We start from the raw sequence: 117491 nt of genomic DNA, 5'->3' as shown, positions 1-117491 counted from the left end.
GAAGTGGCATCTTTATTAATTACTGTATTTCCATACAATATTGGGTCTGTGGCTAGAGCCTCGGTTCTGTTCTATTGACCTGTGCTATACTTTCCTTAGTCGCTCAGTCATGTCCCACTCTTTGCAACACCATGGACTAGCCTGCATTGTGAACAGATTCTTCACCATCTGAGCCACCAGGGAAGCCCAAGAACACTGAAGTGGGTAGCCTATCCTTTCTCCAGGGGATCTTCCCAACCCAGGAATCAAACTAGAGTCTCCTGAATTACAGGTGGATTCTTTACCAGCTGAGCTACCAAGGAAGCTCATCTATTGACCTACTTAATCTCTTTTTATGTCAGAAACACACTGCGTTAATAATATTTTGATATCTGAAGGGCATCTCACTTCTGATTATACTTCCTTTTCTATAGTATCTGGATATATTTTTATATTCGATCCTCCATATGAACTTTAGAATCATCTCCACTATTTTTCAAAGTAAACATCTTGAGATTTGGATTGGAGTAACTGACATCTTTATGTTAATCTCCCATCCAAGAACACTGTCCACTTTTTGTTCTTCAATATACTCTTTTAGTTTTCTTCTTCAGGTATATAGCTAAGATTTTTTTCTGCTAGATTTTATTTCATGGATTGTGTGGCTATTGTGAAAGAGATTTTTTTTAAAAGTGTCATTCCTTACTGCTAGTGTAAGAGGAAGAATCATTGTCTTCTTGATTATATCTTGCAGCTGATCACCCTTTAAAGCCCTCTGATCAGTTCAAATAATTTTTCAGTGGATTCTCTTGGGTTTTATAGGTAGACAACTTTATCATCTACAAGAAATACATTTTCCTTTCTATTTAAATATTTATACCTTTAAAATCATATTTATATTCAAAACATGAAACAGACCCCAGAAACTATAAAATAAATTGTTAGTATGTTAATCTACATTAAAATTTTATATTTCTCTAAGATGAATGATACTATAAACAAAGTTAGAACACAAACAATGGGTAAAATATTTCCCACATGATAAAATCTCTTTATTTTAATAGGAGAACTTAATTTGTCACATTTATTGTGGTTGCAGATTTGCTTTGACTTTTACTCTTGTCTTCTTATTTTATGTTCCTGTGAAACAATTTCTTCTTGCATATTTATTTCCTAACAGTTGGGTTGTACAATTTTCTTTCTTTGTGCCCCCTCTAGTGGTTTTAAAGTTCTGTAACCTATTTCTATTTGTAATTACTCTTGAAAATGTAAAAGAGTGTTTTTTTTTTCTCAATGTGTCGAGAAGTGCTGTTCACTTCTGAATGAGACAAAATTTTGAACGTGTTTTTACTTCTCTTCCCTTTCTTTCTACTCATCCCCCTCCAAACTCCCAAGGTTGATTGAAATAATCTGGAAGTTTTGTTTCAGATGTTTTTAAATACATTTTGGCCTTCTTCTATGTTGAGAACTATTTTCTAAAAATTACATTAAAAATCACAAGTACATTAACCACAGTTAAAATAACACTCATTACTTTTGGCAATTTTGCTGCATACCACTCTTCCTTATGTTACATATCTCATCTACTTTATCATTCCTTGGGTTCATTTTGCTTGAAATATCTTCCAGTATTTTATTTCCATAAATGTCCTTCGATAGAATAATTTCTCTGATTTCCTTTATTCCTGAAGATCTTCTTTCACTTCCTTAGTTGGAAGATGATCGTTCAAAAATGTGGATGTACATATATATATGGGAGAAAATGAAACTGTAATAGTCATGAGGGAAGAGTGGTGAGGAGGTAGAGGATAGTGTAAATGACTTAATCCTGAGCCCTCTGACCAGGGAGTCAATAGACAGGGATTGGTGATAAAATTTACACATAAGGAAGTAATTACAGGAAAACCAAACTCCAAAGTCACTAAGTTCTCCTTCTGGCAACAAGACTGGGATGACTAGGGAAAGGATGAAGAAAGGAGGGAGGTTAAAAGTATTATTGTTTATGATTATTTTTTTTTTGTTCAATTTTAACCTTTAAACATGAGCCTGCATTACTTCAATATACAAAGGAGCTTCTTAGTTCCAACCAAATCTGGGGTATGAAGTTAAGTTTTACCTGTGAGCAACTCAATTTATTGGCCAAATAAAGGGAGAATAAATTGCACAGAAGCTTACAAAATCAATCTCTCTCCCACCCCATCTCTCTTTTTACTATACACACACACACACACACACACACACAAATACCTTTATGTGTGAAGAGTGTGGGGGTGTGCGTGTGTGTAACCAGGCTTCTCTCAGGCTCTCTCTCTCCTTTCCTCCTAGGAGATGCATTTTTGACCTCTCCTTCAACACTGTCCCCTGAGCTGACTATTTTGTTTCTAGATAACAACCTCTTAACCCAACCCACCCCCATAGCCTTCTCAGTTCTTGGCTTTATATTTCTTACCCCCTTTGGGACCCATAGAGAACCAACCTTCACCTCTGCCACTCACCAAAGTGTTCCTAGAGCCTCTGATTCCTCTGGCCCCCTGAACTCAGTCCCTTCCAAAACAAGTCCTGCCTCCTCTTCTTGAAGTTCTTCAGGAACCATGTCTCTATCGCTAGTGATAGTACATCAGTCTGGCTTGATTTAAGCCCTACAACCTGATCCTAATCACTGTCCTAAGGTGAGAAAGTTCAGAAGGATGCCCCAAGGAGACAAGGTCCCTAAGCTTCCACTTGCCTAGGTCTGCAGTGGTTTGACTCTGACACTATCCTGGGCTTGACTAACAGCTCCTGTGGCCTGCAGTTCTATCTATGACTTCTGTGTTTTGCTGTTTTGCTTTCCATATTTATTAAGAAAAGCAATTGGGATTTAGGGGGGCAAGATGTTCATTAGCACTCATACTCCAAATCTGACTACCACACTACGTGAGCATTAACTTTTTTCTCTTATTCATATGAAATTTTGACAAAGACTCCTTGACCAAACTCAGGTTCTTCTGAGCCTTATTCTTAACTAGTCCTCAAACTTGTAGTCTCCTAGCACAAATGATTTCATCTAACACCCAACCTAAGAGCCTTGAACAAACTTGAGCATCATTCCTAACAACTCAAGGCTGTGTCCCTCGGATGACCTAGCCCCTGTTACAGCTCCTGCCTAAAAAAACTCAAGGCTAAAAAAACAGTTTACTGCCAGTCAACACTTGAAGATAGGAGCCTGGTCTCCTAGTCTGTATAGAAGGGTAGGAGCCAGTTTCCACAAGGGGAAATTCTTGTAAATTTCCATTTTTCTTTATTTAAATTTTTATTTTATAGTGGAGTATAGTTGATCAACAATGTTGTGTTCGTTTCAAGTATACAGCGGTGATTCAGTTATACATACACATGTATCTGGGCTTCCCTGGTGGCTCAGTGGTAAAGAACTGCCTGCCAATGCAGGAGAAGCAGGTTTAATCCCCGGGTTGGGAAGATCCCCTGGAGAAGGAAATGGCAACCCACTCTAGTATTCTTGCTTGGGAAATCCCATGGACAAAGAAGCCTGATGGGCTACAGTCCATGAGGTCCCAAGAACCAGATACAACTCGGTAAATAAACAACAACAACACACACGTATCTATTCTTTTTCAAATTCTTTTCATATTTAGGTTACTACAGAATATTGAACAGAGTTCCCAGTGCTATTCAGTAGGTCCTTGTTGGTTATCTATTTTAAATATAGCAGTGTATATATTTCAGTCCCAAACTCCCAATCTATCCCCACCCTCATCTTTCCTCACTGGTAACCAAAAGTTCATTCTCTAAGTCTATGATTCTGTTTCTGTTTGTAAATAGGCTCATTTGTATCATTTTTTTAGATTTCACATATAAGTGATATCATGATATTTGCCTTTCTTTGTCTGGCTTACTTCACTTGGTTGATAATCTCTAGGTCCATCGATGCTGCTTCAGATGTCATCATTTCATTCTTTCTAATGGCTGAGTAGTATTCCATTGTATATATGTACCACATCTTCTTTATCCATTCATCTGTCAATGGACATTTAAGTTGCTTCCATGTCTTGCGTATAGTAAACAGTGGTTCAGTGAACACTGACTCTACTTAATCCCCTGCTTACCACACTCCCTACCCCCTCATCCTTCCTTTCAAACACCCAGTCACCTCTGCTCAAGTCATAGTTGAGCTCAGTTTACCCTGGACTCTTCCCTATTTCAATAATGTATTAATCAATAAAACCTGTTTATCATCTTAGCTAGGACCCAGTTTTATCTTTGACAATTATCTGGTGTCAAGACTTGGAAAGAATCAGATACATCATTTGACTACTGGGCCACTCACTCAGGACCCCAGGTGCACAGTTTTGAAGCCTTTGTCTTCACTCCTGACTTACTGATTGGGAATCCATTGGTGAGTCCAACTCCTGATCCAGTGCTCAAAATTTTAAAAAAAATGTCTGTCGAAGCTGATAATGATAAATTTTGACTTTTAAGATTCTGAATATACTTTACAAGCTGAGTCAGAATCCCAGTCTCTGTTTATAAGACAGGAAGCCTGGGTTAAAGGCAAGTTTCTTTGTTTGAAAACTACCACCAGTTAAGAACTTGGGAGATTTTCAGCCAGCTGAAATTCCATCTTTTCAAACTCTCGCAGCCTATGTGCTTCACCACAGTGACATTCACTCTGTTCATGTCCTTCCCTGTGGACTGACTTTACTAAAGACAACTTGAAATTCAGTGGCTTCTTTGGGAAACTTGACATGTCCCCCAAACCATCTCATCTGAGATGTATCCTTCCCCTTCCCCTCCACTCCTCCATCCTTTTATCACCCTAAGTTTTCCTTTTGGCTCCTTTAAATCTTTTGATTTGTTTCCATTCAAACCCCTACCTCCTGTCTTCCTCTCTTCACCCACTAGACCTTTCCCACTCCAGCCTCTCACTTTCCTGTGGTCTGTCAAACTTTGGGCCACTGCTCCTCCACCAGAGGTTCTCAAGTGACCACGGACCCAAAAAGCAACCTGAGGCTGAAAAAGTAAAAAGAACTAATTGGAGCAAACCAAATATGTTATCCATTTATACAGGATTTATACAGGGAGAAGGAAATGGCAACCCATCCAGTATTCCTGCTTGGAGAATCCTGTGGACAGAGGAGCCTGGAGGACTGCTGTCCATGGGGTCGCACAGAGTCAGACACGACTAAAGCGACTTAGCAGCAGCACAGGATTTGAACATAGCCAGATTGCCATTTACTGTCTCCTCAGTCCCTCACTCCACATTTAGCTCACAGCCTCTGCAAGATTATATATCAGGGCAAAATAAAATCTTAAAAGTCTCCCTCCAGAAATATGGCAGAGCGTTTTAGTCCCCATATTGAGCAGGTAACTTTAACGTGTTCCATCTGCCATGAACACAGTTGTGATAAAAATATAAAGTGAGCGGCACCAACTCTTATATAAAATCCTGAGTTTTATATCATTGTCATGCCTGACTCACAGCTAAAACTTTAGAATGGACTCCATAAAATTTCTATTTGCATCTGTCTGTATGTTTATGCGTGAATGTTATGTATATGTGGTATTTTCCTCCCTGCAGATGGTATTACCAGGTTAATACAAGATCCTTTAAAGAAAGTCTATTTAAATTGGCTTAGATAAAAATGAGTGCTTATAGAAATTAAATACTCCTAAAACTCCCAGAAATTTAGAAATATTTATCAAGTTCACTTGATTTAGGTAAACTTTTGATAAATAAAACTAGTTTTATATTATACAATAGGTTTAATTTTTTAAAAGTATGTCTTCTTAATTGTTAGATTTAAATGTAACAGTCATACATTTCTATTCTACTTGAGTTGACTAATCAAATAAGCTTATTAGATGTAGAAGACCTACTTACTAGATGTAGAAGATTATATAAACCATAAATTTTATCTTAACCAAATTGAGTTATTATTCTGACAAATAAGTTTTACTTCAACAATAATTACATTTTATAAAATGTTTACTTAAAAGTAGTTTCCAAAATTTCTTTTGTAACTTGCAACCTTAAACTTATGCCAAATTAAATTAATAGATATTCATTAAACATATAGATTATTTATAAGATAAAATATTGACATTCATCATTAAGCATAAATTTAAGTTTATATTCTTTTGGCTTCTTAATATAGTACAAAAGGCTAAGAATATCTGGTCTGTTAATAAACATGTTTTTTTTTGCCACACTAAAAGAATTATTCTATAAGGAAACATATACCTATAAAAATTGTGAGATGTTATGTTTACAGATGGAGAAGGAAATGGTAACCCGTCCCAGTATTCTTGCCTGGAAAATCCCACTGACAGAGGAGCCTGGCTGGTTATAGTCCATGGGGTCGCAAAGAGTCAGACACGACTGAACACAAGGTATGTTTGCAAAATTTACTGGTCTGCTGCAGAATGCCAATATATGACAATTTACAATTGTCTACTTCCTGATTTTCTCTGTAAAGGTTATGTGTGTGCTCAGTCACTCAGTCATGTTTGACTCTTGGTGACCCTGTGATCGGTGACCTGCCAGGCTCCTCTGTCCATGGAATTCTCTAGGCAAGAATACTGGAGTGGGTTGGCATTTCCTACTCTGGGGGATCATCCTGACCCAGGAATCAAACCTGTGTTTCTTGCATTTCCTGCATTGGCAGATGGATTCTTTACCTCTGCACCAATTGGGAACTAATGACTAAAAATTATAATTAATATATGTAAATAAAGCTACTAGAAACAATAAGAGTAAAGAGAAACAATTCTACATGAAAGGTATGCAAGGAACGTAGGATATGTTTAGTTAATAAAAAAAGAGTAATTTTGTCCCAAAAGGAAATGACTGATTGTTCCACAATGAGAAAGGGAAAGTATAGGACAAAATCTGAATAGATAATGGAAAGTTGAGAAGGCTTGTGAAAAAGGAATCTTATCTCTCATGGACCAAGCTGACTAAGATTGGATGGACTTATTTATAAGTATTTTTTAATGATCTTTAATATCATAACTGATACAAACCTAGAATTTGGCTTTCTTCTATTAAAATAACAAAGTTTTCTTTAATTGTTGGTTTGCTCTTAAGAAATTATATGAAGTTTTTCTTTGCCTTTTAAATAATCTGCCTAGGAAACAAAGATTCCGTGCCTTAATATTATTTCTGATGTTACCCAGCAGCTAGAAATCTTTTTGACTAGCTATACTGTAAACTCAGAAACTGGGTTTATAGTCTGATCCACCCATTAATCTTTTTCTTTCTGTTTTCATAGATTAAAACTTCATTAAATGCCTTACTGCTCACATCACCCAGCAAATATCTTCTACTACCAAGTCTAACAAGAACCAAGTCAACTGGTACTTAATAACCAAAATATCAATGAAGCAAAAGAAAAAAAAATAGACTTATATTGTTCAGAATTTCTCTTCTTCCTCCGAAAAAGAAGGACATGCAAAATTTCCCCCTTTGACCAAACTCAGGCATATCTGAGCTCAACTGTAAGCTAGACCTCAAACTCAGCCTGTAAGGACTGCAAACTCTCAGCATAATGTTGTTCACCAACCTCATTAAGAGACTTGAACAAACTTTAGCATGGTTTCTAACAACTCATAGCTATGTCCCTGGGGTGACCTAGCCCCTTTAGGTTCCTCCCTGGAAAGCTCAAGGCTACCAAAAGAATTTACTATTTGTTCCAGCCAACACTCAGAGATAGACCCCTGTCTCTCAGTCTCTGTAGGAGGGTGAGAGTCCAGCTTCAATAAACATCAAACCCAGATGGTCTGTCACGTAGACCAACCCTTCTTCCCTCTCTTTTTCTATTTTCACTCCCTTGGATTTTTCTCCCCTTTCTCTCATCCCCATTTTAAAACATGCAGTTATGTCTACACTAGATAAAGTTGGACTCAGCTTGCACTGAACTCTCCCACATTGCAATAGTTATAAATGAATAACATCTGTCTTAGTTGCATCGGGTTCTTAAGGAACCATGCCAAAGCTCTCTTTTGGGTAGCTAAAACCATAAATTCACTGCCTAAAATGAAAAAAAAAACCAAAACCCCAATACCTGAGAACCTGGAACTTGCCCTTTCAAAGCCACTTCCCTCAACCCCTCTATTCCTATAGTTTGTCATCTCTTACCATAATCTCCCCCCTTGGATTGCCAGGACATCTGGTTCACCACAGAGTGCCACCTTCAGACTTTTGGGCTAGTTGAATGACCCACACTTTGGGCAGGCCTCTTATACTGATTGGGCTTCCCTGGTGGCTTGGATGGTAAAGAATCTGCCTGCAATGCAGAAGATTAGGATTCGATTTCTGGGTTTGGAAGATCCCCTGGAGAAGGGGATGGCTTCCCACTCCAGTATTTTTGCCATGGAGAATTCAATGGACAGAAGAGCCTGGTTGGCTACAGTCCACAGGGTCACAAAGAGTTAGACACAACTGAGCAACTAACACTTTTACTTTTTTCACTTTTTTAAAGTGACTGCTCTATGTCACTCTTATAAAAAGGAAAAAAAATCACAGTGGAGAGGCTCAATTCCTATATTATACAGACAGGAAATTCAGTCACATAGGTGTAGTCCTAATTTTGTGCAGTAAGGATGCAAAACAGCATTATAGCCATTGCTTGAGCTGTAGGAAGATTACTGTACCCAACGATAAACTACCAGAAGTGTTTGTGATGCCTACTCTTCAGCAACTGAGTGATCTCTTGTACACCTTAAGCTTGGAGGCTGAACAAAACTGAAATCAGTTATTGCATATGGAGCTGCTATCAATGCAGAATCAAGGTCAGTTGTTGAAAGTCCTTGGTGAAGCTAACTTTTTTCCAGCTCTTGCCTAAAACCAAGCATTAATGAGTCCTTTCCTGATGAGGTCATTGTACTGTGTTTTCTCGTTTGGCTGGCAAGAAATCTTGAGCCATCTGCCCTTCCCCATAAACGCAGATGAAAAGAGCGGAAAGAGTAGAGTAGATAAGAAGGAAAAACAGTCTCTGAGATTTTTCTCAGGCCAGGGTGGAGAAGCTGGCCTGTAGCTGCATCCAGTGAGCTTCTCCTCTCATCTCCCAGGCAACTCCTGGCCATCCTTTAAGCCCAGCTTAAGCTATTTTTGGACACAATGCTTTTGAAGTCCATGGAGGTACCAGATAGCCTCTTAATTTGAACACTAGAGAGAATGTCACAGTCATTTGCACACCTCCTCTCAGCTGTATTTGTCATGCACAAACACCAGCACTTATTTCTATACTGCTCCTACCCACACTGTTTCTGCCCTGCACCTGGTCTATCTCCGGCACCATATTGTCAGATTCCATATGGCACTTATGATATTATGCTCCATGTAAAGTTCAAGAAGCACAACTCGACCTCTTCATTTTTTCTTGAATTAGCTGCCTGCCATTGGATGTTTGAGGGCTTCCCCCATGAATCCACCTGCTAATGCAGGAGCTGTATATTAGATCCCTGGGTCAGGAAGATCCCCTGGAGAAGGAAATAGCAACCCACTCCAGTATCCTTGCCTGGAAAATTCCCTGGACAGTGGAGCCTGGTAGGCTACAGTTCATGGGGTTGCAAAAGAGTCAGACATGACTTGGCAACTAAACAACAACAATATTGGATGTTTGTTTGACTCCACTCTGCTTTGACCCTTATGCAGAGTCTTTCTGGCTGACATGAAACACAGCTATCTGCCTATGAAAACCACTAATTTTCAGCAATAGTTATGCCCCTGAAATTTTACCCTGACTCCTGGCTTTCTCCTGGCCATTGACTTTCTATGTGGCTATTGTTATAGTAGGACTTAAAGGTGAAAGATGACTGTAACTCTCTACTTTGGATCAGCAGAGACCCTATGCTGTGACTTGCAGGATGGGAAGGATAGCACCTGTTGGTGGGATTAGCAGAAGGCATGGGTTTCATGGTGATGGTAGCCCTCAAGCTCTTGTAAATAGATGGCCATCACTTCTGGCCCATCCATGAACCCTGGATCTCTTCTAATGTATAACCCATAAAAGTTGCCAACTCAGTTTTCCAGGGCTCCTTGTACTCAGAGGGTGGCTTGATGTGAGGTTTCAAATACTCCTCATGGTCCCTATTCATCCATCTATGGGTTCTTTGTGGTTTCTGTTAAAGTGACTCTCACTGAGGTTGAGGATCAGGAATTTCTTGAGCAGGTTTTTACACTTCATGAATATTAAGTAGAAATATGGTATATTGTGCTCAGTACCCATTGCTATAGCTCCCTGAGGTTCTATCCATTGAAAGGCAGAGACCCAGTGACCATATATAGAGGATGACTGTAGGCTTCCCAAATGTACCATAGAGCCATTGTACTTTTGGCCCCAGAAGAGTTCTGTGGCAATGTAAGGGAAACTGTCATGGAAGGAATCCATTTTGTTGTCAAAAGTAACCGAATTGCTGAAGCCAAGGTATGTAATTTTTATAATTGAAATGGCATCAAAAAGCAAGTTCTCAGCCTTTAGCTCCCTGTAGACAAGGCTCTCCTCGTAGCAATAAGGCATAGTGGACATCATCTGCAAAAATTTACCTTAGGCCTATTTCTCTTCCATGTCATGTGGACCAATAGATTAATCGAATACCTCTCCTCTACTAAAACATTCCATAACTAAGCAGAATGTTTCCACCATGTTATGAAATGGAGCATTTCCTCCCATATCAGTAAACAAGGATATCACAGTCATCAGCAAATTTCAGCCCTCTGGCGTGAGCCAGTGAACCCTACGGGAATTCAGGGAGGAGAAGAATACCTGCTATCCAATAGCCATTAGGCTGCAGCCACTCCTTATGGATGAGGGATGTGAAAACACAGGCTGCTAGCTCCAGATAGCTGAGATACATATGAAAGGAATGATTTCAGTGATCCCAGACACTTGCATCTTCCCATATATAAAAGAGTGATAAATTCTTTGATTTGAGATATCTGGTTTTCCTTAATTAACAATAATCTTTGATGTTCAAATTGCCTGCCCCCTTTGTTGCAAACTTCTATATAACCTGACTCCTCTCCCTGCCTCCTCGGAGCAGTTTCTCAGGGCTACTTGAGATGCTGCCTCCCAGGCTTGAAGTCCTAAGAGTTCCCACCGAATAAAACAACTCTGCTTTCAAGGGGTATCTGTATTTTTTTGAGTCGACAATGTAAATCATCTTGAATACTTTTACAGTGTTGGGGTGATTCAGGGCCTTTATGCTCTGTACTTTGTGGAACAGTCTCTGGAGGCTGGAGGAGCTCTATTGACTCTTACTAATGACCTTCACAGCGACTTCCGTCCCAGTCAGGATGTGCAGGGCCAATTTCACCTCAGCAAAGCTGCCTTGGCCAATGGCCTTGAGGAACTCGTAATTGTCAAAGTGTCTCCTCATTGGCAGAGATGGCCTTGAAGTCCTGCAGCATGGTGACCTACTGCTAACAATACAAATAACATTAGCTGACAAGACTAACAATATTAGCAAACTATACTAAAATGAGGGGAAAAGAAGAAAGGAAAAGACATAAATGAGAAAAGATTTAAAAACAGAAGAAATAAGCTGCGGTCAAAGTCCCTCAGGTCATCAAAAAGTACCATCCTGGACTGCTGCTGCTGCTGCTAAGTCACTTCAGTCGTGTCCGACTCTGTGCAACCCCATAGACAGCAGCCCACCAGGCTCCCTCGTCCCTGGGATTCTCCAGGCAAGAACACTGGAGTGGGTTGCCATTTCCTTCTCCAATGCATGAAAGTGAAAAGTGAAAGTGAAGTCACTCAGTCGTGTCAGACTCTTAGCGATCCCATGGACTGCAGCCTACCAGGCTCCTCCGTCCATGGGATTTTCCAGGCAAGAGTACTGGAGTGCGGTGCCATTGCCTTCTCCGACCATCCTGGACTGAAAGAACCAAAAATTAGGGACCTCAGTTCAGTGCTCTGTGACAACCTACAGAGGTGGAATGGAGGGGGAGGGAGGGGATGTAAATATACTTATAACTGATTCACGTTGTACTGCAGAAACAAACACAACATTGCAAAGCAATTATCCTCCAATTTAAAAAAAGAACCAAAATCTCGGCCTGATACCAAGCAGGACCCTGTGGGACTCCTGGACACAAAAGTCTTTCTGCATCTCCCATTTCTTTATTACAGGAAATAGACTCCATTCACCTCCATGACCTTCTCTGAGTTCCAAGGAGCAGGTTCAACCGGTTGTTAATTAGGGAAGGAAGGTGATTCGAGACAAGGGAAGAACAGTCAAGAGAAATAGTAGTGCAGCCTTGGGGCAGTCCTGGTTCCCCCTCAAAGACTGCACACAACATCTTTGAAACCGCCACTAGGTGGGAGAATATAATAGTTAACTATGGTATGCTGCCCATATACTATGTAGGCATGTGAGCATGTAGACCCCAGACTGGTTAGAACCAGAAAGCTGATGATGCTTCAGATTCGGCTTTAGGACCAGTCAGTGACTCTATAGGTGCTTGAGATTCTGAAGCACCTGAGGAAGTGACTCTTAATGAGGACAAGAAAAGAAACAGATCTATATCAGCTAGACATGTTCACAGTGATATTCTCACTTGTCTCAAGAACTCTACTTAAAAAAAAATTGGAGGATCTTCAAAGAATTTTTGTTTGTGTAAATTACAGAGATCAGTATTTACCTTATTAGAAATTATAACCTGTAGGATGCTTCATTGGCTTTGTCATTTCAAGATTGAACTATCATAATTTCTAGTTTAAAAGAGCTCATAATGTGCTTATTTAACTTATATGCAGAGTACATCATGAGAAACGCTGGGCTGGAAGAAACACAAGCTGGACTCAAGATTGCCGGGAGAAATATCAATAACCTCAGATATGCAGATGACACCACCCTTATGGCAGAAAGCAAAGAAGAACTAAAGAGCCTCTTGACGAAAGTGAAAGAGGAGAGTGAAAAAGTTGGCTTAAAGCTCAACATTCAGAAAACTAAGATCATGGCATCTGGTCCCATCACTTCATGGCAAATAGATGGGGAAACAGTGGAAACAGTGTCAGACTTTATTTTGGGGGGCTCCAAAATCACTGCAGATGGTGATTGCAGCCATGAAATTAAAAGACGCTTACTCCTTGGAAAGAAGGTTATGACCAACTTAGATAGCATATTTAAAAGCAGAGACGTTACTTTGCCAACAAAGGTCCGTCTAGTCAAGGCTATGGTTTTTCCAGTGGTCATGTATGGATGTGAGAGTTGGACGGTGAAGAAAGCTGAGCGCCGAAGAATTGACGCTTTTGAACCGTGGTGTTGGAGAAGACTCTTGAGAGTCCCTTGGACTGCAAGGAGATCCAATCACTCCATCCTAAAGGAGATCAGTCCTGGGTGTTCACTGGAAGGACTGATATTGAAGCTGAAACTGCAATACTTTGGCCACCTCATGCGAAGGGTTGACTCATTGGAAAAGACCCTAATGCTGGGAAGGATTGGGGGCAGGAGGAGAAGGGGACGACAGAGGATGAGATGGCTGGATGGCATCACTGACTCAATGGACATGGGTTTGGTAGACTCTTGGAGTTGGTCATGGACAGGGAGGCCTGGCGTGCTGTGATTCATGGTGTCGCAAAGAGTCGGACACGACTGAGCGACTGAACTGAATATATATACTAAAAGTAATTCAATACTTTTTACTTTAAGTTGTTGGTCTCAAAATGATAACACAATTTTACTGGCTTCACAGCGTTAGGGAACCATTGGCGAGAACTGCCCACCTTGGCCAGGCACAATGACAACAGCTTGCCTGAGTTGTCTCAACAGGAGGTCTGGATAAAGAATGGATTGCTGTCATAAAAACTAACTGGGAGAATTCAGGAGAGGCCAAAAGGAGGAGATTATATGTCCTGCCAGTTTCCCAGAAACCCTCACACTGGAATCTGTCTTAGCTGAGAGGTGTGGCAGGAGGACCCTTAGTCAGAATGATTGGCCAGAGACGACCAGGAAACTAATCCTATTACCATGAAAACTTAAGTGAGCCACTTGGCAGAGCAATTGTCCTGGGTTCCTTTACCTGCTGCTCTTCACCTCCCATCCCCATTAAAGTCTTTTGCTTTGTCTGCACATGTGTCTCCTCTGAAAATTCATTTCTGTGTTAGGTAAGAGCCCACTCTCAGGCCCTGGAGGGGTCCTCTTTCCTGTAACAATATTATTGTTGACCTAAAAAAATATGCACACCCTGAAAGTTGAGAGTTATGCTTTATTCTGCAGAAATTCTTAGGACTCCAAACCCAGGAGGCAGCATCTCAAGTAACCCAGAGAAAACTGCTCTGAAGAGGAAAGGGGGAAGCCAGGATATATAGGAGTTTTCACAACAACACCAGATAGTTGGGACAAAGGATTACTGTTAGCAAAAGAAAACCATTTACCTCAAGCTAAGGAATTTAGTATTTTTCTATGTATGGGAGGGTTTCCCCGTGGCTCAGTAGTAAAGAATCCTCCTGCAATGAGGGAGTTGCAGATTCTATCCCTGGGTCAGGAAGATCCCCTGGAAGAGAGCATAGCAACCCACTCCAGTATCCTTGCCTAGAGAATCCCATGGACAGAGAAGCCTAGGGGCTACAGTCCATAGGGTCACAAAGAGTCAGACATGACTGAAGCGACTTAGCACACATGAATCCTGTGTATGGGAAGATGCAAGCGTCTGGGCTCACTGAAATCATTTCTTTGATGTGCAAACCTCAGCTATCTGGGGCCAGTATCTTATATTTTCTTCGCATCCTGAGTTTCCTCAAGCCACATCCTTGAGGGGTGGCTGCAGACTGATGACCACTAAATGGAAGGCATTCTTTGTTTCCTTCCTAAGTTCCCTCAGGGCTCAGAGGGTGGCTGCAATAGCTGATGACTGCAACCTCCTTTACTGGTATGGCAGGCAACATTCTTAATCCACTCTTGATACTCTCTCCTTGCCTAAACTTGGTCAAGTTCATCTAAGCCCTCTAGGCCTTGAATTCTGTGTTTGTCGTTGTCTGGCCTGAATCACTCAGCTATAGAAACAATATTGCTTAATCAGTTTAGAGAGAACCCACCCGCTTCAATATCAGATCATTCTCAATATTTGATCAAATTCCTCATCCCCTTCTCTTAGTATCTGATCACCCTGACCTGCCTTCAACAAGAATTGTTAGATTTCTTTAATTAGAACCCCAATCCCTAATGCTTTCTCTTTGTAATTTCCTATTGCTGACCCCAACCCTGCTCCCTGGCTTATAAATTTCTATTTAGCTCCTAGTCTGTCTTCACTACGTTAGGTAGTGAGAAATGGAATGTTTCTTGCCGTATCAGTGAACAAGGATGTCATAGTCATCAGTGATAGCAGCCTTCCAATATGAACTGGTGAACCCTAAGGGCACTCAGGAGGGAGAAAAATACTTGTAATCAAGCAGCCATCAAATTGCAGCAGTTCCCTAAGGAGAGGCCCAAGGGAGCTCAGAATGTGAAAAACACAGGACACTGGCCGCAATAGCTGAGATGCATATGAAAGCAATGATTTCAGTGAGCCTGGATTCTTGCATCTTCCCATTCATAGAAAAGTGCTCAATCCCTTAACTTGGGTTATCTGGTTTTCTTTAATTAATAATTTTTTGACGTTCTGACCACCTGCCCTTTGTTGCAAAACTTCTATGTAAACTATTTCCTCCCCTCACCTCCTCCAAGCAGTTCTCTCAGGGTTATTTGAGATGCTGACTCCTGGGCTTAAAGTCTTAAAAATTCCCACTGAATAAAACATAACTCTCAACTTTTAGGTTGTGAATATTTTTTAAGTCGACCGGTATTTCATGGTGCATTGTATGTGTTTCGTCCACCTTAGTCATAATTCGGAGAAGGCAATGGCACCCCACTCCAGTACTCTTGCCTGGAAAATCCCACGGATGGAGGAGCCTGGTAGGCTGCAGTCCATGGGGTCGCTAAGAGTCTCACACGACTGAGCGAATTCACTTTCACTTTTCACTTTCATGCATTGGAGAAGGAAATGGCAACCCACTCCAGTGTTCTTGCCTGAAAAATCCCAGGGACGGCGGAGCCTGCTGGGCTGCCATCTATGGGGTCGCACAGAGTCGGACACGACTGAGGTGACTTAGCAGTCATAATTCTCACTGAAGCGCAAATCAATTTGCCCAAAGGCAGCCGCTTCAAGCTGGCCCTTCATTCCTCTTGCTTGGCCCAGGCATGTCAGGCTCACACCCTCCCCAGTCAGCCATGTCTACAAGGACCTCTGTTTGGCGAATGGGATTTATACATATACAAGACTTTTTTGTTCCGGGCCAAGGCTGGGGAGCTCAGAAAATGCTTGTTTTCAGTCTGCAGGAATTTCAATTCACTCCTGAAAGTCTACAGCCACCGCCGGTTTTAGGTTTAATTTTGAAACATCATGAACTAGAGCTCCCGAACAGAACCTAACTCTGTGGGTCAGCAGAGCCGCAAGTACGAGTGAGACTCGGTCCTCCCGGTCTCCTAGAGGGGAACCGGAACTTCGCCAGAGGGTCTGTAGAGCGCTGCGCCCCAGCAGCCCCTCTGTCTTGGTTCCGCTTGCGCAAAGGCTGGGGCCACCGGCTGCAATAGTCGTGGGCGCAGGGTGGGGGCCAAGCGGCGGTGAACTCCGCGACGTCAGGTAGATACAGACAGGAAAGGACCGGAAAAGAACGTACTCCCTCACGTCTCGTTGCTGCGGAGGGAGAAGGCGGACGAGTCCTCCACCTCTGCTGGTTGCAGGAGGGTGAGCGAAGGGGTGGCAGAACCCCTTTAACCCGAAGGAGTGACAGGGAGGTGGTGGAAGCTTGGCTAAAAGGCTCACTCTGCCCCACCCTCTATGCGGCTTCCCTGTTGCGATCTGGGAAATCACATCAGCAGGAGCAATGCGGTTTCCTTTACAGAGAATTGAAATTTCCGCATGGTGTGGTTTTTCCAGTTTTTGTTTTGTTTGTTCCTGGAAAAGTGACGAGTTTAACTTAAACCCTTTACATTAAGTAAAATGTAAAAAAGATTATTGAATTTCCCCTTCTTTGTGTGGCTCTTATTACCACTGACAGAAACCAGAATATGCCACCCCAAAATATGCCACTTTGGCCGAAGAATGATTTTGACCTGAAGGCAATTGAGAATCACCAGATACAGGAAAGAGTTCTCTGCCCTTATCTGCCTAAGAGCAAGGCGTGTATTTCTCCAGAGAAGGCTGTGCTTGCTTCCTCTGTTCTAGAAGAGGAGAGCCACTTATTCACACAGAGGGAGTCAGCACCTCAGATGTCAATGTTTGCAGAAATAAGCAGTACTGAAATAATCCTTATCTACCATTGGTTTCCCCATATATTTCATAGTCACCTACCCAGAAATTGTTCTTTGCTACCCGAAAATCTCTTTCCTTTATTAAGAGGAGGATATAAGCTCCTGAGTCTAACCTTACCTTTCAGTTTTGGAACGGAGTTCTCTGGCCAGTTTATGATTTATGTCAGATTTCCATCTTTGTCTAAAACTTTATTACTTCTCTCCTTCTGTACCTGTTCCCCTTTTGGATTGAGGTGGGTCAAAAAAGGAGGGATTAAAACTGAGCAGGACCCTTGGGGGGCCTTCCTGGGTGCAAAACCCCATCTGTGCCACATACCTCCCTATTCCCCGACTGTCTCCTATCCCTTTCCTTAGTTCCAAAGAGCAGATTCAAGCAGTTGCTAATTATGGAAGTGAGGGAATGCGAAAAGCAGAAAGCAGTCCAGGAAGAATCAGTTCAGTTCAGTTCAGTCACTCAGTCGTGTCAGACTCTTTGCAACCCCATGGACTGCAGCACGCCAGGCCTCCCTGTCCATCACAAACTGCCGGAGTCTACCCAAACTCATGTCCATTGAGTCGATGATGCCATCCAACCATATCATCTTCTGTCTTCTGCTTCTCCTCCCAACTTCAATCTTTCCCAGCATCAGGGTCTTTTCAAATGAGTCAGCTCTTCGCATCAGGTGGCCAAAGTATTGGAGTTTCAGCTTCAACATCAGTCCTTCCAATGAACATCCAGGACTGATCTCCTTTAGGATGGACAGGTTGGATCTCCTTGCAGTCCAAGGGACTCTCAAGAGTCTGCTCCAACACCACAGTTCAAAAGCATCAATTCTTTGGTGCTCAGCTTTCTTTATAGTTCAACTCACATCCATACATGACTACTGGAAAAACCATAGCCTTGACTAGATGGACCTTTTTTGGAAAAGTAATGTCTCTGCTTTTTAATATGCTGTCTAAGTTGGTTATAACTTTCCTTCCAAGGAGTAAGCATCTTTTAATTTCATGACTGCAGTCACCATCTGCAGTGATTTTAGCACCCCGCAAAATAAAGTCTATCACCATTTCCACTGTTTCCCCTTCTATTTGCCATGAAGTAATGGGACCAGATGCCATGATCTTAGTTTTCTGAATGTTGAGCTTTAAGCCAACTTTTTCACTCTCCTCTTTCACTTTCATCAAGAGGATCTTTAGTTCTTCTTCATTTCTGCCATAAGGGTGGTGTCATCTGCATGTCTGAGGTTATTGATATTTCTCCTGGCAATCTTGATTCCAGCTTGTGCTTCATCCAGCCCAGCATTTCTCATGATGTATTCTGCATATAAGTTAAATAAGCAGGGTGACAATATACAGCCTTGACATACTCCTTTTCCTATTTAGAACCAGTCTGTTGTTCCATGTCCAGTTCTAACTGTTGCTTCCTGACCTGCATACAGATTTCTCAAGAGGCAGGTCAGGTGGTGTGGTATTCCCATCTTGAAGAATTTTCCACAGTTTATTGTGATCCACACAGTCAAAGGCTTTGGCATAGTCAGTAAAGCAGAAATAAATGTTTTTCTGGAACTCTCTTGCTTTTTCGATGATCCAGCGGATGTTGGCAATTTGATCTCTTGTTCCTCTGCCTTTTCTAAAACCAGCTTGAACATCTGGAAGTTCATGGTTCATGTACTGTTGAAGCCTGGCTTGGAGAATTTTGAGCATTACTTTTCTAGTGTGTGAGATGAGTACCATTGTGCGGTAGTTTGAGCATTCTTTGGCATTGCTTTTCTTTGGGATTGGAATGAAAACTGACCTTTTCCAGTCCTGTGGCCACTGCTGAGTTTTCCAAATTTGCTGGCATACTGAGTGCAGCACTTTCACAGCAATATCTTTCAGGATTTGAAATAGCTCAACTGGAATTCCATCACCTCCACTAGCTTTGTTTGTAGTGATGCTTCCTAAGGCCCACTTGACTTCACATTCCAGGATGTCTGGCTCTAGGTGAGTGATCACACCATCGTGATTATCTGGGTCGTGAATAGTTCAGCCTAAAAACCGTCCTTATTTCTCCTCAAGGGGTATATATAATAACCTGATACATATCTTTGAATATTCAGTAAGAACCAAGCCTCCCCACCCCCCCTACCCAGGGGACTTTAATTTAACTATATTCTGAGACCCCCAAAATGTTAAGAACCAGAAGGTTGATGATTGAAATTCCTAGAAAATCACCCTGTTACCACCAACCAATCAGGAGAAAGTCATGTGCCCTGCATTCCTCACCCTAAATGTTATCTTTTAAAACATCTTCCCTAAAGCCATTGGAGAATTTAGGTCTTTTGAGTACAAGCTGCTCATTCTCCTTTCTTCACCCTACGATAAACCTTTCTCTGACATTGTGATTTGTTTGGCTTTACTCTGGGTAAGGCATATGAACTTGGTGCCACAGCAGTTTCACTCCTCTTCATGAACTCTTGCATGCGTGCTGAGTCACTGCAGTCATGTCCAACTCTTTGCAACCCTATGGCCCACATCCCTTCCCCTCCTCAGGCTCTTCTGTCCATGGGATACTCCAGGCAAGAATTTTGGAGTGGGTTGCCATTCCCTTCTCCAGTTAATCTTCCCAACCCAGGGTTTGAACCCACACCCCTTACGTCTCCTGCTTTGGCAGGCAGGTTCTTTACCACTAGTGCCACCTGGGAAGCCCACTGTGAACTCCTATGCATATATGATTTTAGTAGGATTATATACTTTTTTCTCCTATGGGATCTGTCTTTTGTGAGTTGAATTCATATGCCCTCAGTCACTGAATGTAAAAGGGTAGAGGGAAAGTTATTTCTCCCTGACACTTCTAAGTAAACACCAGTTCAAAGTGAATCCTACATCCTTTTTAAACTCATGAGATAACTCCCTCCCTTTGCAATGCTGTCCTGAATCAGAAATAAATCCCAGTAAGGAGTCAGGGTTGTCTGAAAGCAAAAGGACAACTTTATTGTTCAAAAGGTTTGCACACTGGGGATATGCAGCCTTTGGCTGTGACTGAAAGTACATTTCCAGGGAGTGGAGGAGGTGATGGATTTTTAAAAGCAGAAACCACAGAAGCCACAGTTGGGAGGCTTATAAGGGAATTGGATGGCCCTTGCAGCCTGACCACAAGTCCTTACAGCTTGACTGAAGCTTTTCAATGATTTGTTGTTGTTGGAGCTTCTTATTAGGGGCTTTCCAGCCAGGACCCTTAGCAGAATTAGAAGCACTTATAACTGTCAGTTCATGGTTTTTCTAAGAATACAGAATACATGACTGAACCCTCAGTCTGTTGTGACTGCCTGGCTCCATTTTATTTTGGGTCCCTGATAGCCACACTGGGTCCATTTTCTATATTCTTTCTGCAGGGGATTTCTGTTATTTTACTTTTCCTTGGCGGATTTTATTTTGTCTTTATACTAGGGAGACCCCTGTACCTGCAAAGTCTCAGGTAGCATTTCTCTCTCCCCAGAACGTCTATCCATTCTTTGTTTTTGTTTCTGTAGCTTTAACTTTTCCTAGGACATTTTGTCTTTCTTTCCACATGAATCTGCACCTATGAGTTGCTGTTCCTAATAATTATACCTAGAACCATCCTCTCTGTTCCTCCTGGTTTTTTGCCAAAAGTATTTACATCACAGGGTTTTTCTGGGGATTAAATGAGATGGTCTGTGAAGTGCTAAGCCCTGCACTTGATACATAGTAGGTGCTTGAAAAGTTGGTTGCAGTTAATGTGGGTGTTGGTGTATAATTTTCTCTTTCTGGGTCCTATCAGCCCTGCCATAGGGCCCTGCCACAGGCCAGCGTCTAGATGACAAAAACTCAGTCTTGTCTGTCTTACCGGACTCACATTATGCAGGCTCATAGTTGACAGAGCAATACAAATGCTAACTTATTTACAATGGGAAATCTTATGCATCAGGTACTGAAATATACACATGGACAGGCATGTCACTCCTGCTTTCCTTCATAATCAGGAAGCTGAATTTGTAGTCAGAAGATCACCAGAATGGGCACAAGGCTAAGAGGAGGCTGTTCTAAGTACATGTAGGGTCTCCCCCACTAAAACCACACATCAGAGTAAGGTAGCTGTGTTTATAAAAGTTATAAAAAGCAAACAAAAAAAAATGTCAAAATACCACCACCAGAAGTGAGTTTCTCTCTAGCCTTTTTGCCCAGTGTAAAGAATGTTTTTCTGTTTGCCTCTTTAAATAAATCATTTACAGTACATTCAGCATTTTATCTTTCTCTTCTTTCAGTGTGATTATTTTCCACCTTACTGTTATGCCTACTTCCTCCTTATTTTCTGCAGTCCAGTGTTTCTCAGAGGCAAACAGAATTCCTTGCAAACTTGTGACAAATATCATATTAGGTATCACCCAGAACTATTAAAACAATTTCTGGAGGGTAGGTGATTATTTTGTATCCTGGAGTTGAGAACAAAAAGGGAGCTCATATCCATTAATCAGGACTGGTTAGGAATGCTTTTCCTGCAAGTAGTGGAAAGACTGACTAAACAGCTTGAACAACGAAAACGTTTCTTTTGTCATGTATCATGGCGATGGTGATGCAGATCAACATCAGGACTGGTGAAGCAGACCAGTAGCATAGATGGAGACTCGGGCTTACCTGTTCTCCAGAAAAATAGAAACAATCGGGGAGAGAGAAAGAGAGATTAACTTATTATGAGGAATTGGCTTTCACAGTTATGGAGGCCAGCAAGTTTTAAGATATTCAGGGTGAATCAGCATGCTCAAGACCCAGGGAGAGCCACTGTTTTAGTTTCAGTCCAAAAGCAGGAAAAAAACTGACATCCTAGTTTGAAGGCCATCAGACAAGGAGAATTCTCTCTTATGTGGAGGAGGGTAAGCCTTTTGGTTCTATTCAGGCTTTCAACTAATTGGTTGAGACCCACCCAAATCAGGGAGGACAACCTGCTCTACTCAGTCTACCAATTCAAATCTCATTCGGGATAAAGAAAATCGGACACATAATTATGATGGAATGCTGCTGCTGCTGCTGCTGCTGCTGCTTAATTGCATCAGTTGTGACCAACTCTGTGTGACCCTATGGACTGCAGCCTGCCAGGCTTCTCTGTCCATGGGATTCTCTAGGCAAGAGTACTAGAGTGAGTTCCCATGCCCTCCTCCAGGGGATATTTCCAACCCAGGGATCAAATCCTGGTCTCCTGCATTGCAGGCAGAGTCTTTACCTCGGAGTCACCAGGGAAGCCCAATGGAATGCTGTTGCCACCGCTGCTAAGTAGCTTCAGTCGTGTCCGACTCTGTGCGACCCTATGGACAGCAGCCCACCAGGCTCCTCTGTCCATGGGATTCTCTAGGCAAGAATATGGGAGTGGGTTGCCATTTCCTTCTCCAAATGGAATGCTACTCAGCCATAAAAACGAATGAAATTTTGCCATTTGCAAAATGGATGGACTTGGAGGATATTAAGCTAAGTGAATTAAGTCAGACAGAGAAAGACAAATACTGTATGATATCACTTACATGTAGAATCTAAAAAATAAAGCAAACTAGTGACTATAACAAAAAAAAAGAGACTCACAGATATAGGGAACAAACTAGTGGTTACTAGTGGCGAAGGAGAATGGGAGAGAGACAGTATAAGGATAGGGGATTAAAAGGTATGAACTATTATGTATAAAATAAGCTGCAAGGATATATTGTAGAGGGCTTTCCAGGTGGCACTAGTGTTAAAGAACCTGCCTCCCAAAGCAGGAGTAGTAAGAGATATGGGTTTAATCCTTGGGTTGGGCAGATTCCCTGGAGGAGGGCATGGCAACCCACTCCAGCATTCTTGCTTGGAGAATCCCATGCACAGAGGAGCTTGGCAGGCTACCCCTGTCCATAGGGTCCCAAGGAGTTGGACACGACTGAAGTGACTTAGCATGCACAGAATGTAAGCCACCAAGAATGGACCCTAAATTAAACTATGGCCTCTGGATGATAATGATATGTCAATATAGATTGTATGGTGACATATCATAACTAGACTTAATCATGACGATCATTTTGAAATGTATAGCAATACCAGGGTTACACAACTACGTAGAAACCCAGAGCCCAAAACTGATCCAAGAGAAATATCAATACCCTGGATCAGGGTTTTATTCCCTAAGAGTTGGCCCTCCAAATTAGGGAAATACACAGCTCCTTTGATTTTTACCTCCCCCAAGGTCTTATGCTACTGTGAGTTAATGCATATGTGCAACAGGAAATCCAATTATCTTATCTTTTAAAAACAATACCTGGCACTTCCCTGATGGTCCATGAGCAACAATTGGAGAAAAATGGTATCTCCAATAGGAGACTAGGCAACTGGGCTTGGACCAGTAGGTGTCAAAGATGTTTTCAGGACAGAATGTCAAAGACCTTAGCTTCAGAACTGCCCAGCTGTATATTCTTGGGTGATTTGCTTACTCTCTCTGTTTTCTCATCTAGAATATAGGGAGATATATACAGTGCCTTCATCATAGGGTTGGTGGGAAATTTTAATATATTAATGTATGTAAAGTACTTAGAACAGTACCTAGAACAAAAATACACACCATAAAAATTCTCACTATTGTTGATTATCACTGCAGATACAAGTTTTAGCCAGGACTTCTGGAAAAAAAGACACGTCTACTTTTGCCCCAAAATGAGAGTGGTGAGAGGGTTACTGTTGTTTCCAGATCTTTTCCCAGGGATTGTGAGTTATCCCTTAAGTCTCTGATATCTGAGGTTTCTGCAGATTCATCCCTGTCTCGCCTGCAGCTCCAAAGTACCACCTGCCACAAATGAATTTTCACATCCATTTAAAGCTTCCATGTGTGAAAGTAAGTCATGTATATTAAAAGGCAAAAGGTAAAGAGAACAGCAACATGTATGGCAAATTCAAAAGGTACATTTCTTTAATACAGAACATATTCCCACAATGTACAAAAACTCCACAAAGGGTGTCAAGATGATACTTGATCTAAGTAGGGCCAGTGGTCAGGGGAGGAAACCATTGTAAGGGTAAAAAAATTAAACAATATATGACTTTTTTTGCCTGTTCTCATGGTGGTTTTAAAATAAAATGTTTTTGTTATTTGAATTGATCACTTCACTTTAATGGTTTCTGGGTTTTGTGTTAAAACAACAGAGAATTGCTCATACTGGAATTGCCCCATTCCAGTATGATCTAAGAAATGTCCTGTGGTTCTTTCTTATCGAGGTGGTAGCAGCAGTGGTGATGATGATTAGTGTGGGCATGTTTCACATTTAAGTCTTCGATGCATCTGGAATTTATCCTGATATAAAGCAGTGGTTTGAATCCAAACAAACTCATGTTTTTCTAATACTTGACAGTTGTCCCCACACCACGTTTTCCCCACTGATTCGAAGTGAAACCTTTGACAGATACTAAATACCCATGACTCTTTACGTCTATTTTTAGACTTTATGTCTCATAATTACACCAGTTTAATTATTAATATACTATAATAGTGTTCTCTAATCACTTTTTTTTCAGGCATTTCCTAGTTAGAAACAAGCAAGAGCTTGTTCATTTTTTCACATGGACTTTAGAATCAATTGTGTGTTGCTGAAGAAAATTCTGTTGCTATTTTTTATTGGGATTATTAGTTACAGGTAAATTTAGAAATAACATTGTTCTGATGCTGAATCCACACCAGTGAACTGTGCTTTGGAGAATCTTTCTATAAAGTGAGTTAATCTTTTGTGACCCCTGAAGCAATGTAACTATTCTTCACATAGGGTCTTGCATGTATCTTGTTGATTTCTGGGTATTTGTCTTTCTGAGTATTTGTTTCTATTCTAAGTATATAATCTTTCCTTCCACTATTCTAATTCTAGTTTGTACATAAGAAAACTATTGGTTTCGTATGTTAATTTGGAATCACACCCCTTACAGAATTCTTTTACTATTTATTCTAGTTTAGTTTTTTCTAGCTGAATCTCTAGGGATTTCCAAAAGTGAAATCTTTTTATCTACAAATAGGGTAATTATACCCTTGCTTTCCAGCATTTATATTTTGCTTTTCTTTATCCAGCTGCAGTGGGAAATAATGGTAGGAGGGCTGAAATGCTCGTCTTGTTCTCTTCTCTGATTGCTTCCTATGTTTCTTGACTGTTCTTGCCAGCTATTCCAAACAAAAGATAGAAAAAGCTTTTGCACACTACTATATATTATAACACTGACTTGTTTTTTTAAAGGAGGCTTAGTAAGAACTTAAATCATTAACAACAGAAAAGTTGAGGAGATTATAGTTCAAGGGGCTTCCCTGGTGGCTCAGATGGTAAAGAATGTGCCTGCAACGCGAGCGGGAGATCCAGATTTGATCCCTGGGTTGGGAAGATCCCCTGGGAGAAGGAAATGGCTACCCACTCCAGTATTCTTGTCTGGAGAATCCCATGGACAGAAGAGCCTGGAGGGCTACAGTCCATGGAGTCACAAAGAGTCAGACACAACTGAGGAACTAACACTTTAAGAGTATCACAAAAAATAACAACATGGAAATGATAATGTATAAAGTCATTTGTGGGCTTCCCTGGTGGCTCAGCTGATAAACAATTTGCCTGCAATCCAGGAGACCTGGGTTCGATCCCTGGGTTGGTAAGATCCCCTGGAGAAGGGAACAGCTATCCACTCCATTACTCTGACCTGGAGAATTCCATGGGCTGTATAGTCCATGGGGTTGCAGAGTCGGACATGACTGAGCGACTTTCACTTTCAAAATTATTTGTAAAAAGCACTATCTAAAACTTGTAGATATAGTATATTTATAACTATCTGAAAAATATCTGAAAAGTGGCAATAGAAAGAAAAAGAACTTTACTAATAAGTGATTAACAGTGATTGTCACTAGGTAACAAGATTAAAAAGTGATCGCTGTTCCTAATTTTTCTCTTTTCCAATTTCACATAATGAGCTGACATTATGTCATAGTGGAGAAGGAGTGGGAGAAGGAGATTTATTTTAAAATTTTGTAACCAAATTTAATGATTAAAAGTGTAATTGGAAGCCAGCCCCTTTGGGCATAGCTTGACATTAATCTGCAGTTGAAGTACTACTCCAAAGGGGCAGATGAACCCTAAAGGGTGAATTCTGGGCAACATCAGCACTACATCTTTTGTCTTTCTAATGTGAGCAATAGGGAGCATCTGTAAATACAGATGAAGCTTTGATTGCTCTCCCACGGCTCACCTCCTGCTGTGAGGCCCAGTTCCTAACAGGCCATGGATGGGTAATGGTCCATGAGCCCAGGGGTTGGGGACCCCTGTTCTTGGCTACTTTGCGGGGAAGCTCAGAAATCCCAATCCCCAACATATGCGTGTGCTTTTGCCTAAAACCACAAGACCTGAGAAAGTCCTGGGACTCTCTCTGCTCCTCCCTAGGGTTTGAAGCTGCCTGATGTCCTCTATGAGAAAGTACATCTCGTACTAGTATGGTGCCAAATGGATCAAAAACCAATTGCTTCAAGGAAACCCCTTCTATTCCTTCTATTTACTCACATCTATAAAAAATGTAAAGAGTTATAGAAATGATGCCAAACATTTTCTCACTCTGTTAGAACAGGCAGGTATCTAGAAATGAGCAGAGAAAGGAGGGACACAGGCCAAATGGTAGGAAGCCACACATTCTGTAAACAATGAGGGTCCTTGGGCAAATAAAGAAAAGCAAGAACCTCCAGACTGACAGGAAACCACACATTCTGGGGTGATAAGTGTAAGCAGATAAAGCTGGGAATCTCTGAGGTCCAAATGTAACCTGTTTCTCATTATACCTTCATTACAATAAAATTAGCCTTACAGGTAAGAAGTTTCCATCATGCACCTATGCTATGACACTCCTGATCAAGGCTTCTGAATACGTGCATACGAAATCACTTCAGTTGTGTCCAACTCTTTGGGACCCTGTGGACTGTGGCCCGCCAGGCTCCTCTGTCCATGGGATTCTCCAGGCAAGAATACTGAAGTGAGTTCTGATCAAGGTTAAATAAGGACAAAAATCCCTCCTTCCCCTCTGGAAGATGGAACTGTGATGAAACTCAAGAAATATGACCCCAAACCCCTTCCTCCCCAATGAATATTCTGTCCATTCATTTTGCCACCCATATCATGAGCTTACTAAAGAAACTCGGCAGATACTCACCTAAGTCTGCCCGCTCTTCCTTTGAGCATGTACTGTGGCTTTGGCTCAGATGGTGAAGTATCTGCCTGCAATGCAGGAGACTGGGGTTTGATCCTTGGGTTGGGAAGATCCCCTGGATGAAGGGAATGGCTACCCATTCTCCAGTATTCTTGCCTGGAGAAATTCGTGGACAGAGGAACCTGGTGGACTACAGTCCATGGGGTTGCAAGAGCCTGGCACAACTGAGCCAGTAACTCTATGGCTTAAATCCCTGGTTTGCTTTCTTGACCTCCTTATCTCATCTCTGAACTTTTTCTTCCAGAGGCGAGAAACTACTCTCCCATAACAACTCTAGGTAAGTAAAATCCATCCAATTAATTTTCATATATCATTGAATTGTTTAAAAATCCATTTTAGGGTTTCCTTGGTGGCTCAGTGGTAAAGAATCTGCCTGTCAACATAGGAGATATGGTTCAATCCCTGGTCTGGGAAGATCCCACATGCCAGGGAGCAACTAAGTCCATGTGCCACAGCTATTGAGTCTGTGCTCTGGAGCCTGTGCTCTAGAGCCGGGGACCCACGCACAGCCAGCTACTAAAGCCCGCTCGTCTTAGAGCCCATTCTTCACAAGAGAAGACACCGAAATGAGAAACCCCAGCACTGCAACTAAGAGAGTAGCCCTGGCTCCCTCCAACTAAAGAAATGCCCATGCAGAAAAGATGGAGCACAGACAAAAAAAGCATTTCACTTTTTGTCTAAGAATTGATAGTAGTACTATTTTGCAAAATGTATACTTTTATTAATAATCCAGAAAATATTTAGCATGAGAAAAAATTGTAAATTTCTAATTTTGTTATGGAAATGCACGATAGGGTGAACAACAAAACTTGCATAAAACTATTTTACAATAGGATCGAATTCAGTGATGTACATAGAATGAAAATATTTTAGATTAGGATAAAAACTCTGAGGGACACAAAAATACAAATTCGAGGAGAAAAATCGAAAAGATGTAAAATTTCTGATCGTTTAAAGTGGATGATAGTATCAAGTCGTCATGTATTTAGAGTCCTACGGATGCCTCTTAAAGAACGGAAAGCAGTTTTGTGTGTGTCAGTATTCACAATGTGGCCTCAAAAATGCCTTTTGTAATTACTTAAACTTAAGACAAAAGGTATTTAGATGTTACTGCAAAAAGAAAGAATCGCTTTTCAGTCATCTCAAGCTGGGGTTTCAGGAGCCGACATCAGGGGTCACTGCCCGGCTTGAGCCACTAAAGGGTTGGGATCAGGTTTGATTCGGGGTTGCCCAGCCCATAGCGCTTCTCTGCGGGGCTCTGTGGGTAGGAGCACTCCGGCCACCGCGCTAGCCACCTAGACCATAGTCGGGCTCCTAATTCCCCTTGGGCCTCTCCGCCCTCTCTGCTCCCTCCCCGCGGTAGGTTAAGTACCCACTATGTACTTGAACCGACTTCGCTTCAAGTACCTAGGTTCTTCGGTGTTTTTTCTACCGAGTCACACGTTTGCGTTTTTGTCCGCCCGACGCCGCGTTTAAGTCCTAGAAAACTGTAATCTTCGTGAGTTCGTCCCCAACGCGCGCCACGATGAGCACTTCACATTAATTTATAAATTAAATATATATATGAGTTATAATAATGTTATATATATTAATGTATAAATATATATATATATATAACTGTAAAGGAACAGTCCTCTCTAGCCACGGACGCCTTCGCAGAGTGCCACTGGTCACGTGCCCGAAAAAAAGGAGCTATCATCGAGTCAGTCCTCCAGCCTCGTAGAGAGGACTCGGAAGTGCCCCAGAGCGGGCCTGGGTTTTTCCGGCCGGGCCGTCCGCGCTTTTGTCCCGCCGGCGGCCGGGCTCCCGCGGCGCCGCCACAGCCAGTACGTGAGTCCGAGGCCGCCCGCGCTCCCGCCCTCGGCCCTAGCCTGCCACGCCCTTCCCTTCTTGGCCGGGTCTCGGCTTTTCCTCGGGTCTTGGGCGGGTTCGGGGAGGAAGCGCGCCCTCTCCCTACACACACCTTAGGAAGCGCATTGGGGAAGTAGAGGGGAGGGAAGACCTCGGATCGGCCGAGAGGTGTACGGCCCACCCCTGGAACATATCGGGCTCCTTGTGGGCCCCATCTTCGGCTATCCGAACGGGCCAGGGCTCGGGTGGGGCTGCCAGGTGTGTGGAGAAGGGCTGGGGCCCCATATCCGTGTTTCGCAGGTCTTCGCTGCTGTCTCGGGCGAAAGGGGAACCCAGAAAATCAGTGCTTTAAAGAAAGCCCCCCGTTCTGCGCCCGTGGCAGTTAAGTTTGTCCCTGGGATTTGAGAGTGAATACGAGCTTTGGAAGGATCCCGAGGGGTGATGTTATTTGACCTCCCCGCCCCACACCTTTTTTGTTTTGTTTGATGGGGCCGTGATGTTGAGAGACTCCTGCCGCAGGTGTTGATCGAACCGCTGGGAGGCGCTGCCCGGCCTTCGCCCTGGGAGAGCTCATCTTCTGTACAGACAAGGGATCCGGGAAGAGGCTGTCTGTCGCTGCCTCTCACAATGAGAAGGAATTGACTAGGTAGGGAGAAATAGGTCGAGAAGGCTCCTAGAGAATCCAGGCGTGGGGATATGAAAGAGGAATGGAAGACCGGGGCTGGGTGTGCAGCTCTAAGACGTTTGGACTAGGAGGCCACCGGGAGTGTTTCCTTTTTGAAAGCAGGAGGATTTTTCCTTAAATAAGTTTTTGACTATGTAATGTATTCATATGGTTCAGATATTAAAAATGTGAAAAGATATCAATGAAAAGATCTCCCTCTGTTCAGCCATTTTTCCAGGCCCAATCCCTTTAAAAAACCAACCACATTTGATAGATAACTTCAGTGTATCCAGTTTCTTTATGCAAACACTAGCAAATTTGAATGTACTTAGTCCCTCCTTTTTTTCACACAGGTGGTAAGGTACTGTTCAGAATTCTGCACCTTGCTTCTTTTAACTAATCTGTGTTAGAGGTCATCAGAACACAAAGCTTTTTCTTTCTTTCTTTCTTTTTTTAAATACAGCACTGCAATATTGGAGTGGTGTGGCCGTTGTTTGGATGTTTTTGTTGTTGTTCAGTCACTCACTCTTGTCTGACTCTTTGTGACCGCATGGACTGCAGCACGCCAGGCTTCCCTGTCCTTCACCATCTCCGGAGCATGCTCAAACTTACGTCCATTGAATCAGTGATGCCATCCAACCATCTCATCCTCTGTCATCCTCTTCTCCTGCCTTCAATCTTCCCCAGCATCAGGGTCTTTTTTAATGAGTTGGCTCTTTCCATCAGGTGGCCAAAGTATTGGAGTTTCAGCATCAGCCCTTCCAATGAATATTCAGGACTGATTTCCTTTAGGACTGACTGGTTTGATCTCCTTGCAGTCCAAGGGATTCTCAAGTCTTCTTCAACACTACAGTTCAAAAGTATCAGTTCTGCATTCAGCCTTCATGATCCAACTCTCACATCCATACATGGTTACTGGAAAAACATTCATCGGCAAAGTAATGTCTCTGCTTTTATGCTGTCTAGGTTTCTCATAGTTTTTCTTCCCAGGAGCAATCATCTTTTAATTTCATGGCTACAGTCACCATCTGCAGTGATTTTGGAGCCCAAGAAAATAAAGTCTGTCACTGGTTCCATTGTTTCCCCATCTATTTGCCGTGAAGTGATGGGACTGGATGCCATGATCTTTGTTTTTTGAATGTCGAGTTTTAAGCCAGCTTTTTCACTCTCCTCTTTCACTTTCATCAAGAGACTCTTCAGTTCCTCTTCACTTTCTGCCATAAGGGTAGTGTCATCTGCATATCTGAGATTATTGGTATGTCTCCTGGCAATCTTGATTCCAGCTTCTGGTTTATCCAGCCCAGTATTTCACATGATGTACTCTGCATATAAGTTAAACAAGCAGGATGACAGTATGCAGCCTTGACGTGCTCCTTTCTCAATTTTGAACCAATCCCCTTTCCATGTCTGGTTCTAACTTGCTTCTCGACCTGCATACACATTTCTCAGGAGGCAGGTCAGGTGGTCTGCTTTTCCCATCTCTTGAAGAATTTCCACAGTTTGTTGTGATCGACACAGTCAAAGGCTTTGGCATAGTCAAAGGCACGTAGTGTAGTGAAGCAGAAGTATACGTTTTTCTGGAATTCCCTTTTTCTGTGATCTAACAGATGTTGGCAATTTGATCTCTTGTTCCTCTGCCTTTTCTAAATACAGCTTGAACATCTGGAAGTTCTCAGTTCATGCACCGTTGAAGTCTAACTTGGAGAATTTTGAGCATTACTTTGCTAGCATGTGAAATGAGTGCAGTTGTGTGGTAGTTTGAACATTCTTTGTCATTGCCTTTCTTTGGGATTGGAATGAAAACTGACCTTTTCCAGTCCTGTGGCCTTGGATGTTTTGGATGTCCCATCATTTTGTTAGATCTAGTAAGGCCATTTGGGTTGTTTCCAGTTTCTTTGTTGCTTCAAACTATGGCACACCCAGTGACTTTGTCCCAGGGCATATCTGAGCAAGAATTTTTAAAGAAAGGATTGAGAAGTCATACAGTGTTTGAAGAACAAATTAAACCAAGTACCTCTTCTCTCCTGATACTTGTGTTTATGACACTTAGACTTACAGTAGCCGAAACAACTGTCTATTAATGACACTCTTCAAGCCAGTCTTGCCCTTTTAGCTTCAGAAAATCTCTCAGTCCCCCTTTCAAAATCTCCTTTGCTTACCTTATTCCTTAGGATGACTAGGATTCTCTTCCCCACTACTAAGTATGATAATGTTCTATTTCATTTTTTACTTTAAGGAAAAATCACCCTTAATCATAAGGATTAAGCAGTAGAACCAACTTATGTTAACCATTTACAATTCCAGTACTTATAAACTAAATGCAGTAACTAAAGCAGAAATCATACTTTCTTCCCATCTGCATAACACTTTTCTCACATGCTCCTTAATCTCATCTTTCATTTGTCCTATCCTTTCACTTCGTCTGAGTCTGTAAGCATATTGTGCTCATATTCGCTCTTATTTTCTCTTTTTCTTTCTCTTGTTGGTCACTTCCAAGTCAGTATAATATCCAACAACTTAAGACATAGAATCCAGATGGTAGATTGATTTGTGGAATATGGTTGGTACTCTGAAAATCCTCAGTAGCTGCAGATGTGTTGTACCTGTTGCTTGTTGAAGTCTCTTGTTAAGGTGGGAATTTTCAGCCAGAGTAAGCCACAATTCCTCTCTTCTGAGTTGTCTAGTCTCTTGGGAAGTGGCTCCTGACTTTCCTGGGCAGGGACAGCAAAAATTAAGGACAGATTCTTACTCTCTGCATGAGCTTTTCCAGGCCTTGGTGGTAGAACACGAATAATGTGAAGCACAGAAGTGCCCAGATGTTGTGGGTCCTATGTAATTTAGAAGGAGTGGATGGCTTACTATCGCTGAAACTTTTAACTGATATAACTAGGCTATATGGATATAACCAGTTTTCTCTCTGTTGAGAACTGATTAGAGAGGAGTTCTCCTTCAGCCTTGAGAACTTTTAAGAAATTAAACTCATCTGGCCCTCTTTCTGTGTAGGAATTGTGCTTTTGAAGTGATTCCTTTCTTGTGTCATAGGGGACGTACGAGCTAGCCACCACATCAGTATTGATTGGATTATAATAATCTCCTTCCAGACTCTAGTACTCAGTTCTCTCCCCTCCTCAATCCATTCTCCCATTGCAACTAGAATGAGTAATCTCTATTTATTTTAATTTTATATTATGAAAAAAATGTAAACACAAAGGAAAGTAGAATAGTAAAATGAACTTGGTACATCCATCATTCAGATTCAACAATTATTAGGATTCTGCTATATTTGTTTCCTTTTTCCCGTTTTATTTTTCTTTGTTGAAGTATTTTAAAGGAAATTCCAGACATTATGCCATTTCACCTAACATAGTCTTAAAAAAAAAATAAAGACACTTCAAATGTAGCCAAAATGCCATTATCTCACACCATCCTAAATTAATTCTGATTCCTTCATTTTGTCTAGCAGGAATTGGCAGACTTCTGGATCTCTGATCTGTTTTTATATGGCCTGCAAGCTGAGAATGGTTTTTACATTTTAAAAGAAATGCTAAAAAGCAATCCAAAAAGAAAAACAAGTGATAGAATTGTATGTGCCCCACAAAGCCTAAAATGTTTCCTATCTAGCCCCTTTAACCTCCTGATTTGATAGAGTAAGTGATCTTCCAAAATGCATATCTGAGTTTTCCACTCTGCCTAAAATTCCTCTGAATCAAGCCTGGACTCCTTAGTACGATGGGCAGACCCTGCTGCAGCCCTTATTTTTGTCCACCTATCCAGTTGTGCCTGCCATCGTCTGTTCTATATGTCCAGAGCATGGTGAACACCAACCCTTTGCACCTGCTCTTCCATCTGCTGGAACTAGCCCTTTCTTCCTGAAGCTTTTCTTAGTTCTTTGAAGCAGAGTATGTCCCTTCCCCTTCTTCCCTCATCCATGCTTTATGTCTGCCATTATTATCAAATGTTGGTTATATTCCTGCCAGACTCTTCTACTAGTTTGCAAGTCTCCTAGTACTATCATTATGTTTTTGAGCTTTTCTGCTTGTGTTTTTGACTGACCTTTTCTTAGTCATCAATTTTCTTTAGTCAATTCATAATATGAATTCCATTGCCAACCATCTGCTTTCAATGAAGATGCACATGTATATTGTCCTGTTTTGATTTCAGTCATTAAGAGGATTGGGTGGACTACATCAGATGATAGGAAAATCTGCTTCTCCCCAAACGGAGGTTAAGCAGGGCTAGAACAGGGAGACTCCTGGAGTCTGCCTAGGCCAGAGGTGTAAACAGTGAGGCACTTACGATTTCATGCAGACCAGGCCAGGCCACAGCCAATCAAACAAGGAATCCCAGAGGACATGAAGGGAATTGAGAATTAGCCTGTCAGAGGGGAAAGGGTCCATCCATCTGGGCCAAGGCTTGTAAGTGTGGTGTCAGCAAGGGATAAATTAGCATGGCGCCTTTGGTGTCCAGCAAGTTGCTCCAGCTGGTGAGATGCAGAAAGCTTCAAGCACCACACTAAATAGAATAGCCTTTAAACACTTTTTGGGGAGGGCTCACATGTGCATTTTACAAAACTCTTGATAGTGTTGGAAGAAAAATTGCAGGGAGGGAGACTATGGCAGAAGTTCAGAAGGAATCTAGGAGGGCTTAAACTAAATTCTTAGTGGGGATGGAGTTGGGGATGAGAACTTGAGAACTGTATAGGTGGTCTTAAATGGTCTTTTGGATGTGGAGTGGTGAGGGAAAGGGGAGAGCCCACTTCTGATTTATTCAAAAGAAAAGATGGGTGGATATGAGACTGTAATTGAAGAGGGGGCCTGGGCCAGAGATGAGGCTCTGCAAGACAGCTTATAGGAGCCACACATATAGATGGGATTGCCCAGGAAGATTATGTACAGTCGGAAGAGGAGAGGTTTCAGATGGAACAGGGGGCTGGAACATCCAAGGGTCAGCAAACTCAGGAGTCAGCACCTGGCCCTGAAGAAGGTAATCCAGCATGGTCTGAGTGGAATAAATCAGATTGAATAGATGCGGCATGTGGGGAGATAGGACATGAAGACCACTTTTTCAATATGCAACTGTGGACAGGAGGCAGGATGGCAAAAGCAGTATCTGAAGGGGAAGGAATAGTTGAGACAATTTTAAATTTACACTTTAACATTTTTTTCGTTGGGAAGATCCCCTGGAGAAGGAAATGGCCACCCAATCTAGTATTCTTGCCTGGAAAAATGCCATAGACAGAGGAGCCTGGCAGGCTATTGTCCATGGAGTCACAAAGAGTCGGACACAAGTGAGCACACACCCACACACAAACTTTTTTTGGGGAATAATTTCCAATATACAGACAATTTTTAATAATGCAGCAAAAACAACATTTTAAATCAGCTGTACTCCATTAAAAATTTTAAAAAGATAAAGAATAAGAAATAAATCCTAATAATCATCACATTATTTTTAATATAAATAAATTTAAAACATTAAAAAATAGTGAAAAAAATACCCTTTATTCATTCACCTGTGGTTAACTTTTTACTTCATTTTATCTTCTTTCTCTTGCTGTTTCATGCATATCTATCTATTTTTCTAAACCATTTGAGGGTAACATACACATCATGGCCCTTTATCCGTAACACTTCAGTGTGTATTTATAGGGATATTCTCTTGCATAACTACAGTGCAGTTGTCAGCTTCAGTAAACTTAATGTTGTTAATGACTTTTGCCTGACTTACCATACATATTCCAGTTCCATCCGTTGACACAGTTATTTTTTATAACAGCCTTTACCTCCAGTACAGATCCAGTTGATGTCAGGTATTGAATTTAGTGGCCAAATCTCTTCAGCCTGCTTTAATATGAAGCATTTCTGTAGCTTTTGTATTTTATGAAAATGATACTTTTGAAGAATATAAATACCTTTTAGGAGAATGTTCTATTTTTGGATTTATCTGATCTACCTGATATTCATTTTTCAGTTCAGGTAATGCATTCTGTAGGTGACATGTCCTTCTCAGGGTGTCACTTCTGGAATCACATGATGTTTATCTGCCCCCATTGGAGATACTAATTTAAGATGACTGGCCAAGCCATGGTTTAATCTCTCCACTATGTGATTACTGGTTTTTCCCTTGCAGTCTGTGAAGGAGTATTTTAAGACCTTGCATATACACTGCTCGTGAGAATTCCCCCCAGACTTAGAATCCTTTGATAATTCTCCCCAATCCAGTCTTTACTCTGATAATTGCAGAATGCTGATTTTTTTCTTCCAACTCTACTATTCCCTCCACATTTACCAACAAGCCCTGGCATTCTCCTGTAAACAGGAGGCCTCCCTTTCTCCCGTTTATACCTGTATGAACTCATGTAATCCTATTTTCAGTAGTTTATAATTCTTGACATAATTGCTATGGAGTGTAAATGCAGTGTTGAAGCTGGCTCTTGTGGTCTTGTCATATGCCCACATCATCTTTTTGTCACTGCTGAGCATTTTCTTATTTGCTGTCATAACGATGTCTCAGCTCATCTTATACCTATCCTGGCCCCAGCCTGGAATCCTCCAGGTTCATTTTAGTAGATAATGGTAGTAGAGTCCAAGAACAGAGTGCTGGATTGTGCTCATTAACTCAGATATTTTTGATTCTTAGCTTTTCACAGACAAAGCTAGAGAATATATGTACATTTACACACATATACGTACAAATATTGGAGAAAGAAATGGCAACCCACTGCAGTATTCTTGCCTGGAAAATCCCATGGACAGAAGAACCTGGTGGGCTACAGTCCATGGGGTCTCAAGAATCCAACCCGACTTATTGACTACACCACCACCACCACATACAAATATACATACATGTAAATGTACATTTATATAATGTGCACATCTGTATATAATTTATAAATCATTAGCTCACAGTAATACCTCTGATTTGTCCCCACAGGGTCTTTCTTGTCTTCCCCTATTCCATATTATTATGTTCCTTCTTCCTCTAGGAGAGCCCTGGCTCCCAACTAAATCAACACATTTACTCAGTCTAGTAACAGATCTAAAATTGTTCTGAATTGCTTTGCCCATAACACTACAGGAAACAAACCTTCCCAAACTAGTTAAGTTGTTTGCAGCTCTTCCCCACTGCTCACTCCAGCCTTCTCAAAACTGGGAGTATGTATTACAAAGTTACATATTATGTACCCAAGTGACATGGGTTAGTTCTTCCTTTTTTTTGTTTCGGTCTTACATTTACCATATTCATGTAAAACACAAGTGAGTTCACTGGTTTCCACTCACTTTATAGTTTAAGCCTTTCCCAGTCTTATTGATCTAATTTTATTTTTTGAATCTGCAAAACATTATCATGCTTCCATGAATAAAAGCCATACAGAAAGCTGTAATCAGAGTGTCTCTCCTCCCCTCTTCTGTTCTATTCCCCCACTCTATACCTTATAGGAAACAGCCTTCACTATTTTGTGGATTTTCTCATTACTAAAAAGATAAAGTTATATGCTTGTTATTTTTTATTTTCCTTCTTACATAAGATGTAGCATATATGCTCACTTTTGCTTTACAGCATATCCTGGAAATTGCTCCCTAACAATTTATAGAAATGTTCCTCTTCTTTTTAGTACTCCATTGTGTATATGTGCCATATACACTAGTCTTCTATGCTTGGACATGTAGATGATTTTCTAGATTTTGTAGTTAAAAATAATGCTACGATGAATAACTTTGTGCACATATGCTTTTGTATTATTGGAAGTGTATCTTCAGTGTAAATTCCTAGATGGGATTTCTGGATTGGAGTATAATGCATATAGTTGTGTAGGTATTGGCAAATTTCCTTCAACAGAGGTTACGCCAATTTGCATTCTCAGTAATGTATGAGACTGTCTCCACAGCCTCACCCAAAGAGTGTATTTTTAAACTTTTGAATATTTGCCATTCTAACATGTGAGAAGGGGCATCTTAGTATAGTTCACATTTGCATTTCTCTTATTATGAGCGAAATTGAAAACATGTTTAAGGACCATTTTAGTATTTCTTTATATGAATTGTTCATGTTCTTTACCCATTTTCTGTAGGATTTTTAGTCTCTTTAACTTTAAAACATTGTATATTAGAGATATTAGCCTTTATATATAACATGTTGCAGATATTTTCTTCCACGTTGTCATTTATTTTTTTGGTTTTGCTAATGGTATTTTTTTGCCATGCAAGTTTACTTTTATTTCTGTGTAATCAGCTGTGTTAATCTTTTATTACATCTGGGTCATAAAAAGCTTCTTCTGTACTCAGGTTGTAGAGGCATTCACCCATGTTTTCTTCTAGTGTCACTTTTTAATATTTAGAGTTCTGCTACATTTGGAGAGGGCTTCCCTGATAGCTCAGTTGGTGAAGAATCCACCTGCAATGCTGGAGACCCCAGTTTGATTCGTGGCTCAGGAAAATCATCTGGAGAAGGGATCAGCTACCCACTCCAGTATTCTTGGGCTTCCCTTGTGGCTTAGCTGGTAAAGAATCCATGTGCAATGCAGGAGACCTGGGTTTGATCCCTGGGTTGGGAAGATCCCCTGGAGAAGGGATAGGCTACCCACTCCAGTTTTCTGGCCTGGAGAATTCCATGGACTGTATAGTCCGTGGGGTCGCAAAGAGTTGGACATGATTGAACGACTTTCACTTCACTTCACTTATATTTGGAGTTTATTCCTGTGAATGATGTAAAGGATGGATCTACTTCCAACACTATTAAAGAGAGCATTTTTGTTTCATTAATTTGAACTACCACCTTTATCATATACTTGATTCTGTGTGTAATTGGGACTATTCTGGAGTTTTATCCTATTCTGTTTTTTTGTATACCAGTACCACGCTGTTTGGGCTTCCCTGTTTGGCTGTTTGGTTCACACAGTAGAGAATCCACCTGCAATGCAGCAGACCCAGGTTTGATCCCTTGGTCAGGAAGATCCCCTGGAGAAGGGAATGGCTACCCACTCCAGTATTCTTGCCTAGAGAATTCTGTGGACAAAGGAGATTGGTGGGCTACAGTCCATGGGCTTGCAAAGAGTCGGACACAACTGAGCAACTAACACTCACTTTTCACCACACTATTTTAGTTATAACAGCCTTTGGAGTATTTAAATAGTATGAGTAGTTCTCCTCCCTTACAGTTTTTCTTTTTCTCTTTTTCCACCTGACAAATTTTGTGTTTCCCTGGCAATTTCAGGGGATTTGATTTTGTGTTGTAGAAACTTGAACGTCTTTCTCTTCTCAGAGCTGAGGGTGAGTAGAGGTGGAGGGGCCCAGATCAAAGGGAATGGGTGGAGCATGGTCCCTCATGTGATGGGAACAGGATTCAGAGCACAGATAAAAGGTGTGTTGCTATTGATGGTCTGGATTTCCAGTGGCCACTCAGTAGCTCTCACATTTTAAATGGCATGACTTCTCTGCCCCAGGTTGTAAAGAAAGGCAGCATGGAACTAGGGTTGTGCCAACATTCTTCAGTGACTTCTAATGATCTCTTACCTGATATTACTTAATAGTCATTTTGTGGAGCCTTCTCAGATGAACTACCTTTTCATCTTCATTTTTTAAAATGTCTACTGAGTGATTCTTTATTTTAGCTTCCTGGTGATATTCTGAGTTCCTAGCTCCTCCTGTTCTGTAAATGTTAATTCAGAGTCCATTATTCACTCCTGTAAGCATAAATTGGATCGTGAATGCAGGTGTTTATATGTGTCCACTCCATAGTATATATCTTACTTTTCTTTTATTGCCTCTGCTTTCTTATCACATGTTCACACATAGAGTTTCTAAGTAGAATTACAGAGTACTGACCAAGGAGGGGTTTGATACATAGGTAAGAGGGAGGTCTGAATTTTAACTAAGTCTAATTACAAATGTCTAATTGTCTAAGGCTGGGTGACAACTAAGTTAGAACTGTTGCTTCTGTTCTCAAGAGTCAGTGCTGACAGGTGTGTGCTGACAGAGTGCCAGCTGTGTGTAGACTGCCTTCAAGGGAGTAAGGAGTCACTGCCTGGGCCTTAAAATCTGCTTTGAGAAGGAGTTTGCCTTTCCTGAGTCCTGTGGTTTATCCCCAGGTTCCAACTCTGATCCAATAACCTGACCTTGATTAAATAATGAATTAGGTGCTATAGCATATAGAATTAACCAAGTGACTGGCACTGTTCTTCATACCTTATATATGTTATTTAATACATCAGTTCTATTGCCCTCATTTTACAGATGAGGAAACTGGCATAAAGAGTTTAAGTAACTTTTGGGGGGCTCATACAGCTAGGTATTTATGCCTAGGCAGTATTGTTTCCTTTGCTTGGCAGTTTGTATTTTAGCTTCTGATCTTTGATATGCTCTGACTGCAGTTAGCCTGTTCATAAAGTGGAAATGAATGCCTCTGCCTGGCAAGCCGGAGTGTGTTTTTCCATGTAGAGTTCTTCCCTGACTAAACCACTCTCCAGGGTCAGTGTTTTCCTTGGAAAGGAAATTCAGGAGGCTATACCAACAACAGGCATCTACAGCTTGTTTTCTTTCTCATCTCTGACATGACTGTCCTCATGATTTCATAACCAACTCCCCATTACCTCCACTCATGTACTGATTTCTCCTTTAGTTTTGCCAACCCTCTGCTGAGTATGACTTCTTAGCTTTTGTCTTATTAATCTTTCTGTCTCCTATTCTTCAGAGATTCTTTTGACCCTCTGTTTGGTTTTCAGAGACTGGTGGCATTTTTCAACAACTGGTCAATGTTGCCCTTGATTCTGTGCATCATTCCAATCCATTTCAACTTGCCATCATGCTAAGCTGTTATGTATGAATAGAAAACATCTATGTTCCATTGGCAACTCCGGGCTCTAGCATTTTAACATTACTCCACAGGGGCAGAAATTTTGGCATGTCCATGATTGTACCCCTAGCAGTTAAAAATGGTACCTATCACACTGTATGTGGTCAGTAAACATTTGTAGAGTGAATGAGTGAATTTGGATATTAATTCCTTCAATTTTCTAAAGTGAAGGTATCATTTTCATTTTCTTGGTTTAGTGTCACATTTGAAGACGAGGGGCACTGAGGATGAGGAATCAACTGAAAAGTATGAAAATATTGGAAAAGCAGAGTCTGTGTGGCCAAAAGTGGAAGGTCTTCACAAAGATCATATGCAGGAGTCTAAGGTTGGTGAAACTTGTGATTGGGATAGCAAGGTAGAAAATCAGATGGACAAGCCTGAGGGAAAAAGAATGAAGGAAGACAAAAGTGGCATCAGGGAAAAGATTGGCAAAGCCAGGAATACAGCAAATATAAAGATAGAACAGGAAGATGAAGCATCTGAGAAAAGCTTACATCTGAGCTCAAAATATGTTATACACCAGACTGTCCCTATAGAACAGAAAAACAGTGAACAAGTCAAATGTGTGGAGAGCATTAATGGAAACTCTCATCCCAGTCTACAGCAAAAGGCCAGTGCTGTTAAGAAGTCACATAAATGTGATGACTGTGGGAAATCCTTCAAATACAATTCCCGACTTGTTCAACATAAAATTATGCACACTGGTGAAAAACGCTATGAGTGTGATGACTGTGGAGGGACTTTCCGTAGCAGCTCAAGCCTTCGAGTCCACAAGAGAATCCATACGGGGGAGAAGCCGTACAAGTGTGAGGAATGTGGGAAAGCCTACATGTCCTATTCCAGCCTTATAAACCACAAAAGCACCCATTCTGGAGAAAAGAACTGTAAGTGTGATGAGTGTGGAAAATCCTTCAATTATAGCTCAGTTTTGGATCAGCATAAGAGAATTCACACTGGGGAGAAGCCCTATGAGTGTGGTGAGTGTGGGAAGGCCTTCAGGAACAGCTCTGGCCTCAGAGTCCACAAAAGGATCCACACAGGTGAGAAGCCCTATGAATGTGACATCTGTGGGAAAACCTTCAGTAATAGCTCTGGCCTTAGAGTCCACAAAAGGATTCATACAGGGGAGAAACCCTATGAATGTGATGAGTGTGGGAAGGCCTTCATTACCTGCAGAACACTTCTAAATCATAAAAGCATCCACTTTGGAGATAAACCTTATAAATGTGATGAGTGTGAAAAATCATTTAATTATAGCTCTCTCCTCATTCAGCATAAAGTTATCCACACTGGAGAAAAACCTTATGAATGTGATGAATGTGGGAAGGCTTTCAGGAACAGTTCAGGCCTTATTGTGCATAAAAGGATCCACACAGGAGAGAAACCTTACAAATGTGATGTCTGTGGCAAAGCATTCAGCTATAGCTCAGGCCTGGCAGTCCATAAAAGCATTCACCCTGGGAAGAAAGCCCATGAATGTAAGGAGTGTGGAAAATCCTTCAGCTATAACTCACTTCTTCTTCAACATAGAACCATTCACACTGGAGAGAGACCTTATGTATGTGATGTCTGTGGAAAAACTTTCAGAAACAATTCAGGACTCAAAGTCCACAGGCGACTCCATACTGGGGAAAAACCATATAAGTGTGATGTGTGTGGAAAAGCCTATATCTCACGCTCTAGCCTTAAAAACCACAAAGGAATCCATCTTGGGGAGAAGCCCTATAAATGTAGTTATTGTGAAAAATCCTTCAATTACAGCTCTGCCCTTGAACAACATAAAAGGATTCATACAAGGGAGAAACCCTTTGGGTGTGATGAGTGTGGAAAAGCCTTCAGAAATAATTCAGGCCTTAAAGTCCATAAACGAATCCACACTGGGGAGAGACCTTACAAATGTGAAGAATGTGGGAAGGCCTACATCTCACTTTCAAGCCTTATAAATCATAAAAGTGTACACCCTGGGGAAAAGCCCTATAAGTGTGATGAGTGTGAGAAAGCCTTTATCACATACCGAACCCTTATAAATCACAAAAAAATTCATCTTGGGGAGAAGCCCTACAAATGCGATGTGTGTGAGAAATCTTTTAACTACACCTCACTTCTTTCTCAACACAGAAGGGTCCACACTAGAGAGAAACCCTATGAATGTGACAGGTGTGATAAGGTCTTCAGAAACAACTCAAGCCTTAAAGTGCATAAAAGAATTCATACTGGTGAGAAGCCCTATAAATGTGATGTGTGTGGAAAAGCCTACATCTCACACTCAAGCCTTATTAACCATAAAAGTACCCACCCTGGCAAGACCCCCTACACATGTGATGAATGTGGAAAAGCTTTTTTCTCAAACAGAACTCTTATAAGCCATAAAAGAGTCCATCTTGGGGAGAAACCCTTCAAATGTGTTGAATGTGGGAAGTCTTTCAGTTATAGCTCACTCCTTTCCCAACACAAGAGGATACATACAGGGGAAAAACCCTATGTGTGTGATGGCTGTGGGAAGGCATTCAGGAACAGCTCAGGCCTCACAGTGCATAAAAGGATACACACAGGTGAGAAACCCTATGGATGTGATGAGTGTGGGAAAGCATACATCTCACACTCGAGTCTTATCAACCATAAAAGTGTCCATAGTGGGCAGCAGCCCTATAATTGTGAGTGTGGGAAATCCTTCAATTACAGATCAGTCCTTGACCAACACAAAAGGATCCACACTGGAAAGAAGCTATACCAATGTAACGAGTGTGGGAAGGCTTTCAATATCAGATCAAATCTCACCAAGCATAAAAGAATCCATACTGGAGAGGAATATTTAAATGTGACAAATATGGGAAGTCATAGTGGCACATCACAGAAGAGAACTCATGAGGGAGGGAATGCTCTGGATGGGACCAGGATGAGCATGTCTCTGTAGGAGGCAGAGTTTACCAAGTATCAGGGAACACAAGTGGAAGAAAAACTTTATAAGAGTATTTGAGGTCCTTGTTCATGGCTTATAATTTACACAGTATAAATGAAACCATGAGTAATTTCTTTTCTCTGTGATTTTCAGTCATAGCCAGCAAGAAAGGTTCCAGTGTTGAAGTAGGTGAGCCCTTATGGAATGTAAAATATTTAGTTCATGCTGGGAATAAAACCTATCAAAGTGATGGATTATGAAAAAAGCCTTCAAAATAAGTAAACATTTCTGGACATAAGAAATACAAATGAGAAAAAGACTTCAATTAGAAGTCACATAGTCACCAACAGAAAGTTCATATATGGGTAAATTCTCTGAGTAGAAATGTAGGAAATTCAGGAATAGCTTTGAATTCCAGTTATCCTTTGGTCAGTGGAAAAGATCCAAGAAGGACCTCCAATAGGCTAATTCAGGGAAAGGAAACAAGGCTTCAGGGAATATAAATTAATACAGTAGTGGTCATGAAGAACAACTTTGATATAACTGATTTGGGAGAGTGATGGCAACTTGTGAAAATTTGGATTTCATTGTAGGAAATGTAAAAAGTATAGACTTATAAATCTTACAGAAAATAGGAGAGAGTCACTCATAAATAAATTCAAGTTGATTGGACTATACTGTTGTAATGTTGTGATATACACTACTGAATGGGTGAAACTTTAAAATTTTTCAAATAAACACCCTTAATGAATCATGAATGTGTGATAAGTGAAAATATCACACATTATGCTACAAATGAAGGGTTCTACCATGGACAGAAATTTAGCACATTTAATAACTAATGGAACGCATCCTCAACATGCAAAAAGAATTGATTCAGGGATTCCTATGAATAGGAATTCTGAGCAGGAGGGCATTTTATTGCAGGACCTGAAAAGCTAAGTAGCTACCTGTTATTGGGGGATAGGAGAAAATTCCTGCTTCTTAACAATCCTGTTAAATGTTTGATTGTTTGTGTTATTGTAAAGATTTCATGCACTACATGTGTTTATTGTCTGTTGTAAAATGTTATGAATTTCTGTTCAGGGCTCACTCTCAGCCATGAAGAGCCAGAGAGTTGTGGCAAGGTAAGGTGAAACTCCAATAAAGGAATTCTTCAAAAGTAAACAGGCTGTGACATACTTTAGGTGGAAGAACACACAGAGAGCCATTTGTGTGTCTTGTCTCTGTGGGTAAGTTATACCAGATGCAGACCAAGGAGCGCAGCAGGGGATGCATCCCTCAGGGCTGGTAGCTCAGATTTCATGAGAAATTAGGTGGTACCTGCACCAGAAGTGAAGATTGGATTGATCCTCATACTGGGGCTGGATACTAACCCCTGGAAGCAGACAGGTTGGGTGAGTGGTCAGTCACAAAATAGAAACTGTTCTCTTGGAACCAGACAGAATTTCACAAAATAGTGTTAACTGTATGTAAGGCTGGAGACTTCCCAGATGGCACTAGTCATAAAGAACCCACCTGCCAATGCAGGAGACATGGGTTCAATCCCTGGGAAGATCCCCTGGAGGAGGGCATGGCAACCCACTCCAGTATTCTTGCCTGGAGAATCCCATGGACAGAGGAGCCTGGTGGGCTACAGTCTGTAGGGTTGCAAAGAGCTGGACACGACTGAAGCAACTTAGCACACATATATAAGACTATTAACTAGGTAACACAAAGAATGAAAAGTGAGTCTTTTGAGAATTAAGTAACCTGTCCAGGAATTTTCCTGGTGGGGCTTATCAGTAGAGGCCAAATTCTAAGTCAAGTCTCTCTGGCTCCAAACTCCACTCTTTACAAGAGGACGATGTTTAGTCAGACAGTTTCTTGGTTCTCTCTAGGATTCCTGTTTTTATACACATAGTTTCCATGCCTCTTTTTAGAAGTATTTCTTCCACTTGCTTCCAAACAAGGTAAGTTTTGATGGTGGTGGGAGAGAGGGATGGTGGTAGAAAAGGGAGAAGGAAAGAGCATTTTTGTCACTCATTTCCACTTTGGAATGTCACAACCACACTTGCTTTTTGTCCTCTACCTGCAGCACTGACAAACCTGACCCTGTCCATAGACTTGGATTAGTTTATTCAGCAAATACTTGTTAAGGATCTGCTAGACACATCCATTGTCTCATGTGCTAGGCACCAGTAGATAGCGGACGGTGGCTACAGCAAAACCACCCTAATGGATGCTGAGCTAAACCTTGGGCTTTGCGAGGAAAGTGATCTCCACCTACTGAGAAATGAGGCACCAGTGACATCTGAGCAGGATATTGAGTTGGGTCTTTTATTTAAGAGAATGGGAAATAGGATGGCCTGGTCAGAGGCAGCATTGGAAATGCCTGCATTGTCCAGAGGGGGCCAGTCCCTGGAGGTCTGGTGTACAGTGGGCAGAACGGAAAGAGGCCATGGAGTATTGATTCCCAGTAGTCACTGAGCATCTACCAATCTTTGATTTGCTAGATATAGGGCCAGCTCTGTTTGATAAGGTTACTTAAAGTTTCCATGTGGCCAGGGCTGTTGGTGTGCCTGTGGCCTGAAGTTCCCAACCCCCTCACACACACACACACTCCTACATGAGTTCATGTGGACCTAATGCATCACCTACTTTCAAAACAGACACAGGTTAAATACAAGGGAGAAGACATTTAATGCACGAGTGGGGATTCTGAATGCCCCAGCCTACTGAGCATCAGGACATGCTCCTGCTACAAACTCTGTTGACTCAGGCACATGGAGAATGAGCCACAGTCTATCTAGGGCCAGATATGTACTGCTTGGACTGATTCCAGAAGAGCAGGGTGTCTTTGGGTCTCCAGCCCTAACAGGCAGACTGTGTAGAACCGATCCAACTAGCTGGTGCAGCTGCACCTACTTAAGCCCACATCAGGACTTGAGCTAGTTTAGGGACCACTAACCCCCACTTCTCCCAAAGAACATCTGATATCCAAGAAGAAAAAATTGCCAACGTGTAGGTAAATTGAAACACTGTATTTTTTAAAGTGACATGTCTAATTCTCAAGGCTAAAAAATAAATGGAATTTGGACAATAGTAGGTAAATTGGAGGCTGGAACATCTCTGTGAAAGTGGGTTAAGCACTTGGATTATTTGACAGGGTGGTCAAGATGCTGTTTAAAATGGTAAAATGTCATGGGCAAGCACTAGGAAGGATAGAAATAATTTGAAAAATCTAAACTGGAAAATGTTAAAGGCTAGAAAAGGAAAAATGATATCAAAGGTGAGACAGTACTTTGTTTCTGGTGAAGGTCATCTAGGTTATTTGGATCAGTTTCCCAGAAAAAAACGTTGAAAAATGGTTTCTTACAAAAAATATATTTTTAAAATATTTGGCTGCCTCTGGTCCTGTTTGCAGCAAGTGGATCTCTGTTGCATCATGCAGAATCTTTCATTGCAGCATGTAGATTCTGGAGTATACTGGCTCAGTAGTTGCAGTGAGCAGGATTAGTTGCTCTGCAGCTTGTGGGATCTTAGTTCCCTGACCAGGGATCGAACCCATGTCCTCTGCATTGCAAGGTGGATCCTTAACCACTAGACCACCAGGGAAGTCCCTAAAGAAGTTTTTTTAAAATGCAGATGGCATGTCCTCCCTTCCCCTTAAAAGAGCCTGGAGTCTGAAAAGACTGCAGTTTAAACAGGCAGAGCTGTTTTAAGATGGGGTCTTGTCATCAGAGATTAACACCAAAGCAGCTTAGGCCCCAGACTGTGCTGATGCTATAAAAGAGTTAGGCCCCACTTCACCTGCCACAAAGAGTGAGAGAAATAGAAGGATGATAGGGCCAGGCTCACCCAGGGTGATGAATCTTACAGGTGACTTCCAAAGTTAAGTTGGGTTACCAGAGTGCTATACCCTCTGGACAAGATAAACCAAATCTAGACCCATCCCCCTCCCCACCCCTCAGGGTACTTTTGTTGCCAAGCATAGCAGTAGAAGAAAAAGAATATCCCTGACAGATTGTGGTCCTTGACCAACCCTTACAACCCAGAAGCAAACAACTTCCCTGGAAGAGGACTCCTTCAATCTAGACCTCAGGTAACAATTTTTTCAGGGGTAATAATCAGAAATAATAATCAGGCACAAGGGAAAAAGCGTGACTGAAAACCAGCAGAAAAGAACAGACCCACACAGACTTCACATTAGAATTAATGGGTATGTTTGTGAGAACAACTGTTTAAAATACTTAAAGATGTATTTGGCAACAGATGGTGAAATAAGGGGAATAAGAATTGGTGAGCTGGAAGATATGATTGAAGTTTTATCCAGAATGCACCATGGAGATAAAGAAATATGGGAAAACACAGAAAAATGGGAGGGTCTCACTGAAAAGTTTATATTTAATCACAGTTTTAAAAGGCAAAGATGGAAGAAAGGCAAAGGTAATTGGGCTGAGGATATTTCAGAACTGATGAAAAATAACAAGTCTATAGATTTAAAGCCCAAAGAATACAAATTAGGATAAATTTATCAAATCATATCTACATGCATCATAGTGCAACTGCAGGAAATCAAGAAATTAACAAAGATTTAAAAATTACCTTCAAAGGAACAAACTTCCCAACAGCAACAACAGAACCCAGATGAGTAGAATGAAAATGTCAGTATAAAGGTAGAAAATAACTGTCAAATTAGAATTTTGTACCCAATGAAGATACCTTTTATGAATGAGAAGAAAATAAGCACATAAGACAATTTTGTTTCATTCATCCCCTGCTGACCCTTACTAAAGGAAATTATAAAGAATGTACTATAGAAGGAAAGTGATCTCAGACTGGACTTTTAGATGTGAAAAGGAATGAAGAGCAAAATATGTATAAATGTAACTGAGCATTTTATACCAAACAATAAAAATGTACAGTTGTTAAGACAGACTTAAAATACCAGAAAACAGTGATATATAAATCACAAGAGTAAAATGGATTGAAGTATTAGGGTGAAGGTTTTGGTTACTCTTATTAATATTGTAAAATCTAGAGGAATCATAAAAATAGAACATATAAAATCAATACTAGTAGAAAAAAAATGTTTAATTAAAAATGTAAGTTAAAAAAAAGAGGGGTGAGACCAAAAAAAAAAAAAAAGACAGTAAATCTTAAGCCAAAAAAAACTCCACAATATTTACACATAATTTAATTTCACTAAATGACGAAGATTGTCAGGGAGTGTCTTAGTTTGGGCTGCTACAGCAAAACACCACATGCTAGGTGGCTTATAAATAACAAAAAATGTATTAATATTTCTTAATTCTAGAGGCTGGAAGTCCAGAGTGATTGGAGATCAGCATGGTTGGGTGCAGGCTTTCTTCAGGGTTATAGACTTCTTGTATCCTCACATGGCAGAAGTGATTAGGGAATCTTGGAGGGGTGTCTTTTATAAGAGCACCAATGCTATTCATGAGGGCCAAACCTTGATGACCTAATCACCTTCAAAGGCCCCCACCTCCTAACACCATTACATTGGGCATTAGGATTCCAACTTGCGAATTCTGGGGAAACACACAGACCTTAGCTCACAGGGCAAAAGTACAAAACCCCACTACATTACTACTTACAAGAGACTCAAATATAAGGACACTAAGTTTGAAAGTAAAAGAATGGAAAGAAGTTATATGAAGCCAACATAAAACTGACATAGCTCTACTAATACTAGATAGAACAGGGACTTCAAGGCACAAACCATTCTTAGAGATAAAGAGAGTTGTTACATTAAGACAAAACATTCAGGAAAGAAAAAACACTGAAAAGATAGAACAGTTATAAGTTAGTATCTACCTAAAAAGTATTTAGAACACAAAGAAAAAAATGTAAAATCCAGTTATGATTTTTTTTACCTCTCTAATTAATTAATAGGACAAGCAGACTAAAAATTGGTAAAGATACAGATTTAAACAATAAGGTTAACAAGCATTCTAATGCATATGTATAGGACACTGCACCAGTGTATCAAGGATGCATATTTTTTGTCAAGAACACCTGAAATATTTTCAAAAATACCTACACAATGTTTTATGTGTCAATTATACTTCGGTAAACCTGGGGTGGGGGGCTTGACAAATATGCTGGACCAGAAAGTAAATCTGAACAAAATTTAAATAACAAATTAGAAATTAATAAAAAAAAATGCATAAAGCATGTCTATTCAGAAATTTGCATAAACATTTTAAAATCACAGTTCAAAGAAGAAAGTATTTTCAACTGAATGATAATGAAAATACTACATATCAAAACCGGAGAGATATTGCTTAGACAGTGCTTAGAAATTTATAGCTTAAAAGATATTTCAGAAAATCAGAAAACCTGGTAATTAATCACCTAAGCAACACTTCAAAAAGAAAATCAAATCCTAATGGAAGTTACAACAAGGAAATAATAAAGAGCAGAAACTAACAAAATAGAAAAACATTATAGAGACCAGAGCCAAATGTCTGTGTGTTTTGAGAAACCTCTGGTGAGACTGATCAAGAAAAGAAAGCCTGAATAACCAAAGTCAGGGATAAAAAGGGAGAATACAGAGTACTGTAAATTTTTCTTCTCTGAACATACACTGACCTCCTTGCTCTCTGCTATTCTGAGAGAATAGCTCACTCCTAAATTCCTGAGTCAACAATTCTGAGAACAGGAATGTAACAGTCACGATGAGCCAAATCAGAAAGAAGCACAACTCATTTCTGTAAGATTGCAATACCTAAAAAAAAAAAAAGATTGCAATACCTACCTTACCAAAACCCACCAAAACTGCAGTATTCAGTGCTGCTTTTGTTTCTTTCCCCTATAAAACCTCCCTCATTCCTCATGTTTGGGGAGACAGTCCCTTTAAATCTTTCCCTGGTACAACAGTTTGAATAACTTCCCTTGAAGTCTCAGCAGATTTCTAAAGTTTTGTGTTACAAATGCTACAGACATTAAAACAAGATATTATATCACAGTTTTGTGCCAATAAATTAGAAATTTTATTTGAACTGAGAAAATTCCTGGGGGGGAGAAACAAAACTTACTAAAGGTCTCACAGTTGGGAGGAGTATGGGAAAGATTCTGAAGTGAGTTCAGTCCTTATGGAGCTCACAGGAGGAGTGAGTGGAGGAAGAAGCAACGGAGAGGGAAGGGAAAACCTTAATCAACAGTGAGTTTGAAAATGCCTGCCATAGGAGTGCACTCTATTTCTAGCAAATATGTCTGAAAGCAAAAGCCTGAAAAATAATTTCATCAGCGTTTATGTACAGAGACACTATGGGTAAAAAGTACTGAATATCAGTCATGAAATGCAAGGGAACTTTTCCCTCATGAGATTAAAAAATGATAAATGGTCACCTAAGGATCAGCTAGCTGAGGACAGACAGTTGGGACCTGAAGTCTGTCTGCATCAGGACCTTAAGGTTTCCTAGGGAACTCCCTGGCCTAGGAAGTCCCTCCAAGTCTCTTTCCCAACCTCAGCTGAGGGCCTTGACTGGAGACATGCAGAAGGAAGTCAGAATATTTAACTTGATTTTTATTTCCATTGAGTGTTCCCATTTAGACCTGGCAGTTCTTCTCAGGCTGTGAATAGTATCAGTTATGCTCAGGAAGGAGTTTGTGTGAATCCCACGCAGAGAGGCAACACAGTGTAGTAGCCAAGAGCAGTCTCTCCGCCATGAAGCTGGGGTTCAAGTAAGGACTCTCACTTATTCCCAGATGACTAAGCAAGCAACTATACCTTCTGTTTTTTTGCTCATGTGTCCTCATCTACCTCTTGTTGGGATAATAATGGTAACAACCTCAGAGGTTGTAATGAGGGTTGGGGAGGTTCGTGTTATCAGAGCCCTTAGAAATGTGCTTGGAATGAGAAGCATTTGTAGAAGGGTGTGGGAAGTAAGTCTGACAGTGTGGTGGCCCCTGTCCAAGGATTCATACATCTAGATGGACACTCAGGCGATGGAATACAGCCCCATCTTCAAGCCAAGAAAATCCCCCAAGGACCACCCCACACGAGATTTGAGAAGAAATATTTTTTTGGATATGTTTACTCTGTGGTATTTGCTTCTAAGCAAGCAATCCATTGTTTCTAAGCAAATATGCTTTTTTTTTTCTGGAAAAGGGGTCAACAAGAAGAGCCTCCAGCTCTAGTCCAGTGACCCCGAGTGTTGGGTTGATCAAGGGCTGCTTCACACTTGCTTCTCTGGCTAGGCAGCCTGCCCACTCACGCTGTCACAGTTTTCTCCCCACTCCCTCCCCATCCCTCTGTTTTCTTGGTAATAGGCATGCTCGTGACTACTGAAGGAAGGGTTGGTGAAAGCCAAGCTTCCACCATCTTAACCATGGCTGTTTTGGGTTCCTGAAGACCTCAGAGAATAAAAGGAGGCTCTGGAATGGCAGGAGAAGTTCCTCTGGTCTGGAGTCAGTATTCTGGTGAATGTGATAATTATCTATAATTTTCCCATCTGTAAAATGAAGGAAAAAACCCAACTCACAAGGTTGCTTTGAGGATTGATGAGAAAGCACTTTGTATTTTATAAAACTTTACATAAACATTATTGTTGATTAATGATCTGTCTTATTTTTAAAAGTTAAAGGAGATAAAGAAGATGAGAGTAAAAATCAATGAAACTGTAACACAACAGAGAGGATCAAAAGTCAAGGTTGGTACTTTGAAAGGAGAATTAAAATTCTCTTCTGGTAGACTTCTGGTATGATAAGAAAGAACAAAGCACAGATAATTATAACAGATACCCTAGGATATTTGGAAGTGTATTTTTAAATTTTGAAACATATAGGAAATTCCTAGTTATAATTTTGTTATTGCATTTTGGTTAGAAACCATACTGTATATGGTTGCTATCCTTTTATGTTTGTAGAGATTTGTTTATGGCCCAGTGTGTGTTTGACCTTAATGAAGATTCCACGAGCACTGGAAAAGAACATGCGTTCTGCAGACTCTGGGTTCAGGCACCTAGATAAAGACATTAGATCAATTTTGTAATATATTCTTCAAATCTTCTCTACTCCTTATGAATTTTTATCCACTTGTTCTATCAATTAATGAGATAATTGTTGAGTTATCTATTTCTACTTACAGATATGTGGGTTTTGCATAATATGTTTGAGGCCATATCGTTAGGTACATCGGAGGAGGCAATGGCACCCCACTCCAGTACTCCTGCCTGGAAAACCCCATGGACGGAGGAGCCTGGTAGGCTGCCGTCCATGGGGCCGCGAAGAGTCGGACACGACTGAGTGACTTCACGTTCACTTTTCACTTTCATGCATTGGAGAAGGAAATAGCAACCCACTCCAGTGTTCTTGCCTGGAGAATCCCAGAGAATGGGGAGCCTGGTGGGCTGCCGTCTATGGGGTCGCACAGAGTTGGACATGACTAAAGCGATTTAGCAGCAGCAGCAGCAGCAGCATTAGGTACATGCAATTACAGACTTGCTACAGCTTCCTTACTAAAACTCTATCTATAGTAATGCCTTTGGCTTACTTATTTTTTTTTCTGGTATTAGTAACATCAGCTTTTTTTTGATTATTGTTATCTAGCATAACTCTTCCCATCCTTTCACTTTCAACCTTTTCTGTATCCTTGGGTATTTTGTTTGTTTGGGGCGTGTTGTTTGGCCAGTCTGTGCCACTTGTGGGATGGGATTGAACCCCCAGCCATGGCAGTGAAAGTGCTGAGTCCAGTGGACTTTCACTGGACCACTGGAGAATTCCCTCTGTATCCTTGTTTTAAATGTGCCTCTTGGAAATAGCATATAGTTGTTGTTTTAAATCAGTCTGATAACTTTTTTTTATCATGGTTATTAGGTATTTAATATATAACTTCTGATATGTTTGGGTTTCAGTTTTATTCACTGCTTATTATCTTTTAAATAGTTTTATTCATTTATTTATTTTATTTTTGGCTGTGTTGGGTCTTTGTTGCTGTGTGGGCTTTTCTCTAGTTGCAGTGATAGGGGCTACTCTTCATTGCAGTGCACAGGCTTCTGCTTATGGTGACTTTTTGTGTTGCGGTGCATGGGCTCTAGAGTGTGTGGGCTTCGGTAGTTGCAGCTCCTGGGCTCTAGAGCACAGGCTCAATAGTCGTGGCACGTGGACTTAGTTGCTCCGTGGCATGTGGGATTTTTCCAGATCAGGGATCGAACCAGTCTCCTGTTTGGCAGGTGGATTCTTTACTACTGAGCCACCGGGGAAGCCCCACACTGCTTATTATTTATCCCACCTAATTTAAATTCTGTTATCTCTTTTCTTACTTTCTTTCAGATTAGATTAGAATTATTCTATTTCCCTCTTTTGATTTGGAAGTTTGTGCTTTTCTTTTAATGGGCAAGGAAATAAACGATCCATTCTTGACTTATGAAAGCCTAGTTTTATCTTCATCCTAGATAATGAAAGGATCTTAAATACTTTATTTATTTCCTATCTTATATGCTATTATTTTGTGAATATTAATTATGTATATATAAATGTATATAGATATGTAATAAAAATACATTATTATTTTCTACATCAAATGTTTATTTACATTTATCCACATATTTACTATTTTAATTACTTTCATACTGCTCTTCGTTCTTCTCTCCCTTCCTCACTTTCCCTGTGAGGTCATTTTTCTTGTTTGAAAAACATCATTTAAAACATTCTGTCCTGTTATTCTACCTTCATTCTTCCTTTCCCTTAAACTTTTTATTTTATATCGGAGTATTGGGCTTCCCTGGTGGCTCAGACAGTAAAAAAATCTGCCTGAAGTAGGGGAGACCCAGGTTTGATCCTTGGGTTGAGAAGATCTCCTGGAGAAGGGAATGGCAACCCACACCAGTATTCTTGCCTGGAGAATTCCATGGACAGGGAGCCTGGCGGACTACAGTCCAAGGGGTCACAAGGAGTAAGACATGACTGAGTGATAAATATGTATATGTAGCTGATTAATGATGTTGTGATATTTTCAGTTTCCACCTTCATTTTTAAGAAACTTTTTTTTCTAGAAATAGAATTCTAGGTTGAGCATAATATTCTCTTGTCACACTGGAGGCACCAAGCCACCAGTTTCTGACTTGGTGAGAAGTCAGCTGGTGAGCAGTCAACTGTTCATCTGTCTGTTTAATATATTCTTTTGTTAATGGCTTCTTTTAAGATTTTTTTTCTCTGTCTTTGGTTTATCCCAGTTTTACTATAATATGTATAGATATGGACTTTTTTTTTTTTTAGTAAGTAATCCTCCTTGGGATTCTTTGGGCTATTAAATTGGTAGATATGTATCTTTCTTTAGTTTTGGTAAATTTTCAGCCATTGTGTGCTTGAATATTAGTTCTATACCATCTCTTTCTAATTTCCTTCTGGGACTCCAACTAAAGGTATGTTAGACCTTCTCATTGTATCACTTATGCCTCTTAATCTCTTGTTCCCATTCCTTTGTCCCCTCACTTCATACCTGGTTTCATTCTGGATGTAACTTACCTTCCAGTTCACTGTGTAATCTGCTTTTATGTGTATATTCTATTTTTCAGTTATAGAATTTCCATCTGCCTCCTTTCTTATAAAATGCCAAATTCTCAAATTTGTCTTTTATGTCCTTGAGCATTGTTATTTTAAAAGCTGTATCTGTACCAGCTTCCTCTGATGCTGATCCCTGAGTATGTCACCAGTCCCTTGCATTAGATTCCCTCCATCCAAATACTTAGAGTGGTTTATATGTTACTGATTGGAACCTGACTGTTACACTGCAAAAGGGAAGTTGGTTCAAGACCTACAGAAGTTGTGGTCTAAAGCCAGGTAACTCATTGCATATGTCATACCATAATTTATTTAACCAATCACCTAATGATAAACACTTCACTTGTTTCCAGTCTTTTTCTAGTATAAATATATTTCCTTATCCATTTGCAATAAGATGTATTTCTTTACCCTCAGCACAATTTGAGACAAATTTTGCTTTTAAGTTTTTGATAGATATTGTAAAATTGCCCTCCCCAAATATTACAACATATAATTCCAACAATGGTGTGTGAAACTTTGTTTCCCTACACCTTCACCACATTTTTCACGCTTGCCAAGCTGATATTTGAAAAACGATACCATGCTGGGTGGTTTTTTTCCAAAGACTTCTAAAAATCTTGAAATAGCCTCAAAGAAAAGTGGAAAGTATAGTTTAAAACTTCCCCCCTTGAATCATTTGAGAATTCACAAATTCACAAGTTACTAGTGAAGCATCTCATTGTATCTGAATATTTTTAGTGTATATTTCCTATAAGCAAGGACCACCTACATCACCACCCCACAACCATCAAAAGCAGAAAATTAATACTGATGCATTACTATGAATTCTCTGACTCCATCCAGATTTCTTTAATTGTTCCAATAATGTCCCTTGGAACAAAAAGATCCAGCTTGTAATCATGCCTTGCTAATTCATTTTTGCTTTTTCATTTCCTTCAATCTAGGATAGTCCCTTAGTCCTAGAATAGTGGTTCTCAAACTTGAGCAAGTATCTCAAACTGAACACAGCCTGCTGGGCCCCAGAGGGCTTGTCAAACACAGACTGCTGGACCCCAGATTCTGTGATTTAGTAAGGCTAAGATGGCTGAGAATTTCCATTTCTACAAGTTCTTAGGCAGATTATGTTGGTCTGGGGATCCCATTTTGAGAACTGCTGTTCTGGAACCTCTCCACGTTAAAGTCCTCCAGCCCTGACTAGTCCCTGAGAGTTCATAAAGCAGTCAATAGGCTTCTGCAAAAAGTGGAAAATCAACATATAGTCTTGTCTTCTTAAATTTTAACATAATGCTTCATATCACTAATAAGTAACTTTAAAAAAAAGGAATTATCAAAAAAAAAAGGAATTATCACATGTGGCTGTATTAGTTTCTGCTTGCTGCAGAAATCACCATAATTTGGTGGTTTAAAACAATATAAACATATTATCTTAGAGTTCTGGAGATCAAGAATCTGAAATGAGTCTCATCGGGCTAAAATCAAGGTGTCAGCAGGAGTTGCATTTTTTCTGGAGGCTTTAGAGAAGAACCCATTCTTTTTTTTTTTTCCTAGCTTCTACAGGGTGCCCAAATTTCTTAGCTCATGGTTCCCTTCCATCTTCAAAGTCAACAGTGGCCAGGCTAGTCTTTTTATGCCGCATTCCTCTGATACTGACTGACTCTCCTGCCTCCCTCTTTCATTTATAAGGCCCCAGCGGAATAATGAAGAATAACTACCTCATTTCAAGATCCTAAATATCTTCAAAATCCCTTTTGCCATGTGAGGTAACATATTTACAGGTTCTAGAGATTAGCATGTGGACATCTTTGGGGTCCATTTTCCTGCCTACCACAGTGGTGAAAACCACTAGCTGTCTACCACTCTGTTCTCTCCTGTGAGCACACAGCTAGAATAACATTTTCCAGTCCTTTTTACAGCTGGTTGACAACACATGCTCAATGTCCCTCCAGAGGGAAGTGAGCAGAAATGTGTGTGTTCCTTCCATGCCAGATCTGTGAGAACCTCCATTGCACGCTCTGCATGCTCCTCCCCTTTTCTCTAGACCTTAGAGAATGGCAGAGCCCATGTGCCTAAATGATCACCCAGGAAGGGAACTGCCCACTGATCCAAATGCCCATCCTGGACTACTAAGGGTGGGTGCAAGAAATAAATTTCTATGGCCTAGAGACTATACTGTAGAGCCATTGCATTTTGAGTCTACTTGTTATAGTTCTTCAGTTCAGTTCAGTTCAGTTGCTCAGTCGTGTCCGACTCTTTGCAACCCCATGAATTGCAGCACGCCAGGCCTCCCTGTCCATCACCAACTCCCAGCGTCTACCCAAACCCATGTACATCGAGTCGGTGATGCCATCCAGCCATCTCATCCTCTGTCGTCCCCTTCTCCTCCTGCCCCTAATCCTTCCCAGCATTAGGGTCTTTTCCAATGAGTCAACTCTTCGCATGAGGTGGCCAAAGTATTGGCGTTTCAGCTTCAACATCAGTCCTTCCAATGAACACCCAGGACTGATCTCCTCTTAGTCCTAACTAATACTGCCCTAACAAATGAGAATTTATCTTGATTTTATTCCCAATGCCCATTTTTCATAAGACTTAACTTCCTATTTCCCTAAGAAGACTGAGGTCATCTGAAATAGCCAACCACAATTTTTCACCTCTCTCCTCTAAATGTATAACAGTTACAGAGGAGGTACACTACTAAGAACTGTGATGCCTGCTTTTTGTTGTTGCTGTTGTCTCTTTGAGCATACTTCCCTTCCTTTCTTGTTGCCTTTTCTAAACCAGATCCCCTTCTTCAGCTCTGGTGCCCTCCTCACCTTCTCAAGTGCTCTTGCCACTGGCTTCTTAGCTTCCCCTTTCAAACATGCTGGCTTTTACCCCAGTGTTGAGTCAGCTTTCCTTCACTTTGTTGCACCCTGAAGCTTCCCTGGTGGCTCAGATGGTAAAGAATCTGTCTGCAATGCAGGAGACCCAGGTTGAATCCCTGGGTCAGGAAGATCCCCTGGAGAAAGGAGTGACTACACACTCCAGTATTCCTGCCTGGAAAATTCCATGGACAGAGGTGTTTGGGGGGCTCCAGTCTGGCTGGGGGGTCCCAAAGAGTTGGACATGACTGAGTGACTAACACTTTCACCTTCACTTTTTTACCCTGAAGCTCCTTCTCTTTTTGTCTGCTTCTTTGTACTTCCTTCAGGGAAGACTGGAGGACAGCTGGGAGCTCACTTTTTTCCCTCTGTATACCTCTTTTCCACTATCCAGTCAGGTTTCCTAAATGAAATTTCCTGATCCCCTAGTGATGAGGCAAGAGTGAGAGGGTTCCTACCCTTATGCTGCTTCCTTCCAGCACATGAAACCATTATATGGTCATGACAACAGGGAGACAAGTAATCAACAATGGGGAGAAATGATAGAAATCTGGAGGTAGAAGGGAGTGGAGACTGACCTGGTTTGGAAGTTCAAGGAAAGATAAAAGAGGCAGTGTTCAAGCTGACAGCTGAAGGCTGAGGCCTGAGGCTGAGTAGGCATTAGCCAAGCAAAGGAGGAGGAAGACATTTACAGGGAGATGGACACACAGCTGGAAAAAGACTGAATTTGGAAGTCTCACACATGATAACTGGGGTCAAGGACGTGTGTGAAACAGAGGAGAATGCTCTGGGGATGGGGTGCAAGGTGAGCGTTAGGAGCTGGAGGTGGGGTAGGGAGAGGAGTTGTTAGGGAGCAAGGTGAGGCATGGAGGATGGGTGTGTGGAGGGTGTCTCCAAGGTCCTAGCTCAGACCCCAATCCTTGCCACTGCTCTGGAGTTGCCAGAAGTGTGACCTGGACCACCCTGCTCCCTGCTCTATGGCTCTAGGAAGCAGGGGAACTCAGATTTTGACTAAAGGCCTATTGTAACTTATAAAAACATAAAAGAGACCAAAAAGTTAGATGACAACTGTGGCTCCTCTTCTCCTGGCTTATTTTGCAATGGTTTTTTTACCCTAGCCACCCTGTCTCCTGCAGAGGAGAGGGCCTGTGTGTGCAGGGCTGCTAGCCAGAAAGCCCTGGATCTGATTTGTTCTCTTGTGGTCCTAAGGGCCAAGCTAGCCTAGGCTGCCTCACAAAGATCCCATATATTGGAGTGGGGTGGACTGTGAGCACTGCAGAGAGCTCTTGGCAAAGAACAACTCCACCCATGTCCTGCATTTAGAGATGTAAACAAACACTAGCATAGTTTTTAACAGTTGAAGGCCACGTCCCCTAGGATGACTACTCCAGCCCACTGAAGTTCCTGCCTGGGAAAACTCAAAGGAATGTTCTGTTTGTTCCAGCCAACATTTGAAGATAGGATCCCTGTCTCCCAGTCTCTGTAGGAGGGTAGGAGCCTCGCTTCTATAAATGTCAGTTAGCAAATCCCAATGGCTCAATCACAATTTTTAATTTCTATTTCCCTGACTCTGCTCCCACACCTCATTTCCTCCTCCCTACTCCCTCACTCTCCCTTTAAAAGGCTCAGGTTTATACAAATTGAATTAGTGTTTAGTTCACACTGGACCCTCTTCCCTATTGCAACAGTTATCAAATAAAATCTGTTCTAATTAAAGCAGTAGTTTTAATTAGTGTCTAGCTTTATCTTTGACAGCTGGAAAGTAGTATTCCACCCACTCCCACATCACCACCAATTAGGATGATGATTGATGCTTTAAGTGAGACCCTAAATGAAGGTAGCTTAGACAAGATGAAAGTCGGAAACAGTAGCCCAGGGCTGCTAGGGTGGCTCTGCAATCATCAGGGACTCAGGCTCCCATTATCTTGTTACTCAGCCTTCTCTTGTGCTGCTTCCTTCCTATGGGCCAAGGAGACTTCCCTAGATCCAGCCATCTGATCTGCGTTCCAGTCAAGAGGAGCTTCTTGAAGAAGCATGATGTGACAGGCACACTTGGCTCAAAATATATACCACTGATCAGAACTTGACTTGAGGAAAGTCTGGAAACTGGGGTGGGGACAGCCCTACCTATTTTGTCAGGTAGACCTGACAAATACCATCTTCATGCCAGACGAGGAGGCCAAATGTCAGGATAACTAGCTCCCACTCCCATCCCACCTCACCTAGCACCTTCAAGACCTCTGGGTGAAAGGGGACTTTGGTGGTGATTACTGAAGGAGAGTGAAGAGGTAGCACAACCATTGTGAAGACATTTTGTGAGGAAATCTAGTGACTGCACTTGAAGCAAAATGGAATTTTTCAATCTTGGGATTCTTATTTTCCCCTGAGATTGAGAACTATTAGGTATGAGTGTGGAAGAGGGACTTGGTGAGGGGAGGGTGGGAAAGCAGATGAACTTCTTATGTGAGGAGGCCTGGCTCTGGGCAGTACCACTGCCCCTCACCTCAGGCTCCCCTGTACCAGAATGGCCATGGCCAGGGGTTCTGGTATGACTCCAAGGTGTAACAAGTGCTTTTGACTGAGTCACCTCACTGATTTGAGCTTCTCTTTTTAAGCAGAAAAACGTATTTCTCAGAAATCTAGATGGAAACCTCAAATAAGGTGGGAAGTGGAGCTTCTTGGGTAGAGAATGGAAAATTGGGGTGTTGCCCGCTGGATGAGACTCTCATGAGGGATTTGAATCACCTCCAAAGAACTAGCTAGGGCAGAGACTACAAGCTATTCAGAGGATCCAGTCTTGCCTTCTTCCATTTAGTAATCAGACCCCTCCCAACAGGTTTTGGCAGGGCATGTGCCCAGCTTCCCTTCAAGCTCTGGACAAAGGAATGTGAGCAGAAGTAAAGGAGAAACTTTTAGGTGATGTCCTTAAAAAAAACACAGCTCTTAGTCCTCTGTTTCTTCTGCCCTTTCCACCTGGCTTGGAAAGGGGACAACTGGAGTGGCACTGAAGTGACATCTTGGATCCATGAGTGGATACCTTGTTTTGATGATGACAATGCCAACCTTCCAGCCTTGGCACCCAATGACCTGTGCAGCAGTTCAACTATTGCTCTGTACCGTCCACCTGCCCACCTCTGTGCTGTTATCTAAAAGAGAAATAGAGGCCTATTTTGTTAAAGCCAATGCATTTGGGATCTTTTTGTACAGTGACTTAGACAGTTGCCTAACTAGAAAACCAAGTCTTAAAGGAGCACAGTTTGATAACCTCTGCATTACCTACTTCAAGCCATCAGCAGCACTCACTTATGGAAGACCATTTTGCTTATGACACATGTTCCCATATGGTTTTTGCCTGCTTTTAAAGCTTTCTCAGTTCCACCCCAATGGAGGAATCTATAGCCTGGCTGGCTTGAGAGTATTCAGAAAAGCTAGTTTGTCCAGTCAGCCAGATGCGAATTTATGAACTGACACAGGAACATAAAGCAACTTAGTAGAAAATATGATTTCTGTTTCTTCCCCCCCCCCATCATTTTCTGCTAGCTTTCACCTTTTCTTTATTCTTATTACTCATTCTCACTTCTCTTTCTCCTTGGTTTTTCTCTGGAGTGCCTAAGTAAGTTGTTCAAACATGTGCCAGTCCATGGGTTATCAGTGATGGCTCATGGAAAAGTATGAAGGCAAAGCATCCAAGACACAGCTGACTGCTGGCAACTCAAGTGCCAGGAAATGGTGAAGCCACATAAGAACTATACACTGTAGTAGGAAATTTTCTTCTTGTTGAAGGAGAATGAAAAAGGTGGAGAGTCACCTGCATACAAAGCATCAGTAAGGGACTTCCCTGGCAGTTCAGTGGTTGTGTGTGTGTGTTAGTCGCTCAGTCGTGTCCGACTCTTTGCGACCCCATGGACTGGAGCCCACCAGGCTCCTTTGTCCATGGGATTCTCCAGGCAAGAATACTGGAGTGGGTTGCCATTTCCTTCTCCACAGTTCAGTGGTTAGGACTCCACAATCTCAACGCAGGGGGCAGGAGTTTGAACCCTGGTTGAGGAACTAAGATCCCACAGGCTACATGGCATGGCCAAAAAAATAAAAAAGCATCAGTAAAAATACTGATATGTAGTGTTCAGTGAACCTTTTTTTCAAGTTGAAAACTGAATAATTGCCACCATTTGTCAGGCATAAGTCTAGGTGTCTCAATATATGGTCTCTTAATTTTTACAGAATCACTCACGATAACCATTCTTACTTCCATTTTACAAATTAGAAAACTTGAGTTCAGACTGGTGGGATTTGAACCCAGCTTTAAAAGAAATAAGTCCTGAATATTCATTGGAAGGACTGATGCTGAAGCTGAAGCTCCAATACTTTGGCCACCTGATGTGACGATCTGACTCATTAGTAAAGACCCTGATGCTGGGAAAGACTGAAGGCAGGAGGAAATGGTATCACCAACTCAATGAACATGAGTTTGAGCAAGCTTCAGGAGCTGATGATGGACAGGGAAGCCTGGTGTGCTGCAGTCCATGGGGTCACAAAGAGTTGGACACAACTGAATGACTGAAATGAAGGGATCTGAACTTGACTATTTTTCCCCTCATGTCACTCTGCCTCCCACTTTAGACAAGAAATATAAAGTGTTAAAAACTGGCCTTGGAAGATATGTTTAATTTCATGTGTCACCTTGGTTGAGCCATGGTCCCCAGATATTTGGTTAAACATTATTTTGGATGTTTCTGTTAGTCTTTTTGGATAAGCTTTACATTTAAATGCATTGACTTTGAGTAAAGCACATTGCCCTCCATAATATGAGTGGTCTTGTCCAATCAGTTGAAGGCCTATAGAGAACAGAAAGACTGACCCCCTTTGAGCTAGAAGGAATTGTGCCAGTTATGAGCCTTTGGACTTGAACTGCAAGTTTTCTCTGCAGCTCTCCAGCCTGCTGGCCCACCCTGCAGATTTTGGACTAGCCAACCTCCAAAACTGCATGAGCCAGTTCCTTAAAAATCAATCTCTCTCTCCCTTCCCTTTTTTCCTCTTCCCCCCATTTCTTCCTCCTCCCAGTGCCCCCTCTTCCTCCTTCTTCTTCCCCTTACTGTTCTCCTTTCTCCTCCTTTTCTTCTTCTCTCTAAGAAGATAGGTAGACAGACAGACAGACACATCTTTATTCTGTCTCTCTGGAGAAGCCCAACTAATACGAGGAGGAGAGGGAATTATAAAATGGAGAGAAGAAAACAGTGTTCTCAGAAATGAATGGTAGTAGATTGCAACCAAAAAGAACCAGAGAAGAGAGTAAAGGAAGCTGATTTACTGCTGTATGCTGCTCTGAACTGCTTTCCTGCCACCTTTAGGGATTACTCTGAGGAAAGCAACATACTTTAGTCTCTTTCTTCTTTGCTCATTGTTACGTCCTCCAAGCCTTAGCACAATGCTTAGCACAGAGAAGGCACTCAGTAGATACTTGTTGAATGAATGGCTCGTGTACTAAATAACTATGGTTCTAAGATGCCATAACAGATGCAAAAATCCAGCAGTGTAAATGACATATGTGTAACAGTCCAGAGGTAGGACTGGAAGAACAGCTGTGCCATCTGCCTCTGGGCTGGGTGACTGCTGCAATCCCACCAGGCCCTCCAGGTGATGGGCAGGGGGAAGACAGGGCATGCCTAATCCTTACAAGGGCAAGGCCTGAAGGTTGTACACATTGCTCCCCCTCACATCCCATTGGCCATAACTTAGTTGCAAGGATGCACCAAGCTGCAAAGAAGACTGAGGTCAATTGAATTATCTGCCTGCAATTCTTCCTCTTCTCCCTGCCCTTGGCAAGGTTCACCAGGATGGAGAGTACTTCCCTATCCCATTGATTCTGGGCTTCAACCAGGGGCATATGTGGCAGAAGCAACAGTATGTTAGTTCCAAGCCAAGGCCATGTGTTTCTGCTCGCCCTACCGACACAGCTGCCACCCTACATGGAGAAGAGCCTGCCCAAGTAGCCACTGGTCCAGAGAGCAAGAGACAAGTGGAGCAGCCCTAAGCCAGTGCATAGCCTGAAGCAGAGCTGCCTTTGCTGGCCTGAAAGAAAGATCAATGGCTTTTTTTTGGGAGATTTTTGGTCACTTGCTATGCAGCATAATGCAGCAGAAACCTAATGCAGTGGCTATGGACTCAGCCTTAACTGAGGAGTTCTGCTGTTCAGTAGGCGAAAATGCACATTAGTATACTACAAGCATTCTATGGGTATAAGAAGGGCCCCTCCCTGGATGGAGCAGAGATAACCCAACCTGTGGGGGACTCCTTTATGAGTCCAGAGGAGGTAGCCAGTTTAGTTAGCATGAATATAATGTAAGGGTGCGTGGCTTCCTGAGACTGTCTTGGGTGGATGCACTGAAGATCAGCTGACCTGGAGCCAGTCACCTTGATGAGAGCAGAAGAGGGTATGAGAATAACAACTGTGTTTGTAATGGAGGCATCTTGGGAATAAAGTGCAAGCTGTGGGTTAGAGGAATGATAATAATAGAAAACTCTCTGAAAACCAATTAAAATAGTTACATTACAACAAAAACAAAAAGCTTGGAAAGTTTTCTCCCTGAGTCAAGAAGTAGTTTTAGCAATAGAAGGCTGAAATAACTGTATATTACCATGTTAATCAGTGTCTACTTGTTGCCAATACAGCTGTAGAGAGTGAAGCCATTCCTATCTGAATCCTATACAAGATTTGCAATGCATGGGAAAGATAACTGATGCCTCGACCAGATTAATCAAAATTTACTTCTAAAAAAACAGTTTCTCCATGGTGCCTCAGTGCCTGAATACTCACAGTTTGCACACCAAAAAGATTTTCAAAGGAAGCGACTCTCTGTGCTACTTGCTGGTTATTTTGTCAACAAGAATTTAGGTGTATAGCAATGGTATCAAATTTTTTCTACTTGGGAAATTGCTAGAGACCTGCAAGAGGTAAATAACTTTTGAAAGCATAGCAATTTGGGAGTGACCACACATTTTGAAGGGCTTCCCTGATAGCTCAATTGGTAAAGAATCTGCCTTAAATGCAGGACACCCCAGTTCGATTCCGGGGTTGGGAAGATCCCTGGAGAAGGAATAGGCTACCCACTCCAGTATTCTTGGGCTTCCCTTGTGGCTCAGCGGGTAAAGAATCCACCTGCAATGTGGAGACCTGGGTTTGATCCCTGGGTTGGGAAGATCCCCTGGAGAAGGGAAAGGCTACCCACTCCAGTATTCTGGCCTGGACAATTCCATGGACTCTATATTCCATGGGGTCCAAAGAGTTGGACACGACTAAGCTACTTTCACATACATTTTGAGGTAAGTGAATTAACCCCTCATAAAGGATTGACTGCCTTTTGGAGACCAATTGAGGAAAATCAAAAACAGTTTAAAACATTTCTTCAAGTATGCATGTATCCTAAATTTTACCTAGATTTTTTTCTGACAATTTGAAAACACTTTAAGTTTTATTGTGAAAATTTTAAAACACTTTATGTTGAAAGAACCACGAAGGCCTTCCCTCTGAACAGAATGGTTAATATTTTACATTTGCTCTCTCTCTTCCCTGCCCCCACCACACATACACTGACACACATAAATTTTGAAACTAAATCGTCAATATGACATCATGATCCTTAAATATTTCAGCATGAATCTCTTAAGAATAAAGACAATCACCTATATAAACGCAATGCCACTATCACACCTAAGAAAAGTAATAATCATTCTACAATCACAACTAATATCCAAGCCACATTTAAATTTTTTAAATTGTCCCCTGAAGATTTCTATGCAGTTTCCCCCATGATTTAATCAAGGTTTGTGAAGTCTTTCTGGAGGTTAACTTGGAAAATCTCCCCCATCTTAACTTCTGTTTGGTTTTGACTTACAACATCGACTTTTGGAGTCCAGGCCAGTGGATTTATAGAGTTGTACATTCTTAATTTGTCTGCTTTCTTCCTGATGGTGTTCTTTAACTTTTACTTTTAAGCCTAGAAAAGAAAGTGAAGTTGCTCAGTTGTGTCCAACTCTTTGCGACCCCATGGACTGTAGCCTACCAGGGTCCTCTGTCCATGGGATTTTCCAGGCAAGAATACTGGAGGGGTTGCCATTTCCTTCTCCAGGGGATCTTCCCAACCCAGAGATCAAACCCAGGTCTCCCGCACTGCGGGCAGACTCTTTACCATCTGAGCCACCAGGGAAGCCTATGTTGCCCTTAAAATGGAAATTAGGTCTGGAAGCTTGATTAGTTTGGGGTTAAACATTGCAAGAATGCTTCAGAGCATTCTGAAGAGTTCCACCTCATGAAGGTTCATCTTCATTCATCTTATGAAGAGGTCCATATGTTGAGTTTTTCCACTACTGGTGACGCTAATGGTGACTGGGTGGAGATGGTGACTGCCATACCTCCACGGAGAAGCACCTGCCTGGGAACAAAGACTGAGGCAAAGTTTACATGCTAGTGTTTTATGATGAGTACAATCTCATGGGAGGAAAAAAAAGGTGGGGGGAAGAATTGAGGCAGAAAAGGAGGGAAACAAATAAAAAGTGATTTATTGCTGAGCTGGCAATGACTTCACAAGTGGCCTGCTTGTCACTTTGTCATGTGGGACATCTTTGGAGTTGCTGTGTGACACCATCACATCCTGGAGGACTCCTCTGGGGAATCAACACTCCTATGGGGTGTTGATGCATCTGTACTTCTGGACTGTATTACCAGGTGCCTCTGGGCAGCTACTGGAAAAACCAGGGCCTTTATGGGTCCCACTGCTTTGGACCCAGGCACGGGGGCTGCTGCAGCTTTGACTCTGGTAGGTGTAATGACAGCCATGTCAAAGCAGGGACATCTGTTGTAGGAGGTGAGGTGACAAGGTGGAGGCTGAAGCTTTACAATTGTCACTGGGCCACTTCACCCAGCAATCTGGGCAAGTGGATCCCCAGGGACAGGCAAGGCCAAATGCATATATGGGGGTGGGCATACATTGCATTGGGTATCAAAGGAACAACTTTCCCTTTGAAATTAGTAATGATCTGTGGCGTGGTACTCTGCCCCTGTGGGAATAACCTATTGCCCAACTACCTTTCCTGCAGTGATTGTAGTACCATTTGATTATCCTTGCCTGTGGCAGTTATTTTATTGGGAAATGCAAAATAAGGGGACTAGTTAGGCTCATTGCCACTAGAATATAATTTTTAGGATCTTTCAGGAACACAACTATTTCATATGTATATGTTTGGAGAGCAAGGAGGTGGAATATGAATTATGTGAGTTCATATTGTTATTGGTATTTAATATTTAACAGTGTTTTTCTTAAATTTTCCTTTACTTTTCCCCTCTTATACTGGAAATGCCCGGTTCCCAATAAAATGTATGTGCAGTCAGAATAAGTGTTTAGTTTATCCCAAATAAGCTTCTTTTTCATTGCTGGTCGAATGACCAATTTTATATAGATTTGGGCCATGTGTTTCTTTTAAGGTCCAACTTTAGGGCATTTTCCTTTTATGATTTACTCTTATTTCTGAATACATAAACTTTATGGTTCAAAAATCAACACTGTATAAACACATTTAGTCAGAGAAGTCTCACTCCTATGAACATTATCTCCACTCTGTTCCAATCTACCCCTTATAGGTAATCATTTTTATCCGTTTCTGGTTTCTCTTTTCCTATACTTTTTTTGGGGGGGAGGAGCAAAAATAAGCAAATACATATGTACATCTTGATTTCCCCTTCTTTCTTACACAAAATGTGACACGGTATATACTCTGTCTTCTTTTTTCCTCTTAATATATATCAAAGGACTCATTCTATACTTTAAGGTTCACAGATACTTTAAATGCTAAAATCTACTGTTTTCTATCTGTATCTAAGTTTCTATATCCCAGTATCTATATCTACCTACATTTAACAAAAATACACTTAATATCTCAAATGCATTGGTTACAGTGTTTGCATGCATGCTAAGTCACTTCAGTCATGTCTGACTCTTTGTGACCCTATGGATTGTAGTTTGCCAGGCTCCTCTAGCCATGGGATTCTCCAGGCAAGAATACTGGAATGGGTTTGCCATGTCCTTCTCTAGGAGATCTTCCCAACCCAGGGATCAAACCCAAGTCTCTTACGTCCTCCCACACTGGTATGCAGGTTCTTTTACCACTAGTGCCACCTGAGAAGACCCACTGATCAGAGTTGGCTAGTCAATGCTGTAGTAACAAACTTCAAAATCTTAATGGCCTTAAAGAATAAAAAGTGAAAGTGAAAGAATTACTCAGTCATACCCGACTCTTTGTGACCCCCTTAACTGTACAGTCCATGGAATTTGGAATTCTCTAGGCTAGAATACTGGAGTAGGTAGCTGTTCCCTTTTCCAGGGATCTTTCCAACCCAGGGATCAAACCTAGGTCTCCCTCACTGCAGGCAGATTCTTTACCATCTGAGCCGCCAGGGAAGTCCAAGAATACTGAAGTGGGTAGCCTATCTCTTCTCCAGGGGACCTTCCCGACCCAGGAATCAAACCAGGGTCTTCTGCATTGCAGGCAGATTCTTTTCCAGCTGAGCTACCAGTGAAGAAAGAATCAAAGAAAGGTTGATTTCTTGCTTACACAGTCTTATGTGAGTTGAGCAGTCTTCGTCTTGCAGCCACATGACCTAAAACATATGTGCTCTATGGGAGCCAGGTTAGGTAGCCAGTCCTAGAAATAGCCCACACCATAACCCAGGCAACACAGCCCCAGACTTAATTAAAGGGAGGTTGAAAATGTACTGTCAAGTTGATAAAGAGGAAAACAGAAATGGACTTTGGTGAATATATAGCATTATCTCTCCCATGCCAGTCTTTATATTTATTCTTTCATATAAACTCCACAATAGCTCTTCCAGTTAGGTACTTATTCCCCCATCTTACATTTAAGGATGTTGAGGCTCTAAGGCATTATATGCCTTTCAAAATCATAGTGTGTTGTGTGTCACAGTGTGCTGTGTGTCAGAATTAGTTTCATATCCTCGTGTATCTGCCTCCAAAGCCTGTACATTCCATGGCCAAACAGTATCTCCCCACTGAAAAAGCATGGTAAATCTACTTTATTCATATATAAATGCAAACTTTGAAGAAACAGAGGTTGGAGCAATTGGTACAGGACAATCAGTATTTAGACTTAATATTTATAAGCTATTTCCGACCAAGAGTGCAAGATAAAAATTAAGTCTCTAAGAACGATAAAAACTAAAACATCACAGGACAAAATGTTTCAGTAACACTGGATGATAAAATAGCTTTATTTATAATTTCTGAATCAAGAGCAACAATTAGCTCTTGATAATAACAAATTCTTGATAGGAATTTTTTTTAAATTCAAAGTACAACTGCAAACATTTCTTCTTCCTCTAAGTAAAAGCATCATGTTCTTTGCATGAGAGAAATTATGACTCTGTCAAAACCATTTAGGGTAGCTTTGGGGAATTATCCCAAGTAATCTCCATGGATTTTTCAGTGAAAAACCTTTCCTTTAGAGGAGGAAATAAATGTTAAAAACCACTATGGTTTTCTGTACAGCAATTATCCTTCAGTAAAAAAAAATTTAAAAAACCCCACTATGGCTATTTGGACAATGCCTTTAGTCCCACGTTATAACAAATTTAATGCCTAAGACCAGGTGCAACAATGTTCAATTCCAGTGTACGCTTTTAATAAGTTATTACAGTACAGTAAACAAAATGAACAAACCTGGGAACTTTAAATGATTTAAATTAAGCATTGGCCATTTATTTGCAGGGACTGAAGATTCCATGAAAAGGTAAGATGGTTCCAGAGGGTGATTTTTCCAGGACAAGGCAAAGCTTACCCTAACCCATGAGTGTGAACCCAACTCATCCTGGCTGTTGATCCAATAGTTTTCACAATAATGCCCTGCAATCCTCATCATCATTAGTGTCTTTCAAACATTTTGGACCCTGACTACAGTAAGAAATATCGTTAGCCATGTACACATGTACAATGACTCAGAGACACAAGATTTTTTTGAGATAAAATACAAACAGTAGAGAAGGAAATGGCAACCCACTCCAATATTCTTGCCAGGGAAATTCCATGGAAGAGGAGCCTGGCGGGCTATAGTCCACTGGGTCACTGAGTCAGACACGACTCAGCAACTAAACAACTGTGTGCATGGAAGTGGTGGGTGTGAGATAGGTAGTAATTTGATTTTACTCTTTCAGGAAAGAGGAATAGTTGTCTTTTGGCTGTTTCTTACCACACTTCCTCCCAGTACATAGTTTATATGAAGTATTGTGCAAAAGTATAAAATCACACACAGGAAACCTTCCGTAGTCACGGATTATTACATAAAATTTACAAAGATAATGAATGTCAAATGTTCATTGAAATTCTGTGGAATTGTCTAATGAAAAAATCAGTTTATATTTTGCATTAATACTCTGCTTCTAGAGACAGTTAAGTAATAGAATTACAGATTGAAGATTGTCCTTTCTTTGTAAATTTACCATTTTTAAAATCTAGCAAACATTTTGTTTTCTTTCTTTACTTTAGGTCAAATCTCAGCCAGTTACTGATTTCTCCTGCTTTTATCTTTTTAAAAACCTGCTTACAAAAGCCTGTTGCATACAGATATGAAATCGTTGTAAGAGGGTTAGGCTTTGTGAAGGATGGAAAATAGATGTGGATGTGATGCATGGGTTTTCTTTCCCTATCATGTCCTGGAAGCCTTTGTTTAATGTAGTCTTTCAACCTCTATGTTCCTGAGGTACGTAAGTGAGAGAACTAAAACCCGTCCCAGGCAGTGATGAGGTCTAGTTCTGGCCATGGGAAGCTGTAGCTGACTGTGTGGGCTGGTGGGCATAGTTTCCCCATTGCCTATCATGGGAATTCCATAGGCCAAGTGAAGGTCAACATTGTGAACTTTTAATAGTTCCTGTGTCTGATGAGATTGGGTGTGAAAAAGAAAAGTAGGAACACACTCGCTCAGAACTGTTAGTGAATTGTGTAGAAGTGACAGAATCACTAGTGGACTCAGCTTCCTGCATTAATGTGTGTCCTAGACTTTCTCTTACGTATCCATTCCTGCTTTATTTTGTAAGGGAAAGTCTGCCCTCTGTTTAGTTCTTTTAACCCTAGCACATTTATTCTGTATGTAATTGTCATACTTTGGGGGGAAAATCAGAAACAATCTTTATGAAGCTCAAAGAATTTTTAGTGAGTAGATGAACAGTGATGAGATATTTGAGATACTTTGCCAAAAATGCTTGAGAATGTTGCCAGAATAATCATATATTTTAGAATGTAGGTTACCCAAAGGAGTAGGGTGACCAGAATAGCTTTATTACTCTTGAGAATACTTGGAGAAAGGAAGATATCCTTCGCTCATGTCAAGGCTGGTGTGGTTGAGCTGTGGGGTCACTGCGAAGCTGCGTGTCCCACAGGCCTGTGCTCATCAAAGGTTAAATACCCGAGAGAGAAAGTCCTCTACACTTGGTTCATGGCAGACAGTGTGGGCAGGAGACACACGCCTTAAGAATTCACCTCTGCTGAGTTGATGTTCTGTCATGTCTACTGTGTTCTTGGGCTTCACCTGTATTAACAAGTTTTGTACTGATAAAACCTTCTAAAAGCCTCAGTGAATGAGCTTGTACCATCTTGTATATGTACAGGAAACCCATCCTGTCTCCTAATGTGGTTACTCATGTACAATATCATTGTGTAAAATTGATTAAAAAGGGAGAGCAGTTGAAAAAAAAACACAGGCAGTACACTCTGATCCTCTTTCCTAATGTACCCTATCCCCTACTCAAAATGCTGGCATGACCTGGGTTCACAACCTGCAGGAGTTGTGACCCACAGTTTGAAACGTGAGTTATTGCCGGTTGCTTTGGCTGGCCCATCAAATCAGCCTGTACAGTGTATTTCTTTTTTCTTTTCTCTCACAGCTCCCAGAGGGAAGAGGGGCCAAGTGCTTGGAAAGGGAACTGTCACCTGGCAGTCAGTAACCAAATCCCAGAGCCTGGAGAACTCAGCACCACTTCTAGAAGTTCCCACAATTGCCCAGACATGACAAGACCCTACTACTTTAATACCATCCTGAAAAATGTTGAGGTTCACTTAGCATGTTGTCTTGTTACTAGAAATACCAGATTTAGCAAAACAATTTAAAAAAATCAGGACAGCCAGTAAAATTTGAATTTTAGATAAACAAGGAATAGTCTTTTTTTAGTGTAAGTATGTCTCATGCAATAACAATTATTCCTTGTTTGTCTGAAGTTCAAATTTAATTGGGTGTCCTGTGTTTTATCTGGCAACTCAACTGGCTGTACACTCTGTCTCTTTACTTTGAAGGTCCTAAATCTGATGGATGGATATAGGCTGGACAGGATGTAGGCATCATTGCTGGGAGGAAGGGGGAACATCTGGCTCAGCCTCCTTCCGCTCCCCTCAGTTTTCATTGCTGGCTACACACCCCACAGGCCCTTGACGGGCCTCATCTGGAGAGCACCCTCTCAGACAGGGCAGTAGATTGGCAAGATGGCACAAACCCCGTTCCTGCTCTATCCACTTGACCTTGGGGTCCTCCTGGAGCTTGGCATGCCAGACCTCTGGGATGCATGCTGCACTGCCACTCTAACTCTGTGGCAAAGGGACAGTCACCAGCCTATCCAGCTTTTGAACGGAACCCCCATCTCTCCTTCTGATAGTCACTCCAGTCTGCAGTAGTGATCTGCTCGCGGAGGGAGAGCCCACTGGGAGGACAGAACTCACTTCCTACTTCCCTCCTCCAGAGCCAACATCCCCAACCTCCCTCCTGCCTCCCCTTGCCTCCAATTCTAGATGTCCCAGGAAAAAGTTTTGCCTTTCCATCAAAGCATACTCTCTGTCCCATGTAGGCCAAATCTGTTCATCCCCTCGGAATTAAGACCACGGGACTTGGTTTTTCTTCTCATGTTCCCTCTCCCACTGCCCCAGCAGGAAATCGGGAAATTTGAAATGGCTCACAAATGGATGGTTTAGTGAAGTGATTCGATCCTTCCTGTGTCCTTGCTGTTCCAACAGTTCCCTTACATTTGGTTAATAGGAAGGACAAATGTCACCTCCTAGTCAAAGCTTTAGGTCAAGTTCTGAGCTCTGGGGCTCTGCAGGGCCTTCTTCCATGGCCTGGGTTGTGTTGCGAGGCTGCTGACCTGTTTCTTCAACGGGCTGTGAGCAGCCTGAGGACAGGGGCCCAACATCTGTGGAAAAACACATGAAGAGGAGTCTGCCGTAGCTGGACAGAGAGGGGCAGCTGAAAAGTATGGGCCATGGTCCTTGTTATACCTTCTGTTTGCTTTCATAAAACTTTTCAGTAAACACATCTTGTTTCATCTGACTACCAAGACCCAGCAAGATCTGCTGCCCCAGCCACATTTCCTTCTGGGGTCTTCTCTCCCTTTGTTAACACTTACTTATCCAGACCTTTCTACCAGGGCCATCTGGGTCTTCCAAGATGGCATTAAAAAAGAAAGAAAGAAGCTGGGACTTCCCTGGTGGTCCAGTGGCTTGGCTAAGACTCCATGCTCCCAATGCAGGCGTCCTGGGTCTGATCCCTGGTCTGGGAACTAGATCCCACACGCCACAAGGAAGACTGAAGGTCCTGAGAGCCACAACTAACATCGGGTGTGGCCAAATCAATAAATACTTAGAAAGAAGGAAAGAAATTTATCACTGCTAATGTGTAAGTGACTGTCACTGGGATACATTTGAAATTTTGCATTTTAAAGGAACTAACAGGTATTATTAAGCTCTGATGTATGTGCCTCACATCGTCAGTGTCGCATAAGGTTAAGACAGAACTTCCTGCATTCAAGAGTCCTACTGGAAGACAAGATTTGAATACATGAAGTCATTTAAAAATGACCTAGAGACTGGCAGATAATAAAATGCAATTCAAATGGCTTATAAAGATCACATAATGACATTGTGTTTCATCATTTGTGAAAGATTGGATAAGGTTATTCCTAAAGTATATTTATTCCAAATAAATCACCAAGGAGAACTTTCAAATTTTAAGTGTAATAAAATAACATGGTACTCACTATGTACCAGGCACCATTGCTGGCAACTCCTCCAGTCTTTACAAGAATACCATGAGGTGGCCATTAATCATTTCTCGTTTGGCAGGTGGGGGAACTTAGGTGTCAAGAGGTTAAAGAATTGCCCATCACAGAAGTTTGTGGTGGAGCTGGCAGCTGAACTCAAGGCATGAGGATCTTTTTTTTTTAATTTATCTATTTTTTACTTTACAATATTGTATTAGTTTTGCCATACACTGACATGAATCAGCCATGGGTGTACATGTGTTCCCCTTCCAGAACCCCCCTCCCACCTCCCTCCCCATCCCATCCCTCTGGGTCATCCCGGTGCACCAGCCCCGAGCACCCTGTATCATGCATTGAACCTGGACTGGTGATTCGTTTCACATATGATAATTTACATGCTTCAAGGCATGAGGATCTTGAGTGTGCACATAATGATATACCATGGTGTCTCTCAACACAGGCCTAAACTTGCATTTTCCCATACTTTTCAGATTGTGCTTCCTTACTTTTTAAATGGGAAAACAATGTATTATTCTTGGAGTGCCTATTCTATTTTCTATTACCCCACAGACTTGGCCTTCTTGGTTCAATCTTGTAAAAGCTACAACCAAGTTTCTAACATTTTCTTGGCTCTATCTCGTCTCTAGGGATCTGGTTGAGTGGACTCAGTAAACTTCACTCAGATTTGAGCCCAAAGTTCTGCCTTCTCCACTACATCATGTTTCTTCTTTTGCTCAAAATTTATCAGGTTAGATCTTCAACATTTTACTTTTTTTCCTACCTTTCTTAATTTCGATTCCACAGCCTGCCTGGGTTTCCAAATAGGATTTCACTGAGACTTCAATTTCCTCTGTGGCTGCTCACATCTACTGCATCCTGCAGCTGTTCATGCTCTACGGGGGTCTCTCAAGATACTGCTGGGGTGAGGTGAAACTGAGAGATAAGGAAAGGAGTAACACTAGGGACAGCTGTGTCACAATGAATTCCAAGGCAAAGAGGAATCAGTGCTGACAGTGACTTGAGGTTTCAAGGAGGAAGAGGCATTTGAGCTGGTAATAGAAGACTTCTGAGGACTTTGGTGGGTGGATAAGGAAGACGTGGCACCCCAAGCTGAGGGAGGGGAAATGAATCTTAAGTCTCTGTGTTCCTCAGACCAACCATCCGTGATCTCTTCCTTGCAACAAACTGCCTCTGGTTTTCAGGTATTGACAAAGCCCAGAAAAATGCAAATCAAATGTTTTTCTTGAAATATTCGCCTCACTCTGGGTTGCAGCTGAGTAACAGGATCCATTTCATACATCACACTCAATTCTGTACAGAAATTCCTATTGTCTTTCGCCCACTCAAGAAGGCATGTGTGGGAATGCAAGCTTAATATTCCTCCAGACATGACCTCAAATGGATGTGATTTAGAAGCGCCAATCATCTGAAAAGGTCAGTCATTTAACAGTTACCAGGAATGAAATCAATGCATGATACAATGCAGAGGTGATTGTCATACAGCAGTGAAATAACTGGGAGGTGGCAGGCAGAATGGATTATTAATTCCAAGAAGCTAGTGGCCCCTTAAAAAATTTTGTTTGTTTTTTGCCTTGAACAGTTTCCAGGTGATACCTGATGAATGTTTGCTGGGATTGTAGGGCTGCCTTTAACTTCTGTTCTTCCACTATTCTAGAGGAGTCTAGTATTGGTTTGGGAGGCATGGGTGTGGGGAACGTGAGTACCACACCTTTGTCACAAAATAAGGTGGAAAACAGCAACTCACATACTGAGCAAAAGATCAGAAATGATACTTTGAAAAAGACTACTGTATGTGTGTCTCTTTTCATGATTAGTAAAGACTATTACTGACAATTATTTAAAATATTTCTAACAATTAGAAATAGTTGTTCTGGTTTAAAACTCATTTCAAAAGAGATAAAGGAATTATGATGAGGTTATAATTTTGGTTTGGAGGTATTAGTTATAAATTGTTTTCCCCAAAGTACTTCTCAACTGCTCCTACATGAGGAGGAGATGCTTTAAAGGGTTTGATTCGGGTGTGTGAAACCTGGTCACGGCAATCAGGATCAGCATCCAAGCTCCTGGCACCAGGCCCAGTTTAGACAATAAAGATTAGAAATATTCCGATTTGAGCTTGGTTCTACTTCAAGGGGTTCCTCTCTCCCGGTTCCCTTCAAAATCTACCTTCAGGAAATACTCCAAATTAATTTTACATACTTCTTGTACTTCTGCATTGTCCTCAGTGTTTTACTTGTAAGTTTTTTTGTTCTTCCTTGAGAACCAGTCTCCTCTCTCCTGTGACTTGACATATCCTGCAGGCAAAAGACACTTCTATTTCAGACTTTTCTCCTTGACTGCCCTTCTCCCTCTCCTCCCCTCTCTGTACCACTCCCCACTAGTGGAGGCCCTACAGGAAAACCTCAGCTTCCTGGCATCAGTATCTGCCGTTTCAAATATTCACTAGGTAACTGGACAACCCTTTCTGATGGAGCTGGTCTAAATGCTGCTGGTTTATGCAAATTCAGATTTGAAAACCAACCAACCGATCTAGTGACAATCAGAACTTATAATATGGTTAAAGAAAGGTGTTTAAAAGCAGACTGGATTTCTCTATGACATGATCATACTCTGAGAGTCCTGAAAAAGGGAGAGGCCAGGTGAGAAATGGGGGCAGCTTCCTAAGGGAGGGGATGCTCAGGGCTTTCTCCGTTCTCAGATGGAAAGGGCATTGAGGGGTCCTCTCCAGAAAGCTCAAAACAACTAGCACCCTGGCATTCTGATTGCTATCTGGAAACTTCTAAATACCACAGATATTTACATAGCTCTTTTCAGTTCTAAAAGGGTTCCCACAGCCTTGGTTTCATTTGATCCTCATGAATGCCTTGCCAAGAATGAAGGACAGACTTCACGACCTGAGCCTCAGAAAAGGAAATTGAATCTCCCAAGTCCACAGAAATCAGAGGAGCCAGAATCTGAGCTGGCAGATAAATGTTCGTTGCATTGAACAAATTCAGAAACATATGAGTATTATGAGGTAAACAGGGTCTCCTCTTGTAAGAAGCTCATAATCTAGTTGGGGAGAAATGCTCCAAATTAATATAATTAAAATAATACTAGGATTAAATAAGCAAAGACCAGACACAAGATAGTAAGTGCATCTTTCACTGTGAAATAAAGCAAGGCAGTGCTATGATTTTAAGTGTACTTAAATAGCTTTCATCCCATGATTAAGCTCAAATTCCCAAGTGTCCTCCATCTACCACCCCACCCTCATCCTAAGTCTCTGCTTAATAATCTGGGTTTCACTTGAATTCCCTATGGCACACTACACCGTCTTCAGCTTTACACATCAGCTACGGAGATATCTGGGCTAGTTACATCCTCTTTAGTTCCATATTTGCAGTGTAACTCCAGGCCCCCACACTCAATTTTTAGTTATTTATTTTTAGCCACAAGGGACATAAAAAAGGGAGTGGGGGTTATATGTCTTCAGTGTTCTAGAAAAGTTCGCCCTCACCTCCTGGAGTGCTAATGGGAGCAGATTTTAGAAAATGATATAATGATTAAGAAATCACACAGGAAGAGAGACTTATGGTTGGAGGGTATTTCAGGAATGAAGACCAACCAGGCCAAGGACAGAGTGAGTGAGAAGACAGGAGAAAAGTCAGAACATGCCCATGGTCAGGACCGTCTCCATCCGACACAGAAGATGCATGGTGTGATGGTTATGTGCATACCAAGAATAGGGTTAACAGATCATTTAAAATTGGGATCTACCCAAATCTAGGGGGGCAGTGGCCCACATCCACTGTTCTCCAGAAAACACAAATTTCTCCCAAATAGCTCTTTCTTCATCTGAGGATTCTGTAGGCTTTTATGTGGAGGCTGAAGTCCAGTCTCCTTATATTCATTCCTTATATTACAAAAACAGATACTATACAGTGGAAACAAGTTAATATCTATCAAGTGATGAATGAATAAACAACATATATACAGTGAAAAGTTATTCAGCCACAAAAAGGAATGAAGTGCTAATACATACTATAACATGGATGAAATCTTAAAAACTGCGCTAAGAAGCAGACACCAAGTCTGATGCTATTCATATGAAATGTTCATAACAGGCTGATAGGGATGTACAGTACATCAATGGTTCATAGGGGCGAGGGAGGCAGGAAAGGAGAGAGACTGCTAATGGACATGGGGTTTCTTTCAAGGGTGATGAAAGTGTTTTGCATAAGTGGTGATAGTTGTGTAACTGTATCAAGTATACTGAAAACCCCTAAATCATACATTTTGGAAGGATGAAAAAAAAACCAAGTATGCATTGTTAGAATTTTATTTTAAATTTAAGGAAAACATGGAGGAACTTAACTGTATTAACTTGATATTTGCCTGGGAACATTAGAAACATCAAAAATAAAATAAGTATAACTAAAAAACTAGGGGCGTCCCAGGTAGCTCAGTGGTAAAGAATCCGTTTGCCAACATAGGAGATGCTGGTTCGAACCCCGGGTCAGGAAGATTCCCTAGAGGAAGAAATGGTAACCCACTCCAGTATTTGTGCCTGGAAAATTCCTTGGACAGAGGAGCCTGGTGGGCTACAGTCCACGTGATAGCAAAGAGCTGGACACAACTGAGCAAGCATGCATGCATGCACAAAAAACTATTCAAAACCATGAAAAATGGCAAAGAAACAAAGACCAAAAAATGAGGGAGGTGGAAGTTAGTCAAATGAGTCCCAACAGATACAAAACTGGTATTCCTAAGATGGGAAGAGAACAAATGAAACAAACAAAAAGTACTAGACTAAAACTTTTCAGAATTAATCCTAAGAATAGTAACCAACATTTACTGAGCACTTACTACATATACTGCACATAGTCTGAGCATCAACTCATGTCAGAAGGCCAAATGGTTGAGCCAGGCTCACAAATCTTGAGCAAGTGTCCGCCAAGACTTTTGTCCTTTAAATAGAAAAGCTGAAACTATTTTCATTTGTGCTCGAGGTTTGCTACCTGACAGAAATCGTCTCCTAGTTCAGTAAATTCCAGGAAGGAACCGGCTGGCCAAGCTTGAGTCCTTTGTGACCCAATTCCTATGGTTAGAGTATGAGCTGTAATGACTGGCCCAGGTTGGGAAGAGACAGAGAGAAGGGCAGCATGAAGTAATTGGGAGATGAACCTTGAGGAGTGTGCTATTGATTAGAAGTGGAAACTTTGTGGAGGACTTGGAATTCTGGCACAAGTATTTCACGGGATGATGGAGCTACTCACTGAGAAGGGGAATGCTGGGAGAGGAGCTGGGAGGAATACTTTGAGTCAGTTTTGGACACTTGCATTAGAGCTGTCTGTGAGGGGACCCAGTTGAGATGTCCAAGCATGTAGCTGGATATATGGGCCTGGAAGATGGAGAAGGGGCCTGGGGGCTTATTTGTGGAGTTGATAATGGAAGCCAAGTGATTCATACTGGGGTTGAAAGCAGCTTCTGGCAGGAAAGAGCTCTCCTGGGAGGTCCCTTTTGTCTTGACATTGATAGCTTATGGTGAACAATGTGGGAATCGTGATCTCCGAATATGATTTAGCTTCGGGACCAGGGACCAGGCTTGATCACTTAAGAGCTTTTGTGTAGCAGAGTTTTATTAAAGTGAAAAAGGGACAGAGAAAGCTTCTGACATAGACATCAGAAGGGGGAATGGAGAGAACCCCCCCTTGCTAGTCTTAGCAAGGGAGCTATATACTTTTTCAATTGGTTATTACAGTAAATCAAAAGAATGTCTCAAGGTTGTAAAGGTCTTACCAGACCCATTCCCATAATTTACATCTTAAGATAACAGGATTCAGTTCCGTTCAGTTCAGTCGCTCAGTCGTGTCCAACTCTTTGGGACCCCATGGACTGCAGCACACCAGGCCTCCCTGTCCATCACCAACTCCCAAAGCTTGCTCACACCCACATCCATCGAGTTGGTGATGCCATCCAACCATCTCATCCTGTCATCCCCTTCTCCTCCTGCCTTCTATCTTTCCCAGCATCAGGGTCTTTTCCAGTGAGTGAGTTCTTTACATCAGGTGGTCAAAGTATTAGAGTTTCAGCTTCAGCATCAGTCTTTCCAATGAATATTCAGGACTGACTGACTGGATCTTCTTGCAGTCCAAGGGACTCTCAAGAGTGTTCTCTAACACCACAGTTCAAAAGCATCAATTCTTCGGCTCTCAGCTTTCTTTATATCGGGAACTGCAACAACTCTGTGCCCCTATTTCAATGATTAACTGAGATTACTTCCTTTTTTCCCCTTTACAGACTATCATGGCTGAGCAGAATCTTCAGATAGCTTTGCAGGGAAACTAAATTCACTGTCTCCTCAGATTGCCAGCACTCTGCTTAAAAAGCAACTTTCCTTTTACAAACATTTGTCTCTTTCTCGAGTAATGATTTTTGGGCAACAGGGATCCATATCTGAGTTCGGTAACAGCATTACGTAAATAGAAAGTGTTGGGTATAGAATAAAAGGGAAGAGGAAGAAGCTGGTTAGGAAGGTTGAGAAGGAGTGGTCAGAGAGAGAGGAGGGCACCCAGGAGAGAGTGGTGGCAAGGGAATAAAGGGGGACTAGTGTTGGAAGAAGAGGTGCATAGTCCAGTGTCTTAGAAGTTGCTAAGAGGTAAAATAAGATAAGGGGAGAAAACGAATATGGCCATTTCCTTATGGGTCAGAGTTTTAAAATATATTCCAGTATAAAAGAACTTGTCACAAATAGCAAATACACAAACTGACTTTTGTACCTATGGGACTGTGGACTAAAACAATACAAAGAATACTTGATAAGATAAGGAGGAGTCCATTAAATTATAAAAGAGGAACTAGTTTCTAAAATGAATCCCAAATAATTATCATCTGAAAAATATGTATTGGAAAAAATATACTTGTGAAAATATTCAAGAAAACATCGAAAAACAAGGTAATGTGGAAGACTTCAGATGGTGCTGGCATAACGTGAAGAAAATGATCCTTTTGCCTGCTGGAGTGAAAGCAGTGACACCATTCAGTAGGTCTGCTGACAACATCATCAAAAGCCTTCAACAGTGAGTGCAACCTTTTAGCCACAGTTGCAGGGGTTTATCCTGAGGAAATAATTAGGGATGTGCACAGAGGTTCACCTACAAGTAATTCCACAAAAATGAAAAGCCGGAAACAAACCAAATGTACAAAATCAGGTAAAATAATTATGGTACATTTATACAATGGGAGACCACGCAGTCATTAAAAATATCATAGAAGTGTATTTTCTGACATGAAAAAATGTTTGCAATATATAAAGCAATAAAAGCTAATTATGATCTCAAATATGCATATATATGAAGAGAACAAATTGATTATTTCTGGCTGCTGGCTTTACATATGGTTTTTATTTTGCTTATTTGTGATTTACTATTTTAAGATGCTTACTCCTTGGAAGACTAGCTATAATAAACCTGGACAGTATATTAAAAAGCAGAGAATCACTTGGTCAACAAAAATTTGTATAGTCAAAACTATGGTTTTTCCAGGAGTCATGTATGGACGTGAGAGTTGGACCATAAAGAAGGTTGAGGGCCGAAGAAGTGACGCTTTCGAACTGTGGTGTTGGAGAAGACTCTTCAGAGTCCCTTGGACTGCAAGGAAATCAAACCAGTCAATCCTAAAGGAAATTAACCCTGAATATTCACTGAAGGACTGATGCTGAAACTGAAGCTCCAGTACTCTGACTACCAGATTTGAAGAGCTGACTCACCGGGGGAGACCCTGATGCTGGGAAAAACTGAGGGCAAGAGAAGGGGGCAACAGAGGAGATGGCATCACTGACTCAATGGACATTAGTTTGAGCAAACTCAGGGAGATAGTGAAGGACAGAGAAGCCTCGCATGCTGCAGTTCATGGGGTCTCAAAGAGTCGGACAAGACTTAGCAGCTGAGCAACAAAATTTTTCTGTAATGAATATATATTCTTTTATAATAACTTTTAAAAACTTGGTAATTATATAAAGGTGAAGGGAGAAAAGAACAAGTTCACTAGAATTAAACCATGCTGTGCTGTGCTTAGTCGCTCAGTTGGGTCGGACTCTTTGCAACCCCGTGGACTGTAGCCTGCCAGGCTCCTCTGTCCATGGGGATTCTCCAGGCAAAAATACTGCAGTGGGTTGCCACACCTTCCTTCAGGGGATCTTCCCAACCCAGGGATCGAACCCAGGCCTCCCACATTGCAGGTGGATTAAGCCTGAATTAAACCGTAACTGATCATTAATACATAAGCAAGTCATGAAGTGTGAACATTTATCCTGAGTTAACTAGACTTAGTTTTTCTGCTATCAGAGGGAATGAGGCCTGAAATAGAAACTGGCTTGTGTTACAGAAAATAAAGTTACATACTTGTCTTTGAACTGTGAAATCTGTACATGTTACACATTTACATGAATGTACAGAGAAAATATTTGGAAAGATAGCCACTAAATTTGAAAGTGGTTCCTTTCAGCAGGATAGGATAAGTGGAGGTGGGAAATAATTTACTTTTCCTTTGAACAACTCTATTGTCTGAAGAATAATAACAAGCATGCAAAAAGTTTAAATACACATTTAAAAAGAAAAAGTGGTTGTAATTTTGAAAATATTTAGAAACATGATAGTATTTATGGTATGATGACAAAAATATCATATGCAAAATGTACATAGGATGCTTAGCACCATGTTCACATACCTGCAGGTAAGAAAGGCCTAGATAACAATACTCCATCATGAAAATAGTTGTTCAAGTTCATTCATTCATTCATTTCACAAATGTTTGCTGAGCACCTATTAAGTGCTGAGCACACCCTTGTTCCAGGCACTTGGGATATAGCAAGGGACCAAACAGCCAAACATACCTCCCCTCAGGGAACTGACATTCAAGCAGGCAGAGGCAGACAGGAAGTAGTAAAGCATAATAAATATGGAAGGAGTTGAGAAGCTAAGTGCTACTGAAAAAATGGAGCAGAGTAAGGGAAAGTAACTATAGTGCTGGGAGAAGACTCTTAAGAATCCTTTGGACTGCAAGGAGATCAAACCAGTTAATCCTAAAAGAAATCAATCCTGAATGTTCATTTGGAAGGACTGATGTTGAAGCTGAAGCTCCAATACTTTGGCCACCTGATTTGAAGAGTCAACTCATTAGAAAAACCCTGATGCTGGCAAAGATTGAAGGCAGGAGAAGAGGACAACAGAGAACGAGACTTGGTTGGATGGCATCACTGACTCAATGGACATGAGTTTGAGCAAGCTCCGGGAGATGGTGAAGGACAGGGAAGCCTGACATGCTGCAGTTGATAAGCTGCAAAGAGTCAGACACGACTGAGCAACTGAACAATGACAAAGGGATACTGGCAATGCTGTGTTAAGGGCCAGGGTTTAAATAGATTGGTTAGGGAAGGCCTCACTGAGGTGACATTTGAGGAAATATTTGAGAGTAATGAAAACATCCAAAATACAAGCTTTACAAGCAGAGAGATCAAATTGCAACATCTGTTGGTTCATACAAAAAGTGAGAGTTCCAGAAAAAGATCTACTTTTGCTTTATTGACTATACCAAAGCCTTTGACTGTTTGGATCACAACAAACTGTGGAAAATTCTTCAAGAGATGGGAATACCTGACCACCTTACCGGCCTCCTGAGAAATCTGTATGCAGGTCAAGAAGCAAGTTAGAACTGGATATGGAACAATGGACTGGTTCCAAACTGGGAAAGGAGTATGTCAAGGCTGTATATTGTCACCCTGCTTATTTAACTTCCATGCAGAGTCATCATGCAAAATGCCGGGCTGGATGAAGCACAAGCAGGAATCAAGATTGCCGGGAGAAATATCAATAACCTCAGATATGCAGATGACACCACCCTTATGGCAGAAAGTGAAAAGGAACTGAAGAATCTCTGATGAAAGTGAGAGGAGAGTGAAAAAGCTGGCTTAAAACTCAACGTTAAAAAAAAAACGAAGATCATGGCATCCGGTCCCATCACTTCATGGCAAATAGATGGGGAAACAATGGAAAACAGTGACAGACTTTATTTTCTTGGGCTCCAAAATCACTGCAGATGGTGAGTGCAGCCATGAAATTAAAAGACACTTCCTCCTTGGAAGAAAAGCTATGTCAAACACAGACAGCATATTAGAAAGCAGAGACATTACTTTGCCGGCAATGGTCTGTCTAGTCAAAGCTATGGTTTTTCCAGTAGTCATGTACGGATGTGAGAATTGAACCATAAAGAAAGCTCAGCGCTAAAGAATTGATGCTTTTGAACTGTGGTGTTGGAGAAGATTCTTGTGAGTCCCTTGGACTGCAAGGAGATCAAACCAGTCAATCTTAAAGGACATCAGTCCTGAATATTCATCGGAAGAACTGATGCTGAAACTCCAATACTTTGGCCACCTGATGCGAAGAACTGACTCATTGGAAAAGACCCTGATGCTGGGAAAATTCGAAGGCAAGACGAGAAGCAGCTAACAGAGGATGAAATGGTTGGATGGCATCACTGACTTGCTGGACATGAGTGTGAGCAAGCTCCAGGAGTTGGTGATGGACAGGGAAACCTGGTGTGCTGCAGTCTATGGGGTTGCAAAGAGTCGGACACGACTGAGCGACTGAACTGACTGATGAACTGATAAGCAGAGAGAACAGCTAGAGCTTTTGCATTAGAAATATTCCCCAAGGAGTAGCAATGAAGGTAGTGTGGCTGAGACAGAGTGAGAAAAGCCAGTTAGGAGTAAGCAGACCAGTTGGTATCGGGCTCTGTAGGCTACTCAAAGGACTGGCTTTTTATTCCAGTTGAACTGGGGATACACTGTGGGGTTTTAAGCAGAAAAATGCCAGGATCACTCTGACTGCTGTGTGAAGACTAGGCTACTGGAGGAGGGAAGTAAGGACAGAGGGACCTGGATTGTCCAGGTGTGGGATGAATGGGGCTGTGAGAATACCGAGGCACTGAATTCTAGACACAGTTTGAAGATAGAGCCAAGAGGATTTTCAGACAGATTGACAGGGGATGTACGAGAGGAGTATGAGGATGGCTCTCAGCATTATGGCCTGAACAAATGAAGTAGCATAACCATTAATTCCAATGAGAAAGCCAGCTGAGTGGAGTAAATTTGGGGCTGTCAAAGTATCAGGAAGTTATCTGTAGAACTGTTATTATGTGAGGGTGACAGCAATATAAAGTTTGTCTTAAGACTGTTTCTAATATTATGACATCTTTCCAAATAAAAAAAATCATGTCAAGATTCCTGACTTAGCAACTATTACATTCCCAGTACTGTAAATATGCAACTTGGTCACTGCTAATATTCTGGAGAAATCGTGTGGGTAGAAGATATTCCAGGAAACTGGAACCTAGGTTACGGTTTTCAAAAGGGGGGTGGGGTGGGAAACAGAGGCTGCAAATCTTTCCATAATCTTGGCAAGATTCTAGAACATGTCATTAAATGGATGACATATTACCCAAAATTAGTAGTAGTTCCTATTGGATTCAGTCTGATGTTTAACAGCAAGTCAGATTAATGTATGTACTAGAAAAGCCCAGTCTTTTCCCTACATTACTTCTTCATTACTACTCATACAGAATACTTTACCTCTGACACCAAATGCATGGGGATTTTCTCCCACCAAGAAGTTCTCTGTGATACCAGCTGGTTGTCCTACAGTTTAACTCAATTCCGACACAATCTGGAATAACATCAGATAACACAGGTTAGGGACCAGTACCATGAGACTGACTCTGCTTCAGATGCCAAGTTACTCACAACTTCTGTTCTACCTGGAGGTTCCTGTGACCTCCTACCCGGAGGATTCAGTAATTTGCTAGACCAACTCACAGAACTCTGGGAAACACTTACCTATGTTTATTAGTTTATTAAAAGATACAGATGAATGCCAGGTGATATACAGACGTCGAGGCCTGGGATGGGGGGTATGTAGGGGTGGGGGAAAGGCATGGGGAGGGCAGATCCCAAGCACAGGAGCGTCTGTGTTCCTGAGTTGAGGGTGTGGCACCCTCCCAGTGTGTGGATGTGTTCACCAACCTGGAAGCTCTCTGAACCCATTTTGTTGGAATTTTAAAGGATGCTTCATCACCTAAGCATGATTTATCATTAGCTCCATTTTCAACCCTTCTCTCATCTTAATACAATGGCAAGGGTAGGGGGTGGCATGGGAGTGAAGTGAAAGTTGCTCAGTAGTGTCCAACTCTTTGCAACCCCATGGACTATAGTCCATGGAATTCTCCATGCCAGAATACTAGAGTGGGTAGCCTTTCCCTTCTCCAGAGGATCAAATCCAGGTCTCTGGCATTGCAGGTGGATTCTTTACCAGCTGAGCCACAAGGGAAGCCTTCCCACAAGGAAAGGCATGGGAGGGAGATGCTAATAAATTTCAACCTTCTAATCGTGGCTTGATCTTTCCAATGACCAGCTCCCATTCAGAAGCTGTCTAGGAGCCCACAAAGTTGCTCATTAGAACAAATGACATTCTTATCACCCAGGAAATGCCAAGGGTTTTTGTGGCCTTGTGGCAGGAACTAAGGTCAAAGATCAAATATTATAACAAAAGAGCCTCCTAGTACTCTTATCACATATGAAAATTCCAAGGATTTTAGCAGCTCAGTATCAAAGAAGATATTCCAGAAGACTGCAGACTAAGTTCCAGTTTTCAATAAAAGCGGAAAAAAACAAAAGTTGCAAAGTCATCCACAGCCCTGGCAAAATTCTAGAACATGTCATTAAGTGGATTACATATGAACAAAAATTAGTAGTAGCTCCTTTGGCATGCAATTTTAAGTCAAGAACATGTCTGACCAATACATTTAGAAAAAAATCAACCAGGGCAATTTTTGAAACTGGAAGTCTGATGTTTGAAGGTGTGACAAGGTTTAAGAGGAGACTGTTTCCACACGATAGTGGCAACACAGGTTAGTGTCATAGTCTGGAAGGTTCGCGTTCAGCCCCTATCACTTTCTAGCCATCTAACCTCTGGAAGACCTCTGTGCTGCTCAGGGAACGGTAACCGTGCTCCAGACTTGTGCGTACTAACACTGATACTTGACAAGGGCTTCGCACAATGCCTATAGAACAGTTGTCTTGGGGGTGGGAGGGGGAGGAGAGCTTACTGTATGAGTAGTCTCTTTTCAGACCCAAGGAAGGTCCTGCCTCCGTGAGAGATGCAGCGAGAAAAGCAAGCAATAAACAAAACAGCTTTCTTCTAGTACTGCTACAGAGCTCTCAGCGCAGGAACGGGTGAACACAGGCCTTGGTGCTTCCAGAATTGCTTCTCACCAGGACTCGAATCCAGAGAGCGGACCAGCTTACGCCTTCTTCAGAACCACAAAGAGGTAGGTTGTTGCGATAGTAAAACCGAGGAGACCGGGCGAGACCGCCCCTGGCCGACTCTGCCCGCACTTCCGGGCTCTCGCTCCGCCCCCTTCCCGCCCAAGTCCAGCCTGGCCAAACAGTCCAGGCACCAATCACCACCCCGCCGAGGTGTCACGCGCATGCGCCCTTCTTCCCGCGCAGCTCGACGTGACGCGAGCTCCGGCTTTCCGCCACACTCTGCCCCGCCTCTTCTTGCACAGCCGTTACTCTTGTCCCCATGTCTTTTCTCACCCACACTCTGTCCTGCCCACACCTCGTCTCCAGTTCTGTGAATAGTAACGGCGGAACAACCTCAAGTCCTGCAGAGTCACGTTCCGTGCTCCCTTGGTGGCGGTGGTGATGGGCGGGGGGAGATAAGGCGGGATGACGGGAGGTGGCAGTTGCCGCGGACCCACTTCCGGAGGACGGGCGGAAGTGGCTGCGGTAGATGGTGGGAGGGGGAAAGGAGTGCGAGGGGAGGGCCGGGCGCCGGGGGTCGAGGGGGTGGGGCCTGGGCCGGGAGTGGGGACCCGGCCTGGGGCCTGGAGTCCGACCGGGGGGGGCTGCGGATACCTGCCGAGTTTGGGTTGGCGGGGCCCAGGTAAAGAACCAGCGCAGATAGGGCGAGGGTCGTCTGGGCCGCAGAGGGGTGCGGGGGTCAGAGTCTAGAGAGGGTCGCGTTGTTACCCTCTTTCCCAGTGAACACAGAGCAAGGGGTTCCGGGGAGAAGGGTGGGAGGAGTTAAATTCTTGGCTGGGTGGGGGAGCGTTCTTGTGGACGCCACGCCCCTACAGGAAGGAAAGGCGCGTGCGTGCGTGTGTGTGTGTGTGTGTGTGTGTGTGTATGTGTGTGTTTAGGAATAAACTTATAAGGGAGGGGGCGGCCGGGGTGGGCCACTGGATTGAAAAATTGAAACATAACTGGGGCTATTGGTGGTAGCATTCGGGCCTCTAGCATTTCAGCAAAGTGCTCTCTGGAGTCGCCCCAGGAAGGAGTTTGACGGAGATTGGAAATTACATCTTTGGCACAATTTTGGAAGGGGGGAGGGGAGGTGCCAGTGAAGGGAAAGGGGCAAAGAATGCTTGTAGAAGGTGCCAGCATCTAGGTCTGGTATGGATTTAATTCAGACTGGGAGAGTTGGCCGATTATACACCCTAAGAAGCTTGGGAGATGTAGAGCGATTAGTGTGTGGCACAAACAAGAGGAGAACAGGAGGAGAATGTTCTTTTCTGTATTTCTTAGAAGACAGTCTCCACACAGCAGTGGTTTGGTTATGTTTCTGTGGTGGGATTAGGTGCTGTCTTTCCTTTACCTTGAGTCATATTTGTATACATATTGCTGAGGTGACTGTTTCGGGGTGGAGTGAGGTAGGTACTTTGAATAACCTTGTGGAGTGTTTAAGGAAGTGTTTTTGATGATAAAGTAATCTCATTTAGGTAGGAAGTATTAGGGATTCCTTTGGGTATATAACAGAGAGTGTCATGATGTTTAAATATTCTTCAGGTTAACACAGAAATCAGCTTCCTGGGCCATGCCGGTTCTCAGGCCTGTTTCCTCTCATGAGCTTCAACAGAAGACGGACTCTCCAGCCCTCACAGTGGATGCCTTTCCTTCCCTGAACAGGAGATGGGATAGGACCTGGGATCTGCGTATCACCAGACTCTGGGCTTAATAAACCAGCTGAATGAAGGGATGTAACAGACCTCTGGGAGGGACACTGAAGCCTGCAAGGGGGGGGAGGGGCCTGGACATACTCCTTCCCCCCCAGACTCCTCCCGCTCAGAGTCCACTCAGCCATGGACTTTGGACCTGCACCAGAGGAGAGAAGCTGCACCTCAGTGTTTCTGATCTGGGATTCTCAGTTTTGGAAATGGAGTGCTGGATGGAGGTTTGATGATCTTCAGGGGAGCAGCTGAGACAAGAAAGGTAAGATTCCTGTCTCACTTCCCACTTGGCGTCTTGCTGCTCCTGTGCAGATGGTGTTGAGTGGGGCGAGTCTGGGGACACTGCCATTCAGAAAATACCCTGATGAGAACTCTTACCCTGATGGTACACAGGAAACTTCACCTCTCCTTCCCTCTCAGGGTGCAGGCTTGTTCCCAGGAGCTTCTTACTCAGATAAAGTACCTTGTAAGGAGTTGTGAGCAATGGCAATTGTGAGGTTAGACCAAGGAGAACATAAAAAGAATTGAGGCTTCTGAACGGAGGTTGTATTAGATTACTTGTAAGGGCTTTTTGCACACTGAGGTAATAGGATTCCAAGTCAGTTTGGGCTAAGTACAACTCTGGGATGGATTATCCAGGCTGAGGCAGGCTGCTGTGTTTTGGGGAGCTAACTAAATAGAGCTGCCTTGGGTGGAGGCAGGTAGCAGATGGTGTGGAATACCTCCTAAGTTGCCTCTCCTCCTTCCCCTTTAAGGAAACGTAGTCCGTGAAGCCTCACTGAAAGAGCAGAGGTACAGAACACAGGTTTTGGAATCAGGATTTGTGTCCTAGCTCTGCCTCTCTTGGTGTACACCCCTAGATATGTCAGTTAAGCTATGCCGTGTTCTCTTCACTTGCAAAATGGGGATAACTAGCTTTCCAAGTCCCTCACAGGTTGTTTGCAAGGAACAAATGAAATGATAGATTTTCAGTAGTATCCAGGGCCATGTCCATGTAGCAGAGTAACATTGTTATTGCTTGATATGCTTGTATAGTTGCACAGAGAAAAACTGAATTAGGAGTTCTGTTCATTTATTGAATCAGTGTTCTGGCAAAAGTCTTATTTGTGCTTAATTAAAATTCTGTCCTGAATTTGTCTCATCTTGTTGTTACTAGTCAATACTTGGCATCATGAAGTGATGGCAGAGGTGCACGGGTTCAAAGAGAACTCAGATTGGGGGATTCTGCCAGGTACCTTGTCGGTTCTCAGAGCTCTCCAGTTAGCTGGGCATGTGTGCCTGTTTGGGGTGGCAGACCAAAGAGAGGTGAAGAGAAGGACCACCTCTTAGTCCTTGAGACAAGGACCAAGTGTCTTGTTAGGAGGTGGAGCTCCATTTCTTGGAGTGAGCCCTGGGCCTTTCCTTTCTATGCCATATCCTGGTCTTATCTCCTGCTCTTTGAAGTGACTGTTTTTCAGACTGCCATTGTTTAGCCTTCTATATTTTTGCAGGGTCTGTTCCCACTTAAAGCAGAAGCTGTTCATCATTTCCTTCTTACCTTCTGTTCCTTCCTTGAATTCCAATTTACCTATGCCAAGATGCCTACTTTTCTGAGTGACAACAACAGCAGAAAGGAGAGGTGATGGAAATTTTGATAGACAGTAGGATACAGTGGACTGGGCAAGGGGTAGGAAGCTTGGCTTCTAGCATCTCTTTGCCTCTCACTAGCTGTGTAACACCTGGGCCTCATATTCAGTGGTCATTTGCAAGCTGAAAATCGTGTATTTATGACTTGGTTTCTTTCTTTTTCCCTTCCTTCTTTTCCATAGGAGTCTGTGAGGCCCCCAGTGGCCTGAGGGCTGGGCAGGCAGACCTAGGTGGACTTCCTGGCCCTAGATGTTTCTTCCCTAGTCTGATGCCTGAGGTAGCTCTTTTGAGGCCGGCCTTCTGCTATAGGGTGGGTCTGTCACCTCCCCTAGCTTTGCCCAGCAAATTCCTGGTGCTATTCTTTGCTTAGACATTGGGATCACAGTGATCCCTCAGGGATGTGCGGTCCCAGGCCCTCATCCTGCCTAGGAGGCCTGTGAGTGCTTCGAAGCACTTGAAGTACCACAGAGTCGTGCTGTATTTGTACAGTGCTTACATTATGTGAAGTGTCCAAGCTGTTGTGTTGTGTCAGTTTTTCGTCACCACGTTGTTGTGAGGAGAACAGAGCAGGGATTATTCTCCCAGTTTGATGCGTGAGGGGAAGCTACAGAAGCCCTGAGCAGGCAGGGCTTGCCTAAGTGTGAAGTGGCAGGTGCTGTGATCGCCTGCCCAGTTCTGTGCTGCTTCTGTAGCATCTGACCTGACAAGGGCCGTCCGGATTCTGCCGCAAACCTCCAGGGAGGAGAATTCAAGGGCCCTGTCAGACAGCCTCTCTGGTAAGATGTTTCCTTCCTAGAGGGAGCCAGAATTCCTCTCCCTTGTTGTTTCCAGCTAAAGCAGTAGTCCTTCCCTCAGCCTGACCCTTCGACAAGACAGTCCTCTTGACACAGCCATCAGCCTTCTCAAAGGGGCACCATGATGCCAGGGCACAGCACTCATGGGGTGTTCAGCCACTTAGCCAGGACCAATAAACCACATGTTGTGTGTGTGTGTTGTAACTGAATTTATTTATGCTCTTCTGTTTTCCAAAAGGAATTGTAGGTGACTAACCAAAAGTTCCATTTAATAGACATTGCGCAGTGATTATTGTGTTAATCTTTTCTCTTTTCTTTGATTTTGGTGAGCTGAGCTTCTGTGTTGTCAAGGGGAGTAGAGATATTGGGAGGAAGCGAGAGGGGAAAAATTGATACATCATTGATTTAAAACTTTGCTTTTATTTCTACTTATGGTTTTAAGCTAAGATCTGTCTTATGTTCAAAGCATGAATTCTTTGCAAATTATACAAAAATTCAGTATATCTTGGGCATTGTTTATGGGAGGGCAGTTTCCTGGGACAATTTTCACTTCCTTCTTATCTCTCCTCCTTTTTTGGGAGTAGTGGCTAGGACCAGAACTTCCTATTCTTCCATTTTCACAGAATCCAATCCCAGTTTCATCCCCAGAATTCAGGCACTTGGCTCCTTGTTTCTGCCCTTCCCCTATAACCCTTCTCCATGAAACCTCCATCAGGAGCCCAGGGCCTCTTTTCCCAGGTCAATTTGGCACTCATCACCCTGGCTTCTTGCCTCTCAGAACAAATGTTTTCTTTTGCTTCCATCCAAGAATTCAGCTCATCCTGCTTCTCTAACCAGGTCCTTTGTTTCAGGACAGTCAGGGAATTTCTACTCTTAGATCTTCTGTGAGCCTTGAAATCTAAACAGAGGGTTATAGTGATGGGGTGTGAGTTTTGGTACACAGTTATCTTTCCTCTTCCCCACTGAACAGCCTTAGATAGAGGAGGATGATTGGTAGGGATGGGAATCTGACATCTTCTGGGCTAATTGGTTTCCTCACCTTTCAGCATTCTACTCTGGCCTTTGTCCTGGGACAGTGATCTTTGCTTCTGATATCTTGGGTCCACGGCGTTTCCCAACTTTTCCCAGTTTTAGGAAACTATGGTTTTCCCTCTTGCTTTGACATGGAGTATTAGTATATAATAATCCCATGTCCCCCTCATGAGGAAAAGCTTAGAGAGAGGGCAGAGATACAGAAAAACATTGGCTGCTGACTGGCCCATAAGTGTGCACTCCCATCTCTTGCCACAGTCCACACAATCAACTAAACTGGAGACCCTGGACACACACACAGAGTCCAGCGTCACTGAGGTGTCAGCTCCTCTTTCACTCTTCTCCTTTAGGACCAGGCTCCAACTGCAGGATTTCCCTGCTGCCCCACTATGTGCTTGTCATGCTGGACACACAGCTGTCTCAAAGCCTCAAGGCTGCATGAGACGAGGGAATGAGTGCCATCTTGGAAGTAGGACTGCCTGGGTCTAAAACCTAGCCACAACCCTCATTAGGTCTTGTGACCTTCAGCAAATTGGGACTTAGCTTGAGCCTCAAACTCTATACGTGTAGAGTGAGATGACAGTGTATCTTCATACACAAGGAGAGGCTGGGGGTGGGGTAGGGTGTGAAGGCCACTGCAGGTGCATGTAAAGGCCACTGCAATTTTGTTTTAGCTCCTTACCCCCATGCAGGGAATTTTAAGGCATGTCCTGCCTTTGTTTCTTTAAACCGCCACATAATTCCTAGTTTCACTTAGAAACAAGTTAGTGAGTGATGTCAGTAACCACGCACCATGAAGTTCCAGACTGCTCTGTGCTCTGAAACACAGGGGAGGGAAGTGGATGGGGGCAGGTGCTGGTGCCAGAACAGTGTGTCCTGATCCCATGGTAGGGCTGGCTCTGGACCCAGTCCTCCTCAGGGAGGTTATCTGCATGGGTAACCAGTAGTTCTTAGCTCCCCGCCTTCACTTCTTAGGGTCAGATACCAGGGTTCCCCCTAGCCCCTAGCCTGCTTGAGGCCTTCATTTCCTCTTTGGGTCTGATGGTTCTCCCTTAGGGAAAGGTCTGTCTGTTTCTACTCTTTTACTCCGAACTAACAGCATTATCTACCCCGAAAGAAAAAAACAAAAACAAGGGTGGGTGAGGGACGTCAGCTTGCTCTTGCTCGATTTTGGCTGCAAGTGTTTCCTCCCTGGTTTCCTTTTGGCACCATGGTTCTCGTTCTCACTTCCCTGTAAGCTGCAGCCTCTGTGATCCCCTGGACTCCTCCCCCCCCCCCCCGGAAGCCAGCGGTTGGGGGAGCAGGCCCCCAGATCCTTGGCTTTGGGTTTGGTAAACGCACTACTGAGGTAAGTTGCTTGGCCTACCTCTGGCAGGGCTGTTCCCCTAAACTCCACGAGATTCTGCACTCTGGCTGGGGCTGGGCTGGGGGACGCGAGAAGTCTGGACTGGAGTGGATTAAGCGTAATCGGTTTGATGGGTATTGACCCGTGGAGTTGCAATTGTGAGCAGCGAAGGGCCCAGTAGTAACAGTTATCTCCACTACATCTCCCGAAGTTGGGGACCCCGGAAAACTTGGGGAGTCCAGACCTCGAGTCGTTCTGAGAGATCGGGCGTTGGAGACGACCTGGGGAGAAGGGGCCCTGGGCGAGTTGAGGCAGACAGCTCCGCCCCTCGGCCTGCCCCGCCCCGCCCCGCCCTCTCCGGGGAAGGGCCACGTTGCCCGCCCGGCTGTCCGGGCCCGGCGCGCTGCGAGAAGGGCCGGCCGGGCGGAAGGCGCCGGCAGCCGCGCGAGTGCCTTGAACGCGCCGGGGCACCCGGCTCGCTCCCCTCGCTTTGGGGGGGGCCAAGTTCAGGGCCGGGAAGTTGGATGGACCTGGTAAGTGGGAGCCAGGGAACGCCGGCATCCGTCAGTTCTGGGGCTTGTTCCCGGAAGGGGATCGAGGTCTGACTGAAGGAGGCCCCGCGGGAGGGGAGAGGGCGCTTCGGGACTCGGGTCCCGACTAGAGAGGCTGCCGTTTTCTGATCCCTCTGTGTCCCCGGACAGCCTCGGTGCCTGAGAGCCCCAGCAAGAGGAAATTGGCCCGGGCCACCCAGGGTCACGGCCGTCACGGCCGTGCGCCCCTCCTGAGCCGGAAAGTGGAACTCCGCGTTCCGCTTGCGGAATCCCGGGCCTCCAGCTGTTGGAGAGAGGGCGGGCTCCGCGAGGAGCAGGGCGGTTGTGAAACTCAGCCTCCTGGCGGGCTTGGGTGCGGGGCTTGGAGGAGCTGGTGTTGCTGGAGAGAGTTGGGAAGAGGAATGCGAGGTGGCTTTTCCCCAGACTCCACCCCAGAGTCCTTTCCAAAAGTTATTAAGGGTTCTTTCTCAACAGCCCCGAGGAAGAATTGACTCAGTGTGGAAATAACTGAATTGTCAAGAAAATTTGCTCCTACTTGTTTGCTAGTGTGTGTGAAGTAGGGGGCCCTGAGACGTGCAGGCCCCCATCTTATAAACTCCAGAGCAGAAGGGCTGGGGCCAGCTGGTCTGTGTCTCCGCAGGACAGTGAGCCCCGGAGTGAAGGGCTCTACCTTGGTTAACCTTTTGCCCCTGTGATGTATTTAATTAGTCTCTTCTTTACAAACATCAACTGGCTAAGATTGTCCAGCTTTCTCTTCTGTCGTTTATAATACTTTTCAGACCATGTAGTCTTTTCTCTTAGATGCTTACACCCACCGCCGCCCCCCCCCCCCCCCCCCGCGTCTGCCTCGATTCCGAGACTATTGAGCTCTCTTGGGATTCCCCGCCTTGCCCTTTTCTCGGATTAGAAAGCAATGTAGTGTGTTTAACCTCAGTGGCTATGTGAAAGGTTAAACTCATTTCCTGTTTGGGACATTGAGGAAGTTACTACTGTTCTTTTTGTCATCAGAATCCCGGGACCACGGAGATGATCCACATCAAGCCTCTCCCTGTACAAATGCAGGAACTAAGGCACAAGTGACTGCTCAAGGTTACTTGGTTTGCCAAGGCTTTGTGCTTTTTTGCTGCACTTGCATCATCTATCCCGTTAGCCTTTTCCAGGATGAATAACCTGTATCCCTTCTCTCTAGGTATTATTCTCTTAAGGCCTTGAATTATTTAGTGTATCTTCTCTGACTCCCTTTCAGTTCTTCCATCCTTTTGAAATTATGGAGCCTGGTACAAGATACAGGAGGATACATTATTAGAGGAGGTCTAATAATGAACAAAAAAAGTAATTCAGCTAAGTCTCCATTATCTCTGACATGTCTGTACTTTCTCTAAAAAGGCAGTGCTTTTTAACATGCTAAGCAAAACAGAGATAGAAGAGAAGGTCTGTCAACATTCATTTCCATGCTTTCTAAAAACTAAGACTTCTCCATTTTTGCTCACAATGGGAAGTTGACTATCTGGTGTTCTCTTGCTATTTAAAAAACACTTCTTTTTTTTACCATAGAGAGGGGACTGGCTAGAGAATACTATAGGAATCAGAGTGTTAGAAAAGGTTCTTACAGCTCCGAGGCAGTTCTTCAGAAGAAAAAACTGAGACTTACAGGAGTTGGTGGGACCTGCCCAGAGCCTCCTGGGTTTTGATTGAGGGTCTTATTCACTAAAAAGGCTCATTCCTCATTCCCACCACAATGTAGATAGATGTCTTTGTACTTGGTGGTATGGACCATCTGTGTCACTTCCCTGAAGGAGCAGTGAAAACTCTGGCAAAACAAAGTTTGAGTTTGTGCCTTGCAGGCAGATGTCATTGATAACAGAACGTCAGGTACTCAGGTCAAGGTTAAGGACTGTTCTATTTTAGAAAAGGAAGATGTGTCAGATTGTATTTTCCCAAATGACGACAACCTTAAACATCACATTGTCCTGTTGTTACCGTAGGACACTACCCTCCTGCCACCTGGCTGTGGCGGCTGTGTTTCTTTCTCCTTGAATGTAGGCAGCGACTCATTATACCCCTGACCAGTGAATAAGTCAGAAGGGATGCAAGGTTGGATCATGAAAAGGAGGTAGCTTTACTTGACTTGCGCTCTTTCTTCAGACAGTCACTTTTTGGAGTTCAGCCTCATGCTCAGAGGAAGTCCATGCCATGTGGAGAGGCCACATGGAGGTGACTCCAGCTGACATCTCAGCCATCGCCAACATCAACCTGCAGACATGTGAGAGACTAAGCCTTTAGAGGAGTCTTCCAGCTAAAATCCCAGACATCATGGTGCAGAGGCAGGTCATCTCATTTGTGCCCCAGTGTCCAAATTCCTTACTTGTAGAAACCGAGAGAGAATAAATGATTGCTCTTGTTTTAAGCCACTAGGTGTTTTTTTTATTATTCATCGGTAAATATCTAATAAAGGAGTATGTATAGGGGCAGGACCTCAAAATTTGGACTCTTGCATACAAAGGGCAGAAGGAACACTTGCGCTTTGTATCAAGGCTACTTAGATTCTGCTTCACTCATTGTTTCAGATACTCATTGCTACATAATAAATCACCCTAAAACCTAGTGGCTTAAAACAACAGAATTATTTTATTCCCATCTCAGCTATGTCATTTTGCTTCTGGTCTTTCATGTAGTTGCAGTTGGATGTGGCTGGGGCTGGAATCATCTGGAAGGCTTCCTCTCATGTCTACTATCTGTTACTGACTGTCAGCTGGGCGTTAGCTGTGGTCGTCAGCCAGAATACTTGGAACATATCTAGTCCATGTGGCTGGGCTTCCTTTTACCTTGGTGGCTTGTTTCCAAGAAAAGGCATCTCAGGAGCATCAAGTAGAAACGGTGTTGACTTTCATGAACTAGTCTTCATAAGTCACATAATCATCACTTCCTCTGTAGTCACAGATCAGAGAGAGGGAAGACTGACCCCACCCCTCTTCCCCCTACCCCCCCAGCTCTGGAGGGAGGTGTGTCATTGTCACTTTGTAAAAAAAAAACATGTAGAATGGGATGTTTTGTAGTCAACTTTGGAAAATGTAATCCTTCACTGTTAGGCTTCTAATTTGGCTTTTCTCCCCAGTTTAGTTAATGATGTCCTCCATCTAACTACTTGAACTTCATACATGTGCCAAGTGCTTTAATAGGTTTAGAGGTCATAGAGCCTTTTTTTCTAAGGAGTAAGGTGAGAGTCAGATAAGTACAGCCACAGATTCTATTACAGTGTGGAGAGGAAAGACAGGAGGTGTGGAGAGAGTATGGTGGGAGTATAGTTGTGGGAAGCCTGAGTCTGCCTGGATGTTAAGGAAGTACTCACCCAAACTGGGTTCTTAGGAGGTATAGTGCTTGTCAACGGGGCTTTAGATGATTTCAGCATGCAGGACCAGCCAGAGCAAAGACAGCAGTGTACAAAGTGTACTTACTGGGGGAGGTAAGTAGCCTTTTGAGGCCAGAGTATGCAGTTCATGGAGTTAGAGGTTGGAGGTGAGGTTGAAAGGGATGTTTGAGTCAGTTTGTTGTGAAGGCCCTGTGTGTCATAATAATGATTTTGAATTTTATTCTGTGGGCAGTGGCAGTATGGTTTTTAAGACAGGTGAGTGTTGTGACCAGGTATGTACTTTAAGAACGATGCTCTGTTGTTATTGGGAAGGTTGCTTAAAGGGAAGCAAAATTAGTGATAGGTGGACCAGCTGAGAAACCATATCAAGAGTTCAGTATTTCATAATAAGGAAAGAGAGTTCACATTAAAGGGTTTGAGATCTTGAAATGGGATGATGGCAGTGAAAGAATAACTTTCTCTTCCACTTTCATAATTCTGAAATTCTTGGGGCTGGATATGTTTCAGAATTTAGAAATTGTTGGATTAAAAAAGATGACCTGGTACATTTATGATATAGTCTAAGATCTGGAGCAGCATACCGTAGTCCAGCATGTTTATTTCTGTAGCAAAATATACGAATGGGATAAATAAAGGCTATAAGGAGCCTCACATTAGATTAGATTTCTCCAAATGACGTTATGCCAAACAAGTGTGAAAAACTGTGTTTAACACTTTTTGGACTTGGGAATTGCAGTTAAGTGATTGTAGGTGTGTGACATACACATGAAAGTCACTTTTTTGTTACAGGCAAATCTCCTGAATGTTGAGGACCCTAGCATAGCAGCGTGGCAGCACTGGGGGAGCTGGTCCGCCTCAAGTAGCGTGTAGCTGAGGGGATTTGACAGATACTGAGCACAGGGTTGTGCTGGTCCTGATGGTTGTGAAGGGGAGGTGATCCTCAAATGGGCCGACAGTATCTGGGAAGGTGTCCTGGCGAGATGTGAGTTAGAACCCACGAGGTGAAGGAGAGAGAGAAGAGCAGACCAGGCATACAGGCACATGCAAAGGCCCTGAGGCAGGCTTGGATGTTTGGACCCTGGAAGAAATCTAGTAGAGTAGTGCAAAGAGAACCACCAAGAGAGGAGACAAACAAGTGATGGGCTAGCACTTACCTTGTCATATGCCAGGCACTGTTCTAAACACTTAATGTGAATTATCTCACCCAATCCTCAAAGCAACCCAGTGAGGTACTCTACTACCATTTCCATCTTAGAGGTGAGAAAATTGAGTCTCAGCAATGTGAAAAAAACAGGGTGATGCCCAAGCATTGCCCTGGGCTGTTTGACTTGCCCTTGTTCCTGCCATACCCTCCAAACGGTAGGACTTAGAGCAGCAGTGCTTCCTGGATGAGTGCATGGGCTCTGTTGGCCAAAAGCTGGACTGTCTCATCCCATGGGCACAGCCATCTGCTGGAGAGTGCATGCGTTTGTGTATTCACACACCACTAACTTCTAGACAGAGTAGAGGATCGTGCCCTGGAGAATAAGGGGAGAAGTAGTAGGAAATGGCACTGGGACTGTGGGGGAGTCTTTGTGGAAAAGGGGTGGGCCTGGGAATAGGTATGTCCGGTACTCGGATGGCAAGAGAAGCAAGTTCTGTTTGAGAATTTAGAGGAAAGCGGTGTGGAGTGGAGAACAAAAGGCCTGAGCGCTAAGTTGGAGGCCTGGTGGACTGGGGCAGCTGTTTGCTATGGGCTGTCTAGCCATTCGCAAGGTTTATAGACTTGCTAAGGATACAGTCTGCAGAGGGGCTGAGAAGATTGGCTTGATCCGCCTGGCTTAGAAGGGTGGTGGGGAGGCCTTCTAGGCCTCGGGGTAGTGCGTGTGGGCTGCCTAGTTCTAATGTCTGGAGAAGAGTGAGGATGGAGAGGATATGGTCCCTTGGGGTTTTGCCACCACTCTGAGAGCCTCTTGGCCTGAGGTGTCTCATTGATAAGTCTGAGACAGGCCTGCTCCTCCAGCCCTGAAGCCAACACTTGAGCATCCATGGAGTTCAGTTTCTCTTTTCTTTCCCCCATCCTTCTGCCTGAAGACTTTCCTACCCAGTCAGTTGGGAGGCAGGACATTGAGGGTTAGGGATTCCAGCATTGACCACATCCTCAGGCAGAAGGAGGAAAAACTGGGAATCTGTGTGTTTCTCTTCTGGGAAACCCTGATTGGTGAATGAGCACTGATAAAATGGAAATTTAATGGCACAATAAAGCAGAGGCTTCTAAGAAGACTGGTGCTATGGAGTTGTGAGTGTGGATGGTGTCTGCAAGGGAGATAGGAGGTGGTGGTGCTTGCAGGGGCTGGAGGAGTCTCAGAGGAGGGAGGCAGGATCCATTCCCTGTAGAGACTCTTAAAGAACAGCCCTTTGATCCTTGGATACTGGATCGGCCTGCTTAAGAACCCAGGAGCACAGAGGTGAAATCTGGGACCCGAGATTTTGGTTAGCATTAGTGAACTGGGCTATGAGCCAAAGGGTAGCTGGCAGAGCAGCCAGCACAGGAGAGTGCAGACCTGCAACTTTTGGCTGTGAAGTGTTGAGACCAGGGGCAGGAATGCCAGGGTGAAAGTTGCATGGTCAAGAATGGCAGTTGCCCTGGCATTGAAGGATGTGGTAGATCCTTTAAGTAATGAGATCTGGTAGAGTGAGGGGCCTGGCAGGACCGTGCCTTTTTTTTGTTGGCTGTGTGTCCCAGTCCCTTCCCAGAGCCTGGCAGAGAGCAGGTTGTGTCATGGCAGATCGTGGAATGATTGCAGAGTTCAGGACAAATAGATCGTCCCCAGTTCTTCTGATGTGTCCAGCTGGGGCCATATTGGACGAAGCTAGTCAGAGCTGTGGGCTATGTCCCTGTTTGATTTTATTTGAAAATAACTTCAAAATATTAAAAAGTTGCAAGAATAAAAATGGTGTAAGGATACTCATATGCCCTTTACTCAGATCCACCTATTAACATTTTGGTCCATTTTCTCTTCATATTTATACTTGATATTTTTGCTCTGAACCATTTGAGAAGTTGCATCTACCATGGCTCTCTATACCTAATTACTTCATCGTGTATTACATAAGAATTGGGATATTCTTTTATATAACCACAGTGTGGTTATCAACTAGTCAACACTGATATTTTGATCTGTCTATATTCTAATTTTGTCATTTGATGTAATAATATTTTTAAAAAAAGTTTTATTGCAGTATAAATGATACACAGTAAACCTTACGTATTTAAAGTGTGCATTTTCATAAGTTTGTTCGTATATATTCAGCCCATTAAACTATTACCCCACAAAGTTTCCTAGTGTCCCTTTGTAATACCTCCCCTGATGGTCTCACTGCCTCCATTCCCAGGCAGACACTGATCTGTATGTATTCCTTCATATGCTGCAACATTGTTTTGAGATTTGTCCATGCGTTGTATGTATCAGTAGTTTGTTTCATTCATTTTATTTATTTTTTATGTTTCGTTTTAATTGCTGAATTTTATTCCATTCCATGGGTAAGCCACAGTTTATCAGTATTCCAATGCTGATGGGTGTTTGGGTTGTTTCCACTTTTTGGCACTTATGAAGAAAGCTCCCTCAAACATTCTACATAGGTTTTTGTATAGACATTTGTTTTCATTTCTCTTGGGTGTATATGTAGGAGTGGACTTGCTGGGTCATATGGTATCTCTGTTTAGCATTTTGACAAACTGCCAAACTACTCTAAAAGGACTTCAGTTCTTTATCTCACACCATATATGAAAACTAATTCAAAATGAATCATAAATGTAAATGTAAAAGTTTAAACTGTAAAACGTAAAAAAGACAACATAGGAAAAAAAAATCTCTGTGACTTTAACAAAGATTTCTTAAATACAACACCAAAAACATGATTCATAAAAGGAAAAAAACCCTGAAAATTAGAAATCATCAAAATTAGAACTCTATTCTTAAACTGATTCTATTATGAGAATAGGACAAATTTTTGATTTTTGCTAGTCTGATGGGTGAGAAATGTTACCTTAGTATAGTTTTAATTAGAATTTTTCTTATTATAAGTGAAATTGAACACCTTTTCATACGTCTGTGGGCCTTTTTAGTACTTTTTTGCGTGAGTTATGCTAGTGTTTTAGGCAGGAAATTTTTGGCTTTTTTTCCCCTCAGTTTTTAAGAAGTTCTTTGTCTGCTAGGGTATCGGCTTTTTATTTGTGATGTGTGTTTCAAATATTCTCTTCCAGTTTGTTATTTTTCTTTTGACTTGGCTTATGGTGTTTTTGCAGAAGGAAATGACAACCCACTCCAGTATTCTTGCCTGGAAAATTCCATGGATAGAGGAGCCCGGTGGGCTACAGTCCATGGGGTCGAAACGAGTCAGACACGACTTAGCAACTGAGCACACATGGTATTTTTAGCCATGCAAAAGTATTTTATTTATTACTGCATCTGTATTTTAAGGCATACTTAGAAAACCTTTCCCCATGCTAAGCTATAGAGGAATTGACATAAATCTTCTTTTAGCAGGTGTATGTTTTTAGTTTTCTACTTAGATATCTAGTCCACCTGAAATTTATTCTTATATACAGATCTTATTTTTGTCTGCAAATACCTGTATAGTTGTCATAACACTATTAATAGATCATTTTTTTTTGCCCCAGTAATTCAGATTATCCTCTTTATCATACATTAGATTTCTACATGTATTTGGGTCTATTTCTGTAGTTGAAATTCTATTCCTTTGCATGATCTGTTTAATTTCCATGCCTTGAATGATCTGTTTGTTTACATATCAGCACCGCATTGTTGTTCATTCACTCAGTCTGTCCGACTCTTTGCGACCCCCATGGACTGCAGCATGCTAGGCTTCCTTGTCCTTCACCAGCTCCCATAGCTTGCTCAAACTCATGTCCGTTGAGTTGGTGATGCCATCCAACCATCTCATCCTGTCATCCCCTTCTCCTCTGGACTTCTGTCTTTCCCAGCATCAGGATCTTTTCCAGTGACTTGGCTTTTTGCATCAGGTGGAAAAAGTATTAGAGTTTCAGCTTTAGCATCAGTCCTTCCAGTGACTATTCAGGGTTGATTTCCTTTAGGATTGACTGGTTTGATCTGATCAGCATCACACACTTAATTATAGAGGCTTTGTAATGTGTAGTATATCTGATAGGGCTCGTCCCTCTTCACAGCTTGTTCATTTTCATCATTTTCCTAGATGTTCTGTTGAACTTCAGTGTCAGTTTGACTAGCTCTACAAAAACTATTTTTATTGAGATTTTTGATGAAGCTGAGGTGTCCTAACCAAGAACAAGGGATATTTAAGTCTTCTTTTGTCTTTTCAGGAATTATAAGTTCCTGTAGGTTTTTGCATATTTCTTGTTTATTCCTGAATAGTATATCATTTCATATATTTCATATCATTTCATAGCTATTATAAATAAGGTTTTCTCATTCATTGTTTATTTAATGAGTTATTATTTGTGGATATGAAGGCTATTGATACTTGCACGTTAATTTTTATCTACCACTTACTGACTCAATTTTTTGATTGTTTGGGTTGGACTTACCATTGTTTCTCTTAGAGTTTTTCAGGCGTATTCTCATAGCATCAGCACATTTGTACTTCTGCCTGTAATTGTATTCTGCAGTCGAATTGCATTGGCTGATCCCTCCAACAGAATGTTAAAGAGTCATGTAGATCTGGTCCCTGACCTTCATGGGAATGCCTCTGGTGCTTCCTTATTAGGTAAGGTGCTGGCTTTAGCCCTGAGATGTGATATTAAGAATTTTAAAGTCAGTAATCTTTGGGCAGTTTGATTTGAGGAACGGGAGGCAGATGGTCTTACCCCCACCTCTCCTAAGCTCTGGATGGAAGATGGTAAACAAAATCTGCAGGTAGAAAAGGGGTGGGTGGGGTTCCTTTGCTTCCTCTCTTCTATTAACATCATTCTCTACATATCCTGCTCCCCTACTCCCCCCCCAAAAAAACCCACATTTCTTTTCAGACGATTCATGAACGCATTTTGGAGTTGGGGAGAATGCTATCCTAATCCTGTTGTTCCATACAGATTGACCCTCCAAATTAGGGAATGGGTGGCTCTTTTCTAAGAGAGCTCTGGAGTTAACCTCATGGCCTTCCTTGTCCTGAATTTTTTCATCTGTTTCTGCCCCACCTTCTACTCTAAAGCAGCCCCATGCCTTGTGATGATGGTTGTTTTTCTCCTCTCCTCAGGTGCATGGCTGCTTCCTAATCCCGGAGCCCAGAGGAAGCATCCCTAGAACCGTGGGGGTGTGAGCCAAGCAAGCTGAGGGCAGCCTTGAGCCCTACCCTTCCCGCCTCCCCTGCGGGGGCCAGGATGCTGAAGAAGCAGTCTGCAGGGCTTGTGCTGTGGGGCGCCATCCTCTTTGTGGCCTGGAATGCCCTGCTGCTCCTCTTCTTTTGGACACGCCCAGCGCCTGGCAGGCTACCCTCAGACAGTGCTCTTGATGATGACCCCGCCAGCCTCACCCGCGAGGTGATCCGCCTGGCCCAGGATGCCGAGGTGGAGTTGGAGCGGCAGCGGGGCCTGTTGCAACAGATCAGGGAGCACCATGCTAGGTGGAGCCAGCGGTGGAGGGTACCCACCGCGGCCCCGCCTGTCCCGCCGCGAGTGCCTGTGACCACTCCACCAGCTGTAATCCCCATCCTGGTCATCGCCTGTGACCGCAGCACTGTTCGGCGCTGCCTGGACAAGCTGCTGAATTACCGGCCTTCGGCTGAGCGCTTTCCCATCATTGTCAGCCAGGACTGTGGGCATGAGGAGACAGCCCAGGTTATCGCCTCCTACGGCAGCGCTGTCATGCACATCCGGCAGCCCGACCTGAGCACCATTGCAGTGCCACCCGACCACCGAAAGTTCCAGGGCTACTACAAGATTGCTCGGCACTACCGCTGGGCACTGGGCCAGGTCTTTCATGAGTTCAAGTTCCCAGCAGCCGTGGTGGTAGAGGATGATCTGGAGGTGGCTCCAGACTTCTTCGAGTACTTTCAGGCCACTTACCCACTGCTGAGGGCCGACCCCTCCCTCTGGTGTGTGTCTGCCTGGAACGACAATGGCAAGGAGCAGATGGTGGACTCCAGCAAGCCCGAGCTGCTCTACCGCACAGACTTTTTCCCTGGCCTGGGCTGGCTGCTGTTGGCTGAGCTCTGGGCTGAGCTGGAGCCCAAGTGGCCCAAGGCCTTTTGGGACGACTGGATGCGCCGGCCAGAGCAGCGGCAGGGCCGGGCCTGCGTGCGGCCCGAAATCTCCAGAACAATGACCTTTGGCCGCAAAGGTGTGAGCCACGGGCAGTTCTTTGACCAGCACCTCAAGTTTATCAAGCTGAACCAGCACTTCGTGCCCTTCACCCAGCTGGACCTGTCGTACCTGCGACAGGAGGCCTACGACAGGGACTTCCTTGCACGTGTCTATGGTGCTCCCCTGCTGCAGGTGGAGAAAGTGAGGACCAGTGAGCGGGGCGAGCTGGGGGAGGTGCGAGTGCAGTACACGAGCAGGGACAGCTTCAAGGCCTTTGCCAAGGCCCTGGGAGTCATGGATGACCTCAAGTCTGGTGTCCCCAGGGCCGGCTACCGGGGCATCGTCAGCTTCCTGTACCGGGGCCGCCGTGTCCACCTGGCCCCACCCCAGACCTGGGATGGTTATGATCCCAGCTGGAATTAGCAGCACCTGCGTGTCCGTCGTGGGCCCCCTCCTTGCCATCTCATGGCCTAAGATGGGACCGCAGTCCCTGGGCTTCATCGTCCTCTCTGTGTTTCTCTCTTGGGTCCATTTATCTTTCCTTTATTTTTTCCCTTTTTCCGAGTGGCATTCAAGTGCACAGATGATAGGTGAGGGTTATTCTCTCATTCTCAAGGGGGTCAAATCAGGGGACTCTTTCTGGGATATGCTGGGGGAGTTGTTAAGCAGGAAACCACTGTGTGGTAGGAGTGACTTGGGCTTGTCATGGCTGCACATCCACATTCCAGGCTTTCTCCCGGGACATTGGCGGAGAGGCTGGCAACTTTAGGTCTCTTGATCAGGCCTCTTTACCCTGTCCTGGCTGTTCTAGCCAGAGTATGAGCCCTCCTCCTGTACCTGTCCCCGACCATCTCTGCTTTCTCCCAATTGGAGTAGGGGTAGGGGGCTGGATTATATGAGAAGGGGATATATCTGTGCCAGAATGAGACTAAGCAAAGGGGTTTCATCATCGTCAGGGTCTGGATGGAGCTGTTAGGTTGTCAGGGTTTACTGCCTGCTGCCTGTATTTCTCTTCTTCCCCTCTCCTTCATCTCTGACCTCCTCTCAACTCTTCTTTCTATGTAGCCCAGCAGTTCATGATTCTAAGATGAAATGGTGAAGGGGAAAAGCTGAACGTTCCCTCAGCTCATCCACTGTGGTGGGGAGAAAGCCTTGGATGCTGGGGCACCCCTCCCTCATTCTTTCTCTAAGAAACAGACTGCTCCTCCCATCTCTCCATCCGGTCCTTTCCAAAAATCAGGACAGCTCTAGGACAGTCCATGCTAGCCTCGCTTCTGGAGGCCCTCTCAGTGTGAGGTACAGCAGCCAAGACCATTCAACCCAACCTCCCTCCCTTCTCTCCCAGACATTCCCGGGTGCACAGATTAGGATGCAGATGGGTTGGAGAACAACGCGTGTGTTTTTGTTTCTTGCCTGACCTCAGTTCATGGAGGAAAGTTTAAGCTACAGAATTATTTTCAAAAATAAAGGCTGAATTGTCTGAAAAACTGTGTTTATGTGTCCTGGAAAAGGAGGTGGGAATGGAAAAGGGAGGTGAAGGGTGGAGGAAGAAAGTAAAAGAATGAGGACTGAAGGAAGGGGCTGCACAGAGAGGAAGTAGATCCATTGGAGGAAGAAAAGCAGATGACAGGAAGATAAGAGCAGGGAATGGGAAAAAATGGCATAGGGGAGCTGAGGAGGGGCCTGGGTGCGAAAGGCCAAGCTTGGAGGTGGAGAGGACCTAAGGCTTTACTCCCCTACTGCTAATCTCTAGAGAGGTGGGCTGTAGCCCCTCAAAGCCTGAGAGAACGTGGGCCTCCCCTCCTGCAGTGGGTACGTTGTGTGGGCGCCCTCTGCTGGCCCAGGCACCATTTCCTAGGCATCCTCCAGCACTGTCCCTGAGCTCCGGGATGTAGAGCAGACAGCTGGATCAACTGGCAGTAGCACATGGAGCGCGAGAATGGCTTTTACACTGCCACCCAGAACACCCACACATAAATGGCAACCTTTGCCTGAAACTATTCCTAAGAGTTTCTGTTTTCCACTTGTTTTTTTTTTTAATGCTGCTTGTGACCCATCAACTCGATTTCTAGTGGGTTTGAAAACCTTGGGCTACATAACTTTGTTGACAGTAACTACCCTCGAGCGTCACACCAGATGGATGAGCTGTGGAGAAGGGGGTGTAACCAGGTCACTGAGGGAGCAACTCTGGCCTCCCTACTGGTCTCAGGAATTTCCTCTGTGCTAAGGGATGTTGAAGCTGAAACTCCAATACTTTGTCCACCTGATGCGAAGAGCTGACTCATTTGAAAAGACCCTGATGCTGGGAAAGATTGAGGGCGGGAGGAGAAGGGGACGACAGAGGATGAGATGGATGGATGGATGGCATCACCACCTCGATGGACATGAGTTTGAGTAAACTCCGGGAGTTGGTGATGGACAGAGAGGCCTGGTGTGCTGCAGTCCATAGGGTCGGAAACAGTTGAACATGACTGAGCAACTGAACTGAACTGAAGGGAACCAGTGTTCAGACATTCATTTTAACCTTTTAGATTCTTGTAGAGCTAGTTTTGTCTTCCCACGTCCTCTTAGATGGACTCTTTAACGTTGTTCTGGGTTAGGGACATGGTCGTTGTCCATGATTTGCAAGGCTCTCTATCTCACCTGACACATCAGGGCCAGGTGTATTTTGGTCTTGGCACTAAATTAACAGTTGCTTACGAAGTGCATTGTTTTTAGTGCTCCACAATTAAAATTAGCTCATTTAATCCTCAAAAAGGTCATAGGTGGTAATTAATGCTCTGATTTTACAGATGGGAAAATGGCACAGAGAGGTTCCTTTCGCCAAGGCCACACACCTAGTTGGGGTGGAATGGAACCCATGTTCAGTGAAATTAAAAGATGCTTACTCCTTTAAGGAAAGTAATGACAGACCTAGTTCAGTTCAATTCAGTCACTCAGTTGTGTCTGACTCTTCACGACCCCATGGACTGCAGCATGCCAAGCTTCCCTGTCCATCACCAACTCCCAGAGCTTACTCAAACTCATGTCCGTTGAGTTGCTGATGCCATCCAACCATCTCATCCTCTGTCATCCCCTTCTCCTGCCTTCAATCTTTCCCAGCATCAGGGTATTTTCCATTGAGTCAGTTCTTCGCATCAGGTGGCCAAAGTATTGGAGTTTCAGCTTCAGCATCAGTCCTTCCAGTGAATACTGAGGACTGATTTCCTTTAGGATTGACTGCTTTGATCTGCTTGCAGTCCAAGGGACTCTCAAGAGTCTTTTCCAACATCACAGTTCAAAAGCATCAATTCTTCAGTGCTCAACTTTCTTTATGTTTCAAATCTCACATCCATACATGACTACTGGAAAAACCATAGCTTTGACTAGATGGACAGTTTGTTGGCAAGGTAATGTCTCTGCTTTTTAATGTGCTGTCTAGGTTGGTCATAGCTTCTTCCAAGGAGCAAGCGTCTTTTAATTTCATGGCTGCAGTCACTATCTGCAGTGATTTTGGAGCCCAAGAAAATAAAGTCTCTCACCGTTTCCATTGCTTCCCCATCTATTTGCCATGAAGTGATGGGACCGGATGCCATGATCTTCGTTTTTTGAATGTTGAGTTTTAAGACAGTTTTTTCACTCTCCTCTTTCACTTTCTTTGAGAGGACAGCCCAAGACAGAGTATAAAAAACTGAGACATCACTTTTCTGACAAAGGTCTGAGTAGTCAAAGCTGTGGTTTTTCCAGTAGTCATGTATGGATGTGAGTGCTGGACTATAAAGAAGGCTGAGCACACAAGAATTGATGCATTTCAGTTGTGGTGCTGGAAAAGACTCTTGAGAGTCCCTTGGACTCCAAGTGAAACTGTTTCCCACAGACTGGGACTTGAACCCACTTGGCTGGGACTCAAACCCAGCCAAAACCCGCGGTACCTGGTTTCAGGACCTAATGAAGCTCAGGTTCTTGATATCGCATCATAGAAAGAATTCAGTGAGAGACAAAGTGATAGGTGAGAAGTGGTTTTATTCAGATACAGATAAAAACACACTCCACAGAGTGTGGGCCATTGCAGAAGGCAAGTGCAGCAGCAAAATGTAGCTTGGTTAGTTTTTATAAGTTGGGTAATTTCATATGCTAATGAGTGGGAGGATTATTCCAACTATTTTTGGGAAGGGGCAGAAGTTTCCAGGATTTGGGCCACCGCCCACTCCATGGTCTTTCGACAGTGACTTGGAACTGTCATGGCACCTCTGGGTGTGTCATTTCACTTGCTGATTTAGGATCAAGCTCTAGTCTTGTCTGCCATCTTGGTCCCATTTGATTCTAATCAGTTTATGTTGTGTGCTTGGGCTATGTCATTCTTTCAAAAGCTGTGCCCTGCCCTTTTCTCTCCTGTTACACAAGGAGATCAAACCACTCAATCCTAAAGGAAATCAACTCTGAATATTCATTGGGAAGACTGATACTGAAGCTGAAACTCCAATACTTTGGCCACATGATGTGAACAGCCAACTCATTGGAAAAGACCCTGATGCTGGGAAAAATTGAAGGCTGGAGGAGAAGGGGATGACAGAGGATGAGATGGTTGGATGGCATCACCGACTCAGTGGACATGAGTTTGAGTAAACTCCGGGAGTTGGTGATGCACAGGGAGGCCTGGCGTGCTGGAGTCCATGGAGTCGCAAGGAGTTGGACACGACTGAGCGACTGAACTGAACTGAACTTAACCAGGACCATCCCCTTTCTATGTCTTACTTCATTTCCTCCAAGGCCATCTCAGCTTTCCTTGTACTCTGGTCTCCTCTCTCTCAGGCCCCTGGGCGGCTGGTGGGGCTGGGGTGCCAGGTCAAACAGCAGGTGGGGTGGGAGGGCAGCTGTCCCAGAGAGATTGCAGAGGAGGAGACAGAAGATTCAGGCTGGTTTCTCCTCAAGTGAGGAGCACTTTCAGGGGTCTCTGTGTTCCGTTTGTCTTTCTTTTGATGTGGGCCCCCAGAGAGGCCAAGTGATTCGTGTGTGCCTGGCTGCCACCCCTCAAACCATGATCCTCCTGTGGATAACAAAGAAAGCGGAAGTACCGAATGGAAAAAGCATGGATGTCATTAAACCTGCAGAGCTATGACAACCTTGAGTCCAGAGATTAAAGAATAATTCAGGAGCTGACAGGAGCTGGGTATTGAGCTCACCCAGCTCAACATGGCTCCCAGGTGAGCTGGGCCTGATCTTGGGAGACAGCAGAGAGCAGCAATTCGAAGCAGAATCTTAGTTACCTACCTAGGAATTGAATTTGGGTAGCCTGGGTGAAAAATCAGGAATCCTAGCTACCAGATCACGAGAGGGTATGTAGGAGAATGGCTAGAAGCTAGAAGCAAAGTTCCCCTGGCTCTTGCCCCATTTAAAAAATGAATTTCTCAAGGAGGCAAGAACTGTAAAAAGAGGTATAAAGTTTATTATTAGATACACAATATAATGTGTGGGAGAGCACACAGACAAACAGTTGATTTAAATAAGACAGAAGCAAGGCAGAAATACACACGTGAAGAGAAAGGGCATCCTCCCTAATGAGGAGGAAAGCAGTAAAGAGGTGATTAAATCATCTGATTAGGGCAGTTCTTCCAGGTCTTTGTTTACTTTCGGCCAATTATCTCATCTCTTTTCCCATTCCTGATCTGCTCTAGGTCCCTCCCCAGTATGCACGTGCAAATTTTTGCCAAGATGGATTCCAGTGCAGAGGCCTGTGGGAGTTTTAGCATCACCTCTTATGGGGTGGCACCTCCTCCTTTTTGAACCCCGAGGAGCATTCCTGTGCACGTGCAGTCAGGAGGGTTTCCTTGACCCCAGAAATCGCCATCTTATCTCTTTACTCCAACAGGGCTCAGCTCCTGCCATTAACTTTATCCTTGGAAAACAAAGCTTCAATTTTACTCTGCTTGACAAACACCCATTGTCCAGCCCTGGGACCCACCTCCCTTCTACCCCAGGCCCTCACTGGAACCTTGGTGACTGACTGGTGTGGTGCTTTCAGGTCCCAAGTTCCCGAGGGTGGAGGGTTTGTCCGTGAGATGTGCAGGGTACAGCTGCCCACGGGCGGCCTCGTGGGGACCTGATGTGTTTGTGGGCCTGGAAGTGGCTTGGGCCAGCCCACCACTCCTCTGCCTTGGCTTTGGCGTTTCAGCCTCTGCCAGTGACCCACAGCCCTTCCTCCTCCACTTCCTGCCATTCTCTTCAACCACTGCTATTTCCGCCTTCCCTCCACTCCACAAGTTTCTCAGCCTTGGTCCTCTTATCTGGGTCATCGTGGTGGGATCTCATTTGTGAGCCCAGTTACCCCCAGTGTACACAAATGTGTTGGGTAGAGTCTCTGACCAGGGTTCCCCTGAACCTTTGTTTGGTAACTTAGGGTTTGTTCAAAACTGGACCAAGGCTGGGGGTTGCAGCTGGGGGTGTGGTAGGCAACCAGGGATGGGCCGCAGGCAGAGTTGAGGATGGGGCTTGGGGCTGGTGGAAGCTGGTGGGGGAGAGGTGGGGACTGTTAGATGGTTCGCTACAATGACCTTTAATCTGTTGTGGTTTTTTTTACAATAACCTTTTAAAGTGAAAGGTATCATTCATTAACACTTTTTTTTCATATTACAAAAGCAAAACGTGTTCATTTTAGAAATCAGAAAGCAAATAAGAAAACATTCACACTTACAATCCACCACCCCCCATCTCTATTTACTGTCAGACTTCTTTCTCATATATGTAGATGAATAGATAAATCATCTATAAAGTCATAAAGTTACATAAATATTTATTTAGCTTTATCTAAGTTAAACATTTATATATATCCTATATATTGTTTTATAACCATGTCACATATTCACCTTCACCATAATTTTGATCCTTTACCCTTTTCCTTAAATATCTTTAACAAACACTTGGAGTTTCAGGCTTCCTGAAAGGATTTCCTTAGAGATAAGTGTTTTGCCTCCAGCCCAGTTGGGGCCTTGAGTTTCTGTCCGTTCTCCCACACACCTCCATCTAGGGGCAAAGGTTAGGGCCCTTCCTGATGTGGGAACATGTACCACATTTCCTGTCTTTTGAAAAAAAGTATATTTGACTACTTCTGTGTCATCTTTTTTTCCTATTTATTAAGCATTCTGAAAAATATTTATTTTATTCATTTGTCTGGGCTTCCCCAGTGGCTTAGCAGTAAAGGATTCACCTGCAGTCTTTGAATCAGGAAGATCCCCTGGAGAAGGCAATGGCAACCCACTCCGGTATTCTTGCCTGGACAGTCCCACAGACAGAGGAATGTGGTGGACTACAGTCCATGGCGTCGCAAAGAGCTGGACACAACTGAACGACTGAGCGCATGTTTCTTTGGCTGCACTGGGTCTTGGCTGCAGCACGAAGGCTCTCCCATCTTCGCTCTGGCACGAGGGATCTTTAGTTGTGGCAGGCAAACTCTTTAGTGGCAGCATTGGGATCTAGTTCCCTGACTGTTGCAGGAAGGAAGCCAGTTCTGACTCCATGTTGGAACTGTTTCTTTGACTTGCTTTTCGTTGCTTTTATTATAATCACACATAATGGCCCACCTCAGAGAACCCTGCCCCTCTGCCGACTGTTAAACTAAAGGGCCTTTGTTCAGAACTCTGTCCACCTATGGATGGCAGGAAGGAAGAACTTAACACATCCCCTGCCTGAGACTTGCCATTCTAGATGTTTGCAAAATTAATGGCCTTTTTACTTTGCTTCCTTACCTCCCCCCATCTCTGGCTATAAAAGGATCTGGCATCCAGACCCCATAAGATGGTTATTTTAAGGCACTAGCCTGTCATCTTCTCCATCTGCCGACTCCCTGATTAAAGTCTCTTCCTTGCCTCAACACCTTGTCTCTCAGATTCATTGACCTGTCGTGCAGTGAGCAGAGTGAGCTTGGACTCAGTAATATGACCAGGGATCAAACCTGAGCTCCCTACGTTGGAAGTGTGAAATCTAAGCTACTGGACTACCACGGAAGTCCCCCCATCGCCTGTCTTGAGGCACAGAATCTTGCTTAACTGCTTTCCATTGTTTCTGCATTTTGTTGTTGTTGTTGTTTAGTCACTAAGTCATGTCCAACTCTTTTGGAACCCCATGGATGTAGCTCACCGGGCTCCTCTGTCCATGGGATATCCCAGACAAGAATACTGGAGTGGGTTGCCATTTGCTTCTCCAGAGGATCTTCCCGACCCAAGGACTGAACCCCCGTCTCCTGCACTGCAGGTAGATTCTTTACCCCTGAGCCACCAGGGACCACTTCTCTTATTAAATTTACTATTTGGAACTCAGGGAAGGCCTAGGAAGCTAGAGTTTTCTTACAATGAGGGGTGGTGGGGGGTGTGGTGGGGATCTGCTCCCAGAAAGGCACCATAGGGTCCTACTCTGTTTCACAGGGATCTGTGTGTCCATTCCAGGAGATGCACTTGTATTAAAGGCAGAGGACCTTTGCCTTATAAGGTATCAGTCTGGTCGCTGAAACAGAGACACCCAACATGATCTGATGTTGGGCGAAATAAGATGTTTCAATTCTCATCCACTCAGAAATCCAGGTGGGTGGTCTTTGAGGCTGCTACAGCAGATTCACACCCACCAAGAACTCAGTCTTCCATTTTGTCGTTCCTACCATCTTCAACACATGGTTCCCAGATCCCGAAGATGGTGCCCTGGCTCCAGCTAGAAAGGAGGAAAAGAGAAGGGGAAGGCAAGCCTCTTTCTTTTTAGAATGAAACCTAGAATTTGTACACATCTTCTTTCCTCATTCCCCACTCACCAGAACTTGGTCTAGTTCCCCTATTTGCAAGGAAGCCCGGGAAATGGAGTGGCAGCCTTGTGTTCAGCTAAACTTCTCTTACCACATGGGACCAGCCACCTTAGCCTATAGGAAGCTATGCAGTGGGTGGGAATGAGGTCCCAGGTCATGAAAGGGGACCTGGCTTCTGCTTCACTTGCTGGACTGCACACACTCTGAGCCTTGAGCTGTGTGGGGCTGCCATGTAAGAAGTCTGGTGACCCCCTAAACTGCTTTGCTGGAAAGGCTTCAGCCATGTGCGTCAGCCATTTTGCATAACCAGTCTAGGAGCCTTAGATGTTTGCAGCCCTGCTGACACCTACCTGCAATTGCATGGGACACCCCAAGTGACTACCCCCAAACAAACCCTTCCTGAATTTATGACCCATTGTAAGCAAAGTGGTTGTTTTATGATGCTAAGTTTTGGGGCAATTGGTTAAGCAACAGTAGTACCTGGTACTCTTATGTACTATATTCTGTTGCTGAAATGTTAGAAGATTTTAGGTAACCAGAAGGGAATGTTCAAACAAATATTTCGAAAATAAGAATTTCTAAACATTTACTCTTCAATCCCTAGGAGTGATGATATTGTTCTCTAGAAGACTGGTTTTGTTATTTCAGTAGAAGTTGTCTTGAATTAATAGATGTGATGTCTTGTTTTCATCCCCAAACTATTTTTTTTCCATTTTATATTCGAAATATGCCCCGTTTTTATTATGAAAAATTTCAAACCCATAGAGAAGTTGAATTACTAGTACCAAGAAGACATATTCCACTGAGATGGTATGACAAGTAGTGTTTTGTCATATGGCAGACATATAAAACTTTCTATACCACTTGAGAGAAAGTTCTTGCAGTTGAAGCAAAGAATTTTAACCACTAGACCATCAGGGAAGTCCCACATTTTTTCTAATCATATAAGTAATATTTTCTCATTGTATAACTCTTGTAAAATACAGAAAAAGAAAAAGAAAATAAGGTTCATCTGTTAACTGTCTTGAAGCAAGTTTTTAATTTGAACTGTCTTCATAGAGAAGGCGCGCCCTCTGCTGACAATAAGGTGAATTGTCAGGTAGTGGAATTTTTATTGTACACTGTCTCTTGGGGATTTTGTTGAATTGATTCTTTAGACTTATGAATGAATCAGGAAAGCTGAGTTTCTGAAATTGCAGACCTGAGCCCCAGAGCCACCTACCTGGGGAGTTTATCAGTCTTAGGTGACACCTCACCTGAAACAAGTAGTCTGACTTACCATTTCTTGCTAAATTCCTTCCTTTTATTGTCCAAAGAGATAGACTTCCATTCCCCAATCCATACCCTGCCAGTTCTACATCCGGTCACATGGCACAGACACGTGGTTCTGAGGTAGGAGGGTTCTGGGTCCCTGGGCTGGACAGCTGGTGTTTGTCAAGTGCAGTAGATTTTAAGCTTTGTTCTCACCCAGACACTCCAAGGATAAAGCTAGTGGTGAAAGCTGATATCTGCTGAAGTAAAGAGATAACCTCTTATGTCTTCCTGAGGTCATGGAAGACTTTCATGTCTGCACATGAGCAAGAAAGCTTATTAGGGGTCAGAAAGGGGGGACCCACTCCTTAATAAGTGTGAATATGCACCCACAGGCATCTTCAGTGGAATCTCTCTTAGCAAAAAGTTGCACACACATCTTGGGGAGGGTCCAAGGGCCAGTCAGGTGTGAAAAAAGAACCAAAATAGTTGGCCAAAGGAAACAAAGACCCAGCAGGACTGTCCTATATAAGTGATCTCAGTCACCTCTTTCCTCCTCTTCTCATTTAGGACACCCCCACTCCTCTCCGTGTGTACGTGTCTACCTAGCTCCTGACTTACTGCTCTCCTCATTAGAGAGGCTGCCTGTTCTCTTTCTCTCTGGGTGTGTATTTCTGCCGTGCTTTTGTCTTAAATAAATGGCTTCTCTGTGTGCTCTCACTCTGTTGTGCTGTGTCTCTAATCATGAACTTTGTACCTGTTTTTACAATTTTTGTCTCCTTCAAACATTCTTGCTTTCAAAGGGGTTGAAGAGCTGGGCCACTTTGCTTCTAGCCTCTAGCCCTTGGTGGTCTAATGGCTAGGATTCCAGGTTTTTAACCCATGCTCACTTCCTTGGTAGGGAACTAAAATATGTCTTCAGGGTCACTCACTGCTGTCTCTTTGAAGTCAGTTGCAGCACCTCTCTCCCCAAACTGAACTAATGACTGTTTCTTTCTAGATTCTTTTTTTTTTAATTATTATTCCTTTGATCCATCCTTCCTATCCCCTTTTCTCCAACCACATCTTGTCTTCTTTACACTTCCCACCTTCTAGGGCCTCTGGGTGTAAGTTCACTGCACTTTTGTTCTTTTTTTTCCTATCAACTTCTGCCTTACTGAAAAATAGCAAATTCATGTATTCACATTTATACAGCAAGGCCTCTGTAAGATTTATAAAAAGAATATCCTTGGGCTTCCCTAGTGGCGCAGTGGATAAGAAGCTGCCTGCTAATATGGGGGACATGGGTTCCATCACAGGTCCAGGAAGATTACAGATGCTGTGGAGCAGCAAAACCCAAGAGCCACGACGACTAAAGCCCACACACTCTAGGGCCGGTGAGACACAACTACGGCGCCTATGTGCCAATACTACTGAAGTCCATGTGCCCTAAGAGCCACCCACTGAAACTACTGATCCTGCTTGCTGCAACTAAGGAAGCCCTCATGCCTAGAGCCTGTGCTTTGCAACAAGAGAAGCCACCACAGTGACACCACAGTGAATAATAGCCACTGCTCACCGCAAGTAAAGAAAGCCCATATGCAGCAATGAACACCCAGTGCAACCAAAAAAATAATGAATTAATTAAGAAGAGACTATTCTCTTTCTCTCCCTTTCTATTCCCCCCTCCTCTTTCCCTCCCTCCCTCCTCAGAGGAAGTCACACTTTCCCTGGAGGTAGTAATGTGCCTGTAACCTTCAGGAGTTGCGAATAGCCATCACAGTAGCTCCTACTCAATTACCTTGATGTCTGACTCCACACTAGATAGGAACTAAAGTGATTTTACAGTTACAGTGAATTAATAAAGTACTCATTTTCAAGGTTGATTGACATACCCCTTCTATCAGGAGATATTTGAGGAAGATAGTTGGCTTTGTGGTAAGAGTACTGTAGGGAGAGGAATGAAGGAGGGAGTGAAGCACTTGAACATTCCAAACACTGGAAGCATCAATGTAGAGTGGACTGACGTGCAATGAAGAGATGGGACTCTGTCGCTGTCAGCTTTTTTGGCCGACAGTCTTGTCTTGTTGCCTTATTTTGCCTATGTCCCACAGCTCCTTCTCAGTGGGCTACAGAGCCTCATGCTATGGAATGTGAAACAGTCTCAAGTCCTCTGCTTGTTCGGCACATGGCAATCCATGACATGACATCTAGAGGAGACACATCTCTCTTAGTGTCCTCCACTTAAGCTAAC

At 42.9% G+C, this 117491-nt stretch overlaps 2 protein-coding genes and 3 long non-coding RNA genes across 16 annotated transcripts; 2 read left to right on the top strand and 3 right to left on the bottom strand.

Annotated features, from left to right (window-relative positions):
* The first annotated feature begins 29247 nt into the window (after positions 1-29247).
* Positions 29248-44894, top strand: ZFP62 (ZFP62 zinc finger protein). 4 transcript variants are annotated; one of them, XM_081502096.1, is made up of 3 exons: positions 29248-29288; positions 29833-29959; positions 41026-44894. In XM_081502096.1, exon 3 carries the CDS (start codon positions 41139-41141, stop codon positions 43740-43742), a length of 2604 nt encoding a protein of 867 aa, XP_081358222.1. In that variant the 5' UTR covers positions 29248-29288; positions 29833-29959; positions 41026-41138; the 3' UTR covers positions 43743-44894. The 4 variants fall into 4 exon arrangements, with proteins under 4 accessions (XP_081358222.1, XP_081358220.1, XP_081358221.1 ...); XM_081502094.1 differs by having other exon boundaries at positions 29614-29959; XM_081502095.1 differs by having other exon boundaries at positions 29248-29292; positions 29614-29959.
* On the bottom strand, positions 37295-39659 carry LOC145510592 (uncharacterized). Its single transcript, XR_014057129.1, has 2 exons — positions 38973-39659; positions 37295-38418 (listed from the first exon to the last, which is right to left on the bottom strand). It is a non-coding gene; the product is annotated as an uncharacterized LOC145510592 (long non-coding RNA).
* Positions 44895-50701: 5807 nt separating the features above from the next.
* LOC145510589 (uncharacterized) lies at positions 50702-68330 on the bottom strand. 2 transcript variants are annotated; one of them, XR_014057126.1, is made up of 5 exons: positions 68225-68330; positions 66403-66541; positions 65992-66093; positions 52635-52698; positions 51244-52189 (listed from the first exon to the last, which is right to left on the bottom strand). It is a non-coding gene; the product is annotated as an uncharacterized LOC145510589 (long non-coding RNA). The 2 variants fall into 2 exon arrangements; XR_014057125.1 differs by lacking the exon at positions 52635-52698 and having other exon boundaries at positions 50702-52189.
* A 1017-nt stretch (positions 68331-69347) lies between these two features.
* On the bottom strand, positions 69348-87593 carry LOC145510588 (uncharacterized). The gene is made up of 4 exons (XR_014057124.1): positions 87342-87593; positions 85810-85903; positions 76401-76495; positions 69348-73334 (listed from the first exon to the last, which is right to left on the bottom strand). It is a non-coding gene; the product is annotated as an uncharacterized LOC145510588 (long non-coding RNA).
* A 480-nt stretch (positions 87594-88073) lies between these two features.
* On the top strand, positions 88074-106730 carry MGAT1 (alpha-1,3-mannosyl-glycoprotein 2-beta-N-acetylglucosaminyltransferase). 8 transcript variants are annotated; one of them, XM_081502175.1, is made up of 4 exons: positions 88074-88183; positions 89086-89508; positions 103615-103712; positions 104199-106730. In XM_081502175.1, exon 4 carries the CDS (start codon positions 104323-104325, stop codon positions 105664-105666), a length of 1344 nt encoding a protein of 447 aa, XP_081358301.1. In that variant the 5' UTR covers positions 88074-88183; positions 89086-89508; positions 103615-103712; positions 104199-104322; the 3' UTR covers positions 105667-106730. The 8 variants fall into 8 exon arrangements, with proteins under 8 accessions (XP_081358301.1, XP_081358298.1, XP_081358295.1 ...); XM_081502172.1 differs by having other exon boundaries at positions 103549-103712; XM_081502174.1 differs by lacking the exon at positions 88074-88183 and adding an exon at positions 88375-88949.
* The last annotated feature ends 10761 nt before the right edge of the window (positions 106731-117491 follow it).

The sequence above is a fragment of the Giraffa tippelskirchi genome, chromosome 6 (assembly GCF_054371585.1).
Source record: "Giraffa tippelskirchi isolate mGirTip1 chromosome 6, T2T-mGirTip1v1.2.pri, whole genome shotgun sequence".
NCBI lineage: Eukaryota > Metazoa > Chordata > Mammalia > Artiodactyla > Giraffidae > Giraffa > Giraffa tippelskirchi.
The sequence above is the reverse complement of the archived record's forward strand: the minus strand, read 5'-3'. Positions and strand labels throughout refer to the sequence as shown.

Bases quoted from the DNA above. Each gene is read 5' to 3' on its own strand.
- MGAT1 (XM_081502169.1), top strand. From the start codon at position 104,323: ATGCTGAAGAAGCAGTCTGCAGGGCTTGTGCTGTGGGGCGCCATCCTC.